General features: G+C 45.6%; 3 protein-coding genes across 6 annotated transcripts; 1 reads left to right on the forward strand and 2 right to left on the reverse strand.

The window, feature by feature from the left end:
* Positions 1 to 15573: 15573 nt before the first annotated feature.
* On the reverse strand, positions 15574 to 19047 carry LOC100764762 (serine protease 38). Its single transcript, XM_035448238.1, has 5 exons — positions 18912 to 19047; positions 17880 to 18042; positions 17006 to 17277; positions 16291 to 16433; positions 15574 to 16037 (listed from the first exon to the last, which is right to left on the reverse strand). The coding sequence occupies exons 1-5, from the start codon at positions 18937 to 18939 to the stop codon at positions 15783 to 15785; spliced, it is 861 nt and encodes a 286-aa protein (XP_035304129.1). The 5' UTR covers positions 18940 to 19047; the 3' UTR covers positions 15574 to 15782.
* A 27840-nt stretch (positions 19048 to 46887) lies between these two features.
* Positions 46888 to 96446, reverse strand: Snap47 (synaptosome associated protein 47). Of its 4 annotated transcripts, none has more exons than XM_027427340.1 (6): positions 96326 to 96446; positions 76285 to 76826; positions 68583 to 69073; positions 61501 to 61625; positions 49170 to 49367; positions 46888 to 47434 (listed from the first exon to the last, which is right to left on the reverse strand). In XM_027427340.1, exons 2-6 carry the CDS (start codon positions 76779 to 76781, stop codon positions 47288 to 47290), a joined length of 1458 nt encoding a protein of 485 aa, XP_027283141.1. In that variant the 5' UTR covers positions 76782 to 76826; positions 96326 to 96446; the 3' UTR covers positions 46888 to 47287. The 4 variants fall into 4 exon arrangements, with proteins under 4 accessions (XP_027283141.1, XP_027283142.1, XP_027283144.1 ...); XM_027427341.2 differs by having other exon boundaries at positions 96267 to 96392; XM_027427342.2 differs by having other exon boundaries at positions 47291 to 47434; positions 49174 to 49367.
* A 26-nt stretch (positions 96447 to 96472) lies between these two features.
* On the forward strand, positions 96473 to 104796 carry Jmjd4 (jumonji domain containing 4). The gene is made up of 6 exons (XM_027427344.2): positions 96473 to 96894; positions 97074 to 97239; positions 99375 to 99509; positions 99651 to 99918; positions 101057 to 101203; positions 101413 to 104796. The coding sequence occupies exons 1-6, from the start codon at positions 96630 to 96632 to the stop codon at positions 101710 to 101712; spliced, it is 1281 nt and encodes a 426-aa protein (XP_027283145.1). The 5' UTR covers positions 96473 to 96629; the 3' UTR covers positions 101713 to 104796.
* Positions 104797 to 132109: the final 27313 nt, after the last annotated feature.

Below are 132109 nucleotides of genomic sequence, written 5' to 3' on the forward strand. Positions count from 1 at the left end.
AGGCCACACTCTCTAGCCCCATCCTGGCTTGTGGAATCTAAGCCAAGGCGCCATCTTTGCAGATGCCTTTGTGATATGTAGGGGTAGGGGTTGGCAGGGATGGGGGGTGACAAGCAGAAGACATATCCCAGAACTACTGCCAGCAGCCTGAAGAATTCTTACATCTTTCAGAGAATATCCCTCTGGTAAAGGCAAATTCTTTTTATTATTTTAAGTTTTGTATTTGCATATACTAATTACATAGAATAAAAGATTCCATTAGGACATTTTCATACATGTATATAAACTATTTTGATCATATTCACCCTGTGTGCTTGCTGGTTTTATGTCAACTTGACACAAGTTAGAGTCATCAGAGAAGAGGAAGCCTCAGTTGAGAAAATGCCTCCATAAGACCAGGCTGTAGGGCATTTTCTTCATTAGTGATTGATGTAGGAGGGCCTAGCCCATTGTGGGGTGGTGTCATCCCTGGCCTGGTGGTCCTGGGTTCTGTAAGAAAACAGACTGAGCAAGCCCTGGGGAATAAACCAGTAAGCAGCACTTCTCCATGGCCTCTGCATCAATTCCTGCCTCTAGGCTCCTGCCCTGCTTGAGTTCCTGTTTTGACTTCCTTCAGAGATGAGCAGTGATATGGAAACATAAACCAAATAAACCCTTTCTTCCCCAAGTCACTTTAGCCATGGTGTTTCATCACAGCAATAGTAACCCTGACTAAGACACCCACTCTTGTCCCCCTTACATTCCCCCATCTCTTCCCTCTTCCCTTCTACTTTCTGTGTCTTTTATTTTTGTAACCCACTTAGTTTAATTAGAGTTGCTTACACGATCATGGGTAAGGGATTATTTACAGGAACTTGGGTAACTTACCAGTGGCTACAGCACTGGAAAAAAAAATCCTTCTTCCATCAACTGGTTTAGGCCTCATGAGCCCCTCCCCTTTCTGTGACAGTGTTAATGGGCCTGGTCTTTCGAAAGCAATTCTAGTCACTGTGAGCACAAGAGTACAAGGGCCGCATCATGCCTGGAAGACACCTGGAAGACACCGTTCCATAGTTGCACAGCACCCCACCCTTTCTGAGGCTCTTACATTCTTTCCATCTCCTCTTCCATGACATTCCCTAAGCCTTGGAGTGGGTGACAGAGCTGGATGACTGATGGTGCCACAAAAAATAACTTCAGGATAAGCCAGTATGAAATACGGTTGGAGTTTATTGAGAAGATTTTAGCACAGGGTTTCATAAAAAGAGGAGAATGATAAGACATACCCAAGGGCACAGCTCTGGCCTTCTCAAAGAGAATTTTAATTTTCTCCATAATAGCCATAGATATGTATCAGTTTGGGAGATATCTGAAACCATATTTCATGGGTTGCTAAGGAACCTAAGTGAGATCATAAGGTGGTTTCTGTGCATTGTGTAGGGTTGTTTTGATAAGGCAAAACCTTACTAGGTCACAAGAATTGCTGGGGAAGTTAAGGCATTTATATTATAAACAAAATAAAACAAACAAAAAATGGTTTAGTATTGTTTTTAAGATTCCCCAGAGGGCTGAACGGATGGCTCAGTGGTTAAAAGCATTGTCTGCTCTTCCAGAGGACCAGGGGTCAATTCCCAGCATCCACATGGCAAGTCACAACTGTCTCTAACTCCAATTCCAGGGGGTCCAAGATACACACATACATGTAGGTAAAACATACATACTAAATATAATCATTAAAGATTTTAAAATAAAAAAATAAACAAGTAGTAAAATTTCAAGCTGGGTGTAGAGGCAAATGCCTTTAATCACAACACTCGGGAGGCAGAGGCAGGTGGATCTCTATGAGTTCAAAGCCAGCCTGATCTACAGAGTGAGTTCTAGGACAGCCAGAGCTACATAAGGAGACCCTGTCTCAAAAAAACAAAAACAAAAACAAACAAAACCAACAGATTCCTCAGAAAATATGTGGGAAAGGATAAGGTCATACTTGAAGGTCCTGTAGGCTTAGACTTAGCGTGGGGTCATTGCTATTTAACATAAAATATCTCTATATAAAAGAAAGATTATTTCTGTCACCAACCTTCATGGCAAATGACTGTGCTGGAATTCTTGATTCTCAGCTGTTGAAAAGCTTCAGCTAGACTCCTTTCCCCTTCTCATGTCCCCTTAATTTCCCTCTGTGCTACCCATAGCAGGACCATGTGGGCAGCACTCTCTAATTTAGCAGCTGGCTCTACTGACTGAGAGAAGGTGACTTGCCTCCTCTGCTTCCTGCTTCTCCCTGTGGGGTTTCTAAGGACAAAAGGTCAAGACTGTTCCTTCAGTTTCTTACTAGTCCAAGCCCAGTTAGCTGACTCTCTGAGCTGCAGGTAGGAAGGGGCTGCAGGCCTGTGAGTGACATACTGCCTTGCCTCTCAGATGGAGAAACCAAAGCTGGAAACCAGGTACCTGCTTTGGAGAGGGGTAAGTTCTGGGCTGGGCTGGGTTCCTTGAGTCTTGCTCTCACTGTGCTATTAGATGGTCCTGTTTGGGTGAGAGGTCACCATACTGAAGAGCCCAGCCAGAGGAGGAACCCAAGCCAGCTTCCTCCTGGCCCCAACCATGAACCCTAGCTTCACCTTGTGAGGACACTCAGCCACACTGAATGGAAGGGTGCTTGCCTCCTTCCTCACTGGGTGAGCAAGGCTGCTTCCACCAAAATCTTCTGCCTGGGCCACAAGGTGACTGCCCCTTACTGCTGGGACAGCCCTGGTAATAGGCCCAACATCACACTCCCTCTGTGAAGTTGGAAACCCACCCAGGAAAGGTCTCTGTGGAGGGACCTAGCAGGGACTTAAAAGAGGAGCTGTGGCAAGGATTCAGAAGGTAGTCTCAGCCAGTAGTCCAGGCACTTGGGGGCACTCCATAATAATGGACAGGGAACCAGAGGAGACCAAGGACTCTGCCTAGCCAGAAGCCACCAGGTCTCACCTGGACTGAGGGTAGAGATGATCTCTTATCAAGCAAATGAGCCTGAGCTGCCTCTTTCTGGCCCTACATACCAAGTCCCCAGCGACAGCAGACTCTAGCTACTGTCCCCTATTCTTCTGGCTGAGAGATTCATCCAGTCTGTGTGGCTCTCCTGGGTGGGTTTCCAACTTTGGTTTCTCCATCTGAGAGGCAGGGCAGGATGTCACTCACTAGGGAGTGGCAGTACTAGGAGGTGTGGCTTTCTTGGAGGAAGTGTGTCACCATAGAGGTGAGCTTTTAGATCTAATATATGCTCAAGCCACACCTAGTCTCCATGTAGGACTTTCAGCTCCTTCTCTGGCTCCATGTCTGCCTGCGTGCCACCATGTCCCACCATGTTGATAATGCACTAAACCTCTGAAAATGTAAGCCGCCACCCCAATGAGTTTCCGTGGTCACAGTGTCTCTTTCCCATCTGTGGAAAGAAGAAATCCTGAAATCCTGTAGAAAGAAGCAAAAATACACTCCTCTTCTTCTTCTTCTTCTTCTTCTTCTTCTTCTTCTTCTTCTTCTTCTTCTTCTTCTTCTTCTTCTTCTTCTTCTTCTTTTTCGAGACAGGGTTTCTCTGTGTAGCTTTGGAGCCTGTCCTGGACACCAAGCTGGCCTCAAACTCACAGAGATCCGCCTGCCTCTGCCTCCCAAGTGCTGGGATTAAAGGCATGCGCCACCAACGCCTGGCAGAATACACTCTTCTTGATGGAGCTAGGAGTGAGGGCAGCTGATGATGTGTCCTCACTGGTGACACATGCAGGGGACATCTGCAGGTTCTCCATAACCACCCGCATCTGTCTTCCATATCATAGCCTGAGGCTGTCATCCATTCCTCCTTTGCATCCTCTGTAATGTATGTAACACCTGGAGAGGTCTCCTGCAGCCTGTCCCAGGACAGATAGCTTAGCAAGTGCACCATGAACGAGAAGGGATATGCAGAGACTTCATTGGGCATCCTCTTTCAGGACAGCTTTCCCTCCAAGCTTCAGAAGCTCTCTCCACAACAGCCAGGAGTCTTCTTCCCCACCATGCTGTAGCATCCAACTGACTGGGCTTCCACAAGAGCCTGGCCCAGATGAAGTCTTCTCTGCTGCCCAGGCTCTATGCCTGCACCCGGTGTGGCTGCAACCACTGAAACGTGTGTTATTTCACCTGCTAGATTCCGGCATTCCAGGGCAGGGCTGGGGAAGGTCATAAAAACGTTGTGGTAACCTATATATTATTTTTATGCCAGTGCTTAACACAGCATGTTTGACACATGTGCAGGAGCCCATCATAAATCAAGCCTGGGGTCCACCCTTGCGTCCATGCAGGGGGTCGCCTGGCCTCTCACACGTGTACACAGGCCCCAGCGGCTGTCCTCCTGGGAGCCAAGCTTCAGGCTGCTCTGAGGTCCAGCTGCTGGCTGCTGCCCCTCGCCTCCCACAAAGCTTCCAAAAGCCAGGGAAAGGGAGGGAGGCCAAACTGGGAAGGCTTGGACCAGAAATGCTAAGGCAAAATGCATTTTAGAGTGAGCAACCCTGGTGCATGCTTGAACTTACATGAGTGTGCCCACATATGCATGTGTGAGCACAAGAATATGTTCATTTGTGCATTGTGTATGCATGAGTGTGTTTGTATATGAGAGATTACACTGTGTTTAAGTGTGTGCTTTCATGTGTATGCCCAAGTAGGTTTCTGTGTCTAGGTATGTGCTCATATATTATATGTTCATATGGTACAAGCAGGCTTGTATGTGTGTGTGCCTGTGTGTATAAGCATTTGTGTTTTTACATGTGTGTATGAGGAGACCTCTATGTGCTTATGTTCATACATGTGCCTGTGTTTGTCATGTATGAAAAAACAGGCTTGTGTGTACAGATATGTGCTTTTGTACATGTGCATGACTATGCTCATTTGTGTGAATGAGATGTGCTCATACGTGTGATTGAGGAGGATCCTGTGGGTAGATATGTGCTTATGTATACACGTGTGTAGGCTTATGTGTACAAGCAGGTTTGTGTGTGCACATATGTGCTGTTTATGTGCATGAGTATGTGCTTGTGCTCTCAAACACACTTGTGTAGGTAACTGTGCTCGTGGATGCATTGTCCCCTATAGTACATTCTCCCTGCCTGGTGCCCGCTGAGTCAGGACTTTTCTTCGCCTGCCTTACCTGTCCCTGGCCTTTTGTCCTCCCTGGTCAGACAAGTAGGTGGCATCATTCAAAGTCCCAGGAGTGTCTTAGTTACTTTCCTATTGCTGTGAGGAGACACCATGACCAGGGCAACTTATAAAAGAAAGCATTTAATGGGGGCTCGCTTCCAGTTTCAGAGGGTCAGTCCATGGCTACCACGGCCAGGAGCAAGGCATCAAGTAGGTTTGAGATATGATGGAGGAGGGAGAGGAGGAAGGGTCTTGGGGTGGGAGCAGACCCAGTGCCCTAGGCCAGACATGTCTGGCTGGAGGCAGGCAGAAAGCAAGAGGGGTAGTTCCTGAGAGGGACAGGCTAGTGTGGGGTGGCCTTTAGGAAAAGCATGGATGAGAAGGGCTCCCAAAGAGGGTCCATCCTACAGATGGCCAGCTGTGGGTGTGGGTGCTGGCTCAGGAGAAAGTGATCTCTAAGAAGAAAGCCACCTGTTGACCCACCTGGCTCAAGGGCAGTCAGGATACACGTGACTACACCGATAGCCCCAGTCCCCAGCCCCAGTCACCCTGGCTCTGCTTCCTGAGGAGTGCAACCACCACTTCAGAACTGCCAAAGGAGGGGCCTACTGGAAGAGAGGGATGAAGTATCGAAGGTGGGTACTGCACGGGCTGCCATTCCCAGAATGCTCTGCCTTCCTGGACTTCTGTACGCTGCCTGCTCAGAGCACAGGCCCAGGAAGGGGCAAAATTTGTGACTGAGTGAGGAGAGGAGGCCCCAAGTCTGATAACAATACCACATCTTGGTGTGGGGTGTGTAAGGAGGATTGAGAGGGGAAGCCAGCTGGAAGCTTAACTAGACAGGCCCTTTCTTGGGCCTAGGAAATGTAGGCCCTGTACTGATGTCTGCCTAGTTGGTGCCATCTGGCCTTGGTGGCAGGGAGGAGGGAGCAATGTGGAAAGGGTACCCAAGGGCATGAGGAGAGGCTAGGCAGGGCCTGCTCCCAGGGGTTTTGTAGAGGGTGTGGCCAATGTGGGGTGTGTGACAGAGATAAACTCTTTGGGGAAAGCAAAACAATGTGGTGGGACACAGAGCGAAGGTGCAGGGTTCTGGCAAGCAGTGGCTGGGAGTCCTGCACTGCAAGCCTTCTGGGGGAGTTGAGGAGGGGCACAGTCTTCTATAACCCATAACAGGAGAACAGGGAGGAGTCAAACCTGACGCACTCCACAGATTTAGCTTGTTTGGGCTCTGGGTCCTGGCCTGTATCCCTACTCCATCCTCAAAAAGATGGCTATGCTGAGATGTTGGGCTGTAGTGTAGTGTGGCCTAGATGGGCACTGGTGTAGATGGGCACTGGGGCAGGTGGGCACTGGGGTAGGTGGGCACTGGGGAAGGTGGGCACTGGGGTAGGTGGGCACTGGGGTAGCACTGGGGTAGATGGGCACTGGTGTAGGTGGGCACTGGGGTAGGTGGGCACTGGTGTAGGTGGGCACTGGGGTAGGTGGGCACTGGGGTAGGTGGGCACTGGGGTAGGTGGGCACTGGTGTAGGTGGGCACTGGGGTAGGTGGGCACTGGGGTAGATGGGCACTGGGGTAGGTGGGCACTGGGGTAGGTGGGCACTGGGGTAGGTAAACTACCTATCATTGCCTGAAGCAAGTCATGAACACATGCACTTGCACATACATGCACACACACAGGCACACACATTTTATGAGGACACGGGATGGAGGTAGTGTCTGGCTTCCACTTTGATGCATTTTATTAAAAAGGAAGGGGGGAGAAAGAAAAATAAATGAGAGTCTCCCACAAGGACCACACACGGTGGCCTGGTGTAGCCGCAGGGCAGGCTGAGCCCCAGCTGGCACACTGCACCATCACTGCCACCTCCAAACTGGACCCCCATGGCAGTGGAAGCCTAGAGGGAAGAACTGGGATAGATAGTCACAACTGTGAGTTCTGCATATGGCTGCTCTCTGGGGCTGCCCTAGGACTGTGAACCAGGGGTCTGGAGTGCTTTAGGGGACTTAGCAAGGCCTTGCCTTGGTGTACCTCTTGTAGAATGTCATTTGCTATCTTTTCCCTCTAGAAGTCCTGGTATATTGTTTAACACAGTTGGGGACCCCATCCTGGCTCCCATTGTTCCAACCCAAATACCACCCCAGACATTGACTGTTTGCACACACATGTTGGTTGCTCTAAGCTGGGGTTGGGAGGCTGGTCCCAACCAATGGGAAAAGGCCACAGCCCAATTCCCACCCCATGGGAAAGGTAGGGGCCCTCTCTGATGTTCCACACAAGCAGCCTTCTCCAAGGCTGTGCACCTGTGGGCTGTGTACCAGGAAGCCCTTCTGTGGAGATGGGGGCATGAGACCCTTGTGAAGAAGGGACAGTGAATGAGAAGAATCTGGTCTAAGGCTCCACTGTGGGGAAGGATTTGGCTTCTACTTCTGGGGAGGGATCGGATTGTCACCAGTGGAGGGGGTGGGGCTGGGCAGTAGCAGCAACCCAGAGTCCCACTCCAAATGTGTCTGTCCCCATGCTGGTTCTGAAGGAGACAATCGCTGTGGACTTCACTGGAAAAAATGTCTCATTGTGAACATAAACAGGCGGCTTGGCCTCTGCCAGACGTGCCTGGAAAATGTTTAGGACCCTGGTCAACATATGAAATTTCCATCAAACTTTTATTAATCAGGAGGCGTTTGTTGTAAACCAAACCCTGTCTGATCCCTCTGGATGTCCAGGGAAAGGTCTGGGCCTGCTGGGGCCTGTCCAGTGCCTGGTCTCCTGACTACTCACTCTGCCCCAGCAGAGGAAGTCTCAGGGCCGAGAGACCAATGGGGACCAAGACAAGGACAAACAGTAACCAGGGCCTTTTCACAGGCTGAGACAGCCTAGGCTGGGCTTGCAAGGCTGTGGTTGGCTCCTGGCTCGGCTGCTCCCAGAGGTTCTGAACTGCTCAGCTGTGATCTCTTTTATGGGGTGGGAGACCCGTAAAGGACCAAGAGCCCCACTTAGGAGCTGAGAGGCTTGGCGGCTCCACAGCCTAGGGAGGAGGGGTTGAGGCTTGGGAGGAGAGTGCTAGGGAGGGGAGGGCTGAGGGGGTGGTTGGGCTAGGGAGGGAAGGACCAGGGAGGGAAATAGTGGAGAGGGAAGCCTGGAGAGGGAAGGGCTGAGGAGTGAAGAGGTTATGTAGGGCAAAGGGGGAGAGTTGGAAAGAGGAGGGCTGGAGAGGGAGCATCAGCATACTTAGAACTATACAATCTATTTCAGTGACCGGGGGACTCCCTATTCTCCCTCCTGTAAATAAACAGGGGTGATCCTGCCCTGCCCAGTGGCCTCCTGGGCTTGCCTTCACTCCCATTCGGTGTCCTTGTCAGTGACTGTGTAGACTGGTCACACAGAAAGTCAGGTACCTGTGACACTTCCCACATAAGTCCTCTCTTTTCCTTCTTTGGATTGTAGGCTACCCTGACTCATGGACTCAGTCTCTCCTTCTAGCTAGGGAGAGTGGAAGGAAAGCCCATCCTGCCAAGAGGCCAGCATGAGGACTAGGCTACTTGGATTTCCCAAGCATAGCTCCCTTACATTCCTACCTAACCCTGGGGCCTTATGTCCCTACCCCTAGCTTTTACCTGATTCTAGCCCACCTCCTCCTACCAGAATTCCTCAGCCAGCGAGGCTGTCCATTGAAGACCAAAAAGCCAGTCTTGCATTGCAATAAGGCCCCTTTTTTATAGTGCAGGCAGGGCACAAGATGTGTGATGAGGGGACCCTATGTATTTCTTCATCTCTCTGAAGCTAGGGATCTTCTCTGGCCACCCTGAAAGTCCCAGGAGCTTTCATCCCCAGAAAACACTAAGGACCAACAGCATACAGTGCTGAGTGGGAGTAGAACCCAGACTTGGAAGGGCAGCACTTACCCTGAGCCTAGTTCACTATCCCCCTGCAAGGTCTCGGATATCCTGCATGCTTTCTTGGCTGCTCAAGACCTTCCAGACTCTGCCCATGGTGCTCAGCCATGTGTACCAGGAAGCAGGCCAGAAATGTGGGCTTGGACTCTGTGGCCTTGACACCATGGCTTTGATTCTGTGGGTGGGCCCTGGGCATTTGTCCTGGACCTGTATCTGGTGTTCTTCATTTCCTTTTTGGGCTGTTGAAGGCTAATGTTTATAAGTGTGATTGATTTTGTGTGGAATTTGTATCCTGCAACTTCTTGAAGTGTGTGTGTGTGTGTGTGTGTGTGTGTGTGTGTGTGTGTGTGTGTATGTGTGTGTGTTTTAGAAATGTCTACAACATAAAACCGTACTATACAGAAAGTGCTCCTTCTCCTGTTCCGATTGGGCTGCCATTCTTTTTTCTTGCCTTCTTGCTCTGGCTAGCACTCTCAGTGGGATGCTGTGGGGAAATCTAGCCTTCTTGTATTGTTAATCTCAGGGGAAAAGTGTCTGTTTTCCCATTAAGCATGAAACCAACTGTGGGCTTTTCAAATATGTCCTTTAGTGTGTTCAGTATGTTCTATTTTACTCTCAGTCTATTAAATGCTTTTATTTTTTTTTTAATCAGAAAAGGATGTTGGCTTTTATCCAATGCTTCTTTTGTTGTGGTGGTTTTGTTTGTTTGTTTTTTGGTGTTTCGAGACAGGTTTTCTCTGTAGCCTTGGAGCCTGTCCTGGAACTTGCCCTGTAGACCCAGCTGGCCTCAAACTCACAAAGATCTGCCTGCCTCTGTCTCCCAAGTGCTGGGATTAAAGGTGTGCACCACCACTGCCCGGCTTTTGTTGTTTTAATAATTGAGATGTTGCCACCAGGCTGTGGTGTTACACACCTTTAATTCCAAAACTCAGGAGGCAGAAGCAGGTGGATCTCTGTGAGTTTGAGGCTAGTTTGGCCTATAGAGCTAGTTCCAGGACAAACAGGACTACACAAAGAAACCGTCCTGAAAAATCAAATCAAATCAAAACAAAAGATGTCAATGTCCCCCTTTATTCTAATAAAATGGCATTTCATGGTACTTATATTTTATTTCTTGAATAACTCTTGGATTCCTGAGGGGTTGGAGCTGGGAGGATTTCAAAAAGGTAGTGGGGTTAGGGGGAGATGGGCCCTTCTGGCTCTTGAACACCCCCAATTTCCCACTACCAATCGCAACACCTCAAGTCAGACATCACACTGCTTCTCCCAAGAGTAGGTTGGTGTTCCACACACACCCTGCTGACAATGGAGAAGAGAGAGCAGGACACAAGCCAGGCTGGAGTGTGAAGCAGCTCATGGCATCCCCAGCATAGACAATCCTATGACCCTGTGGTCTGGGCCTTTGTGACACCTGTTTTCACTCTGCAACACTCAGAACAAATGAGATGCTGATGAGTCCCTGGTTTCAATCTGCCATCTCCACTAGCAACCTCAGCACCCCAAGAGAGGCATCACAACTGTGCCTCCTCCTGAATAGGTCCCTGCTCCAAACATTCCGGGGTGGATGTGGAACCCTGGCAGGAGTCACTTCATATGGCCTAGGGTCCAGGGAAGTGCCACTCTTGGATGCCAGAGAACTGCCCCCTTGTGGCAGGAGATGTCAGGATGCCAGGAAGCAGCAGGCTCTGGTGTCTTAGGAGGAAAACCACAAATTGGGAGCTACAAATGAGGAGGCATGTTCAGGAGCTTGGAAAACGCATGCATCAGCAGTCTTAATGTGCCATGAGGGTTTTCATGTACAAACACAACAGGCTGAGGGATAGGAGAAGAACGGTGGGGGCCCACCATGCCTGTGGGGGAGGAGATACATGCTCACTTCGCTCAGACTCTGCATGCACTGAAACAGAACATCGTATTCAAAAGTATATACTATTATGACAACCGGAAAAATTTTAAAAATAGAAAAATTGGATCTCTAAAACAGTAAATAAATGGTAAGGCGATTTAATGAACTAAAACAAGAAATGACCCCAAAGGCTGGGGAGATGGCTCAGTCAATAAAGGGCTGCTATGTAGGCATGAGGACCTGCATTTATCTCCAGAACCACGTAAAATAAGCCAACATGATGGCATGTGCTTGAATCTCAGCTCCGAGGACACAGAAAGATCCCTGGAGACGGCTAACAAGCTAGACTAGCTGACTGAGTGAGCTCCAGGCCAGTGAAAGATCCTGTGACATGGAGCTAGAGAGATGGCTCCATGGCTAAGAGAAACTGGATTCTGTCCTTGGTACTCACTCCATCTTTGACTCCAGTTACAGAGGATTTAATGCCTTCTGGCCTCTGCAGGCATCAGGCAAGCACGTGGTGCACAGACATACATGCAGACAAACCATTTAGAGACATTAAAAACTAGTAAACAATCCAGGTGGTGGTGGTGCACTCCTTTAATGCTAGCATTTAGGAGGCAGAGGCAGGCAGATCTTTGTGAGTTCGAGGCCAGCCTGGTCTACAGAGTGAGTTCCAGGACAGCCAGAACTACACAGAGAAACCCAGTCTTGAAAAACAAAAACAAGCAAACAAACAACAGCACACAAAAACCAACTATAACAAACAAAACCCAAAAGGCAAAGTGTATGGTTCCTGTGGAATGACATGAGGCTGTCTTGTGGCCTCCACATGCATGTGCCCATATGCACACCTCCTGACAAACATGTGCACATGCACACATCCACCAAAATGACCTCAATGCATTTTAAGCATTCACTCCTTATCCTACATAACGGTCATGGACTTGGTGTGAGAACCTTCTTTGTCCCTTAAATATTACTATTTCAGGAAGTGGGTATGGATGACTGCCGGAATTCTGTGTGTGGTTTCACTAGAATCTGTGAACTTGGTGATGACAGCAGAGTCATAACTGGTTTGCTTAGAGCAGGCATCTTCCTCAGCCTTCACCTCCTGGAGAGATCGGTATATACAGGGACTGAAAAGAGTCTGATTCATGCCATTACATCCAGACAGAGATGGGTGGGAGTGTCCACTCTGCACACACTACATAGTCAGCCTCATACTGGACAGGTCCTTGGTGTAACTGCTATGCACGCCTATAGTACCTCTCCCTGAGTTGGGGCCTGTGTGGTCCCTGCTGCCTCCGATTGTTGAAGGATATAGGCTGGGAAAAGAAACCCAATGTGTTCACAGTTGCTCTTAAACAATTGCTGCTAAAATAAATGTAAGTTTTATAGATCGAAATGATGCAAACACCACAGAGACCACAGTGGTGTGTCCTTCCAGTTTTATACCAGGATGTGAGGTCTAGGGCAGCAGAAGCTAGCCATCCTATTTAATTCTTATCTTTCCAGTGTGACTGACTACCTGGCATGCGGCAATTTTCTGAATCCTTTTACAGCATTTAATTTTTGTTTTCTTTTAAAGGATATTATAATGTAACCCAAGTTAACCTCAAACTCATGAGCCTTCTGCCTCAGCCTTCCAAGTGATGGGATTACATGCTTATGCTACCATGTCTCACTTTTATTTACATATGGAAGTACTGAGCTTCAGGCTCCGTCCACTCATGCTTCTGTCTGTTCTTGGACAGACACGGATTATCCACTTTTTTGTGACATATTGATTGCTGGGTCTTTGTCTGCACCACTGGTCCTAGACCTACGTCACTGGCTTTCACGTTGAATTTATTCTGAGCACATTTACTTACTTGTGTTTGGATGTAAACATGGAAATCAACTTGTCTAGGTCCAGAAACACAAAAGAAATCCCACTTTACTTCATGATGCCCTAGCTGAGACTATAAACTGTATTATCATCTATTAAAACCTACATTTTTTGAGGCAATACCTGTCTCAAAAAGTTCAAGCCAAGGGTGACCTTGAACTCCTGATCCTTCCAACTCCACCTTCCAAGTACTGAGATCACAGGTGTATGGCACCATACCTGATTTAGATGGTGCCTGGGATTCAACCCTAGACCTCATACATGTTAGACAAGTATATAGGTAACTATATCCCTAGTCTCGTCTCCTTTTTTTTTTTTGCTTCTTTGCTGTTTTTAGGGGTACTAGGCTTGGCTATGTCCTCCATATCCATGTGTCAGACACTTAATCCATAAGCCATAAGTCAGTTACATGTAGAGGTGTCTGGGTGCTGTGGAACTGGTCTCACGGTAGATTAATCACTCACGAACTTCTAGATTTGTGGATTAAGGACAGGGTGACTGATGGGCAGCACTCTGGGACGTGCTGCTGTACCATGATAGGGTGTTGTCCACCATGGTATGGTACTAGCACCATGCTCTGGACTGTGAGCCAAAGAAACACGTATGCTTTGGAAGACACTCCATCTGTGGTGGCATTTGAGAGATTCCTCAGTTTCCACAGCCTGTGCTAGGGCTCCAGGAGTGGAGTCTTGTTCTAGTCTTCCCTGCCATGTAGTGACCATAGTAAATTCTCACTTTCCTGCAAGTCTTTTTTACAAAAGATAACTCAAACCATTCCTTGCATTTCCTGGGACAGGTCCTCTGTGTGACTGTGGTGATGGACTCAGGATCAGAGTGGGGACTGCTCCAACCTCCCTGTATTTCAGGCCTTAGGACATGCCTAATGCCACTCTGCCAGGTTTAGACTGAGAGATCCAAGCATACATCTTCCTATCCATATAATTCTACCTGTTTTTTAGAATGGGGATGCCTTTTGAATTTGTCAAAAAGCTTTCTCATTGGTGTTCTCCGTAGCAAAACAACTGATAATGGTGAATTTTATCTATGTATTTCCTAACTTTTTTTTCTTTAGTTTTTCAAGACAGCTTCTCTGTATATCCCTGGCTGTCCTGAAACTAGCTCTGTAGACCAGGGTGGCCTGGAACTCACAGAGATCCACCTGCCTCTGCCTCCTGAGTGCTGGGATCAAAGGCGTGTGCCACCACTGCTGGGCCTAACATTTAATCAATCTCATATGATAGATAAGGTCCATTTGACCATAGGGTACTATTTTGAAAAGGAAACTAGGATTCTATTTGTTAATATTTTTGTAGGATTTCATTTATTTTTCACTACATTTATTATTTACTTACATGTGTGTGTATGCTCCTGGGCTAAATGGCATATGTAGCGGTTAAAGGATACCTTGTGGGAGTCAATTGTTTCCACCCTGGAGGTCCCTGGGATTGAACTCAGGCCTTTAGGCTTGGTGGCAAGCATCTTTCCTCAATGAACCATCTCACCTGCCCCTCATTAGGGTTTTTGAATTCCTGTCCTGACATTGGATTATGGTAGTGTATCTTCATCCAAAGCTGCTCCTGGTGGCAAGTGGAATGCTGCCCTTTTACCTGCACTCCCAGAAGTCTAAGCAGTGCTGAGGCATCTCTGTAGTTGAAGGTTAGTACATCTCCTAAGGAAATCTGTTCACAGGGACTTCTACTAAGTGGAGGTGGGGATAGGTGTCACTTTCTTAAATATCTCCATTTGTTTATGATTTGTTTTAACCTTCTCTCTCTGCTAGGGATAGTTGTTTTTAAGTAAAAGTACTTTTTAATCATTTATTTGCATAGAATTATATATACTACCTTCTTGAGTTCTTACACACCCTCTATTTCAAGTTCTCTCTAGGTAGGACAGGCTGGCCTCAAACTTGTTACCCTCCTATTTCAGCATCCTGAGTGCCAGAATTATAGACATGTGCCACTGTGTTTGGTTCCCATAAAATTTAAGCCATCTCTAGGTGACTTATGACCCCTGACACAGCAGAGCTGCTATGTCAATCACCATTACGCTGCACTATTTGGGGAGTCTGTTCATGTTCGGCAGAGATGAAATTTGGGGGGATATTTTCTATCTGAGGCTGGCAGAGCATGGGGTACAGGTCCTGCGGACATCAGACATGGTGCTGTGTGGTTTTCTGCTTATTCGTTTCTACACATACATACCCTTTTGGCTTCTTTCCCATATCTGCTTATTCTCAGCTCATGTTTTCTGCTTTCCCACTTAGGATATTTCCATGTTTCAAAACTCTTTTTTGACATTTAAACTGAATCTGTGACCTTTCCCCTCACTTGGGCTGTGCCCAAAGACCTGCCCCAGGGATCTAGAAAAGCCCAGTTTGCTTTGTACCTTTCTCTCCCCAACTCTGCAAACCTTATCATATTTTATGTGTATAGCTGTTTCGCCCAAATGTATTTCTGTGTAACTTGTGTGCCTTGTACCTGGTGTCTGTGGATACCAGAAGTGGGCATTAGATCCCTGAAACTGGAGTCACAGATAGTTGTGAGCTGCCATGTGGGTGCTGGGAATTGAACCCAGATCCTGTAAAAGAGGAGCCAGTACTCTTAACCACAGAGCCATCTCTCCAGCCTCCTGAGCTTCTCTTGTCGTATGTCTGAGTAGCCTACTTTCTATGTGTGGACCCCTACCCATGGCACAGGGAATGTAATGAGACTGGAACAGAAGGCAAGTATAGGAGTTCCAAGGCACTTGTTTCACGAATGTTTAATAAGTTTGACTGTGTAGAGCCCAAGCTCTTGGCTCACCCCAGTTGTCCCCCAACTCTCCCTCCTGGTCCATCTCTGATCCTCTCCACTTCTTTTGCTCAACCTTCTACAGACTTAGAGTCTGGGAAAAGTGTCCTGCCTTCATGGCACAAGGTATGGGTGGGGGGCAGGGCTGGAGAGCTATAGAGGATAGGAAGAGAGCCTGAGGCAGCCCACCAGGGAATGGGGGGCTGAGAGGGAGTGAGGGGGTGGGTGTCTCAGTCTTCACCACACCAACAGGCTAGCCAGCATGGTCACAAAAGTGCTAAGGGTGGCTCTCAGGGATGAAGAGAGGGAAGGGGTCAGCAGAGGAGGAATGGGTGTGTGATTCAAATAATATTGGATCCAACTCAAAAAATGGGAGACATTGGCATACACCCCTGGGTACAGGGGATGGGCGCACCCTCGGCCCCAGCTCACTATTCCAATCTGCCTCCAGGTCTGATTCACCTTACATACCAGTGGGCCGCCGGAGTCACCCTGTGAAAGAAGAGGGGCTGTCTGTGATCTGCTAGTCCAGGTACGGCCCTCAGGTGTAGAGGGGCCCATGTTCTGCCCCCAACACACACAAAGTCCCGTCTCTGGCTGCCACAGAGCCCAGAGCCTCAACACTGAGGTCTGACACAAGTGTGTGAGTATGTGATTGTCACACACTGTCTGCCTGGATACAGCCACCCTCGCAGTCCCCTACCTATATCAGAGTTCAACTCTGATTCAAAAGAATGGGACATACCTCACACACATTCTTCTCATTCTTGATGTCCCCAGCACACATCATTTCTGGCAGTAAGTAAGTTGTAAATCCATAGAGCAGCTGGCACAGGGGCTTGGGGATTAGTGGCAACTGGACTTCCTGTAGCTGTTTCAAGGACTTGCCTATGAGGAGAAGGGAAAGGAACTGTCAGGTGAGGGTGCCTGTCTGAGTCCAGCGAAGTCTTAGTTCCTGGAGGACAGGAGCCAGAGTTATTCTTGAGTTCTTGGTCAATGGAGGACAAATCTGGAAGGAATTCCCACACCAGGAGGAGTCCTGTCCACATGCAAGAGCCACATAACACACAAGAGAGAGCTGGCCCATACAGGGAAGCCCCACCCACACAGGGAAGCCCAGTCCACATACTTCTGGGAGTTTCTTTTTTACCTCATTCTATTTCCCTTCCACACATATTTTCAATATGGATAATTTCTGCTGTTCCAATATAGATAATTTCTACTTATCTATCTCCAAGGTCACTGGTTCTCCCTCAGTCTGCCATAAGCCCCATAATGGAATTTTCATCTCTGGTAGCTGTTTTTTGTTTGTTTGTTTTTTTTTTAATTTGTAGTGGATTATTTCCTTAAAGTCTGAGTCTTTTGGCTTAAGTTGTTCTCCTATCCACCTTCCCAGACCTTCCCTATGCTCTACTTCTATGAGACCCTATGAGACCTATGAGACCCTGTTTAGCGCATACCTTGCGGCGAGACATGTCCCCATCCAGTAGCCCAGCAAGACAAATTGTTGAGGTTCAGGTTGGAAGGTGGCAAGCAAATAGGGAGCACGAAGTCAGAAAATACGATGGGGCTCTTCAACTGCAATAGCGCCACGTCCCCTCCAGCAGGGTGAAACAGTTGGTAGGTGGGGTGAATGAACAACCTGTTGATCTCCAACCACTGGGTATACCTGGTGGCCACGTCAAGGTCCATGATGCCCACATATACATCAATGGCTTCCACAATCTTCTCACTGTTGACTAGAATAGAGGCCAGCTGCCTGCAGCTCCCTGCATTATCTATCAGCCCACGGGGGGGGGGGGGGGGGGGGCGTGTCTGACTATCTGACCTCAAAGAGGTCCTGACTTGGGCTGATGCAGACTTGGGAAATCACCAGGAGTCTGTGCCTATGCTATGAGAGCCAGATAGCCACGCACATGGACCCCTCTCTTGCCTCTTTCTGAACAGCTGATGAACCCCTGTACACCCACACCTGTGGGCCTGACTGGATGAAGGCTCAGGAGACAGCGCTATCTGCCCAGAGGGAGGGTAGACCTGAAATGGCGGGGCTGTAAATGGGGGCCAGCTTCTCAGGTAGGGATGTAGCTTAGTCTGTAGAGAAGGGCTGTGCTCAAGAGGACAGGCCACACACCTAGGTACTGGCCTAGTCATCAGCCAGGGTGGATAAATCTATGCTGGTTCGTGGGAAGCAGCTTGGAGCCTGGGGTCAGGCGAATGAATGTATCAGCCATGGATAGGGCTTTGATGCAGTCCAAGCCACGGTTTCTCCAACTTCTGGTTTCTCCTGTCCTATGTCCCTGCCCCATTACCTGTAACGGTTCCTGAACCTCTCACCTATCAAAGCAGTGTGCCGCTGTCAGCACCCAGTAGGCATCGAGGATGGAGCCGCCACATATATGAATGCCAGAGAAATGCAGGCTGACCTGCCACGGCCATTTCCGAGAGGGTGCCGACGTTCCACCAAAGATCTTGCCCTGCAGAACAGGCTGGCCACAGGCTGAGGAGAGAAACAAAGGCAGAATGGGCGCAAGGTCACACCACGGGAGGAGCGAGCCACGCACGGGTGGGGGTGGGGAACAACGTGGAGGCGAGTGGGAAGGGGCCAGGCCGGGCCTTAAGGCCGGGAAGAAAGGACCACCACCCAGACTCTGGAACAGGGACCTACCCACGTCTCCGCTTAAGGAATTTGTCTGTTTTTTAAGGTGTCGGTAACTGACTGACGCAACCCAGGTTGGTGTAGCCAGCAGAAGTAGAAGCAGCAGGTATCCCAGGGGGCCCGAGCCGTAAGTGGGGGCAGCCATGAAGCCGGAGGCGAGGCGCAGCCCAGCAAGAGAGGGGCAGCTGACTAGGAAATGCGACGGGGTCCCCCTCCCGGTGAGGCCGCAAGCTGGACACGTGACTAGGTACTGGATGCGTTTGTGGCGCCCCCAGCAGGCGACTTTGAGCTAGTGAAAGGTGGATGTGGACAGATCCTGAACTGCGTGGAGGCTGACATTAAAGACTGACAAATGACCACACTGCCAGCAGGGCAGGGTGCCTGATCTCCCCTCAGGGACAGGCGACAGGCGACAGGACCTGAACCTGTATATTTGGTGATGTCCTCAGCGGTAACCGTCCCCAGCAGATGTGGGAACCTATCAACTGCCAGCATTTAGGATGTACCTTAGAACCCTCCCCACATACACACCATGGTCAGACCTAGATAGACAGGTTGTTTTGAGAATTCTGTGTTATAAAACCCCAGTGTTTTTAGCTTTCTCTCTCTATGGCAGACTCAGATCTGTCAAATTATTGCTATTTACACATGCACCATCTGCTATCAAAACCTTTTTTAAAAAAATCAAATCTATATACAGTAAAACCTACCCCTTCTTGCAAATTTTGACAAGTGCATCCAGTCCTGTTACTTTCAAGGGAGGATTCCGCTGGTCATGGTGGTGCATGCCTTTAATCCCAGCACTGGGGAAGCAGGTGAGTTCAAGGTCAGGGCTGCATAATGAGACCCTGTCTTAAAACAAAAGAAAAGAAACAACAAAAAACTATATTTGGGGCTGGTGAAATTGCTCAGTGGTTAAAAGGCTGTATCTGTATTTTTTTTGTAGAGGACCTGGGTTTGATGCTTTGCACCTACATTGGACAGTTCATAACCACCTGTAACTCCAGCTCCAGGTGTCACCTATGGCCTTAGAAGCCACCCGCACAGATGTGCACATGACTTCACCCACATAGATACACATAATTTTTTTAAAATATTTTAAGAAGAGGATTCCATAGGCTGTGTAATAAAGGATGAGAAAAATTACAAAATTTTATGAGGTGTCAAAGTCAGAGGGATGGAGCCATCCTGTACACTTAGATATGAAGGTTGATGTCGTAAATAACAGCTGTTTCTAATCACACTAGATTCACAGAAGCCAAACAAGAAGAATAAGGCTGTGGTAATTAAAATATCAGTAAGGTATAACCTAGGACAAAAATTAACAGAGGGTGAGGGAGAAAGACATAATGGAATCATCTTCATCAATTAAGGCTGTTAAAACAAAACTCCAGGGCTAGAGATGGTTCCATGAGTAAGATCTAATGCTACAGCCGTGTGGTGGTGACACAGTCTTTAATCCCAGCACTCAGGAGGCAGAGGCAGGCAGATTTCTGTTGAGTTCGAGTTCAGCCTGGTTTACAGAGTGTGTTCCAGAACAGCCAGAGCTACACAAAGAAATAAAGAAAATCAAAACAAACAAAGATCTAATGCTGCTCTTCTAGGGGACCTGGGTTCAATTCTCAGTACCCATGTTGTGGGTCACAACTATCTGCAACTCCAGTTCCAGGGGCTCCAATGCTGTCTTCTGGCCTCTTCAAGCACTGAATATACATGGTGTACAGACAGACATGCAGACAAAACACCCATATACATAAAGAAAAAACAATTTAAAAAGCCCCCAAACTCCATATGCTAGATGGCTCGTGAAAATAGACAGTATTGTTTGCAGTTCTGGGGCTGGGGTCTGAGGTTGGGGGGCCAGCACTGCACCTGTCAGGCTCCTCTTGGTTTACAGACTGGCATCTTCTGGCTGTGTCCTCACAAAATGAGAGGATGGAAGAACTGAGGGAGCCCCTTTTGTAAGGATACTGTCCTCATCCATGAGCCCCACCATCACAACATCCCAAAGGCCCCACTTCTGAATACTATCACTCTCTTTGGAGTCAGGGTTCTGACCGCTGTAGGGGAAGGAGGCGAACTTTAGTCTGTTACAAAAATGAATCCCAGACTTAGATCTTTATAGATACAGGGCTTTGACACATGACTCAACAGGCATGGACTGTCAGTGGGAATTCTACTGGATGCAGGATCTGCAGAGAGGAAAAATAAGATCTCACCACGCCCTTTATACAGAAGTGAAATGATCATGGAAAGCCTTTTAAAACTTTAGATTAAAATGCAGACAAGTTTTCGGTGATGGTGAGCAATGCAGTGAGTATCAGCCCTCCTAATAAGGACAAGGAAAATCTCACCACAGAACACAAATGCCATCTCCATAGAAGCAGGAAATATCTAAAGCACAGTGATGACTCTCCAGAGGAAGCTAGGCTAGCGAGGAGATCCTGGCACCCAGGCTATCCCGCCCTTTCAGGAAGGGCCAGGAAGGGACTCTGTCATTTTTGGCATCTTTCTGGGTTAAGGAAACAAATAGGAGTCCAGGACCCATCAAGGGTGTGGATCATACTCAACCACACCTGCTTTTGACTGAAAACAAAGAGGAGTGCACCCGAAGGGTGAGGGGATGGGCAGAGGCAAGTCAGCAGTCTGATGGACGGCAGCCCAGCTTAGAAGCATCTGGGTGGCTCAGGCCTTAGACTCAGGAAATCTCAAGTTCTAAAACCCTCAGCTCAATGTGTCCAGCAAATGTAAACACAAGCTCTTTGGGACAGTAAAAATATTTCCCTAGCTGTTGCTTATTTCTGCAAATAACATTTAGATACTTCTCCAGCCCAGGAGCAAAGATGGAAGAAACCTGAGAGGAGATATGATGAGTGAGAAACAGCCCAAAACAGATGGGAAGAAACTCAGACACCTACATTCTCAGCCAGAGACCAAAAAGCACATGGCTTGTTGTTGTAAAGTCAGAGAGGAGAAACTGGGCCTCTGTTTCTATTTTCTCAACAACTGGATGGTATACATTTAAGTTTTTTTTTTTTAAGAACCACCATGGAACTTCTAGAAATTGAAAACCCCAAAACTCAAATTCAGAGCTAACTGAACGGCATTAGCAAGACTTCAGACACAGACGAAAGGGAGAATAATCCATGAAGTAGAGTGCAAGTCCAAAGAAGCTACTCACAGTAGGGAGAAAAAAGTACTCTACCACTGATCCACACTCCCAGCCTGTATCTTTCAATTGGTGTTTATTAATTATACAAAATAATGGGTTTACATAGTGGCATTGCCAGGCACGCACATGAGGTCTTTTAATCATATTTTCCCCACTATTACCTGTGTGCTGGTTAATTTCTTGACACAAACTAGGGTCATCTGGGAAGAGGGACCTCCACTTGAGAAAATGCCTCCCACAGATGGACCTATAGGCAAGTCTGTGGATGTATTTCCTTGATTAATGATTGAAGTGGGAAGTCCCAGCTCCCTGGACAAGTGGTTCTGGGAGGTGTAAGAATGTGAACCTGGAGAGCAAGCCAGTGAGCAGCGATCCTCCAGGACCTCTGTTTCTGTTCCTGCATCCATATTCCTGCCTTACATTTCTGTCCTGACTTTACTTCACGATGGACTGTAAGCTGAAAAGACAAAACAAACCCTTTCCTCTCCAACTTGCTTTTGGTCATGGTGTTTATCACAGCCCCAGAGAGAGCAAACTAGGACACTGCATTGGTTTGAATACAAATGGCCCCTATAGGCTCATCATACATTTGAATGCTTAGTCACCAGGGAGTGGCCCTGTTTGAAAGGATTAAGAGGGCTAGGGGGTGTGGCCTCATTGGAAAAGTGTGTCACTGAAGGTGGGCCCTCATGCCCATGCCAAGCCCAGTCTCTCTCTGTCTAGGGACCAGGATGTAGTTCTTAGCTACTGTTCCAGCATTTGCCTGCGTGCCGCCACACTCCCTACCATGATGACAATGGACTAAACCTCTAAAACTGTAAGCCAGCCACTAGTTAAATGTTTTCTCTTATAAGAGTTGCCTTAGCCGGGCATTGCTGGTGCACGCCTTTAATCCCAGCACTCGGGAGGCAGAGGCAGGCAGATCTCTATGAGTTCGAGGCCAGCCTGGTCTCCAGAGTGAGTGCCAGGATAGGCTCCAAAGCTACAGGGAGAAACCCTGTCTTGAAAAACAAAACAAAACAAAACAAACAACAAAAAAAGAGTTGCCTTGGTCATGGTGTCTCTTCACAGCAATAGAACAGTGACGAGGACAGACACCTTGTCATCATCTGTTCACCTCAATTCCTTTCTTCATCCTACTTTCGTGTCTTTCCCCCTTCGAGAGTCTGTAAATGAGATGAAACATGCACTATTTGAGTTTCTCAGCCTCACTTATTTTGCTTAACATGACGAGCTCCAGTTACATCCATTTTCCTGCAAATGGGACAATTTTTCTTTCTGACTGAATAAAATTGTACCGTGGCTCTATATCACCTGTTCTTTATCCATTATCTCATAGGCTGGCTCTATAACCTAGCTATTGTAAATACTGACACAACAAACATGGTATGCTAGAATCCCTGCAGTGTCTGCTGGAAGTAGTGTAGCTAGATGATGCTACAGCTGTAGTTTTAGTATTTTAGTAACTCCATACTGATCTCAATATGGCTACCCTAATATACATTTCCACCCACAGTGTGTAAAGATCCCCCACCCTTGCTGTACCTCTTCAGCACCATCACTTTGTTTTTCCTCTTGGTGAGAGCCATTATAACTAGGGTGAGACAGAATCTCAACATGGCTAGGAAGTTTCCTGATGGCTAGGAAGTTGGATTTTTTTTTATGTGTTAATTAGCCATTTGTACTTTTCTTTAGAAAAGTGTCTTTTTGGTTAATTTGTTCATTTATTTAATATATTCTTCACTCTTTTGGTGTTTATACTTGAGTTCTTTGTATATTCTTGATATTAGTCTTCTATTGGATGAATAGCTGACAAGATTTTTCTCCCATTCTATAGGATGGCTCTTGGTGCTGTTGTTTTTGTTGTGTGGAAACATTTATTTGATACAGTCCCATGTGCAATTCTGTTTTTCAAAAGATTTATTTATATGTGTGTGTGTATGTGCATGTGTATATGTGTGTGTGTGAGAGAGAGAGAGAGAGAGAAAGAAAGAGAGAGAGAGAGAAAGAGAGAGAGAGAGAGAGAGAGAGAGAGAGAGAGAGAGAGAGAGAGAGCCTGTGAAGACGAGAGGTGTGTCAGATACCTTGGAACAGCAGTTACAGGTGTTTATGAGTTATCCAACATGGGTGCCCGATTTAAACTCAGGTCCTCTATTCCTACAGCCCGAATCTGTCAGTTCATTTTCATTTTTAAGTCAGGCTCTCAGTGGATAGCTCTGGCTGTCCTGGAACCCGCTATGTAGTCCAGGCTGGTCTCAAACTCACAGAGATCCTCCTGTCTCTGCCTTCTGAATCCTGGAATGAAAAGTGTGTGCCACTATGCCAAACTGATTAGCTCTTTAAAGGCCTGGTAGAGTTCATCAGTGAGTCTGTATGGCCCTGGGCTTTTGGCAGGGAGATGTTTACCACTGCTCTAAGAGCATTGATTATTATCGCCTTGTTTTGGTTCAGTATTGGTAGGTCATATATGTTGAGAAAAATATCTATTTCTTACAATTTTCTGATTTATTGGAACATAAACTTTTCAAATGTGCCCTACTTGTCTCTATTTCAGTGGTATCTGCTATAACACACTCTCTTTCCCTCTAATTTTATTATTTGAGCCTTCCTTTCTCTTCCTGTTAGTTTGGCTAAGGGTTTGTCAATCTTGTTCATCTTTTTGGAAGAACCAATTTTTCATCCCCATTGATTTGTATTTTTTGTCTCTGTTTCATTAGTCTCAGCTCCGATCATTATTATCTCTGTTATGCTGCTGATTTTGGGCTCTGTGTGTTCTTGCCATGCTAAGAGCTTGAGTGGAATCATTCAGTTGCTCGCCCAGTCTTTGATTTTTCAGTGTAAGTGCTCTTATCCATGAACTGTCCTCAGAACCAATGATCTCCATTGGAAGTTCTGAAGTTGTGATCTCGTGTTCCTTTGATTCTAGGAAGTTCTGATTTCCTTCCCAACTTCCTCAATGACCCACTCAAAATGCACTATCCAGTGCTCATAACTTTGCATACTTTCTCCAGTTTTATTCCATGTTGATCTGAAAAGGTCCTAAAATTGCTTCTTTTTCTCTATTAAGACTTGCTTGTGGCCTAAAATCTGATCCTGCTTGGAGAAAGTTCCATGGTTGGGTGCTCTTGGCCGAGACCTTCGGGAATCAGTAGCAGGGGTGTATGTCTTTCATTGTATCTTTCAGAATTTCCATCAAATTCGTGTGTGTTTTGCTCCTGACACACATGCATCTAGAGTTCTGATTCAGTCCCCTCCACCCATGTTCCTCACCCAGAATGTGCCTGGATGTTGTGGCTTCTTTAGCTCTCTCTATCTTGTAGGCCCTGACTTATGGATCTGCACTCCAGCAAGGCTTTTCATCCCTTAAGCCCATCAAAACACGCCTGTGGACACTGGAATAGGAACCAGGAAGAGAATAGGAGACCTATGTTCAGGAGGACAGAGGACTCTGCCAATGGATAGAGTAGGTGAGATGAACTCCCACTTAGAGTAGGGTCCACCCCCCAGAACTTAAGCAGCTATCAGTCACCAGCCTGCCACGCACCAAGCAGTGTATATTGTGCCCTGTGTATGTGTGTACTACCCACCATGTAGCATGAACACTATGTACTGTGTGACATGTATGGTACTCTGAGAACTATGCAATGTGTATAGGTGATGACCTCAGGATAGCGGGCTGCAAAGATTGCTGTTCCATACTCCATGAAAACTCATCATATGTCAACCTTGCAGCCTGGAAAGGGCTTCAGCTAGTCCTGGCAATGATGGGCTTTGGAGTAGTTAACAGACCATTTACTCCAGGATGAACTGCTCAAGAGTTGGGGACCAGAGCCTAGCTAGCCCACAATGTGGTGTGTGTGTGTGTGGGGGGGTAAGGCTCATGGCTAGCTCTGTTTGTAGTGCTGGTAAGTAGGCATGCTGCAGGAGAGATGGTAAATATTTGGGGTGAGGGAAACCTAGAGTCACAAAGACAGCACCCCTTAATGCCATTGGCATGCCCACCTGTATCCATAGCCCTGTAGGGGGCAGTTCTCCTTATGGCCCCCCACAGGCTGCTGTCCAGAAAATGTAGGCAGTCCACCACAGCCTTTCTCTTGCCTTTCTTTCCAGCTTTGGAGCCTGCCGGGCCTTGATCTCTCCCCTGTGCCACCATGGTCCTGGAGAACACACACATGAACTACTGCATTGTAGAAAGCACCAAAGTCACTGAGTCTTGAGTAACAGGCTTGTCCAGTATACAGAAGGTCCACTTGTAGAACTACGGAGCTCCCTGAAGGTCACTGCCATCCTGTGTCCAGCAAAGATGCTCTGAGATCTCCGTCCCAACCTCTATAGCTGAAGTCCCCACTTAGCTGAGTACACTCAAGTGCAGCTGAGCCGCAAGCCCCTCGGGCCCTTGAATAAGTCGGAACTACTAGTCAGCCCGGGAGAATGTGCCCAGCCCTGCAAAGAGCTTGCAGACAGTCTGGCATCCAAGGACCACTGCACCTCTCCTGAGGGTCAGAGTCCTGGCTGTTCAGGGTCAGAGTCCTGGCTGTCTGCCCACCCACCCTTCACATGGCTTCAATCAAAGCTGGGCTGGGTCAAGGCTGGGCCAGAGGGCCACACCTCCTCCCCCCTTCAGGCCAGCTTGTCCAGACAGACAACACGCCCAACTGCAGGCTAGCCACCCTGCTTTTGCCTGCCAGCTGTCTGCCTTTGAACTTTGGGGAAACAGGAGGCAGATGTCTGCGGTCGGAAAAGTGTGTGCAGGTGGCACGCCATCCTCCAAGTCGGCTTGAGATAGGCAGAGGGGTTGAGCTGCCTACGCTGATCTCCTTGGCCTCCTCTGTGTGCCTGTTCATTGTCAGAGGCGTGGCCAACCACCCTTCCTGTGTGAGACAGTAGAGATGGGCTGCGGGATTTCTAGACCTCTTCACGGGTCACATTATGGTCGTGCAGCCGTAGACTGCACTGGAGGGAAGGAAGACTCCCTGGACCCTGCTCCTCAGCTCAAAGAGGGGCCATAGAGAGGACATTGCTTGTTTTGCCCCTTCCTTCAGTTGCTCAGGAGAGCTACCAGTGACTACTGGCTCTCTGGGGCTGCATGGCAACACCATCCCAACCCAGAGGGGACTCTCCACAGTAACATGAACATCAGAAGGAAGGGTCTGGTGGCCTCACTGAACTCTGCTGCCAAGGAGGAGTCTGGGGGCAGAGGAACATCCTACTTATGCAGGGTCAGCCAGGGGCCTCTGGAGGCACCACCCACCCAGGAGGAGCCAGTCCTCAGCTCGGCATGACTGGAATGCTCCCCACCATCCGGCCTCACCCCAAGCCCCATGCCCTAAGTTCAGCCTCTCTCTCAGTGGGGAACACCGTCAGGGCAGGGCTTGCTCTCCCTCTGTGGTGTGTTAAGATTCCCTCAGCCTTCCCAAAGCAGGCAGTGATGAGACAGTAAGTAATGTGACAGGGAAATGCCCCTGGGCCCTGGTGACATGCTTGGGTGCTCTGAGTAAAAATGTAAGTAAGAATTCACATGAACGAGCTGAACTGGAGCCTGTGGAAGAGACAGTGGTGAGCCTGCAGATAGGGGTTCCTAATGAGCAAGCCAGAAATACTTTGATTTTTTTTTCCCTCTTTCCACTGAGGCAGGCTAAACATTCCTAATCTGAAAATCTGGAATCTAAAAAGATCTGAAATTCAAAACCTCTGAGAGCTGTTGTGATCCCACAATAGGTAGGGTACACCAATGACCTCATGTGACAGGTAATACTCAAAGGGCAAGTGCACTGAAGATACTCATAAAATCCTTTCTAGATGACAAGCCTAAGGTGAACAGGAAATGTGAAGGAATCATGGCAAGGATGTCTCATGCCCTCAATTTTTTTTTTTTTTTTTTTTGGTTTTTTGAGACAGGGTTTCTCTGTGTAGCTTTGGAGCCTATCCTGGCACTCCTGGCACTCCCTCTGGAGACCAGGCTGGCCTCAAAGTCACAGAAATCGGCCTGCCTCTGCCTCTGGAGTGTTGGGATTAAAGGCATGTGCCACCAATGCGAGGCTTTCAATTTTTTTTTTAATGTGTACAAATATTCCAAGATCTGAAAACATAAAAAAAATCAAACATACTTCTGGTCCCAAGCATTTGAGTGACAGACAAGGAATCTGTTTATTTTTTTCCCCTGGTGTCTGTTAGCGTGGGTCTGTGTCTGACTTGTTGTCCATGGACTCAGGGTCTCTTGCTTGCTGAGACCCTACTCTACCACCACTACCTACTCTACCGCCTAGTTGTATCCACACACCTTCCTCCAGCAGTAGGGAGGTTTTCAATGGTCTTTGCTACATCAGGTGGCAGGATGACAGGCAAAACACTGCTAAATTGCTCTAAAAGTTAACATGAAAATAAACTGCCAACAATGTGAGTGGGCCATATTGAAAGAGATAGATGGGATTTACAAAAAGACAGCCAGTTACAAAGCCCCACCACCAATGCTAAGAAGCTTTGAGTACATTTAACATTGTTTAAAATGGCATTAACTGCTGGGCATAGTGGGCACACCTTTAATCCCAGCATGCTTGGCAGAGGCAGAGGCAGAGGCAGAGGCAGAGGCAGAGGCAGAGGCAGAGGCAGAGGCAGAGGCAGAGGCAGAGGCAGAGGCAGAGGCAGAGGCAGAGAGGCAGACAGAGGCAGGCAGATCTCTGATTCAAGGCCAGCCTGGTCTACAGACAGAATTCTAGGACAGCCAGGGTTACATTGAGAAACCCTACCTCTAAAAACAAACAAGGAATGAACAGCATAGGTAAGCATCCAGTCTGGGGTCCAGGAGCCCCACTCCCCGTCACCCTGTGTCGATCCCTCCCTTAGAGTCTTCCCTCTCCCTCCTCCCATTGCACCATGCTCATGTTCTCCTCTTCCCCCTTCACTGTGACTATGCTCCTTTCCCTGCCTCCTCCCAACCCTGTGCTCACGGTCCTCCTCCCTCCTCTCATCCCCTATATTATGTCCACCAGTCTTTAGAGACAGGGACTCTTTCCAGTCAATTTCACTCCTTGTGGGAAATCTGTTACACAGCTGAGTCTTTGTTGTGCCCTTGGTTCAAGCAGTGAGCTTGACTTGAAGGCAAGCCATTGGAGTGCCTGTGTGGTATCCTTTGATGGCCTCCATGTATGTGACTGTCCTGGGGTCTTAGATGCTGGATTCAAATCCCTTTTCAAAGCCTAAACTTAACATTCACAGGAGCGGCTACAGCTGCTGGACTTGTGGGCCAGTCTTAAGGTGTCATGCCTAAACATGTCTCCGGGGTGGTGTGTTGATGGTTAGTGCTCAGTTGTGATGACTAATCTTGGTTGTCAACTTGATATATGGGAAGACGGAACCTCAGCTGAGGAATTGTCTCCATGAGATTGGCCATGGGCATGTCTATGGGGGCATTTTCTTAACTGTTAATCGATAGAAGAAGGCTTAGCTTACTGTGGGTGGTGCCATCTCTGGGCAGGTGGTCCTTGAGCCTGGAAAAAGCTAGGAAACCTGACTCCTCCATGGTTTCTGCTTCAAGCTCCTTCCCTTAATGATGGACTGCCATCTGTAAGTCAAATAAACCCTTTCCTCCCCACGTTTCTTCTGATCATGGAATCTTAACACGGCAACAAAAATCTAGGATACCAGCTGAATGACGTTGGTAAGTTGCTGACTTCATAATCAGACAAGCTGCTGGCGACTTCACGCCGCCGAGGAGGCCATCAAGAGTGGGACAGTGGATAGAGGAGGACCGCTGGTCACAAGCCTCTGAGGGCTATGACTTCTGCCTCTTGTCCCCAGCTCCTTTCTGTATCTGCCTCTCCACCACTAGGTTAGCTGCTTTGTACGCATGCTCCTGCCATGATGCTCAGTTGTAACACCTCCCACCCCACAGGCTTAAAACACAGGAGCCAGATGAAATGGGACAGAACGTTCAGAAACCTAGAAGCCTGACATATTTCTCTTTCAAGTTGTTCCTGTCAGATATCTTGTCACAACCGCAAAAGCCTGACACATGTGCAGTCTGTCCATGGAACCCATCACAGCTCTTTCTGGGGCTAATGCTGGCAGATGCTTGGAGTCCAATACATGGAGTCCTGCTTCCTGGTCCCAGAAGCCAGAACCACTCTCTACAGGCTCAATAAGCAGGATGGGGGAAGGGCCGAGACCCTGTAGTGGTATGGGCTCTGGATGGGAATCTTTCATCTCAGTTTCCTGACTATAAACTGAGAGGTTTCAGAAGGTTTTCCCTGGGGGAAGTGGGACCAGGCAGTTCTGTTCAGGCAGACAACACTACCATATCCCCAGCATCCCAGCATCCCAGCCTGAGACACAGCTGGTTCTGATTATGGGGGCTCAGTTCCCCTTGGTGAAGGGAGCATGTCAGGCAGAGATGGAAACTTAATCCCAGCCCCTCATCCCACACTCTAGCCTCAGGAGGAGCCAAGAGGAATCCCCCAAACTGATCCCTGCCTCCTGGAGTGGAGCTCCCAGGAAGTGGACCTGGGCAAGCTTCCACCAGGGGGGCTATGAACAGACCCTCTCCCAGCTACCCTCCCCTCCCAGCTCCTCTTTTCTTTGCTTGGTCTGGATTTTCTAGCCACTGGCTTTACACACACACACACACACACACACACACACACACACACACACACCCACACACCCCAAGGGTCACACAGAGACACACAGACATACACAGAGACACACACACACAAATACACACACACAGATACACAGACACACGCACACCAAGGGTCACACAGAGACACACAGACACACACAGACACAGACACACACACACAAAAACACAATACACAGAGAGACCCACACACAGACTCACACAGACATACAGACTCACAAGACTGACATACACACAGATACACATACACACAGGCACAGATACACACACAGAGACACACATAGACACACACACACACACACACACACACACACACACACACCAAGGGTCACACGGAAACACAGACACAGACACACACAGAGACTCACATACACACAGATACACACACACACCAAGGGTCACACAGAAACACAGACACATAGACACAGACATACACAGAGACTCACACACACACACACACACACACACACACACACACACACACACACACACACACACACACACCAAGGGTTCAGGAGCACCTGAGGCCTGCCTCCCAGGGTTCTGAGGAATGCTGAAATGTACGTGGTTCTCAGTCTCCAGAAGGATCTGATACTCAGCTTCCCCCGGTAGCCACAAAACTTGGCCCTGCAAGAAACACACTCTCCTCTGGACTTGGCTGCCAGGCACATCACCTTCTTCGGCCATCTGCTTCTTCTCAGGTCTGAGTGGTTTTGGTTAAGGCCAGGAAAAGGTGTTGGTGGTCCACACTTGGTCCACATGGACAGGAAGTAGCCTCAGAAATAACAAGAACCCAGGACTTCCTGCTCTGCCTGCTCCTGTGCTGATAAAAGGTAGGGAGAGAGCAGACAGGCCTGGGCTCAAGGAGGCTGATCCTAGGGTGTGCCCCGAGATGTATTTAAACAGAGGCTGAGCTGTGCAAGTGTGTGCTTTGCGTGTAGTAACTGTTGTGTGCAGGGGAGCCAGGCCCTTCATCCTATTCTTGCAAACACTGCACAGAAATCAGGCCTGGCCCTAAAGGGGACAAGGCTGATCCAGGCACTTCACCTGTGAGCCTGGAGGTCACACATTCAAGGCTTCTGCCTGGTTCTTGAAGAGCAGACCTCACACCCAGTTAGACACACTGCTCCAACATGTGGAACAGGCTTCCTTGGGAAGCTGTCTGGACCCTGTAGGATCTGAACAGACCCCAGTGGACATAGAAGGGCCAGACCAAGACACTTCTCCTGAAGGCCCAATCTGCCCAGAGCCCTTCACTGGGGGTAGCAAGGTCACAGTTCAGTTTCTTTGAAGAAGGTGCTCAGCTGGTACAATATCTGGCTATGAATGTGCCAGGCTGGTGCCTCTGGGAAGATTAGGCAGTTACTGCCTCCCTGGGCTCTGTACCCTCAGAGGAAAGCCCTGTGCTTGTAGACTGTCCAGGCAGGTGAAACAATCCAGCTGAGGTGAGAGAACAGCTGAGGAAGACAAAGGCTCTGTAGCATATTTGGGAGACACACACCAGAGAGAATGCCAACACTGCCACCCTTGAGAGGCCTGTCATAGGCCTGTGTTCTGGCTCCAGGGAACACCTGAACAGAAAAGTCTGTGTTGGGGAGAGGCAGGAAAGGCGAAACACAGGCTGGGGCAGGGGGATGTCTGTCTATCTATCAAAGACAGTTGTCACACCCAAGGCTACTTAGCTACCTCCCTTCTTCTGAGTGGTGGGGATGCCCAGTTAGCAGCCTCCTCTTGGAGTGGAGCTTACCTCTAGTCAGGCTCCTCTGGCCTCAGTCATGAAGCACAAGCTCTGGCACTCAACTCCTTCATGGACTCAAGAGGAAAGTGGCATGGCCCTCTATTCCCATCTCTAGTATGGCTCCTTGCTCTCATGGGCTCCTGTGCCCTGGTCTGTGTCTCCAGGAATGGAGGCACCACTGTCTTTGCCAACCCTGGTTGCTTGTGCATAGCCTGAATAGTTGTCCCACAGACTGGAAGTTTTTTGCTTGTCTGTTTTTAAACGTTCTTTAAACAGGGGCATGAGTTTTGGAAAAGCTGTTGTCACTTTATTCGGGGATGATGAGGCGGACTCTCTTTTTATTTTTATTCTTTGTTTTTGAAATTATGTTTTAATTACATTTCTCCTTTCCCTTTCCTGCCTCCAAACCCTTCCTTCATCATATACATCTCCTTCAAATTCACAGCCTCTTTTTTCATCAATTGTTATTGCATGCTTTTATATATTTGTATATACATTTATATTCCCAATGTAACCTGTTGAGTTCATATAATGTTACTTGTACATGTGTTTTTAGGGCTGACCATTTGGCACTGGACAAACAATTGGGATGCTCTTCCCTGGGGAGGACCGCCTCTCCTACTCCTGGCTTCACTCTGCTGCCTGTAGTTCTTCATAGGCTCCCCCCCCACACACACACGCAGTTTGGCAGGTTCGTTGATGTCCTTGTTCAGTTCACATCTGGACAGTCATGCTGGTGAGACTTTACAGACATAGCTTCTGATGTTGCTAGGAGAGACAGTCTCACAGCAAAGCCCCTGGTCCTCCAGCTCTTCCATCTTTATGCACCACTCCACAATGTTCCCTAAGTCTTAGATGCAGGAGTGTTTTGTAGATGTATCTATTGGGACTGGGCTCCACAACTCTGCATATTGATTGGTTGTGGTTTTCTGTAGTGGGCTCTGTTGCAGAGTGACATTTCCTTGATGAGGGGTGAGGACTACACTTATCTGTAGGAATAAGGACAAATGTTTACAGATTGCTGTTAGGAGATATGTTGGTTTAGTAAATGTGTGGCTGTAGATTCTCCCCCAGTAACTGGCACTGAGTAGCTAGGTTTCCAGTACCAGGCATGGTATCACTCTTGTTGAGAGGGCCTTGAGCCCAATTAGAACAGTTAGTTATCACCAAGGTATGTGTGCTACTACTGAACCAATAGGGTTATCGTGCCATGTTGGTTGTAGATGTGGTTCATAGGTGTTACAGCTGGGTAGGACTGTGGTTGTCTCTCTCCTTTAGAAGCTTGCATGGTGCCTTCTGGTACCATGAAAGCTAGCCCTCAGGGGGGAGGCATGATAAACTCTCAAGTCACAGGGCACTGACCAATTTTTTTCCTGTACATAGTGAGGCCACACTTGGGTGCATAGGCCCCCATCCTCAGCATCAATGGAGTATCCAAGGCTCAGAGGAGCACAGTGGCTATTTTTAAGTTTAAATTGTTATGTTATTTATTATTTTTATTTGTTGGTGTATGAGAGTTGAGAGAGAGCATTCAGAAACTGGTTCTCTCCTTCCACCATGGTTCTGGGAATTGAACTAAAGCCATCCAAAAGTTTTTTGTCTCCTGAACAGCCCAGAGTCGCGCGCGCGCGCGTGTGTGTGTGTGTGTGTGTGTGTGTGTGTGTGTGTGTGTGTGTGTGTGTATGCTGTGTTCACTAATGACTAGAGAAACATACAGCAGTGGAGACCCCTCTCGCTGATGTGTTAGTTACATGCAAGTCAGTTTTCTCTTTTACAGTCTGAAATTCATCTTCTTAGGGTTTCTCTTTGATGTTTGAGCCCAGGTTTTCCTCTGCTCTACGTGGCACCCCAAGGAGGACAGGTGATTACCCGTCTTTCTTCACCGTGCTCTCTGATAGATGTCATACAGAGGAATGGGAATAATTCGTTGTTTATAAATACTGGTTGTAGCTGGAATTTACTGTAACTGTAAGGGGAAAATTCTCTGGGCCCTAGCATCGCTCTTAAAGCTAGGCTTGGCTACTGGTCCTCAATACACTAAAGAGATGAGTATTATAGAAGAGAGAGGAGATTTTCTCAGATGACACGTTGAAAAGGACAGGAACCTGTCTGCCTGGTGTCCCCACCATCTTAAAGCACCTTGTCTTTTGTTCTGTGACTGTAAACATTCATAGACTGAGGGCAACCTGAGTCTATGTCCCCAGGCCATGATCACTCTTACTTGGCTTAGGATAATTACCTCTTACTCACTTGGCATTGAGAGTCACATTTGCCTACATTTTTCTGCACAGGAGCCTATGAAGTGTCATGTTTTGAAAATCAGCTTCTTGAAATATAAATTAGCCAGTCTTGGTGACCTGTAATCACAACACTCTGGAAGGCAAGGCAGGAGGATTGCCTTGAGTTTGAGACTAGTCTTGGGTATGAAATAATACCTTCTCTCAATAAATTTAAAATTAGGGAGCTGATAAGAAGGTTCAGCATGTAAAGGAGCTTGCTGCCAAACCTGACAGCCTGGGTTCAATCCCTGGGACCCACATGGTGGAAGGTGACCTGATTCCTGCAGGTTGTCCTCTGACCTCCCGCTAGGCATGACACTAGTACCCCCCCAAGTTTTAATAGTAGTAATAATAATAAATGCATATATAATAATAATTAATGATAGAAGTGTTTAGTGAACAATTTCAAGATTTTGAATTTCTTTTAGAATTCTATTTTTGTAATTTTGCTGATTCTGAATTTTGGCTTTTGGAAGACTTGATGGTAGGGATAACTGTGTTTGAAAATGTCACTTTGGTTCATGGTCCAAATCCAGCCCTGAAAGCTCATCTCAGCTCTTGGACTTGTCTGCAGTCCCAGCACACACTCCAAGGCCACAGGTCCGAGGAGTTCTTTCTTCCTCCGTGTAGATTTCAAAATCACAACGGTGTGGGGCACAGAGCCCATGCCTTAATCCCAGCACTTGGGAGGCTGGGGCAGGACGAACATCATGAGTTCAAGGCCAACCTGGCAACATAGTGAGATCCTGTGTCAAAAGACAACTAACAAAACCAGACCAAAGCAGGAAGAAAACTCTTGCTCAGCCCCATATCCCTTCTTCTCTCAGGAAATGTGACCCAAGGTGTGACACACACAAGATGGGTTCTGGAGGAGACTTGACATGTGAAAATACTTCTCCAAGAAAACTGCAAGTGGTACTTAAAGCCAATGACAGTAAACGGAGGTTTGTATGTGAACCCCATCAGGGAAAAAAGGCCAGCAATGGAGGTCAGGGATTTCAGACTTACAGCAAGAAAACAAGTGAAATCCATATGCATGTGTTCCTGTAAACCTCGATGCATAACATTTATAAAGGCAGTGACGACGACGACAACGATGAATTGGCTTCAACCCCCACAGAAATGTGAAATCCGAGATTAGGAGTCTCAGCTACAATGCATTCTATTGGTTAGGTAGTAAATTCTTCTCTTTTTCCCCTTTCTCCTCCTCTGTTTCTTGCGTTTTTGTTTTGTATTGTTTTGTTTTGTTTTGAGACAGGGTTTCTCTGTGTGACAGTTTGGCTATCCTGGAATTCCCGCAGTAGACCAGGCTGGCCTCGAACTCAGATATCATCCTCTTACTTCTGTCTCCGGGTGATGGTATCAAAGGCGTGCCACCACCACACGACTATTTCTTGTTTTTAATATTTTTTGAGACCTATGAAATGACTCAGTGGGTAAAGGTACCTGCCACTATTGTGATGACATGATTTTGAGTCCCAGAATCTACATGGTAGAAGGAGAGAACTGATTCCCACCATACATGTTCATATTCTCCCTTCCTCCACCCCTCTCTGTGTGTCCAAAATAAATAAATAAATAAATAAAATGTAAATAAATCTTTTGGGGGTTTTGAATAAAGATTTCATGTAGCCCAGGCTGGCCTCAAACTCACCATGTAGCTCAGACTGGCCTTGAGGCCCTGCTTCCCGGTCTTTCCCTCCCAAGTATGGAAGCATTTAGTTACAGGTGTTCACTACCATGCCCAGGTTACACAGAGTATTCACTGTTCTTTTGAAAGCTCGACTGAGCCTGGCACAGTGGTGCACATCTGTAATCTCATCATTCAAAAGGCAGAGGTGGGAAGATTGCTCAGAGTCAAAGTCACCCTGAGCTACATAGCAAACCCTTGAAAAAACTGACAGGATAGACTTTTTTAATTTAAATGGCTCAGGAAGCTCAAGAGAAGGAAAACGTGGCAAAATAGCCACAAAATACAACTGCTTATATGTTTAATGAAAATTAATAAAGGGCAACAAGAAGTTAGCTGTGGTGATGAATGTCTGAAACCTACTACATAGCAGGATGAAGCAGGGCTGCTGGAGACCAGAATTCAAGGCTGGCCTGCACATAGAGGATCCTGAAGCCAGTCTAATCTATGAAGGCTCTGGGTACAAGCAGAGGGCCAGGACAAGGGATGGGGTCAGGTATGGGCACTGAAATACCAGGACACTGAAGCCTGTTGAGAGGGAGGAACCCCAGGAGCAGGCCCTTCTCACTCCTAAGTCTGTCCATGTGTGTGCAGGCAGTTCCCCCCTTGGGGACTCCAAGAAACTGTCTGACAGTGGTCTGTCTGCTCAGTGGTTAAGAGCATCTGTTGCTCTCCCATTGGAATCTGGGTACCAGAGAATCACTGGCTGACTGAGCCTGTAGTGAACATCCCATGGGGGTTGGGCCTAGCCTCCTCCTGGGGGTGGAGTGTGAGGGAATGTACATTGGGAGAGTTCTGGAGAACAGGCAGAGGGGAGAGGTTCCCTCTCCTACTGGTACAGACAGCACTTGTATAATCCCCGGAATATACAAAGCCCAGCTGTGCCCAGGAGTGGAGACTGGTGTGAGGATCACTTCTCACTGGGAAGAGCATCAGGACCTGGTCAGGGTCTTCCAAGGCTAGGCTTCAGAGAGACAGCCACTATGACCATCTAGAACCTTCCAGGAGATTCCAGTGGGGCAGTGGGTTGGGTGGCTCTGAGAACTGAGGTGGCTGGAACTGCCCTGTGGTCAGTGTAGGAAGACACCCTCATTGTCTCCATCTGGATTACAAGGTTCCTTGAAGGTAAAATTTGGAAAAATGGTTCTGGATGGCAAAGGACTATCATTATTTTAGTGTCAAAGTCCCCAGAAAGTGAAAGTCAGTGTTTAGGAAACCATGTTAAAGCAAATCTGAGGATTCCCTCATCAGAGACAGAAGCAAGGCCGTGTCCAGTGACAGCATATACAGGTCCTCACACTCAACCTAAGTGTGTGTGCACTTACTACCCAAAAGCACACAGTGCAAATGTCAGAACACCCACATCCTAGTATACACCTAAGAACATAAAGAGATAAACACATCCAAGTACACATGCTTGATAACACACACCGGATAACTAACACACCTCAGCACATACATCTGAGTACACACCTGAAAGGCAGATAAACACAGCCTAGCACACATGCCTGAGAATACACACGGAATAACACAGCCAATCCTGCACATCTGAGCACATGCAGGAAGACACACCTAGACACACATGTCTAAGAACACAAACATACACACTACTGCACACCTTGGAACACAGAGTTCCTGGAGAAAGGTGTGATTCCTGGTGATTGTCTGCCTAGAAGCCTGTGTCCCCTTTCCCCAGGCACAGACCTGCTCTTGAAGCCTCACTGCTGGCTTTGACCAACGAACTTTCTGCAGTGACCCCAGAGCAGCTGTTGGGGAGGAATCCTTGCTAGGCTGGCTGTCTTGGGTTGGCCTAGCTCTGGTGACCAGAGGGCTGGGGACATACCTGCACTCATTCCCAGGCTCCATGGGGATAGGCAGCAAGAGCCACAGGGGCTGTCGCCAGATCTCAGCCTGGGCGTGTCTTCTTTACCTCACTCCACACCAACAGTACCAATGCTGCCCTTTGCTTCTCCCCTTGATGCTGCCAACTCCCTCCCCTCCACCGCTGGAAACGGCTGCTTAGACCTTCACTTCCAGACCAGCCTGCTGCTGCACCCTTCCCTGTCTCCGACATCCTGCTCTCAGCACCCCATCTTCCCACCATTCCTACCTTTGTCCTACTTGTCTACCCAGGGCCCCATCCCTTTGACATCCGCTCCCTAGGGCCTTTGTCTTCCCACCCCCTCCCTGGCCACCTCTGATCACTAGGACCCAAACTCCCCACTTCCTCTGATTACTTCCTTCCAGTGAGCCCTTATCTCCTCACCCCTACCCAGGTTCTCTGTTTTCTAGGAGCCCTTTCCCCTAGGCTCTATCTACCCCCCTCCCCTGCACAGCCTGCTCCCCACCTTCACACGTGCCCCTCACCCCTCAGCAGCCTCTCACATTGTCAGGGTTTGAGGGTGTTACCCTCTCTCTGTCCCTGGCCCCCAACACCTCCCAACCCTGCCTGGGCACTCTTGAGGGCTGCACCAGCGCATTCACAGGCACTGCCCACAAACGACCCTGGGAACTTTTTCTGGGAACTTTTTCCCGTCATACACGTAGCACCATGGGACTGTGTTCAAAGGAGCCTGTTTTTATCAGGCTCCAGACATAAGGAAAGAATTAAGCTTCTTAGGAGGTATGATTCCAAATCTAAAGAGTCTTGTCTTGGAAGCGTCTCCTTTGAAAAGCTGGGAAAGGCGATGCCGCCCCTCTTTCTTCGGAACCTGTGGTCATTCCTTTATTTGTTCAGGCTGCACGTGGCCACAGGGATCCAGAGATGAACATCTGCTTCTGGTGAGAGGTGGAGCCCTGGTCCAGAGCACAGTCAGTCCACCCACCAACCAAGGCCTGGTACTCACCAACACACATGGTGCAGAACTGCTGTCACCCAGACACCCAGGCCAGTTCCCTCACCCAGGTCTGATGTCTGACTTAAGGCAACAACCATCTAAAGACATTAATAAAAATCCCCCCCCCCCCGTGGTTCCTTAGTCTAAACTGACACATGCTCTGGGCAGTGTGGTAAAATGTCATGGCCTTGGGCTCTGTACTGCCACCATGGGTGTGAATCGCTCCTCTGTCTGGTTTTTGACATTATCCACCCCATAGTGACCGGGCAGCCATCTCCATGATCGGATCAATTGTCACTAAACACAAAAGACCAGCCATGAAAGTACTTCCTTCAGGGGAAAAGATGAAACTCACTGTGTGATAAACTAATTAAAAACCAGGTTGCATGGGCTGGAGAGATGGCTCAGTGGTTAAGAGCATTGGCTGTTCTTTCAGAGGAACTGGGTTCAATTCCCAGCACTCACATGGCAGTCTACTATTAACTCTACCTCCAGGGGATGCAACACCTTCACACAGACATACATGCAGGCAAAACATTAATGCACATAAAATAGATAAATCATTAAAAAAAAAACAGGTTGTAGCACTTACAACAATCTAGGTAAGGGTATTTGGTAGGGGTGGGGTGGGGGTGGCCATAAACTCTTAGCAACACCCCTGCTTCAGCCTCCTAAGTTCAGAAATTACAAATGTGTGCCACCTTGCTCAACTAGCTGTTTTTAATTTCTTGCCACGGCTGAATTTTAGCTTATAAAATCATAGACAAAAGACAAGTAGTCAAGCCAGATACTGTGTGAGGTTCAGGCAACCGCTGGGCTCTTATAACACATACCCTGTGCATGTGTGGGTATGGTGCCAGCTCTATCAAATCATGCCATCTCTCTCTCTCTTTTCTCTCACACACACACATACACATAACACACTCTCTTATAACACATACCCTGTACATGTGTGGGTATGGTGCCAGCTCTATCAAATCATGCCATCTCTCTTTCTCTCTCTCTCTCTCTCTCTCTCTCTCTCTCTCTCTCTCTCTCTCTCTCTCTCTCTCTCTCGTGTGTTCAACTGGACATATCATTATCATAGGGTAGTACTTCTTTTCCCTAGCCCCTTTCCCTCTCCCAGACAGAACCAGGGACCTGACTTTTTCTGCTGCCTTGATTCATTCCTCCTCCTTTGGGCTCCTGTCCCTCTTCCCTTGGATCAGGGGCTTGTTGACTTGTGCCATGGCCAGGAGTACTAGATCCATGGCACCCAGCCGCATAGCACCGTGTGTAGAACTGGGGCTAGTGACCAACCAACTCCTGATTCCAGCACACGGGAAAGGTTGAGGGACTCCAAGGTGGAGAGCAGTGAGAAAAAAGAGGCCAGGCTCCCCACCCCCACCCTCGTCTCTCATTTTTTTCTCTCATTTTTTCCTCATACTGCTATGGCCCTCAGGTGACCTATACCCATGACCATCAAGCCAGACACGGTATCCTCTCTCAGACCAGCCTGTGTGCCAAGCAAGATTTCTGGACCCACAGTGCTTTCATCTCTCACTGACTTCACTGCTGTAAACACCATCCACCATGATATAAACCACTAAATTAAAAACATACCTCACATGTGGAACAAATCCCGACAGCTCTGTGAATGGGCTGTGCCTGCACCCAGCCCTTTCACTGTAAGTCAACAAAGCAAGAACAGAAAACGCCTTCCACCCCCCAACCCCCCACCCCCACCCCTGTCCTGTTTCTCGGGTGTGGCAGCCACTGTGACTGTCTCACCCAGGCCCTCACTGGGTTTCTAAGCTGGCTGCTAAGCTGCCACTACGCTGCTGAGATGCTCATGGTGAGAGGTGCCCATGGGGTGGCAGGTGCCGGTTGTCTTGTGGGAGGTCTGAAGACCATGAGAGAGAATCACTGGTGTCCTGGTGTCCTTTCTGTCTCAATTACTTGGAACTGGAGTCCCTGGACACCGGCAGGAGTAGGAGCTGACAGCAGGTGCTTCTATTCAGAGGAGGACAGGGAGGGTAGCAGGAGGAACTACAGGGAGTTCAAGGCTGCATACACTGGAGCTGGGCCAAGGGTCTTACCTGGTTGGGAAGCTGCACTCCATCACTGTACATAGGAAACAGGGATAGCTGCATATTATAAACAACATGGAAATAAAAGCTCAGAGACAGAAGTAACTTCTGGAGCCCCAGGCAGAGTGAATGAAGAAGAGCCAGGGCATGTTCTGCAGGCTTGGGAGGTTTTTGAGAATGTCTGATAGGCAGAAAGCCTGCCAGCTTGGAGTGAAGGGCACAGAGGCAGGACAAGTCCAGGGTGACTGTTGACTTTTTGCCCTAGTTTCCTGTCTGTAGCTGTGATAAAACACTCGGATCAAAATCAACTTCAGGAGAAAAGGCTTATTTGGCTTGCATTTCCAGCTCACATCCCATTATTGAGGGGGCTTGAATCAGAAGCTAAGGATGAGCACGGCTTGCTGGCTTGCTGGCTTGCTGTCTGGCTGGCTCTCAGGCTCATGGGCAGCTAGATTTCTTATATAGCCCAAGACCACCTCAATAGGTGTGGTGATGCCCACAGCTTGTTGGGCCTTCCCACATCAATCCTTGTCAAAAATAATCTCTTACAGACATGGCCACATACCAATCTGATCAAGGCAATTCTTCAAATGAGGTTCCCTCTTCCCAGATTACTCTAGGTTATGTCATGTTGACAATAAATACTAATCAGGATAGTTTCCAGATTTCACTGGATCAGAATTAAGGGCCACACAATGGCTTTGTGGATGAAGGAAAAAGAAAGGCAGATTCTTAGATGCCATGATATTTCAAGGCTGCTGTACACACAGCTTTCTCAGTTGTCTGAGCAAACATTAATGAGGTATCGGTAAGCCTCTGAAGATGCAATCAAGGTCTGGAATGAGCTGATTCTGAGACAGCTGTTCACTTGGGCCTGGCATCCCCACTGGAGAAAGCAAGCCCTGGAGGTACAGCTGGAGGATCTATGTGGCTGTGAGTGTGGAGGTAGAGGTTGTGGTGAGAAGAGAATGAGGGACTGACAACAGTCTGGTGGCCAGAGAAGTGGCAACTTGGCTTACTGTGACAGAATCTGAATTCTACCACCAACCTGGTTGCACTAGAAGACCTCAGCTGAGCCTAGATGAGGATATAACCCACCAGCACCTACATTACAAATTCCAGCCTTGGGAAAACTGATAGTAAGATTCTGTTGTTTGAGGCCACAAGGTTAGTGGCTCTTTGTTCTGGCACACCCAGAAAATGAATATAGATTTTATTATTAGGAAGTAGATGATGCTGTAGCAAAAACTCTAAGTATGTGGACGTAGCCTGGGGACTCAGAAAAGACAAGACCTCAAGCATGTGATAGAGAAAGCAGTAAGCCTTCCTATACACCAATAAGAAACACGAAAAAGTCAGGGAAAGAAATGCATTCATGATAGTCTCAAAAAAATCTAACAGAGGCATGAAAGACTTCTATGAAATTTTATAGAAATTATTAAACTTCTGAAAAATTTCAAACACCAACAGAAAAAAATTGAAGAAGACACCACAAGGCAGAAAGGCCTCCCATGCTCATGGAATGGCCATCCCACCAAAAGCAGTCTACAGACTCAAGGCAAATCCTATCAAAATGTCATCTTAATTCTTCACAGAAATTCTGGCGGGTGTGGGTGGGCGGGGAATCTTAAAATTCATTAGAAAGCACAAAAGATCTCAGCCAAAGGAATACTGAGAAAACAGTATTGCTGGAGGTATCACCATACCTAATGTCAAGTTATACAGTAGGATCATAGTGACAGAAACAGCATGGTATTGACACAGACACATAGATTAATGAAATAGAGTTGAGGATCCAGATGCAAGGCCATCCAACTACAGCCATCTAATTTTTGATAAAGATGGCAAAAAAAATACACATTGGAGAAAAGACAGTATCTTCAACAAATGGTACTGGGAAACTAAATGTCTACATGTAGAAAGTTGAAGCTAGATCCACAACTCTTACCCTGCACAAAACTCAACTCCATATGGATCATGGGCCTCAATAGAAGACCTGAAACTCTGCAACTTCTGGTGTTAAAAATAAGAAGTGCACTTCAAAATACAGTCATAGGTAAGGACTTTCTGAATAGGACTCTGACCTCTCTGAAAATAAGGCCAATAATAGACAAATAGGATCTCATGAGATTGAGAAGCTTTTGTACAGCAAGGAAACAGTCAATCAAGTGATGAGGCAACCTATAGAAAGAAGAAAACAAAACTCTGCTGACTATATATCCAACAGAATTTTACTATCTAGAATATGCACTGAACAAGAGAAACTATAAACATCAGCCAAACAAATAACCCAATCAAAATGGCCATGGAAGGGCTGGGGAGATGGCTTACCAGTTAAGAGCACTCCAGGTTAGATTCCCAGCACCCACATAATGGGGAAGATCCATCCAACAGCTCCAGTTCCAAGGGATCTAACAGGCTCACACATGGTGCACATAGTCAAATGCATACAAAATATTTATACACTTAAAAGTAAAAAAAAAAAAAAATTGGATACATCTAAAAAAGAATGGGCACAAAATTGAAGTATAAATGGCTAATAAATATTTTTAAAGTGTTTAATATCATTAGCCACTATGGAATTGCAAATTAAAACTACTTTGAGATTCTACCTCATCATATCAAATGGCATCATCAAGAAAACAAATGATGGCCGGGCGTTGGTGGCACACACCTTTAGTCCCAGCACTAGGCGGGAGGCAGAGGCAGGTGGATCTCTGTAATTTCGAGACCAGCCTGGTCTACAAGGTCAGTTCCAGGACAGCCTCCAAAGCCACAGAGAAACCCTGTCTCGAAAACCAAAGAAAAAGAAAACAAACAAATTATGTTGGTGAGGCTGTAGAGAAAAAGAACACATATCCATTACTGGTGGTAGTATAAATTGGTGAAAAAACGTAGAAAACAGTGACCAGCGTATATGCTTCTCAAAAGTTGAAAACATAACTAGTACATAATCCAGCTACACCACTCTTGGGCATACACCCAAAGGACTCTCTATTCACAAGAGCTAGGAAATGGACTCAACCTAGATGACTATCAACTGATGAATGGCTAATGAAACTGTGAAATGCATACACAAGGGAATTTTATTTAGCTTTAAAGAAAAATGAAATTTGCAGAAAAATGGACCGAACTGGAAAATAATATATAAAGTAAGACAGCCCATGCCTGGGGGGTGGGGTACTCCATAGGCTGACCTCATATGTGGTTCCTAGCTTCAAAGCGACCATGAAAGGCAGGAAGGGAAGGGCCTTGATCTGGGAAGGAAACAGAATACATGTAATATTAAAGTGGAAGGAATGGCAGGTTTAAGTTTAAGCAGCAATGAGGACAGAGACAAGACTAACCAAAACTAAGGATGTGCGGAAAAGCTTTATGGAAACCTACTACTTTGTAAGCTAGCAATAAAAATATAATTAAAAGAAAGAACTTTCAAGAAAAGTATTCTGTATGAATGGGCAATGCTACATGGGACAAAAATCTCATTGACAGCCACGGGATACCAACCCCTCTTACTTACTGGCCAGGGAGGACTCAGTGGCCCCCAAAATGCCACAAGCTATCCCAAATGCTCTTGATTTGTGGTGACTGCTCCTTTAATTGTCAAATTGACACAGCCTAGGATCACCTTTCGGAAAGAGTCTCAATGAAGGACTGCCTACATCAGGCTGCCTTGTGAGTATGCCTGTGAGGGTAAGGTGGGCAGACCTACCCTGAACACCAGCAGCACCATTTCATTGGTGGGGCCCTGGGCTGTTTCGGAGCATGGAGAGCTAGCTGAGCAATAAGCATAAACCCTCTCATTTCTCTCTGCTCGCCTGTGGATGTGATGTGACTAGCTGCTTCAAGCTCCTGCCAGTGTGGATTCCTTGAAGTGATGGACTCTGACCTGGGACTGTGAGCTTAAAACAAACCTCTTCTCCCATAAGTTGCTTTTTGCCAGGGCATTTTATCACAACAGAAAGGAAATTAGGACAGCTGCCCATCATAACTAGATGATAAGACTCTATTGCTAGAAACACCACACACTTTGGTTGAAGGACATAGACAAATAAATCTGGAACTGATCAGAAAAATTCTTCCTTGATAGCTAGTTTTCATAGTGCCAGAAGGCTCTTGGGCTATTGAAGGTAAAAAAGTTGTAATCTGTAACATGGGTGCTGGGAATCAAACCCAGGTCCCCTGCAAGAACAGCAGTGTTCTTAACAACTGACCCACTTTTCTAGCCCCTCTGCCTTGTTTTTAATCAACACAGTAACTGTACCTACTTGTAGGGTACAGTGGGATACCCTGGCATGTGTCCACAGTGGGTAACTGTCAGATCATATCCCTAGGCACCCATCAGTTCTCAGTAGGTGAGAACTTTCTTCCAGATGCTCTGAAATATGCCCATTGCTCACTCTAATTCCTCTAATAAATAGAATACCAGAGCGCACTGCTTGTCTGACTTTAATTCTGTACCCACTTCCCTGCCCATCTCTCTTACACCCTACCTCTAGTAATTAATATTCTATTCTTTGCTTCTATGAAATGAGCTTTTCTGGCTTCCACAAGAGTGAAGTCTTTTGGCATGAATGGATAAAGAAATTGTATCTGCTGCCAGGTGTAGGGCAACACTCAACACAGAGGCAAGAAAAGCTCAGTGAGAATCCAGCTAGGGATACACAGTGAAACCTAGTCTCAAAAAGCCAAGGGCTAAGGATGAATCTCTGGGAAGTGCTTGCCTAATGCATACAAGTCTTAGCACTAACAGAAACACACACCGTAAACTATAGATACACATCAATACTCAGTGGTAAAAAGAATGAAGTCTCATCATTTACAACAACATGGATAAATCCGGAGGACACGTTGCTTTATGAAATGAGCCAGTCACAGAAAGACAAGCGCTGGATGCTCAAGGTCCCACAGGAGCACTGAGTGGAAGGAGAGGGAGAGCAGATGGAGGAAGGATGGATGATGGGAACTGAAGTACAGGTAGGCAGGAGGAGAACACCCAGTGCTCCAGGCATGTCAGGGAGACTACAGTGCCCAGCCATTCAGTATGTTCATAAACACGTGAAGGGAGAACACAGAGCCTCCGACATGCAGAAGCGACAAACTGCTCGAGGTGGAAAAGGTGCCTGCCTGATCTGATCACTGCACAATGCAGAAAGACATCTCCATGTATTAGTGACCTTGTAACCACTAAATAAATACATGGTGGGGGCCAGGTGATATGACACATACTGATAATCCTAGCATTTGGAAGGCTGAGGCAGGAGGAATGCTGTAAGTCTGAGGCCAGCTTTGATTAGAGTGAGAACCTGTCTCAAAAACAAAACAAAACACAACCCACAGGACCACCCCCCCAATGCACAAATAAACAAGCCCATGAGTGAGTCCTAGTGGCCCTTCATAAAGGGGCTTGTGGAAGGAGCTCCTAGCAGTAAAGTGAGAGCCTACACTGAAAACACACAAGATTAAGCAAAGGAAAAATAGCAAGACAACTTGGGCCACCTCTGAAACAGGCACCTAGCCACATTTCTGAATAGCCCGGGTCAGAACATTGGGGAACTGGCACTGTTTCTGTTTCAGGGAGAAACTGAGGCATTGTGCTGGGGATGGGCTGCACTTGTGACTTCAGTCAGTCACCACACATGGCAAGAAAAGGTTGTCTGCCAGGGCAAGGTCAGTAGAATGACTGGTCTTGGTCATCAGCTTTCTAGATTAGAGATGTCTAGGAGTGGTAAGACATGCCTGTATGTCTGGGAGAGGGGGTGTGCTTCCAGAGGGACAGTGACTAGGGAAAGGGGCTGCCCTGACTGTGGGCAGCCTAAATGAGTGGTGGAGGAAGCAGTGTGTGCCCAGTATGCAGGCCTTCTCTCTCAGAGAGTGCGAGGCTGCCACTATCCTCCGCTGACACCAGCCTCCATTATCTTTGACCTTTTAATTCAGAACCAATACCAGTGACTCCAGGAGCTTCCAGGCCTTCAGCACTGGGGCTGCTGAGGGGTCCAGATTCTTGGCCTGTGAAGTTACAATGTTCTCTGTCTCTCCAGTGCGCATATGGCTATTGCTGGACCCAGCCCCTATGATGTAAACAATCCAATAAACACTCTTTTATAATATACACATTGAGGCTACTAGTTTTGTTTTGTTTTTGTTTTTTTTTTTTTGTTTTTCTTCTACAGAACTCTAATAACCACGATAAGGTGGAAGGGGCTACTACAGCAGCTTAAGGGGAACCAATGACGGCAGCAAGTAAATGGCAGAGTTAGACCAAGTATTCATACCTCCCTTAGAATGATTGACAGTCTTTACTGTTCAGCAAAAACAGGGAAAAGGTGACAATATGATGTGATTTGTGCAAGGTAACCTGGGTCATGGCCCCCCCAATGGCAGCACAAAGCTGGGGTCTCAGTGAGGACAGGAAGCATGGCTATGCTGTGGTGGCCATCCTTACTTGAACTGGACTTGGCCCACATGCAAAGGGCACCCAGAAAACACATCACATTCATGTGGCTCCTCTTGGTGGCCCATCCTAGGAAGGCACAGTTCCCAGGCAGGGTCTTATAGTCCACAGCACCAAGAATGGCTTCCCAGGTTCCAGTGCAAAGGACACAGGGCTAACGACAGCAGAATCAGGAGAGCCATGCCAGGGTGGCTGTTCTGAAGCTGGCCCCACTACATCAGCTTTCTCATACGCCGATTATGCTTGTCCACAGTCAGGGTTGCCTGGTCCACTGCTACGGTGATGCCATCCAGAGCCTCATCCTGGCGCTCAAGCTCTGCCTCAGTGTCCAGTGCCAGTCCCTTCAGCTTGCTCAGGATCTGGGAGAAGCCAAATAACAAGCATTAACTGCTTCCATCCTTATCACAATAACAAAAGCCTGATGTAACCAAAGGGATACAGTTTTCTGAGTTAGGAGGACACAGCCTACAGAGTTGGTGCCTGGACTTGGTCTCAGCACTAGGCTTGATCCTGTGGTCCCAGGATGCAGCTGCCCACCACCAGGAAGTGTACATGACCATCCCCAGAAGGTGTTGAGTGAAACCATTGTGGATTGGGCTAACAGAATCACTAGGTTACATGGCTCATGCTGTTAGACAGATATTGGAATGAACCTTGAGCTTAGTACAGCAGTGTGTTTGCCATGCTGCAGCAGCTGTGCACATCTGTGCTCACAACTCTCATACCAGCAAGGGATCCAAGTATTCAGACCTGTGTAAGTCACTAGATGTTGGTGATGTTGAAGTCCCCTCACAAGGCTCCTCTTAAAATGCATCCTCATCATTAAGTGACAAATGCCTATAATTTAATAGGCTATATGACACAAGGCTGCTTCAAAAACCCAAGGCTAGCCATACTTACCTCAGGCGGTGGTGCATGGCACACCGAGGGTCTGAGAACAAGTATGTGTATTCACAGGTCACTAAAGAAAGTAACAGACCACTGTAGGCAAGACAGGTTGGGGAGGCCCATCTCTCCTTAGCTTCCCACACTCACATCTGTGATGCACGTCATACTTTCAGGCAGTTTTATTGCAGTTCTGAGCTTTTCATACTAACTACATTCTCATGAAGCTGGGTTAAGCAGCTAATATTTCCAAGCTGACAGCAAAAGGGAAAACATACTAAAAGAAAACAGCGCCCACCACTTGTGACGACTGTGAACACCTTCTTCCTGGGAAAGCTTCATCACAGTGGGCCAAGGATGAGGAACTGAGGAACAAACCTGAGTCAGCAGGATATCCTGGTCACAATCACTGTCTCCCACAGCTGCTTATGGCAGGGATGGGCTGAGTGGGGACTTCAGAGGCCCCCAAAGCCTATCTAATGACTCTATTATATCCTAAGACCTTCCCTGACCCGTACCTGATGACGCACATCTAAGTGTCCTATGAGGGTCTGGCAGAGCTACCATACACCCACACACCTCAGGTGGCCCAAACTGTTCTATCAGCACCTAGCTTGTGCCCCAGGTCATACACTTTGTTCTGGTTTACGAAGGCATGCTTGCTCATAGGCTGGCATTTCCACCAGCTTGGGGACCTGGCCAAGAGTTGTGCATTTAACTAGCAACACACATGACAAGCAGGGGGAGACAGGATAGTAAGGCCTAAGTTCTTTCCCAACAGCTAGAGTCACATAAGCTGTCCACACGATAAAATGCAAACTACAAAGGCCTGTGCTGGGGACACCTATGGGCCTTAGGAGCTCCTCTAAACATAGGCTACTCCAAAGCATGCAGAGAGATAGCAACAAAAGTGAGACATCCCATGTCTCCCCATGAACACTGCCATCACAAGTCAGAGCATGCTGCCTGCAGTTCTAGATATGTTCTCCCAGAAGCTGGCTAGAGCTCTGGAAAACATACAGTGGGGCCAGTGAGCCCTGGAGATGGGCAATGACATCATACAGTAGGTCTTTTCCATCTCCTATACTTGTGACCTCACATAGTGGACACCAGACCACAAAGTAAAACAAGGAAATGAGTCCCCTAACACCCTGTCCCACCCCTCTCCCTGGTCAATACTCCTCTCTCACCTGCCTTGGTGCCACCTACTTGCCTGTCACTTATGTCATCTGACAAGACTTCCCAGCTTCCCACAGTCAGGCCATGCTTCTCTATAGGCTCTTGGCTTGTGCACACATGGGTCCCATAAAAGCATCGTGTCTTTCCAGAGGGTGTAAATATGCTGTGATGTGCTGATAATGCAATTCTCAGCCAGCACCCTTGTCCTGAAGGTACATGTGCCATGGTCTGAAAGAAATGGTTTAGACTATGACTTCATTGCAAGTAGGAGCCCAGTCCCGCCAGAACTCTGGGTGCCACAGCTCCCAAGCAGGCTTGTGTGGGTCTGCAGCCCCTCGGCCACTGGCTCACTTAGTAGATACAGTTGTTTGTCTTGTTTGTGTCGAAGAAGAATGGTGCTTGTGGGGAAGAAGAGAACTGAAGAGGAAAATGAAAGCTGTCTGTGGCTCATATCATTATCTATCACATTAGCCTGACAAGTTGGCATCCCTTCCTCCCAAATCCCAAATCTGAGATTCTCTGAGCTGAGCTCACGGGACAGGCCACATCAAAATGCAGGCACACTAATCATGCATGGAGGGACACATCCGCAATCCTATCTCAAAACTGCAAAAATAAAACAAAACCTCCAATATGCAGGTACACTCTAACTACTGTCTGAGATCATCTTTAAGTATGTGACAAAGGTGTACACCAACAAGTGAATTTCATGTTTAGACTGGGTCCCAGCCTGAGGCTATATGATGTCTGAAAAATACTTCAAAGTCCTAAATAATCCAAAACCAGTATGGTCCTGAGTGCTTCAGCAAAGGGATGTTCAGCCCATGTGAGCTGGATTTTACTACTACATCCACATGCTTGCATGAAAACTAAAAATACATGACTGAAGTACACTTCCAGTTTTGCTTCCTGTCATTGGCTTTTTCACTCTCTGGTTATCCTAAACAAAAGCTTGAGCTATGCACCCCCCCTCCCGCCGCCCTCACCCCCCCCAGCCCCAAGCAACTCACAGAACCTAATTTTAGGAGCGATTTTTTTTTTTAATCTCAAACTCTCTTTAAATAAGGTCCAGAAAGGCTGGATCCAGACTGAGCCAGCTTACAAGAGACATAACCACTAGCTTGATATTAACTGTCACAGGGGGATGACTCAGTCACAGCACCAAGGCACTGTGAGAAATCACATGTCCCTGAAAACAAAGCATGGATCTCATCTGGGCCTGGGGGAGGCACTGTCCCATCATGGATGCTGAGCTTCAGAACCTAGCAGCATACACAGCCTGGAGTGGCCGTAAAGCTGCAGTGCAGTACGGAACAATACATTCTTCAATGACCACACACTGAGGATTGAAACGTGAATGCATCCAAAATATACTTCAAAAAGTAAATGAAGGAAAGTAATGATTGGTTAAGTATAAGATACACAATACAGAAGTCCTGTACATCAGTGTGAATGTTAGGCTTAACAAACATCTCAGCCAGGACAAACATGAATGCTAGCTACATGAAATAGGATCAAGGAGCCACAGGACCTTGTGCCCACAAAGACCACCTCTATGACAGAGTCTGTGAGACTTAACATTTCCACTGTCATCTTCCTGAAAAGCTAAGTCAATTGCCTCTTCCTTGTGCACAGTGAAACTGTAGCAAAAGAAAGACTATGTGTGGGCTGAGGAAAAAGCTCAGCCCCCCCGAATTACATAAACCGGGTGTGGTGGTGTCTGCCTATAATCTCAGCACTTGGGAGGTGGAAGTCGGAAGACTAGAAATTCAAGATCATTTTCATTAGGCCAGCCTAAACTACATGAGACTGTCTCAAAAAGAAAAAAGAAAAAGAAAAGAAAAGAAAAAAGAAAGGCAAGACTGTGTATTCTGTGGCCTTTGCTTAACATTCAAAGAATATTCACATATAACAATCTGTGGCCCAAACAGCCGATTGCCTATCCAAGTTTCAGTATTTTATTGTACAAATACTCAAAATAAAGGCTGGTTGCTATTTAACCTTTGATTTGGAAAAAGTCTCACCATTTTTTTTTTAAGTCTTAAAAATAGAACTCATTCCAAATAGCCTGCTAAGACCCCTTGGCCTGTCTGCCAAAATGCACTCGGAATTAATTAATCCTACCCATACTGAAAAGACATCCAACAGCTACTAGGTCTGCAGACAAAGAAAATCACAGATCTAACCTTCCAAGCATTAATACCTCTACAATATTGGTAGCCTTTTTTCTTTAAGAGAGGGATTGAAGTAATTAAATAGCACCACGCACATTCCATATAACAGGGGATGGAAAGAATGGAGCTCATGAAGTCTGGCCAAACCTTAAAAACAGTTGTTCCCTCTGTGGCCCAGCATGACAAGCTGTCTAGTCATCAGCGCATAATGTTGCCAGCCTCTGACATACCCAGGGGCCCCTTGATGAGCCCTCTCTGGCTGTGAGTCAAAGACCAAGCTCAAAGGGATGTTCCCACAAACCCCTGATATGCAAAAAAAACAGCACAGTAACCATGCAGCTTCACCTGTGCAGACTACCTAACTGAAAATGTTCAACCCATGCTGGCCAGGCAAGGTAGGTAAACACGTGCAGGCATGTGTCCAGGAAGGTCTAGGAAACGTGGGGGGGGGGGAGGGTTCTCTCAGTGAAGGCATGGATGCAACATAACAGTCAGCAGCAAATGCCACTGTCCTTGAGTCACATCAGCTCCTCTCAGTGTCTGTGGCAGGAGAAGGGAATAGTTCAGGTGACTCAGGCAGGAACCAGGACGAAAGTAGAGAGGGACATATAAGATCAGGGAAAGAAGCAGACATTAACCCCCCCCCCACACACACACACAAATGCCACTTTGCAATGGGCCATTCTCAGGGAATCCTTGAAGAGGGCTCGCTGACCATGCTGGTGCACAAAGCTGCCTGGACTTGAGACAAGCACACCAACAGCCCCAGGTGGCAGCAATGTCATACCAGGCACACCAGAAGAGCAAACAGAGAGAGACCTCAGTCTCCTTGCCATTTCTACAAGGTCCATAAGGAAGCACATTATAGAACCTGAGCTGATTGAGGGAGGCAGTTTAGATGCACTGATTACATAGATGCCCCCCCACCCCCACTCTGGTGATGTAGGACTGTGTTGTCAGGAGCCTAGCTTTGGACACACTCCATGTGCCCATGTTTTGCAGTACACTGGTTGCTATCTTCGCATAGACTCTCAGAAAAGATGATCCTGTCATATGACCCCAGGATCTGGGGCATGAATATGAGCACCTACAGTTAGTATGAGCTAGGCTGTCTGCTCTCAACTCTTCTTACACTGACTCACCCAGAAACTGTGAATTTTCCTATAGTGAAAAATTAGCAACCATTTAAGAACAGAGCTGGGATAAATCAAGCTGTCTGCAACTCTGAACAGTTCTTCCAGTTGAGCCATTAACATGCTGTGGAGAAGGTAAAGAGGGGAAAGTTGGCTTTCCCAACAGTGAAGCCCTAGGGGCTGCAGGAGCATGCTCTGCTGCAATCCATCACACGCAAAGCTCACAGACCACCCTAGTCTCACGTCCCAGTGGCTGCATTCCTAGGGGCTCCTGGTGGTCTGGGGCTGGCAGGGAGAGTGGGTATGAGGCTCTGGTCTCATGGTCTCCCCCATACCATGGTGTGCATGGGCTTGCTTGTGCCACTTCTGAGGTGACGTAGAGACAGCAGAGTAGCTGAGCTCAGGTCTTCAGGGGTCTGTGGGCCTTGAACTGCTTCTGGTGGCTGGCTGCCAGTGACAAATAGCTGTTCTCACTTGAGGGCCAGCCATGATGCTTGAGTACACAGGCTCAAGGTTGGCCCAGACTACTGTTACACAACTTAGTCATAGGTGATGTCCAAGTGAGTCAAATGTTTGCAGAAAGATGAATCTTCACTACACAAAACAGGAGACACAGGGAAGATGTACCGAGGTATGGCTCCCCAGATTCTCAGCAATGTCAGTGCCCCGCACAGCTTCACAAGGTACCACCTGTTCCTAACCAAACCTTCAGGTACAACCCTGCTGGATGACAGGGGGCAGTGACTATCATAATACTCGACTACACCTCCCCATCTCATCATGTGCTGCCTTCATGCTGCACATGGACAGACACTCCCTAATCTAGTTCATCTCTTATTCATTTGACATGATTCAATGGCACTGAAACCCAACATATGCATCCCAGCCAAGACCAAGCCATTCCATACTTGCTACCTACTATGACAAGTTAATTAAAAGGGTGCAATGTTGAAGAGTCTGTCTAGAGAGACCACGTAAGGAAATGCAGGGTTTCAGTGAACTACAACCAACATTCCACCTAACACCCCAGCCTAAGAACATGGGAAAGGCCAAGTGCAGCCTCACTGTACTAACAGCACCCTTTTAACACTAAGAGTCTGCAGACCTCTCCCCACCAGCAAGCAGTCAGTTCCTCAGCAGTGTGTCCTCTAATTCAGTTCAGCTCTGACATCTACTGCCTGGAGAGTGTCAGATCCCAGGTTGGGGGCTCTGTCCCTACTATGTCCACACTTCAGTGCCAGATGTAAGCCCTCTCCTGGTGACCAGCTGTGTCACCCTTTCTGATGACCAGCAGTTATGTCAGGGTTCCTACAACCCCTCCTTGGCTTGTACTAGTTTTCTCAAGCAGTTCAGAACTTACAGAATACTAACTTATGTTGACTGGTTCATCATGAGGATAATTACCAAGGATACAGACAAAGAGATGCAGGAGGTCAGGTATGGGTACAGGGTGGGGCTTCCATGCCCTCCGTGGGCACCCACTCTTAGGAGAGCCTCCAGTTGTTCAGCTATCAGGAAGATGTCTGAAAATGTCTTTAGGGACTTTATGGAGGCTTCATTATATGGGGTGGGTAACTAAGCCACTAGTCATCAGTGATCCATTCAACCTTCAGCCCTTCTTCTGAGGTAAGGCTGAGGGTCTTCACATTCCAGTTTGCCCCTGTTTTCCTGTAACCAGCTCCACCCTGAAACTACTCTAGTGGCTGTGGCTACTGGCCAGCAGAGGGATCATTAACATGGGAAAATACTTCACTTTTAGATTCCCAGGATTTTAGGAGTGAAGCAGAATATCCCATGCTTCAGTGACTTTCCCCAGCATACATCATATGCCAGGGAACGAATCTCATTAAATGTACAGTGACTGAAATAATAAGTTTCTTCTCTGACCACAGTGGAATTAAAGTAGAAATTTGGAAATCCGTAACATTCATAGATATATACAAATTAAATAGCAGCTCTGAAACAACCAAATTAGTAAATTCCTAGAGACAAATGAAAATGAAAACACAACACAGGAAACAAGCTGAGTTCACACGGGACAGATCACAGAGTACAGGGGATCTGAGGTAAGGAAATCAATGACTTTCCACGGTAGTAGACAAGCGGAAACACCTTCTGCTGACAAAGGAAGGGCATTAACAAAATCCAACATGCCCTCCTGATTCATTAGAATAGAGGACAACAGGGTTCATGAGTAGCACATAGCATCTACCAACAGGGCACCCACACCCTGGAGGTCAAAATAGTGAAGAAAAGGAGCTGCAGAGATGATGCAGTGGTTAAGAGCAGGGACTGTTCTTCCAGAGGACCTGGGTTCAATTCCCAGAAATCCACAGGTTGGCTCACAACTGTGTGAAACTCCAGTTCCAGGGGATCAGATGCCCTCTTCTGGCTTCTGAGGGTATTGGGCATGCACATGGTACCACAGATATACATGGGCCAACACTCATACACAAAATAAAAATAAAATTTCTAAATAGTGAAGCAAGAAAGGAAAAAAAATGTAACAGTCTTGGGAAGGCAGTGCTGAAACGACTCCTGGGTGTGGAGGGTGTTATGTGACGACAGAAAACCCAAGACTCAGTTAGAAAAGTGAACAGGTCTGAGCAACGAACTCAGCACAGGACCACATGGCAAATACCTACAGCTCTCTACAGCACCCGCAAAGGACTAGAAAAGGAAGCTGAGAAAATTATTCTGCCTATGACAGCATCCCAGAGCATGGCAGCAGCCTAGTAAAAGAGGGGACAGGCACATGGGAAATGAAAAGTTTTGCTGACCGAAGTTAGAGACTGAAACAAATAGAAAGATTCCCTAGGTGCCAGGCCAGTAGGCTTCAGGCTGTCCTGGCCACGGAACCTCCCAAAATGACACAGAGCCAGTGCAGGCATGGTCAAAATGCAAGCTGCAGTTTGTAAATCAAAATGGAAAGGCCTAGAACAACCAAGCAATTCTACACAGAGTGGGAGCTGGTGTGTGGTACACATATGTAACCCCAATACTTGGGAGGCTGGAGACTCAGGAGTTCAAGGCCACATAATGAGTCTGATGGTAGCCTGTGCTATATGAAAAAAAAAACCTTAGCTCTAAAACTAAAAATAAACACAACAGAAGTATGACATACTTAGCAATTTTAGAGCTTACTATGGAGCTATAGTAATCAAAACACTGACCAGCAGACCAGGATAAAGAAGAAAAAGAGTGAGAATCCCATACTTCTATGGCTAATAGACTTTTGACAGGACTTCCAGATAACTCAAAGTGGGATAATAGTTCCCTAGCAATGTTGTAGCCATCTCATTCCACATGCAAAAATGAACTCAAAATACATTAAGAACTTAAGGCAGAAAAGGTAGAACTCTAAAAAGAAAAGCAGGGGTAAGTGGTCAGGGCCTTATTTTTGGCCCTGTTTCTTTAAAAACAAACAGGAACAACAACAACAACAAAACAAGAAACCTGTATAGTAGATGGGTAAGGTAGGTGGGGTGGGGTACACCTTTAGTCTCAGCCTTGGAAGGCAGAGGCAGATGGATCTCTGTGAGTTCAAGGCTAGCCTGGGCTATATAGTGAGACCATGTCTCAAATACCAAAGCGAGGGGATAATATTATAATTTGAATTCTTTGTACCTTTATTGTATTATAAAGAACCTGAAAGTTGGGTATGATGATATACATGGGAAGGGGAAACTAGAATACTGTCAAGAGTTTGAAGCCAGCTTGGCAACATCATAAACACTAGGCTAGCTTGTCTCCAAACAAACAAACAAATGCCAAGCAACAGAAGATTTGACTAGTCTTTGTTCCTGGGACCTGGAAGCACCTAGATCTTTGGGACTTACCAAGTAACAGAAATATCTCTGTCTTTGTAACCAACAAGACCCGGGCCTACACCTGAGTTTAAGACAATGCAAAGGCTGGCTGTGTGTGACTAGAGGATGGGGGTGGTGGCCACCTGATCCCAGTGTGGCCTTCCAGAGAACGGGAGTTAGGTATTAGGTTCAGGTCTGAGACTAGTGAGTCAAGCATGACCTGCAATGTAACCCCAATAAAGACTTGATGAAGATCCTGGTTGGTGACACAAATGTGCTGGAGGATAGCAGGCCAACTCCCTCAGAGAGGATGGAAAACTCTGCTCTAGATCTCTGCTTCCTCATTTGACTGCTGTCATTGCACTCTATATTAAAATGTTAGCTGTGGGTTGACAAGATGGCTCAGTGGGTAGGTGCTTGCTAAGCAAGCACGAGGGCCTGGCCTGAGATCAGATCCCAGCACCTATATAAAAGTTGTGCACTGAGATGTGTCAGCAAAATCCTAGAACTGTGCAGCACAGATGGATTCTGGGACTCACTGGCCAGTCAGTCTGGTCAAAATGGTGGGGTGTGTGTGTGTCAGGTTAGACAACTTATTTGAAAAGATAAGGTGGAGAGGAGACTGAGGAAAGGTATGCCTGGCCTCTAGGTGTGCCAGGTCTTCAAAAAATTTTGAATTTGGGTGTTAAGGATACTCAACCTATGCCTGAGGTACATGGTTTAGCTCAGTGCTACAAAGAACTGGAACTAAAGCTCTATATAAAAACATCCCCCATAAACCTCTCAATGAAGGTAGGAAAGTTCTAGTAAGTGTGAGGACATCTGAGCACTAAAAAAGGCAAAAACCTGCAGTGGCCAAAGCCAAACACTCAGAGCCTCCTCTCACTACAAACTGTTCAAGGAAGGACCCTGAACTCAGGCTGGCAAGTGGGTCCTCCTGAGCTCTACCCTTAGAGGCTGTGCAGCCTGGCTGTACAGACCGATGGAAGGACAGTGTATGGCCCCTGCCCATGGGGCTGAGACCTGCAGCACATGTGTGGGATCATCATGGAACATGCCACTGTGCGGAGAAGACTTATGGTCTCAATGTGCAGACAGTGTGGGTGCAGAAGTCAAGTTGGTGATGTTCTGACCCTTAAACTATGTTTTAGCTCAGGGATACTTGGGGAGTATAGCCATCTCATGCAGACAAGTTTCATTCAAAATGGCTGACTGGTTTTTTCCCTCTTCAGCACAGAGAGAGTAGAGTCTGAGGTAGGTTTTCTTTGGGGTACCCCAAAGAAAACAGGCCGAGGTGATGGGCACTGAAAATGATAAACCATGTTCCATATTTGTTCAAAAGGAATGAAAAGGCAGAGATAGCAGACATGAATTTCTTTAAAATTTAAAATTATAATTATTTAATTTTTGTGTGTGTATGCACACTTGCATGTGGTGGTCAGAGGACAGTTTGTTTCTACTTTATCGTTTTTGTTTTGTTTTGAGACAGAGTCTCACTGTGTAGCCCTGGCTGGCCTGTGTAGATTAGGTTGTCCCCAGTCTCACAGAGATTCTCCTGCCTCTGCCTCCTGATTTCTGAGGATTAAAAACATGCACTACCACATCTGACATAGAATAACTCGTGAGACTTCCACCTTTCTCCTTCCACCATGTAGGTAGGTCCCAAGGATCGAACTTAGGTCATCAGGCTTGGTGGCAAGGGCCTTGAGCCACTGAGCCATTTCACTGGTCCACAAATTTCTTGAAGTGGGTTATATAACCAATAGAGAACCACAAAATTATTTTCAGAAAGCTACAGTTAAGTATCTGGGCAGGTACAGGTACACGTGGAGCTGGGGTATAGGAAGCATCGGGGACTCTAACGACAAACATCAAGCTGCAAGACCAACATGCTGTGCAGACCTCAGCTGCCCAGCATGAGGAGCCATCACACCTTCTGAGCAGTACACTAGATCTTACACACAGGAGTATCCTTTCTCTGCCACAGTCTGTTAGGGACCAGCTGTCTTTCTGCCCACAATCCACCAGATCTGATCACTCTGATCTCCACTGGTAGCTTCCCAGTAAAAGGGAAAGTGGGAAGAAGAACCTCCCAACTCAGGTCAGGGACAGAAACAGGGACAGGAAGAAGCCCTGTATGGACCCGGCAAGCCTTGCTTTGGGAGAGCGATCTCCATTTCCTGTTTTATTATCTGTCAACCCTTTACCACCAACAATGCGTGGCTCTGCAGATCCCCTGAACCAAGGGCAGCCACAGTTCTGTGGAGGAGTACACTATGCCAGTTGTCAGTTGAGGAGCTCTGCCAAATCTACCAGGGGATTGGTTTCCTTCTGGCCTCCTGGGCTCCTTCTCCCCTAGCCGCAGTGACGCGGCAGCTGGTGGCCACAGACCACGCAGCCAGTCGGCCTACTCCCACCCTGTGTAATCCTGGCCACCTCCCCATTAGCATCCCCAACTGCAATTTAAATCACCAGGACACATCTCAACATAATGGCTTTAATAGCATCTGCAACCAAAACCACAGCTGGATGGAGGAGGATTTCTTGCATTTTTGTTTTCCCCAGAATTTAACTCATTCCTACTTGTGCTTGAGCTTCAACTGTACAGCCAGGAATTCCTCTCTAAATATAAAACATGTGTTTTACCTTGAAAAGGCCATTTCATGTAAAACTAGGCTGCACGCCCTGACCAGTACAGAACTCCCACCTGCCCATTCCCTCAGGCCCAGTCCGGCGTCATAGCCCCCCACCCCCTTCCAGTACCACTGATCTCAGTGTCCCAAGACTAAGACCTCTACACATAGCATCCACCTCTACACATAGTACTCAGTGTTGCCAACATGACAACTCCAGGACCTCTAGGTACTGCCATAGACAGGCACTGAGGAGCCCTGTCCCATTCTTGGCCTGGGCTGTGTTCATCTTGACATCTTCCCCTGTGGCCCTCAACTTTAGGATGAAGGCTGACAGAGATTTGATGCTCACAAACAGAAGGTGCCTCTCAGACCACATGACCATTGTTACAACCAACAAGTAAAACTCTGCCTAAACACAACCGCAGGCCTCAGATGTTGTCATAAAGGTGGGCACAAGGCACAAGGCACCCTCAGATGCAACTTCCTGAGGCCAACCACTCTTGTCCAAGCTCTCAGGACCCACAAGGCTTTCTCAAAATCTCATACGAGTAAGACTACACCCAGAAGGTCTTGAAGACCATATGACTAGTGACCTGCAGAAGATGCTGGTCACAGCTGGCAGTGTGCCTGGGTCACGCTTAAACATGAACATAGGACCATGAAGAGAAGGGAACAGGGGTTCATGTTTAAAGGATGACCCCCAAAGAGGAAACTGCTGAGCTCAAAGAAGTTTGTGCCTATGCAGACACATAAACTGAGAACTCATTTTTAAAAAACAGGTTTATTGAATGACTGTTCATATCTACCTCCCAATGCAAAAAGACAGGCATGTCTCCCCCAACAGAACCCTGTTTTTCTCAGCAACTCCTACAGATAAGGGTCAGAGCTGTCACCATCTCTGAATGTGGTTGCAGGTCCTGGTTAGAACAGACAGGTCTCATGGCAGGTCCAGGGCAATGTGAACACTGACTCGGCATTTTAATCATATTTATTATAATTTTTTTTTTTGGCTTTTCGAGACAGCGTTTCTCTGTGGCTTTGGAGGCTGTCCTAGAACTAACTCTTGTAGACCAGGCTGGCCTCGAACTCACAGAGATCCACCTGCCTCTGCCTCCTGAGTGCTGGGATTAAAGGCGTGCGCCACCAACGCCCAGCTCATGTTTATTTTTTTAAAAAGATTTATTTAGTTTTACTTTGTGTGTATGACTCTTTTGTCTATATGTGTGTATATGCACTATGTGCATGTAGTACCCACAGAGACCAGAAGGGGGCAATATAGATGGTTGTAAGACCCCATGTGGTTGCTAGAAACCAAACTCAGGCCTCTATAAGAAGAGCAAGTACTCTTAATTGCTAAGCTGTCTCTTTAGCCCCCACTTTTCATTTTCTAAATTAAGAATAGGACTACACATGTATGCACTCACACATGCACGCACGCACGCACGCACGCACGCACGCACGCACGCACACAACTCATGATCCTGCCTCATCCTCCTGACTTTTTAACAGCTCTCATCTGGCTGTTGCTTTTTGTTGTTTTGTTGTCTCTGTCTTCAATCCAGGCTGGCCTTGAACCTGTGGCAGTCTTCCGAAGCTTCCAGGGTTGCTGTGACTACAGATAAAAGCTATCATATCTTACAAGTACTCTTATCTTCTAAGGATGGAGACCAAAATATCTGAGTAAAACAACACCCTGATGAGGTGCTTCTTCAAAAACCAGAAGAGGCAAGCACACTGCCCAGGGATACCAAAGAGGTAAATGTCAAGTAAGTGTGTTGAGTATTTAAATTTCAATCTTCTGAGGAAAGGGGAAAACTTCTTTCAGAATCTAATGTTGAACATGAGAGATCTGAGCAAGCTAATTAACCCTTAAATGTACATACATGGTTGTAGAGAACGTGTGTTCATGTACAGCACACAGCATATAGTACCTATATACCACACAACACACATACACAGAGAACATGAATACTACACAATCACGTGTAAGTAAACAGAGTATAAGCATACTGTGCAGAATAGGCATAGTACACATGTAATATATACAAATAAAATCCACATACGTGTACACATACATATACAATGGGTAGAGGTGGCAATGGGTGCAATTGTATGTGCAGAGGGCGTTTATAACATATAAACACTGTGAGTTTGTACACTACGAAACTAAAGAGCTGGGATGGGCAGCTGTATTCCTGTCCTTTCTCCAGCTACAAAAACACAGCAAAGCCTGGCACCAAGAAGCTCCTTTTAGAGCAGTGGCTCTCAACCTTTCCAATGCTATGACCTTTTAATACAGTTCCTCATGTTGGGGTGACCCCCAACCATACATTATTTTCATTGCTACTTCATAAATGTAATTTTGCTACTGTTATTAATTGTAATGTATCTGTGTTTTCCAATAGTCTTAGGTGACCCTGTGAAAGGGTCGTTCAACTCCCCACCCCCACCGCCCTGCAAAGGGGTTGAGACCCACAGGTTGAGAACCACTGTTTTAGTGAAAGGCATACATAATCCAACAAGGGCCTGTCTTCAGGCAAGCGGGACGAGGCACAGGTAGTGAGGACAGAGATGCTGAACTGGCCCACTGAGGCAGTGGGGACCTCTACCTGTGTCAGCTCCTGGGCTTCCCCCTCAGAGAGCAGTGGCCAGGTCTTCTGCAGCTGCAGCTGCTCGCCTTCCTGGCCTCCTGTGGGTAGCTCTCGGTGTGTATTGCAGCCCATCAGTCTGGATGCTGGAACGGAAAGCTGAGGTCAGTGGTGAAAACTTTCGGAAGGCGCAAACCACACACAAGCATTCAGCAGCTCACAGAGGGGCATTTAAGACTGCCACAGGCTTTGGCCTGAGGAGCATGTCCAAGTGTCCATATGGGTTTGTATGGGCCTTAGTGCCTGGGCCTCTACTGAGCTGAATGCCCCACAACAAGGTGGGTTTGCAACACTGTAAACACCCAGGGCCAATTCTGTAAATATCTCTTGAGAGAAGGGCCTTTAATCCACAAGTGTGCAATTTTTTTAAAGACGAGGCATAAAAAACACAAGAACTGTTGAACCCTGGTGAAACGTACATATAACACATCACCAGGAAATGTGGGGACAGTTGAGCTATTCCACAGAACACTGCGGTTCCAGAGAGCACAGGAAATGGCCAGCTATTGGAGCCAAGTGGAGCTCCATGTACAAGCCTGCCCTGCTCCAGTCTTAGTGAGTCAGAGCCACCCATCCTGTGGTCAGGCAGGCTCAGCTCAATGGGCAGCTCTGCAGCTCACACAGATCAACACACACCTGTGTGCTGAATGATGCCTGCACCCAAGACAGGACAGCTGGCAGTAACGGTGCAACTGGCACAATACAGTAAGGATCCTGGCGGCTGCCATGGGCCACCTGTTCTTTATTTAGAGAGCGACTCCAGCCACAAACCCAGAACTTCCTAGCCCAGATAAGGTCTGCGACTTGAAGCCTGATCTTTGCTCTTCCTATAACAGGGGCACCGTGGATGCAGAGCAGCGGTCAAGTGCATTCACTAGGCTGGGATGAAACAGGAAGAGCATGGAGCCTGACAAGCAGCCCCTCCGGTGGCTTTTACACATCTCTTAGCTAGACAAAGTAGAGCAGCCTGGAGCTCACTGCTACACACCAGAAAAAGAGAGGAAAGGAGGCACAGCTAGGGGAGTGATCACTGGGCTGAGGGCAGGAACCAAAAAAATCAGTCACTGAGACATGACTGTCTTCCCCAGGAAAGAGACCAGGGACTTCCAGCACAGTGGAGTTCCCTTCACTCTGTATCGCTTCCAACTGTCTGAAAGGCAAGCCTCCCGAGAGAGGCAGGAGTAGCCAAGAACTGGCCACACCCTCAGGAGAAAGGCAATCAGGGTGAGGACAGGGCCACAGGATTGTAGATGAACAGAGGTGAACACCCTTCAGCTCTCACACACGGCGCACTGTAGTGCGTAAATCCAATCTACCAAATAGTGGGAGTTAGGGAGAGTTAGGGCCCATCATCAGGACAGTGGTTTTCTTACTACATTCCCAAAACAAAGCAAAACAAAACAAAAAAACCAACCAACTGAACACACAAACAAAAAAACAGGTTGCAACAAGCCAAACTGATTACAAACTTGTATTTTCCAGGTGCTAATGTGGTGGCAGTAGCTATGAGCCTCCCAGGGCTCACTGCTGAGCTCCTCTCTCCAGGGGAGTTCTTGGCTGGTATAGCACTGTTTTACAGCAAGTGGACACAGATAGCTGGGTTGGAAGCTGGAAAGTGCAGAAAAGTCATGTGAGCAACCAGCCTCAGGAGATAATGGTAGGTAGGCTCGGGGTGAGAGCCCAGTACAAGGAGGGTTCTTCGCAGTGGGTGAGAGGGCAAAAGATACCAATCCAGGATACCAAAGGATACCAAAGAACCCCACTGCCTGAACTTGGGATCCCCCTGCATTGTGCCGACTGGCTCAAGTATGGGGACACGGTGATCCTCTCCACCTGGTCTGTAATTAGCTGTGTACACTGTGATAATCACACAGTACAGCCTCAATGCTCCTGCACTGCTGAGGCCTTTCCCCAGAGCCTCTTGGGAGCCTTAGCTGCAGCATGGACTCAGGAAGCAGAACTCCAGAGCTACTGACTATGGGTACCACACTTCAGGCTATAGGAGACTTTGACTGAAGCTACAGGAGACCCTGACTGACTGAGCTACAGGAGACTTTGACTGACTGAAGCTACAGGAGATTCTGACTGACTGAAGCTACAGGAGATTCTGGCTGACTGAAGCTACAGGAGACATCCAGATTGACTGAAGCTTCCCCAGTGACTGAAACCTCAGGGCTGATCCTGACTGACTGGGTTTCAATAGCTTGAATAACCAGGACTTCAACAAACAGAAAACTGAAGCAAGATTCTCCTAATGGATGTTATTAATGACCCATAGGCACATGGAGTCTGGGATGTTTTCCATGAGCTGTGGGATCAGCTGGGACCCATCTAAGGCACAGAACCCTGCCACCTCCAGGGCTGGTTGCTGACTTGTTGATCCATGTTTTGAAACATCTGAGAAGAATTACTGAGGCTCTGCGCAGGATAGTTTCTATCTCTTTAGTCACTAATGATCGGTTTAATAAAAGCAGCAAAAACAGCTCCTGCAGTGAGGAAGACTGCATGGCAAAGAGGCCTAAGATGTTCTTAGGGGAAGTCAGCTGGCAAAGGGGACAGACACTGGCCCCCACAGACAGCCCTCTGGTACACAGCTCAGAATAAAGGTACCAAGCCTGACCTAGGCAGAGCCCCTTCCTGGGTTGCATTCCTTGTCTGTACTTGGAAAGCAGCTCCTCTGGCAGGGGCTGCAGGCTGTATGAGGCCTGAGAAGCTGGTACAAAGGTCAGAAAACAAAATGCACATTCATCCACAAGGCAGGACAGAGTGAAGAAAGGGAAACACAAGGAGATCATATTGTTTCCACAGACACCTACACTTCCACAGTGACTCTGAGACACATAGTTACATTGAAGCATGGAGACCACAGGCGCATGAGGGCCAAGCCATTCTCCCTAACCAGCCTCCTGGCCAACCCAGATCAGCACTGTGCAACCCTGAGGACCCTGTCTTTGGATCTCAGAAGCACTATCAGTCACACTGCCACCCATTTTTGTATCCCCACAAACCCTTCCCTTGGGTCCAGAGATCACCATCAGGCAAAAGGCAGTACCTGTATCATCAGGGACCCCTTGTGAGAACCCAACCAAACACAGCACAGGGCCTGTGCACTTAAGGAACTCATCCTGGGGCACTGTCCTGGCTAGTTTGTATATCAACTTGCCAAAAGTTAGAGTCATCAGAGAGGAGGAAACCTCAACTGAGTAAATGCCTCCATAATGTCAATCTGTAGGCAGCTATAGGGCATTTTCTTAATGACTGATGGGGGAGGGCCCAGCCATTGTGGGTAGGGCCACCCCTGGGCTTGTGTTCCTAGGTCATATAAGAAAAGTATCTAAGCAAACCATAGGAAGAGCCAGTAAACAGCACTCCTCCATAGCCTCTGCATCAGCTCCTGCCTGTAGGTTCCTGCCCTGACAATGAACTGTTACATGGAAATGTAAGCAAATTAAGCCCTCTCCTCCCGCAACTTGCTTTTGCGCATGGTGTTTCATCGTAGCAATAGAAACCCCGACTAAGACAGGTGCCTACATCCTAGGACCCTCCAGAACTTCCCATCTCTGACTTAAAAGACAGCCTGGAACAAGTTGATCATGTACTGTAGCAGGGGGTCCTTCTATAGGCTTTTCAAGGTCCATCAGAGCCAGCCAGGTAGAGGTAAGAGATCAGGTACCTGGATGTGACAAGGAGGCACACTAATATTAGGAGTTGATGACAGCGCACATTTGGGGTTGGGGGCAACATAGGACACAAAAATGTTAAAACCCAGAGTTCATAAGTTACAAAGTCCAGGACACTTTGAAACTATCTATGCGCAAAATCATTGAAGAAAATGTATAAAATCACCTCTGGCCTCTGTGAATAAGGCAGACATGAAGCAGCAGTGAGTTTCATGTGCAGACTTATGCTCCATGATTTCATTACTATTCACAAATACCTCATGATCTGAAACTCAGAGTCTGAGACACCTGTTAACACGTGGCATCAAACAGGAGATAACGACCCTAAAAATCTGGAAGTATTCTAAGCTCACATGGCTTTAAGAATGCTACAAAGAGAAACAGCAATCAAGTTGTGCTGTCCTGAGACAACATGCCACTCTTGCTGCTCTCCAGGCCCAGGCCCTTGATACTAGCAGCCTCTGTGGTCTGCAGGAAGCATTCACTACAATAGTCTCTGGGGAGCTTCCCGGGTAAAGTTTAACTCCAGCAGCAGAAGCTCGCCATGCTTCAAGACTGCCCCTGTGTGGCCACATGCACACAGCACACCTGCAGAAGAAGCTGGGGCCTGGGGCCTTAGTAAAGGTTTCCACCTACAATGCCTCCAATTTCCACCTCCCAGTGGTAAGATAGAATAGAAGCTGGCTGAGCACTGCAGCACATGAAGGTACGGGCAAGGTGCCAACCCTCCCACCAAGCTGTGGGCAAGAAAACCACTGAGTTCCCACCTACTTGGAAGCCATCTCCCCCACTAAACCTCAGTACACGTGAGCTTCCTGCACAGACCAGCCAACTGGGAGGCACGCCCATCCACTAGAAATGAGAATAGCATTTCCCTCCAAGTACACTCAAAACACTTAAGGAAGTCCCCAGAAGACATAAAATAACACAGCTTGTCATGCTCCCCCACAAGAATCCTAGTGGTTGCCACTTTCTGTGTCCCTTGCAAAGGATAGGACCCCAGTAACTCAAACCCCTGTTGTTAAGAATATGGTTACGAAGACATCCTGAAGCCAATGTCTATACTAATGGAGGCTGGCCTGCACCAGCTGGGGAACAGCTCAGATCAGGGGTGGGAACAGGAAGCACACCTATGGCTAACCCTAAAGACAATGATATCTGGACAGTGAACCACTGCAGTTTGTATACAAGCCTAGACCATCTGCTAACACTAGGTGGTTAGCAGAACTCCTGCCAAACAAGACCCACTGCATGGGTACCTATCTTACAGTAAACCTATAACTTCACGAGGTACAGAAGTCACCAATCCAATGAAGTCGTGAAAACCTCCTTAGGTTACCTTAGTTGTTGGACAGTGACACCTCCTTAGTCCTCCTTCCACTGGGATAGCTGCCACCATCCTATTATAATGTCTCCTACCTGAAGCACCCACCCCCCAGGGTAAGTAATTTCCTCCCTCAGCCATCTTTCCCCTGGGACAGCTACCATCCAGTCGTATATCACATGCCTCCTCCCCAACATTGTGCATGCCAGCTTTCATCATCTCCTTACTCCTGCCTCCACGAGGAGAGACCCCACTTCTTGCTTCTTCTCTGCTTGTACCTCACTGGACACACTTTTTTTTTGGGGGGAGGGGTTATGAGTACTCTGTCTACATGTTGCCTGCAGGCCAGAAGAGGGCATCAGATCCTATTATAGATGGTTGTGAGCCACCATGTGGTTGCTGGGAATTGAACTCAGGATTTCTGGAAAAATAGCCAGTGCTCTTAACCACTGAGCCATCTCTCCAACCCCAGACACTCCGAGTCTTGACAGTTTCTCTAGAAAGGGCTGAGCACAGCATCTCATCTGCTATACTTAGGTCCTCACCTTGCTAATCCTAATCCAGGGAAACTGAATACCATGGTGAATACATCATGTCCAAATGTACTACCCCTATCCTGGACCTTGGTGTTAGGTTCTGCAGCCCCACTTGACCCAGTGCACAGCACCTGAACTTGAAAACTCAGCTCTGTGTCAAAGAACACAAGGATACAGACCCCTACAATGCACATCTGGATAGTGGTTGAAAAGATCCAACTCAATGCCAAAGAATAGCGGTAAGTTGATGGGGGACATGTCAGGGTAGGTGTGGGTCACAACAGAATGTATCTGAGAGTGCCACTTCTTGAATTAGGCTGAGTAGAGGCAAGGGCTCAGGACTTGAAGCTGCCTTTGGCTTACTTACCCCAAACCCTTTGCTATTGTTCGGATATGGTCTGAGTGTGTCTCCAAGAGCTTATAAGCTAGGTGCTAAGAGATGTTGGGAAGTGGTAGCACCTTTGAGAAGCAGAGCCTAGGGAGAAGTCATTAGGTCACAGAGACACTGTATTTAAGAAGGATTTATAGGATCCTAGTAATTTTCTGTTATAAAGGAGAAAACCTGGTCCTTGAATCTCAGCATCCTATCTTGTCAAGTGCTCTCACCATGTGTATCTGCCGTGCAATGACCCTCACCAGAGACCAAACAGAGCTGTCCAACCTTGGGCTTTAAGCTTTCAGAAAGGTAAGTTAGCTAATCTTTTCTTTATATAATACTTAGCTTCTGGTATTTTGTTAAAGTACCACAGAACGGGCTGATAATACCTCTACCTACACTAGTCAGTTTTCCATACCACAAGGAAATACCCAAACAACCAACTCAGAAAAGATTTGCTCTAACTCATGGTTCTAGAGGGTCTCGGTTCAAGGTCAAGTGACCCCTTATGTTTTGGACCTGTGGTGAGGCAGTACCTTCACAACAAGAACAAAACTGCGCACTATCACTAGAAAGAGTCAGGAAGAGAGAGCAAGCCTCCAGTCATCTAAGGGCCCTCCAAAAGGCCTTTCCCTCTAAAGGCTCCACTGTCTCCTAACAGGGCCACCCTGAGAGGTAATCCTTTGAGAGACAGGCAAGAACCAAGCTTTGCCGGGTGGTGGTGGCACTTGGAAGGCAGAGGCAGGCGGATCTCAGTGAGTTTGAGGCCAGCCTGGTCTACAAAGCGAGTTCCAGGACAGGCTCCAAAGCTACAGAGAAACCCTGTCTGGAAAAATCAAAACCAAACCAAACCAAAACAATGCTCCCTCCCCAAAAAACAAACAAACAAACAAACAAAAAAAAAAAAAAAAACAAGCTTTGGCACTGTCCTATTCTGAAACCCAATTATCTGTCAAGGACAGGTGTAAGTTGGCAGTCTGAAAGGGTTGTACAAACTCCTCACTGCCTGCAAGCTAGGGCCAGCAGCTGCTGACTGATGTGTACATTGAACACACACCACAGCATGCTGAGTGAGGGAGGCTCTAATTTTGGAAGCTGGTATGAACCCTGCCCTGCTGGCCACTCACCTGCATGCCGAATGGAGCAGCTACCCTCTGCAGGGGAAGTCCGGGCCCTGCTCCTGAACACTAAGGCATCTTCCAGGAGCTCAATCTTCTTGCTGAACTGCACTTCTAAAATGGGAATGACCTCTGGCATCTTGGCAGATATCACCCGATAAGCCACGTCTGGCTTGCCGATGAACCGCTGCCGTATGCTGACCTCATAAGGAGAGTGAACCTTGATATCATCCACATCTTCCCTCTCAAACCTATGCAGGAGTGATGAACTGGAGTCATGGATTTCCAAACCAGAAACCAGGACAGTGAGCTTTCCTGGCTTGGAATGAGACTCTGTTCTCTGAGAAACAATAGCAGGGACTCTGATCACCACCCCTTCCTTTCCAAAGGGCTCACAAGCGGCTATAGAGACAGCTTCCTTGGTCTTGGCTTCTGCTGGCGTCTTCCAAAGCTTAGAGCTAAAGGGCCACCAGGAAGGAGACTCCAATTCTGTCAGCAACCTAAAAGAGCAAAGAAAACATGGAAACCAGAGATGGTCAATTTTGAGGTGTAAGGCCTTTGTTTTGTTTTTCTCCAGAAGACTGCTTTAATTTTTGTAGAGCATGTTACCATTTTTATAGTTAATGTTCCCCAACAAGCACTCATGAAGCAGAAAGAACTAAGGGTGGGGACCTGAGGCTTGGGGTGGTAAGCACACCTGTCTCGAGGGGATCCAGCAACATGTGCCCATGACTCATGTTGTTCTTTCCACACCATGCCTTGACCTGGAGAGTTCTGACTCAGAATCCATCCATGAATCCATCAACCCACCAAGCTCTACAGAGCTGTTTGCTAAAGCATCCTGAAGCATGGAAATGCTCTGTCAACACTGTCCAAAACAATCAGAGGCACATGCAGCTACCAAACACTTCATATAGAGCTATGGCAACTAAGAAAATCAATTTGTAATTCAATTAATTAATTGTTTGTAGAGCTAGGGAATCAAACTCAGGGCCTCGTGCATAGTAGGCAAGAGCTCTATGTCTAAGCTACTTCCTAGCCTGATATAATTCAATTTTAGTACAGCTAGTGTCTACTATACTGCACAGCACAAATGCAACAAGAAATATATCCAATGCGTCAAATGGAGGCATGAAAGAAAAAGCAACTATCTGGGGCTGGAGAGATGGCTCAGTGGTTAAAAGGACTGGCTACTCTTCCAAAGGATATGGTGGCTCACAACCATTTGTAATAGGATCTGATGGCCTCTTCTGGCATGCAGAGATACATGCAGAGCACTCACACATAAAATATAAATAAATATAAATTTAAAAAAAGAAAAAGCAACTATCAAAAAGAACAAACAGCAAACATAAGGCAAAACTAAATGAGTTAAACTGAGCCAGGTAAGCATTCAGACTAAAAGCAAATGGACCAAGTTAAAAGACATGATCAGCTTGAAAGAAACAAGAGGCACAGAACCCTGTAAAACATGAAAGAAAAGAGTCACAGAAAACAAAGAGTTGAAATGTACACATAATACACAGGATACTAACAGCAAACTGATGCTACCAGAGGCACTGTAGGACAGAGAGTCCATCCAACAGGAAGATTTTATCACTAAACATCTATGTACCAAATAATGCCGCTTCAAATTAATTGAGTAAAAAAAAAAACCTGACCAAACAAACAATCACAGTTGTAGACTTCAACAGTTACATTTCTTTCGATGGCTGATGGGACAAAATGACAAAAAAAAATTAACAAGAATTTGGAATTTTGAAGAGTATAATGGCAGCTCAGCCTGACTGAATTACCCAGCATCTGCTGAATGCACACTGCTTTCAACTGGGCGCAGCCAGGGAATGCAGCTAGTTGCAAAGACACTATGTCCAAATGACAAATACAAATCTGAAAATATTTGCAGATTAATGTACACTGAAGTATACACACCAAAAATGCAAAAGGGAAATAAGAAAACATTTAAAGGGGCTGGAGCAATGGCCCAGTGGCTAAGAGCACTTGCTACTCTTGCAGATGACCTGGGCTCCTTTCTCAGAACCCACATGGTGGTTTACAACCATCTGTAACTCCAATTCCAGGGGATTTAACACCTTCTTTTGACCTCAAGAGCACAAGGTAAGACACTACATATAAAAACAAATCTTAAAAAAAGAAGAAAACATTTAAAGTGATTAACAATGAGAACACAATACACATGAGAAGCAAACATGGTCCCATCTGAGAAAAGTGAGTTTCCAAGGTGTGTATGTGTATATTAGAAAGGTTTACAATTGGACAGTGGTAACACACACCTTTAATTCCAGCACTCATGAGGCAGAAGCAGACAGATCTCTGAGTTAGAAGCCAGCCTGATTTACTGAGTGAGTTACAGGACAGCCAGGGCTACAAAGTGAAGCATTGCCTTAAAAATAAACAAACAAACAAACACAAAAGGTCTAAAATTAGTTATCTAAGCTTCTATTTCAAATTGGTTTAAAATGAAGACTAAAATATATAGAAACAAAGTAGAAAAGCCCAAGTATAGAGATCAATTAAATTAGAATCAGGAAAAAAAAAGGGGGGGAGGGGGAACTGGTCTGGGGAGATGGCTCAGTGGGTAGAAGAACTTGCCACCAAGCCTGAAGATTTGAGTTTGAGCCTCCAAACCCACATGATTGGAGGAGAAAACTGACTCCACCTTTCCATGCAGATGCTATGGCACATATGTGCCTGTTCACACACAGAAGACAAACACAAATGAGTGGTCTTCGACTTTAATCCCAGCAGTCTGAAGGCAGAGGCAATTGAATCTCTGTGATTTAGAAGTCAGCCCGGCCTACAAAGTAAGTTCCAGGCTACTACCCAGTGCTACACAGTGAGAGCATGTCTTGAGAGAGATAGAGATAGAGATAGAGATAGAGATAGAGATAGAGAGAGAGAGAGAGAGAGAGAGAGACAGAGACAGACAGAGAGAGACAGAGAGAGAGAGAGACAGAGAGACAGGGAGGCAGAGAGAGAGAGGTCAGTTCCTTGATGAGACTTAAATACAAAATACAAATTACTAACAAGAAATGACCAAGGAAACTATAAATTTCTGACACAGGGCTGGAAATGGTTGAAAGTATTACAGACATTATTCTCAGTGCCAATAAGTCTAACAACTTACTTGAAATGTACAACGCTAGAGGGCCCAACCTTTGAAACCCAAGCAAGGAAAAAATATGAATAGCTTTAGAAACTAAATCTGTAATGATGACAGCAGAGAGAACACTGTGACCTGAGTGGCTTCAGTGGTGAATTCTGCCAAAGATAAAGATCAACAACTGTCTGTCCACAGCCCTGTTCAAAGAACAGTGTAAGGGCACCACTGCCCTCCATCTCATAGGCTGCCTGACTCACCGACCCCACTCAACCAGACACACAAATCCCAACACAGTAAAATGCCTTATAAAAATCAACAAGCACACCTGATGACATAGAAAATTACTAACCCATACGTAAGAGGTATTTATCCCAGGAAGATGAGGACAGCTTAACACCTAAAAATTAACCAGTGTCACTCATCTCACTGACAGTGAAACAGGAAAGCCGCACGTTCATCATAACAGCATTGAGCCTGAAGAATTCTATCTTGGGAAGAAAACTTTCTCAATCTGATAAAGGGTACTTACAAAAAAAAACTTTAACAACACGACTTTGTTTTTCTTTCAGAATTAAAATAAAAAGTAAGCAGATTCCTGAATGCTATGTACTTTACAGGCATTTCTCAAGGTCCTCATCCTGTTTCCTGGGAATCTGGAAGTGAAGTGTATTCCATGTGCTGATGAACCAACCCTCTGCTGGCCAGTAGCTCCTGGATATCACCCAGGTTGGGCTGGTCACTCAAAGACCCGGGCTGGATCAGAGGGTGGGGACCCTCAGCCTCATCTCAGCTCCCTGAGAAGGAAAAAGGGCTGAAGGTTGAGGGGGTCACTGATGGCCAGTGTATTGAAATGTCTATAAAACCCCTAGAAACTCGTTCAGAGCTTCCCAGGAGCTGAAGGTGTGGAGGATCCTAGGGGTGGTGCCCAGAGAGGACATGGAAGCTCCGCCCCTTCCATATACCTGACCTCTTAATGTCTTCATCTGTATCCTTGGTAATTCTCATGGTAAACCAATCAACACAAGTTCTATGAGCTGCTTGATCAGTATAACCCAAGGAAGGGTCGAGGGAGTCAATCTCCAGCTGGTTGTGGTGGTCCTCGCTCTGCCCTCCCTCTTTGAACCCTTCACAGTTAAGCTGCTGGCTACTATAGTCTCTGAAAGACGGAGTTCTGGGGGTTTCTTTTTACTCTTTACTACCACAATGGCTCTCTCAGTACAGGTCAGGGACCCAACACCAGGGCTCTGCTCACTCCTGAGTATGCCCACTCTGCTTGAGTATTACAGAACTGGAGGAATAACAAGGCGGGCTTGGGGACCTACAGAGTCAGGCAGGAGCTACAAACATGTACAATCCCCACTTCAGATTACCACAAAGGAAAACAGGCAGCACTTATCTTTTTGTGCCTTAGTTACTTAGCTGACTATCATTATCCCCAGGTTCATTTATATAGTTACAACTCTTCATGGCTAAATAACATTGCATTGCACAGATAAACCATATTTCCCTTATCTATGTATGTGTCAGGGACACTGACTGCTCTGACTAGATTATTTCCTGTTCAGAGCCCACTATGCTGACCACCATCACTGTGCACTTGTGACTGAGTATATTCATCACAGCTCTACACAGAAACAGCCCCTGTTGGGTCTTGCTATGCCCTATCTATGTTCTCATCCCCCCTCCTGGAATGGGAAGGCAAATAGCCTCATGTTCCTTCCTATTGCTATGCCTTCTGCCTGACAAGGGGATGTACTTTCTTAAGATGTCAGTCAAAATGCTCTCACAAACTGGGTTGTGGTGGCGCACACCTTTAATCCCAGCACTCGGGAGGCAGAGGCAGGTGGATCTCTGTGAGTTTGAGGCCAGCCTGGTCTACAGAGCAAGTTCCAAAACAGGCTCCAAAGCTACAGAGAAACTCTGTCTCAGGAAAAAAAAGAAAAAAGAAAAAGCTCTCACCAGTTGCTCCTAGTTAGGTGTTTGGTCACAATGACTAGAAAAGTTGCACTTCCTTACTGTTACACTCTTGTCTTTTCACCTTCCTCCCGCTGGGTCTCCTACCTCTTCCAGATAGTTCAACTACACTTTCCTGCTCCCCATCTGTCTTCTGCATATGAGGGAACATGCAGCATATTTCTTTCTGAATCTGCTATTTAGCACAGCATACCAATCTCCAGTCCCTCCATCTCTCTGCAAATGACACAATTTCATCCTTCTTTTATTTTTTAAAGATTTGTTTGTTTGTTTTCAAGATTTATTTACTTATATAGTGTTGAGCCTGCAGGCAGAAGAGGACACCAGATTGAATTACAGATGGTTGTGAGCCACCATGTGGTTGGTTGTGACTTCTGGAAGAGCAGCCACTGCTCTTAACTGCTGAGCCATCTCTCCAGCCCAATTTCATCCTTCTTTATCAATGAGTAATGTTCTACCGTGTGTGTGTGTGTGTGTGTGTGTGTGTGTGTGTGTGTGTGTGTGTGTGTGCGCGCGCTCTCGTGCCTGCCTGTGTGTGTGTGTACAAGTGTGTGTGTCACATTTTTTTTGTCCATCTGTTGATAGACAGATAGCCATATCAAATTGTGAGCATCACTACTCTTGCACATTAGATCATTATTAAGTAAAATGCTCCTCAACACAGCACTAAGACACCTAAAATATCTGATAACCAAAGTGGCTGCTAGTGACTGACATGGCATCGAGCAGTGCAGACAGACCAGACAATGGGCTGATCCATATCCTAGGAGGCTTGGGCAATCATGTCTGAGCTCTCACCAGGCTACTAAGAGTGGCACTTATATTATAGGTTACCAAAGAGTTCCATTTTCCTACCTAATATTTTCAGAGGGACTCTGGGATAACCCAAACAAGAAAGCAGAACTTTAGATAACAGGGCTATAATTGCAAAAACCAGAAAGAGTACATTTCCAAGCTAATTTTTGAAAAATAAGCACAGGGGCTGGAGAGATGACTCAGCAGTTAAGAATACTAATTGCTCTTCCAGAGGACCAGGGCTCAATTCCCAGCACCCACATGGCAGCTTACAATTGTCTGTAACTTCAAGATCCGACACCTTCACACAGACATGCATGCAGGCAAAACACCAATGCACATAAAATAAGAATAAATAAATTATAAAAAAAAGAAAAAGAAGCACAGAATTTTAAAACAAGTTTGAATTTGGTATGTTGAAAAGAGCATGCTCAAAGATGGGCCTTAGGAAGAACGGCCAGGGAATGCTGTTTAAGGACTACAAGCTGAATGCCACTTGCTTAAGAACAGGGAAAGACAGCCAGAAGATTGTGGAAACTTCTCCGTACACCAGTGGCAGGAAAGGCTGGAAATCCAGGTGTAGTAACAAAGGCAGTGCCAGCATCATCTAAAGGCAGGGGTGGAATGGGGTGAGTGACAGAGAATGCTGGCTTGGAGGAAGACACGGTGACCCTACATACAACGTGGGCACTTAAGAGGAGTCAGAATGGAGAGAAGAGAGCTGGATCCTCCATGCCAAGGAAAGCAAGGCCTACAGGGCTCACACTGCAGGAGGGAGGCAGGGACCCATGATGGAATTTTATTGACAATCCAGTCCTGGAAGCCCCCTTACACAGGGACCCTGGAACAAATGCTTCTGATTAAAGACAGAAAATAAAGAAATCCAGACAAAGAGAAAACTAGAAGAGACAGGTCAATATAAAACAAACAAACAAACAAAAACAAACAAACAAAGGCAGCTGGGCAGTGGTAGTACATGTCTTTAATCTTAGCACTTGGGAGGCAGAGGCAGGTGAATGTCTGCAGGTTTGAGGCCAGCCTGGTCTACAGAAGAGTTCCAGGACAGTCAGGGCTACATAGAGAAACCCTGACTTGAAAAACCAAAGAAAACAAAATAAAGGCAACTGAAATGCTAAGATAAAACAGACAGGAAGCAGTATTGGAGTATTAGTCAAACAACATGTGCAGAACAAAACTAATTCTTAGAAATTAAAACCTAATGGGAATAAAAGAAAAACTCAAGAAATATAAACCAGAATGAAAACAAAAAGACAGAGCAAAATAAAGAGAAAACACAAGACAGCCAATAAAGTACAACAAAAAAATCAGGAGCTCCAAATGGGCCATATTTTTTAAAGTGATGTGAAAAATCTGCCAAGGAAATAATATAAACAAACAAACAAAAAGCCCATTATGAAGGACAAACTCAGTGAGGGCATTTCGAAGTACATACAAACCAACAACAACAACAAAAACTATTTGTCCACATCAAAGCTGATCTCTACCAGGAGACAGATCTCACTCATGACCTGAGAATTGCGGACATGACTGACCAGTACACAGGAATCACACATATTAACAGAACAAGACCCCATCTTGTGTAGTCCATCACAACATGGCCACTCGCCTCCCTACTCTCTGTGGACCAACAGGATCCAGGTGGTGACAGGCAGCAGCTCTCTGGGCTGTGTCCTATACAGTCCACACAGTAGGTGCACAGCCTTTTCTCTGGGTGCTGGAAATGTCCTAACCATGAGCTTGCTGAGAAGACACTCTGCCTTCTCAGGAGAAGCAGAACAGACCCTGGGGTTTGCCCACCTGTCAGCCACATCTAGATCTGACTCCATCTTCTCCAGGCCCCTCATAACGCTGTCTAGCTGCTCTCCCTGGTGATGAAGGACCTTTGATGTGTCTTCCATTCGTCTCTGGGAACTAGCCATCAGTCCCACCAGCTCCTGCCCCCTGGTCATGGGGGAGGTTGTGCTGGCAGCAGTGCCTGGCTGGGACAGTAGCAGCTCCCTCCAGAAGTGCTCGATGATGTTGAAGACCACATTGCGACTGGGCCGCAGTGAGCTGAACCAGTGCTTGGCCTGGCCCTTCTCCAGGACTGTGATGGCACTGAAGATAAAGAGAGAAGACTCTTTCCTGATCTCAGTGATGCTGGAGAGAGGCAGGCCCACAAGGACCTCTTCAGTTCTGTCTGCACTGAACTTCAGTGAATGAGGTGTCAAGGTCAGTTTCCCAGGAACCCATTGCTTCTCAAGGTTCAGGTAGTAGGAACAAGGCCAGGAGTGGACATGCACATCACTGCTCATCTGTCCCTAGGTAGCTGGACTACACGGACGCTGTAGTATCTGTCTCTGAGGGAAAAGAAACAATTAGTGGGCGGGTGAGGCTGAAATACATCACTTTCCTTTAGATTACAGATAGTAGATGAGCCAGGAGAGAAGGGACAGCCTCGAGGGAGCTCTGGGCCTCTGCCCAGAAAGTAGGGGTAGAGAGGGCTAAGACCAGAACCAAGAACTGGGCTTGTCCCACCACTCCCTACATGAGACCCTCCACTCCTGTGCCTACTGGGCAAGCCATGAGGAGAGCAAGCACTACAGACAAGGCCCCAGACCCTTCCCATGCATATGACCTTGTGGCTTCGATGTCCTTATCACTGTGTATCTGTACAAGGTCCTACTAAGGGTCCTCTTTCATCTTTGTGTATGTATCCAACTGCTTTCAGAAAAGTCCTATAGATACATGTCCCCCTCCTGGACAGCCATCTCAGAGTTACCTAGAGAGCCACATGTACATGGATGCATTTATATATACATAGTGTTGTGTGGCCATAAGCAGTGACGTGTGCCAGTTTCATTTTCTCCTACCCTCCCCACCCCCACCCCTGTGCCCCAGTAATGAGGATCACACCCAGGTGCACCTAGGACAGTGGTCTACTGATGAGCCAGCCTTTATTTGTTTTTGTTTTTTTAAGTACAGTCTCCACATGTAGCTCAGACAAACTTTGAAGCTATGTAGCTCAGGGTGGCTTCAAGTTCCCTGTGCCCTACTTAGCCAGTACTAGAAGTACTTGCATGTGCCATCACACCTGGTACTGCTTAGAATTTCATATTTGTAATTATATTCATCAAAGCAGTCCTAAGTCATGGATGACAGATTTGAACTAACCCTTAGAGCATATGTTGCCCAATCCTCTTTGTATAGATACCAAATACTAGTCAAGAAAGGAGTTTCCACACTGCAGTCTGTGGTACTGACTGGGTAAGCAGAGCTTTCCCATTTCTCCCTGCCTGTGTTTCTCTGGGTCTGTGTCTCTGACTGTTTATCTCTCTGTCTCTCTGGGCCTCTCAAATAGTCTTCTTATGATATGACTTTATTTCTTAGTAAATATCTTAGCATGATCCCTCAAATACTGAACCCAGCTGCAGGCTACATGGACACTGCTACCAGTCACCAGGTCTGTCAGTCCCTGTTATGCAAATGCCAGCATGGGCAGTAAGCACACAAGAGGGAGCACTGACAAGGTCCCTAGCTCCTGTGATGTGGAGTCAATGGGAATTTCATTCATTCTCACTGAGCCACTCTCTGAACAGCCAACCTTGGAGGTGGGAGGAGACCCACAGAAGCAGAAATCTGTGTCAACAAGAGGCTCCTGAAAAGACTGCAGTCCTGTGATGGGATTCCCCCAAGGGTGAGGTCTCCCTGTATAGTCTGGGCTGGGCTGCTACTTTGCCTTCACAAGTTTCACATAGTGTCAGGTGGAAGTCTAAAGGTGTGAGGGCATCGATGGTGAAGGAGTTTGTAGACTAAGGAAACAGCAGTGGGTCCAGGAAACCTAAGAAGCTCTGGCCTGCCAATCACCTCTGCTCCTGCTGAACATGGCCACCAGCTCCCCTGATTAGAAAACCTGTGTCTATACAAACCACCAGGTCAAGAACTAAGGTGACAGCTAAATCCCTCAGGATGTCTACAGCAGAAGGCAGGAGGCAGAGGTGAATCTACCAGAGTGGCAGAGGAAGACTGCACCTGAGGAAAGTTGCTGAGATACTAAAAGAGTCAAGGAAATGATGAGAACGGTACACAGCAGAACAGGAAAGAGTTCAGGAACAGGTCATACTGCAGTCTACTCCAGCCCCTTCTCTGGGGGATCTGGGAAATACCAGGGACAGCAGCAGACCTGCAGACCTAACTGTAGGATTCTATACAGCACTCAAGGGCTTCAGATAAAGTATAGAGCTCACAGAGACTGCTCTGCTCCAACAAATGACCTCCTATTGACCCTCCCCAACCCTCAGAATACAAGCTGATACAAAAGCCATTGCTAGCCATTCTGTTTTAGAGGCCAGTAGCAACCAACAGAAGCACTGAGCTTGTGTGTGTCTCCCAGGGCAGAGTACAGACTTCTTGGTATCCTGTAGCTCCAACACCACAACCCTGGCCTTACCTGCATTCACCTGATAGGAATTAGAAGCCTCCCCCATATATTACATCTTCTCCATCACAGCTACTGGTACCAAAAGTGCTATCATTACCTGTGCTTGTACCCTGAAGCCTGGAAAGGATTCCATTTAGGGCCCACCATGCTAGAAATGTGGTTACTAGTGTCACAGGTCATCATCCTTGTTGCCCAGTGGGACCTGCGGAAGATCCCATCAATATCATAAGCTCCAAGACCATACCTACCAGTGCCACAACCTTGCCATCACCTACATTTGCCCCACAGGACCTAGTGACAGCACTCTCCACATTCTGTAACATCAGAATTTCAACTGCCACCATCATAAGCCCCAGAACCACAGGCACTCAAGTCTGCAGGGCTTAAGGAAACACGCATTTGGAATCCCACGTCCACTGTGCATGTGCACGTACCGTAAACCTCTGACCCACTGCTGTAGACTAGACTATGAAGGACTACATACACTGACAATAGTTAAAGAAACTACACAGGCCACACTTCCATCTCCACCTATAAGCAAAGCTCAAACACTGGCACCCTAAATCCTATCTAAATAAAAGTCGTTTTCCTATGAAAGCTACTCCACAAAACTGGAAAAGGCAACTATTATACAGATGTGAAGACAATAATGAAGAAATTTTTAAAATTGAGGACACATAACACCTCTCAAGGACACAGCAATTCTCTGGAAATAGAGCTCAATTCCAAGGAAATCCACAGGTTGACTGAAAAGATAATTGAAAATAAAATCCTAAGGAAAATCACTGGAATGCAATGAAATAAAGACAGACAGCAAAATGAGGAAGTTCATTGTATAAATAAGAAATGTGACAAAGTACTAGAATGCATATATATATATATATATATATATAAAATCAACAAATATGAAATAAAATAGATAGCTTCCATAATAGACTAGGATAAGCAGAATTTCTGAACTGAACACAAATCTTTTGAAATAACCCTTCAGATAATTTTTTTAAAAATTGTGCGGCATTTGTGGTGCATGCCTTTAATGCCAGCACTCCGGAGGCAGAGGCAGGCGGATCTCTGTGAGTTCAAGGCCAGCCTGGGATCTGATACCCTCATCGAACCTCCACAGAAACACATAGTGCACAAGTGCACATACTAGACAAAGGTAAAACACTCATACACATAAAATAAAATAAATCTTAAAAGAAATGGAGAGTAATTGAGGAAGACACCCAAAGTCAGCCCTTTACTATCTCTTTCTTCTCTAATACACACAGAGAGAGAGGGACAGAGAGACTGAGACAGACAAAAGAGAGAATGAACTAAAAATAATTATAAAATAGAAAAAAAAAGAACAAAGAAACCTTTGAGACAATATGGGAAACCATTAAGGAAACAAACAGTTATACTATGGGAATTCCAGAGAAAGGGAAAAGGCACTTAAAATGGATTTACTAAAGTAACAGCTAAAAACTGAAGATTTCTGTCTTAGTCATTATCTGATTGCTATGAAGACACAACATGACCAAGGCAACTCTTATAAAAGAAAGCATCTAATTGGGGGCTGGCTTATAGTTTGTGATGTTTAGTCCATTATCACGGTGGGGAGTATGGCAGCATGTATAATAGCACTGGAGAAGCAACTGAGAGCTTTATTTTACATCCTGATCCACAGACAGTGGACAGAGAAATTGGGCCTGGTACAGGCTTTTGAAACCAGTGACACTCTTCCTCCAACAAGGCCTTATCTCCTAATCTTGCTAATCTTTCAACAGTTCCACTCCCTGGTGACCACATTCAATGTGAGCCATTCTCATTCAAGCCACCACAACTTCCTTGCCTTTCTACGGTGCTAAGGAATGAACACAGGATTTTGTTCATATTGGGCAAATAATCTGCCACTGAGTTACATTCCCTGAAGCCTTCAATGAGATGTGGACACCCAGATCCAAGAAACAAAAATAATCAAAAAAAAAAAAAAAAAAAAAAAAAAAGAGGGAGAAAGAGAGAGAGAGAGAGCTTCAGCAGGTACACACCTTTATTCCCAGCACTCAGGAGGCAGAGGCAGGCAGATCTCTGGTCTACAGATCCAGTTCCAGGACAGGTTTCAAAGCCACAGAGACCCTGTCTTGAAAAACAAAATAACCAAAAAGAGCTTCTCCAAGGAATACTAAAGTCAAAATGTCAAAAGTGCAAGATGAAGACAGAATTCTCAACTGTCCTACAGAAACGGACAATAAACTCTTTCCCAGATAAGTAGAAACAGAAAGAACTCGTCACCACCAACCCACCCTGTTAGAAATGCACCAGGGGAACAGGATGGGTACAGTGTGCATTGGGAGGCTAAGGATGAAAGACTATGAATTGGAGGTCAATTTGGGCTACATACATAGTAAGACCCTTCCTCAGCAAATAAAACAAAACAAAACAGGGCAGGGGCCGGTTGGAAAGATGGCTCAGCAAAGGGCTAGAGAAATGACTCAGCAGTTAAAAGCACTTGCTGTTCTTGCAGAGAACCTGGGTTCTGTTTCCAGCATCCACATAGTAGCTCACAATCAACCATAGTTCTAGTCAGGGTACGTGATATTCTCTTCTGACCTCTACAGGCACCAGGCAAGCATGTAGTGCACAGTAGTGCACAGATACACATGCAAGGGAAATGCTCAGACATATAAAATAAAATAAATATATCTAAAAAAATAAAATTACTTAAAAACGTCAATAGTCTCAATTCTCCAGTCAAAAGACAGACTACTTACATGAATTAAACAAAATCCAGCCTCACCCTCCCTGGGGAGCAGAAAGGGGATGGGATAGGGAGTCGGTGGGGGGCACAGGAGGGGGGGGAGGGAGAGGGCACTGGGACTGAGATGTAAAACAAGATTGCTTCTAATTTTAATTAAAAAGAAAAAAGAAACAAAATACATCCTTCTGTTGTCTTAAGAAACCCATCTTAGCTTTAAAGATTGGCAACACGTTAAAGTGAAAATATGGAAAAAATTATTCCAAGTAAATAGGCTCAGGAAACAAGTAGACATTACTGATATCTGATGAACTAGACTTCATACTAAAACTAATCAGAAGAGTCAAAGAAGGCTACTTCATTCTGATCAGGGCATCAATTAATCAAGAAAATATTACAGTACTAATCTATTCACTAAACTCTTGACACATTCAATTTCAAAAAAAAAAAAAACTGCAAATGGAATTAAAGACACAGATTAACACAAACCAAATAATAGTAGGTGACTTCAACACCTTACGTTCTCCAATAAATAAGTCCTCTAGACAAAAAACTAAGAGAACCCTCAGATTTAATGACATCTCATATCAAATAATCCTAACAGATATTTATAGAACATTTTACCCAAGCACCAGAGCATAGCCATTCAACTCAACAGCACATGGAAGCTTCCGTATGATCACATGCTGGAGTGAAAAACAAACTATCACAAATACCAAAAATTGAAATAATTCCATAGTGCTATCCAACCATTATGCAATAAAACTTAAAATCAACAGCAAACAAAACTCTAATGTGTATAAACTCACGGAGATTAAAGAACTCACTACTGAATGAGTCAAAGAAGAAAGCAATAAAAAAAAAGTATTCTTGAAACTAAATGAAAATAAAAACCCAAGACAACAAAACCTCTGGGACACAGTAAAGGCAGTCCTAAGCAGGAAGTTTATAGCCCTAAGTGCCTACATTAAAGAATAGGAAAGAGGGCTGGAGAGATGGCTCAGCGGTTAAGAGCACTGACTGTTCTTCCAGAGGTCCCGAGTTCAATTCCCAGCAACCACATGGTGGCTAACAACCACCTTGAATGAGATCTGGTGCCTCCTGCTGGCATGCAGCCAGAAGACTGTATACATAATAAATAATTAAATTGATTTAAAAAAGTTGTCCACTCATAACACAAATATAATAAAAGATTTGCAGTGTTACTGAAAAAAAAAAGAATCAGAAAGAGCACAAATAAATAGAGTAATGATGCAACTGTGGCCTCTGTGGATTCTCATGGCACATGAACATACATGCAGGCAAAATACCCACATACATAAAATAAATTAAAAAAAAAAAACACCTAAAATAAGAATTTGGAAAAACAAGAACAAACCAAATCCAAACCCAGGAGATGGCAAGAAATAATAAAAATCAAAGCAAAAATAAATGAAATAGAAACAAAGAAGACAATACAAAGAATCAATGAATCTAATAAGAGCTGGTCCTTTAAGAAGATAAATAAGTCAGGTGGTGATATCGATCTCTGTGAGTTCCAGGACAGCCTCCAAAGCTACACAGAGAAATCCTGTCTCGGAGTGGGGGTGGGGAAGTTAAGATTTGACAGACCCTTGCAAAAGAAAGAAAAAGATGACCCAAATTAACAAAAACAGAAATGAAAAGGAAAACATTACAACAGACAACAAAGAAATTAAAAATATTAAGGAAATTTTAAAAGCTTATACTTCAATAAGTTGGAAAATCAAAAGTAAATTAATGGATTTTTTGAGTCAATCAAACTACCAAAGTTTAGCCAGAAGAAACCAACAACCTAAAATGGGCCCATAACAAAGGAAGAGACTGAGCCAGTAATTAAAAGACTTCTGCGTAAAAAAAATCCCAGGTCCAGACTGACTCAGAATTCTACCAGACCTTCAAGAAGAACTACAACTGAAAGACCCCCGGAGGCTTAGGCCCCCAGGATCTCGGCCCAGGACCAAGGTGACCCCAATCACCAAGCAAAGGCGAAAGCTTGATGCAAACACCATGAGGCTTTATTGCAGTTGTTTAACGCGCTAACCCCATGATAGTTCGGGCCTTTCATCCATCCTCCATGGCGGATGGCTAGGGAAAGACACAGGAATAGATATCTTATAGGGCAGCATAAGGGGAGTGTCTAGGGGTATGCACAGGCTCAGGATTGGTGTGCTTCCAGGCTTGGAGGACTTGCCCTGTGTTGATTGGCCAACTGGTTGTTATGGCCCATAGGCCCTCCCAGGGCGGTTGCTAGGCTCTGTGCGACATTGTTGTGCACTTGTCCTTGTCCGTAAAGCACACCCAGAGCTGTAAAGCATAGCACCACCAGCTAACTTCTGATTGGTTCCTTGTCACGAGGCAGGCATCTGACCTCCTAGTGATCAAGGCAAGGTCAGGCAAGCACGTGTTAGGCTGTTATGGCTGCCGAAATCGGAAGCTGGTCCCTTCACAACCAATATTTCTTTTTTTCTTTTCCAACCCTTTTACTTATGCTTATTTGTATGAGTGTTTCCCTTGCATGGATGTCTGTACAGAGGATTTTGTCTCTCTCTCTCTCTCTCTCTCTCTCTCTCTCTCTCTCTCTCTCTCTCTCTCTCTCTCTCTCTGTGTGTGTGTGTGTGTGTGTGTGTGTGTGTGTGTGTGTGTATTTGGAGACAGGGTTTCTCTGTAACTTTGAAGCCTGTCTTAGAAATTGCTCTGTAGACCAGGGTGGTCTCAAATTCACAGAGATCTACCTGCCTCTGCCCTGCCTTCCCCCTAGTGCTGGGATTAAAGGCGTGTGCCACCACCACCTGGCTAGGATTTTGCTTTCTGGGCAGAAAAAAAAATTAACAAATCTTTAGCTAGACTAACCAAGTAAAAAGAAGACCCAAAAAAACAAAACCAGAGATGAAGTGGGGCATGGTGGTACAAACCCCAGAACTCAGGAGGCAGAGGCAGACAGGTCTCTGAGTTCAAGCCCTGTCTGGTCTATAGAAAGAGGTCAGGACACCCAGACTACACAGAGAAACCCTGTCTGGAAAGACCAAAGCAGGAGGGAAAGGAAAGAAAACAAACTACCATGACTGGCTAGAGAGATGGCTCAGGGTTGAGAGCACTTGAAGAGCAGGCTGGCTGCCAGCACTCACACTGGGTGGTCCATAGCCACCTGTAACTCCAGCTCCCGGGAATCCGATGCCCTCTTCTGGACTCTGTGGTCACTGATCCCATATGGCATACACACAGACATACACATAAATAAATCTGTTCTTTAAAAAAAGAGACTACAACAAAAAATTGCAGGATTAACAAACTGGGAAATCTAAAAGAAATGCACAAATTTTTAGACATATTCAATCTACCTAGACTGAATTAAAAAGAAACAGAAAATCTAAACATGCCAGTAATAAGAAATAAAATGGAAACCGTAGTTAAGTCTCCCATAAACATAGTAAGCTCCAGGCCAGCCAAGGTTACATAGTGAGAACCTGTCAAAAAAAAAAAAAAAAAAAAAAAAAAAAAAGAGCATGATGACTTTTCTGGCTGAATTCTACAAAGCATTTAGAGAATAAATAATCTAATTCCAAAAAATTTAAGAAAACATTGCTAAAGTCTCTTTTATGAGGTCAAGGACTATCAAAATCATACAAAGATACACAACAAAAGAAACCTGAACACCTATACCCTAATGAACAGGGACATAAAAACTCCAAAAATAAAAACCATAGTGAAAACCAGTCTGGTGCAGAGAGGCACATACCTGCAATCCCAGGATTTGAGAAGTTGAGGCAGGATGGTTATGAGCCTGGTATATATAGAGAGAACTTGTCTCAAACAGTAACAAAAAATAAAACACACAGGAAAAATAATTTTTATTTTTTAAAAAAGTATGCAAAGCCAATACATGCATGAAAAAAAATGTCCAACATCTTTTGCTACCAAGAAAATGAAAATCAAGCTGAGTGTGGTAGCAAGCACACCTATAATCCAAGCATTTAGGAGATGGCAACCCAAGGATCCTAAGTTCAAGGTCATCCTCAGCTACCTGGTTTGAGGTCTTCCTAGGCCACATGAATTGCTGTCTAAACAATGAGCAGAGGTGGGATGGGGGAGGAGAGGAAGAGAGGGCAGGAGAGAGAAGATGAGATGTAAATCAAAGTACATTAAGAATTATCTCATGCCGGGCGTTAGTGGTGGCACACGCCTTTAATCACAGCACTAGGGGGAAGGCAGGGCAGAGGCAGGCGGATCTCTGTGAGTTCGAGGCCAGCCTGGTCTCCAGAGGGAGTGCCAGGATAGGCTCCAAAGCTACACAGAGAAACCCTGTCTCGAAAAACCAAAAAAGACTTATCTCATCCCAGTCAAAATGACTGTCATCAAGAAAAAAAGTACATTATATGAATATATGAAAACATAGCCATGAAGTTCAATATTTTACACAATGTATACAATTTGGTGGTGGTGGTGTTGTTTTGAGATAGGGCTTCCCTGTGTAGCCCTGGATGTCCTGAAACCTGCTCTGTAGATCAGACTGGCCTTGAACCCACAGAGATTCGCTTGCCTCTGCCTCCCAAGTGGTGGGATTAAAGGCGTGTACCACCACTGCCTGGCAACAATGCATACAAATTTTAAAAAGATTAATATCCCTCAGGGCTACAGAGATGGCTCTGTGGTTAAAAGCTCTCTTGCTGCTCTTCCAGAGGCCCTGGGTTTGATTCCCAGTACACACTACACTTGGCAGATCACAAGGCTGTAACTCCAGTCCCAGAGGATACAACACTCTCTTCTGGTCTTCTTAGGCACTATATGCACATGGTGCATATACACACATGCAGGAAAACATTAATACACATAAACCAAGTCAATTCTTAAATAGATTAATATCCAAAATATAAAATGATCTTAAAAACAGCAAAATTGCAATTAACCAGGGTGAAAATATGAATGATTTTTTTTTTCTGAGACAGGGTTTCTCTGTAGTGTTGGAGCCTGTCCTGAAACTCGCTCTGTAGACCAGGCTGGCCTTGAACTCACAGAGATCCACCGGCCTCTGCCTCCTTAGTGTTGGGATTAAAGGCATGTGCCACCACCACCTGGCCTGAATGAATATTTTTCACAAATTATACAAATGACCAAGTATGTGAAAACTTGCCCACTGATTGTATCACTCCAGTAAGAATGGCTATTATCAGATGGTGGTGGCATACACCTTTAATCCCAGCACTCAGGTGGCAGAGGTAGTCGGATCTCTGTGAGTTCAAAGCCAACCTGATCTACAGAGCAAGTTCCAGGACAGCCAGAGCTACACACACACACACACACACCACACACACACACACACACACACACACACACACAGAGAGAGAGAGAGAGAGAGAGAGAGAGAGAGAGAGAGAGAGAGACTATCTTGAAAAACAAAACAAACAAAAGAATAAAGAAGTTCTAGAAACATCCTTCAAAAGTAGAAGACCTCCTTCAGGAGAAGAGCACTTGCCTCACATGTGTGAGGCCTTAGGTTCAACCCCTAGTGTCTGTGTTGGAGGGCTAAGGATGATAAGTGCTGGTGGCATGGCAATAGAGAAATGGTAACTCTTACACACTGCTGTTGGGAATGCTAGTTAGTACAGTCATTCTGGAGAACAGTACAACTCAAAATAGTACTACTATATAGGCCAGCTATTCCATTAGTGGGTACTGTAAACCAATTTCACTAGAACAGAATTCCATTAAAAGGGAAGACTATTTTATATAAAGCAAGCAAATGGGACAGCAGCCTGAGGAAAATGTAAAAGCACACCACTACAAAGGGCAGTGAGTTACATCAGGGCAGTTCCTGCCCAGAGTTCCCTCTGTAAGCCACTAATGTAAATGAGGTCTATAAGTGTCCTTAGTTTGACTGGTAGTTGAATGAGAGATGCAACCACACCTGGTTATATTTGAATGCACACATATCACGGCATGAATGTATAGGTCAGAGGACAACTTAAAGACATCAGTTCTCTCCTTCCACCGTGATTCCTGGGGAATCAATTCAGGTCATTAGACTTAGCACTAAGCGGGTTTCTCTGCTGAGCCATCTCATTGGCCCATTTTTGCTTACGTTTCTTAGTAGAACTGGCTGAGCTGCTAACATAAAGAGGAAAGTGGTAACAATGGCAAAGGCAGCAATAGTAGGAAGGTAACTAAGGAGTTCCAGAGATTGACTGTGGTGGTAACAATGACAGACTGTAGGCAGCCTAAGACACTGAGTCTTCAGGCTTTAATCACTGGAAGAGGTGAGGGAGCTGCCAAGCCTTAACAGCCGGGAATTCCAAATGCCTCTTAAGGCCCAAGCAAGGGATCCAACACTCTATGCCTTTAGAACTATAGTACAAACTGATATTGGAACATAGCATCCCAATACCTGAGGCTGATCCAAGACCTGTACCACAAGCAGCAGCAGCCACAAATTACAATAGCTACCAAGTACAGGGCCCATTGGTATAGCTCAGAGAAACAAACTGTCAACTTGAGTGTGTAAAGCCAAAAGTTTGGCTTCTAACAGGGAAATAGGTACCTATTCCCAGAGCTTGGAATTATAAGCCCTTGGCTGTGCCCTGTAGACCTTGGGCACTTTTCAAAGGCCCAGGACTGCCAACACTAAGACTTCTCCTTACCTAGTCACAATTCTGGATAAAGCAGAAGGACTCCATGTAGCTTGACAAGGACACAGTATGACACATATGGTTTGCTTGGCTGAAAGCTCTTGGAGGACAATAGATTGTGTTCTATTCAAAGTTATGGCTAAGCAACTTCCATGAGATGGGTGTTCATTTTTGGTTTTTGTTCAGCTGGGACACAGTGGGCATGGTGGAGGGCCATCTTGCTTGGGAGTCCTACTGATGGCAGCTTTCACCAAACACCAAAAAAACCTGCTACCTGGCCTTGGCTTTTAGTATCTGCTTAGAGCTACCCTCAGACAACATATGTGCACAGAAACAAGCAGACATAACAGGGAAGAGGGGCAGAGGGAGAAAGGACACTTATTCGTGTCACCTTTAATATACACAAAATGGAAGTACCAGGTAAAAACAAAATGTGGATTTGACTTCTCTAATAACCAGGCTCAAGTTCTTCACAAACATATCCTAGACTTTTTCTCCATGACAGCCAAAAGAGGAGACCCAAACTTCCCAGTGTGTGTCTAAGACTCTCACAAGTCACTCCCACACACCAGAAATCACAGCTCCACTAGCTCCAAGACCTGAAGCTAGGACATTCCTGGAATAAAGCTGCCAAACTAGCTATGAGGATTTTGTCATCATCACAAATTACAGAAAAGAAGATATGTAAAAGTCATCTTTTTAGAAAAGGATTTCAGAGATAACTCCAAGTTGCAGAGGACCACCAGGTCGTATGTGGAACCTGACAGGCCTCCTAACAACCTGTCCTTGGCCAGGCCAAGGGGAACTACCACATTAAAAACAAACAAAACACCTCAAACTCTTACATCAGGAAAGCTCCAGGAGAAACAGCCAGGAAGTTTACAGCCTGATGTCACTGGAAAAGTGGGGGAGATTTTCTCAGCTGCAGGAGACGCTTCATTCTGATTGAAGGCTGCTCTGTCTTTCTGAGGGAGGGGCTCAGCAGGCAAGTCTGCATTATGAGGTCCTCCCTAGCACACCAGGGCCACACTAATGGCAGTGTCTTCCACTTGGATAAGCCACACTGAGTGGTAGGCAACAGGTCCCTGAACTAGGAAGCCCATGCCTGAACCTTCCACCATAATGCCTGGGGATACAGGGTGCAAGTGCTGGTTCTTTCATGCCTCAATAGACTTGCCTGTACTCCAGTAAGACTAGTGGTTACAGGCTAGAGCACCTCCACGCCATGCATGTGCCTCTGAACCCTTGAAAGTCATTGATGGGGCTGGAGCAATGGTTCAGCTGTTTAACCACATTGGTTGTCCTTCCAGATAATCAAAGTTTGATTCTCAGCACCCACATAGTGGCTCAGAACTGTCTATGACTCTTGTCTTGGGAAATCTGATGCCATCTTCTGACCTCCAAGGGTACTGCACTGCATTCATGTGGTGTCCATACATGCAGGTAAAACACCCAGAACACAAAATAGCTCTTAAAAGTACTGGCATGCGCCAGGCGGTGGTGACGCACACCTTTAATCCCAGCACTCGGGAGGCAGAGGCAGGCGGATCTCTGTGTTCGAGACCAGCCTGGTCTATAAGAGCTAGTTCCAGGACAGCCTCCAAAGCCACAGAGAAACCCTGTCTCAAAAAAAAAACAAAACAAAACAAAAAAAAACAAAAACAACAACAAAAAAAAAGTACTGGCATGCACTTCTCAGAATTAGGGGGATCAATTCAGTCAAGTCATGGTTTCCAAGGCTAAGGTAAAGGCTAAAGGCAGCTTCTAAAGACAGCCATCTCGGTCTGGCTGGAAGGGGTTTCCCACTGCTTAGCTACAACCAGACCTGACCAAGAGAGAATGGCTTGTTCAATGCCTGGATCCATGTAAGGAAAAAACCTAAATCTAGTTTCTCCTACATTACTGTCACTTCCACAAGCACATATGTGTGTGGATGTCTCCTTATAGAGCACCCAGCAACTGGTTCTGAAGTGTCTACTAGCTGGCTGTCTCTAGCCCACTCCCACCACAACCTTATCTACTTGAAGACAGTCTGTTCCTAAAATGGCCTTCATTCAGATGCCAACCTCAATCCCAGGTTACCTCTGACCCACTGCCTATATGTAGGGGTTTACCTCTTCTCAGATTGGATTCACTTCTCCAACAACTGACAGAAATCAGAGAAACATTTATGTTTACTATCTGATTGTAAAGGGCATTAAAATAGATGCAGATGAAGAAACACACAGGGCCAGGTATAAAGACAGGGTAAGGCTTCCTTGCCCTCCCTGGAACTTCTGAGTATTCAGCTACTAGGAAGTTCACCTATGTGGCAGTCTACCCATGGAGGCTTTATGACATGGATGTGACTGGTGATCTGCTCAACCTTCAGACCCTCTTCTTTCTTTGGGGCCTGGGAATAAGACTTAAGTCTCCATCCTCTGATGCTGCCCTGGCCTTTCAAGGACCGTACCGCCCTGAAATTACCTAAAGGCTGCTGGCCAGCAGAAGGCAGGTCACTTCCCATAACTTCAGGAGTCATATTCCAGGAAACAGGACAACACACTGACACACTGCTAGACACCACAAAAAGTTTGTATCAGCAATCACCTGCTCCACAAGGCTGTTCCTACGCAGAGCATGAGTAGGCAGTGAAATTATCCACACATTCCCCAGAAAACCCCCAGGCCTAGCAGTGGGGAGGCAGAGGAAGCTCACTGTGGTCCCAGCTGCAGCTCCTCCAGCTCCACCACAGCTTTATGACTTGGGAAAAGTTACCTCACCTTCTGGGCCTCTGTCTACCCTCTGGTAAAATAAAAGACCTCAGGTCAATACCAGCTCTAGGTCGTTCTAAAATTACAAAGAGAAAAGCACAGAGAACCAAAAGTTGAAGAGAAGACAGCAAGCACTTGTCATTATGATGTTCCAGACAATAAGCATGAGAACTATACCCATGTTTGACAAATTTCAAAGGAGTAGCATGTGGCCACAACTTTTCCTACCACAGATTTCCAGGATGTCTTTTCGAGAAAGCCAAAATAAACACATATTAAGTGGAAGGAGAAAACTGTTCCCACCCATGCAGCAGAGGCTGCCCATGAGTGGTTAGACCCATGACCTTGCCTAGACTGACATATCTCCCCACAGAGTCCTCAAGAAGGAGCTCCTGCTCCCCTTGAAGCCAGATCTTTCACGGGGTCCTCCATCCAATCCCCTTCTCCTCAGCATCATTTATTTCACTCTTCTTTGCACGGGTATACAAACATGTTATGAGGACCATATAAGAAGTACTTTAGGCCTAGAAGCCATGAGTCTTAGTCATAGTCACTATCCACCACAGGTGACACAGCAACCAAGACATATGGCTATTGCAGTAAACTTCACCTACAAAATTCCAATAACTGGACATGGACTACAGGTTGTGGCCAATCCCATTTGTCAACACCAAAAGCACAGTGCTCACCTTAAATGGAATAACAGATATTTTCTTCTGGAGCCATTTTGAGTGACCAGCAACACAGATTTAGGTCACCACAAATTCCATGTTCCAAAGTGAAAGCAGTTTCATGAAGTTTTATACTTTTACAGAGCAAAGAAAGCCATAAATCAAGCAAATGTAAAACACATTGGTGGGTTCATCAGAGAAGAAGTCACAGCAAGATGGAGAAAACTTTTCTATAGGCCTCAGATGTTATCTGATGACATTCTTAGCTTTTTGATTGGTAGAAGCTAGTGGTTTGCTAAATTACTAGAAGCCAAAGATTTTTTTGTTTTTATTTCATTTTACATTCCAACTACAGTTCTCCCCTATCCCTCCTCCCACCCCCTCACCTCTTCCCACCCCCCTATGCCAAAGGTTTTTAATCTATTAGTCACAGGATATTACTGACACAGAGATGGGCAAGGAATGTCTGGCTATTCACACAGCTAAAGGGGGCCCAAGATACAGTAATTAGCTCCTGGCAACTTTCCAACCTCACCACATCACTGTAGTTTTAATCAGACACAACTTCTTTCCAGGAATTCTCCTTGACAACATCATCAGTTTACAAGTCTACTAAAAATATCCTAGGTAAGTCAGGCAGTGGTGGAATACACCTTTAGGGAGGCAGAGGCAGGCAGGTCTCTGAGTTCAAGGTCAGCCTGGTCTACAGAGTAAGTTCCAGGACAGACAGAACAACATAGAGAAACCCTGCCTTGAAAAACCAAAAACAACAGCAACAACAACAATTTCCAACTTATAACACATACTGCCCTCCTCCTTCCCTCAGATGCCATCATCCCCTCCAGTTACTGCCCCCAGTATGAGACATAAAGGTGTAAGAGTTCCATGACAAAGCTGACTTCACCCAACCACATCTATCAAGCCCATGAGCTCTCAAGGCTTCAACTCAGACTTCTGGTTGCCTGCTGGGCATCTTTATGTCACACCTAACAGGCATTTCCAAACAGCTCAGGCCCACAACCATATCCTTGTTTGGTCATCTGTTGGGTACCTCACACTGTACTAGGCCCTGGCTATGTGTTTCTTTTTTTAACAAAAGCTCTGTTGGAACCAAGAGTCTTTCTGGGCCCCTTTCTTCCTCATCCTCCTAAACACATAAACAAATCCTAAGGTAAAAGGCCTGCAAAAGTGAAGATATTTTAAAGAGGACAATTGTGTTTCTCAATCTATCAGAGTATTGAAACAATGGACCCCAAAGGGATGGGAATCTCCCCAGGAATCTCAACTGGGAGAAGGAAAAGACACTAGCCAGAGGTAACTTGCCTTCCAGAGAGTTCACCTAATCCTAACAACTTGTTAGACCACCTTACAGGAGACTGAAATCCAGACAAGGATGGGTTAATGGAGGGCAGGGACACACCTCTACTACTTTACATATGCAAATATTTGGCCTTCTATTTAGTCTCACTCCAGGACTTAGAGGTTCACTAGATCTCTCTGTCCCTCTTCCCAATGTGGCCACATTGAATAAATCTCCTTTTTCTGCTTTCCACTTTTAATCTGGCTCTACTCAGACCTGGCTTGGGGCACAGGTTGTGACCCCTATCTGGCAACACTGACAGCTCTCAACAGTGATACCCTCTCTAGTGCAGTGTCATCCTTTATTGGCACAGCCCCTCCAGGACCTTCTTACTTCATCCTGCCCCTTCAGCCTATTCGCCACCGATCAGTCAGGAAACAGAATTATAAAATGTCATGCTTCCACCAAAAAGTCTTGTGAATATAGGATCCCTTAGGGTAAAGCACTTGCTTAGCATATGGGAGGCCTGAGTTCTGGGACAGTAGTGGGAGAGCACTGCAAACAAATCACAGAAAACATACTTCCGAAGTCCACCTCTGACCAGCCCAATGGGGCTCTGAGCTTCATTCTACTGCCCCTTTCTTAGCGTCCCTGATTCTGAATTGCTCTTCCACTTTAAAGCTTCAGTTTACATGGCACCCTTAACCTTCCTAATGCCCACCACAACCACCGCACTCCCACACCATGGAGAGCTTTCCAAAGGTAACTGGCTCTGTGCATCACAGGTGACTTTCATAGAAATGAGTCTTGTGTGATCCATGGGCACCCAGGGCACCTCCAGAGAGGCTCTGTTCCTGAATTCTGTGTTGGTGTCTTCCTTTGTTAGCTTGTGATTTGCTTCCACCAGTACAGATAGAGTAGGAGCTCTGTGTGAACCCTGAATGTGAGAGGCACATTACCGTAGGAAGTCATGGCAGGCAACCCCTGGGTGTCAAGCTAATTCACATAAATGACGTTCTTGGGGAATAGGCCCACGTCACTTGAATGTGACTCCTAACACACTGGGATTGGCATAATGGGTCTCTTTCAGCATTTCCATCACACATGTGCCCTTGAGTAAAACTCAATAGCAAGTAAACAGCCTATTTTTAGTTAATTTCCAAAGTAACAGAACACGCAACATTCTGCACACCTTCCTCTGAGAGGGCTGAGAGGGAGAACAGTGGGGCAGTGTGTCCGAGCGGGGGCGGCAAGACTGGCTTTTTCCATTACCTGCCCTCCTGCTCTGCAGCAGACCCTCTTTCCACTCCCTCAGAAGTTCCCATCTCCACCCTGGGAGGCTCAGCCACGCTTCTGAGGATGTTTCAAACACCACAGCCTAGCTGCAGGGCGTGCTCTAGATATTCAGAGTGCAATGAGACCATCCACTGTTTCCACCTCATCTCCTCCAGAGTGCCAACTCCAGTGCTTTCCTGTTTTCTTCTGGGGTGGCTCTGCCCAGGATGCGCAGTTTCCATAGGTTTGTGTGGGCAGAGGAAGTGCATCACTAGCAGTTCCCAGCTGGGGGTAGAGAGGCAACTTCATGGTCACACACCTGTGTTTCAGGCCTCTCCCAGGCCTGACATACTCCTCGATGTTACTAACACCCAGAGGCCACCATGTGAAGACCAGGATTACAGCACTAACTTCATAGGGGTCAAGAGCTCATGTCCCATTTACTGTGTTGGGGGCTGTGTTGGCCCAGATATCCTGACAGCATATATACCTGCTGGCCCTGACCTCTCTGGAACACTGGTCTTAGATACACAGGTAAAGAAGCAATTCCTATTTGGGTTTTTCATACTTCTATGGAAAAACTATTTATTTTACCTCTAGTCTCACTTCATAGCACTGAATTCTGGGACCCTAAAAGTGTCAGCAATAGACACCAGAAGAATGCCCTTTTACTCAGTTCGGCTCTAACAAAGTCTGCCTGAAGATTGTATCAGATCCCAAGGTTGGGGGCTCAATCTCCCAAGATGTCCCTACTTTACTGCAGATGCAAGCCCAGGCTGTGTCACCTCTTTCTGATGACTAGCACCTATACATAGAGCCCCAGAGATCCCTCCTTGAGTTGGATTTCCCCCAGAAGTTCATATTACTCAGAGAAACACTAACTTACATTTACTGTTTTATTATAAAGGACATTACACGGGGCATAAAAAGATGCAGAAGGTAAAGTATGAGATGACCCTGCTAACACTATCCCTAGGCACACTCTCCAGGATCCTCTGAATGAGTCTTCTAAGGATGTTTGGGACATTTCATTACATGGACTTGACTAATTAAACACTGGCCATTAATGACCTACTGGACTTTCAGCCCTACGGGCTGAAAGCTGGGCTCAAAGTCCCCACCCTCTAATCCTGCTCAGGTTTTCAGTTACCAGCTCCACCTGGAGTCTACCCTAGTGGATGTTGGATGGTGTCGGGCTCCTTGGCATGCAAAATGGCAGTTCCAGCTCAGGGAGTCCAAAAATTTTAAGAACTGTATGCCAAGAAGTAGATTAAAGATCTAAAATGATGTTTCCAAATATAATATACTGCCAATGTAGGAAAAAAAAAGAGAATTCCGGGAGATGGAGGAGGATACAGGAATAAAATGTATAAATTCATGTATGCTTGGCAAAACAGGCTTGATACCAGATTTAATAGTTGCATGTAAATGGCATTTTTGGATGTTGGGGATTTATTTGTTGCTGTTGTCATTGTGTTCTGGCTTTTTTTTTTTCTTTTCGAGACAAGTCCTGGTTTGTGGTTCTTTCTACCTCAGCATCCTCAATGCTGGGATTAAAGCGAGAACCACGAGTCCTGGCATGGATATGTGTTTCTCTGCACTTGAATTTCTCTATGAGCTGTCATCTCCTACCATGACCTAGTTGCAACAGAGTTCCACCCTTTGACCACAAGAGTCACAGTGAAGTCCACAATGGGCGAATTAGATCAAATAAGTCTCTGCCTCCTGTTTCTACCCTTGCCTTCTTCCCAATAATCCACGCCTCTCTACCTGAACCTCAAAATCTCCCAAAACTCACTTTTCTCCCCCTTTAATTTGTCCCGTTCTATTTCTAAGTAAACATCACAATCCTTGGAAAGGTTCCTCAACCTATCCGGGAGACTCAAGCGCCTCACCACGCCCCGCGGATCCTCACCCTCCACTCGCACCCCACCATTCCTTCAGGACTCCGTCATCCCTTAAAGTTTGGGTCTCATGTTCACCTCCTGTCTCAGCGGCGGGCTCGAGTACTGCCTAGCTGCGCGTTAGCAGCACCGCTCACCTGAGCAAGATGAGCGCGCAGAAGACAGGGGACCACCAAACACAGACGCGAGACGCTGGGAAGCCGGTCCACCACCTTCCTGCGCCTGCGCAGGAGGGCGGGGCCGCAGAGGGCGCACGCGCACATCCTGGGAGCGCTAAGGCTTGAGTTCCTGTTGGAATGCTGCGCCTCTGATGTCTGGTTCCGGGTTCCTTCACTGTGGTTTCTGCTCCAAATTGGTCTTAGGAGTTTTCTCGGGCTCCATTCCCCATTTGGAGTGTAGTTAGAAGCAGGGCTGGGCCTCCGGGGTCAGGTTCCCCGGTGAATGGATCGGGAGACCCGCACCTTTGCCGAGCGGCACTACCGGGGCCTCGGGGGCCAAGTGCCTGGTTGCGACGGGCCCGCACCCCGCAGTGTGACCTTCATTCAGGCGCCGGACGCCTTCTCCTACGCCGACTTCGTGAAGGGCTTCCTGCTGCCTAACCTGCCCTGTGTGTTTTCCAGCGCCTTCACCGAGGGCTGGGGCAGCCGGCGACGCTGGGTGACGTCGGCGGGGAAGCCTGACTTCGAGTATCTGCTGCAGAAGTATGGTAGGGCACAGGCGGGCTGACCTGGGGAACCCGGGGCAGAGACGTAGACCCCGGGATGGGAGGGTGGCCAGGACCGAACAGAGGAGTGGGATCTGGATAATTCTCCCAGGGGTGGCCCAAGGGGGTGAACTAACTACACGTATGACTCTACCACTTCTGTGCCGACCCTCTCGCTGCAGGAGACGTTGTTGTACCAGTCGCTAACTGCGGAGTGCGGGAATACAATTCAAACCCCAAGGAGAGCATGCCCTTCCGTGACTATATCAGTTACTGGAAGGAGTACATCCAAGGAGGCTACTCCTCACCGCGGGGCTGCCTCTACCTCAAGGACTGGCACCTGTGCAGGTAATGGGGCAGACTGGCGGGTGGCTGCTGGGCACTAAGTAGCGAGTGCAGGCCCTCTTGGTAGAGCGTTCCTATTGCACTTAGAGGGTCTCCCTCTATAGAAGAGTTCCAGTCTGTCTCAAAGCTGGTGGGAGGGTGGCTCCTTAGGAAGGTCACCATACCAGCCCAAGTGGACTTTCATGAGGAAAACAAGTCTTGTGTGGATCCTGTATGGGTATAGGTGCCCTCCTCTGAAATATGCTGAGCAGGTTCATCTCAGTTCTCTAGGACTGCTCTTTCCGAGACCCCACTGAGGACAGGCTTGTTCCTTCCATGGTTGTTCTGGGGATTCTTGCCATCGCCTCGCCCATTCTAGGCGCTCAAAAGGAGCAAGTGAGCTTTCTACAGCCACTCTTGCCCACTTTAAAAAACCCTTATTCTTTAAAGAGGCACTCAACGCCCTCCCTGATTAGCCTCCACTTTTCTCACAAGTCAACTTGTGACTGCTTTGCTTAGGAGTTTGTTTTTGTTTTTTAACTTTGTGGTGGTGCAGGAGTGCAGTGCATTCTGTAAGAACTACTTCCAGATTTGAATTTTGCTGTTTCCGTGTGCTAGCCGGATGTGGTGCGCTTCTTCCCCTTCCCTTCTCTATATTGGACAGCGTTAAGAAGTCACACCCCCATCCAACCCCTGGGTCTACTGAAATGATCACATCTCTACAAGTGCTCCGTGGTTGTGCATTTAGGCACACTGCTGCCTTTTTTCTTTTTAGAACTGGTAAAGCTAAGTTCTTGAGCATCTAAATGCATGCTATTAGTACATTGTTAAATTTTTGGTATTGCCAGTTTGGACATGTCAGTACATAAGCCTATTGTAAGCTGAGGAGCCCACTACATCTCAGGAGTTTTGGCTGCACCTAAGGCCCAGCCCACATGATTCTTGCTTTCTTTGGGAAGAGCATCACTTCTTTCCATGGCAACCCTGAGACTGTGTGTTTTCTCTCCCTGGAGTGCCTTTCACAAGCACAGACGGTTGTGCTCAGAACCCCAGCAGAAGGCACAGTGAACAGTTGAATCCTTTATCACTTGTGTGCAAAATGAGGCTCAGAGCTGTAGACTAGGATGGAATTTCAGGCCCCTGCAGTTTCCTCAAGTGAGCAGATGCAAAAGAAACACCAGCCTCCAGCTACCCTGTCATACTACTTCTCCTTTGGGCAGAAAACTGGCCTGCGCAGGAGGTGGCTAAAGTGTGAGCAGACACTGGACCTGGATCTGTATAATGTTTGAGCAGGTACAGACGGGACTCACAGGCCTAAATTCTGTCATGTGTAATAGTTTGAAATTGCAGGTAAATATTTGAGTTGGTTTGTTTTGTTCTTTTGTGCTTTTTTTGTTTGGGGAGGTAATAAATATTTCCCATATGTTACACTAACATATTTAGGCTAAAAAATTGTTCACTGTATTTAAATTCTTTGTTTGCTTGTTTTGTTTTGTTTTTTTTCTGGAAGACCCTGAAACCAAAATGGGCAGAAGAAGGCATGGAGTTGCATAATCAGGAGGCCACGGGGGATTGATGCCTGAGCCAAGTTTAATAGTTTGCTGAGTGCTAAGAGGCAGGCAGTCCTGATGTTTGGGGACCTACAGACAAGTTGTTGCTACTGGAGCTCTGCCTATCTCTGTCTCTTGTTGGGAATTACAGGCACATGAATCTAGAAGCTTTTCCCAGCATGATGGTGTTGCACCTTCTCTGAGACTGGTGTTAATATGATCCAGTATTTGGGAACCCATTGATGGGCTTTGAGGCTCTCACACCTGGGGCTGCAGCCTGGAGTTGCCAGGTAGTGTTACACTGTCCAGTATTGGTGAAAAAAAGGAGGAAGCCCATGGCTCAGGAATTGGGATGATGCTTACCATTTGTTCAGAGCCCCAGTGACCACTGCCTAAATGGAGTGGTTATACCAGGTGTCTCCAAAGTCATTTTATCTTAAGCATTCTAAACTAAGCAACTTGAGATTCAGCTCGTGTCCTCAGGATCTCCAGCAGTCAAGAAGTCCACTAGGGCTGGGTGATCTTAGGTGGCCCTGTTTGATGTGGCTGGGCCTGCTGGGATGGGACACAGGGTAGATTAGTACAATATAGCTCCTGTGCTTTCCTCAGAGACTCCTTGGTGGATGACTTGGAAGATATATTCACCCTGCCTGTGTACTTCTCATCAGACTGGCTGAACGAGTTCTGGGACGTCCTCAATGTGGATGACTACCGCTTTGTCTATGCGGGGCCCAGGGGCACCTGGTAATGACAGAAGGGACTTGGGCACCTGGTGAAGATGAGATGGGAGGTGTGACCATCTGGGGCATCTGCCTAGAGGCCTATCAAAAACATCAGGGTCCACACAGGACTCCACAAGACACAAACCAAAAGCCCTTGCTGTAGGTCTCCCTTCCATGCGGACATCTTCCGCTCCTTCAGCTGGTCAGTGAACATCTGTGGGAGGAAGAAATGGTTGTTCTTCCCGCCAGGGCAGGAGGAGGCCCTTCGGGACTGCCATGGTAACCTGCCCTATGATGTGACTTCCGCTGAGCTCCTGGACACTCGCCTGTATCCCAGGATCCAGCACAGCAGCCTACCCCTTGAAGTCATACAGGAGGCTGGTGAGATGATATTTGTGCCCAGCGGGTGGCACCATCAAGTATACAATCTGGTAAGACAGTGCACATGACCCTGCTTCTGCCAGGCTCCCTCCCTCTGTATCCCCAATTGCCTCTGTAGAAAGAAGGCAGTATTACTCCCCTGCAAAGACTGGATAATAGGATAGGGAAGCCACAACTGAGACCACGGGGAACTTACCCTTTGCCCTATTCTAAGTTGGCTCCTCTAGTTCTCATTCCAATGTGTTAGCCCCATCATGAGATGGGATCAATATTTCCTGGCTGCCGTGGCTAAATGTCTATTTGCTCCTTTGCCCACTATTGTTTCATTTCTGTTGCTGTGACAAAATACTCTGACAAAAAGTAATTTAGGGGAGAAAGGGTTTATTCCCAGTTACAGTTCATCATTGTGGGGAAGTCAAGGCAGGAACTTCAAATGACTAGTCACATCACATCCACAGTCAAGAATAGAGAAATGGCCAGGTGTGGGTGGCGCACACCTTTAATTCCAGCACTCGGGAGGCAGAGGCAGGCAGATCTCTGTGAGTTTGAGGACAGCCTCGTCTACAGAGCGAGTTCCAGGACAACCTCCAAAACAATACAGAGAGAGAAACTGTCTCTAAAAAACAAAAAAAGAAAGAATAGAGAAATGAATGCACATATATATTTACTTTCTTATTTGTGCTCAGCTCCGTTTTTCTGCTCTTATTTGTGCTCAGCTCCGTTTTTCTGCTCTTAAACAGTTCAGGACCCTCTGCTTCAGGAGTGATGGTGCCACACACAATGAGCTGGCACCATCAGTTAAGACAATCTCCCCACAGACATGCCCACAGCCCAAGCCAATGTAGACAATTCGTCATTGAGATTATCTCCTCAGGTAATTCTAGATTGTGTCAAGTTTACAGTTAAAACTCTTACACCCGCCGGGCAGTAGTGGCGCACACCTTTAATCCTAGCACTCTGGAGGTACAGCCAAGCAGATCTCTCTGAGCTTAAGGCCAGCCTGGTCTACAGAGTGAGTGCCAGGATAGACTTCAAAGCTACACAGAGAAACCTGTCCAAAAACAAGTAACAACAGAACTCTCACACCCACCCAAAGCATGGAGCTTGATGGGCATGGAGTGGGATTTGATTTGCTCACCAAAGGTAATGCCCGCTGTTGCCTCATGGAGCTTGTCCTCTATCCTCCAGGATGACACCATCTCTATCAACCACAACTGGGTCAATGGCTGCAACCTGGCAAACATGTGGCACTTTCTGCAACAAGAACTCCAGGCAGTACAGCACGAGGTCAGAGAATGGAAGAACTCCATGCCTGACTGGCACCACCACTGCCAGGTGGGAAGCAACCAGCCCATGTTGAGTCAGCTTTGGGTCCAGTATAGATGCCAGGGCCAGGCTTCATGACTCAGACCCAGTGGCCACTATCCTGACTCTGTCCCTGTGTCTCTGGGTCCCATCTTAGCCTCTAGGTATGTGGGAGGGATCTTTGCAGTCTGAGTCTGGATGTGACATCAGGATGTACTTGCCCTTTCCTCTTGGCCCAGGTCATCATGAAGTCCTGCACGGGGATCAATTTTGAAGAATTTTACCATTTCCTCAAGGTCATCGCTGAGAAGAGACTTCTTGTCCTGAAGCAAGGACTGAAGGGGGATACAGGGGACAAGCCAGGCCTAGGACTGAACCTGCAGCAGGCTGCATTTGATGTTGGCCGCCTTGCAGATGTGCTGGCCTCTGTGGTTGCACATATCGACTTTCAGAGAGTGGACACCAGTGCATTCTCACCACAGCCAGAGGAGCTGCTTCAGCAGCTGGAAGACACCATGGCCGCTGCTGAGGCCCTTTAGTAGCCTATAGGACTTGATGTAGGGAGAATTCTGAAGGGTAGCCTCTTGCCCCAGGGTCCTTCTGAAGTACAGGCTACCCTTCCTTAGGTCTAGGATGTGCCCCAAGGCTGTGCACATGCAGTTTTTGCAGAGTGGGCAGACAAAGTCTTGCCCATCTGGTGCTGTTTCCTGGCATCTAGGCCCTGGATCTCGAGGGGGGTCCAGCCAAAATGGGAGTTTAACCCATGGGGACTAGAGGGATGTTCACCCATTTGGCCTATAGCAAGCCTGCCAAGAACTTAAATTGAGTAGTGATCATGAAACCAGGTTACTTTGATGACTTCCAGCCTCTCCTAGTGATCCTAGGACTCCTGAGTGGTGGATATCCAGTCTGCTTCCTTAGAAGTGTCATTGTGTGACCTGGGATGTATATGTGCAGTTGCCTCCGAGCCTTTGCATCCTCTAGTTCTGTCCTGGGAGCTCCAGCAGCTAGGCTAGAAAGAATTAACCAGGGTATGGCAAGTTCCAGAGGACTTCTTAAGCTGTGTGTTGTTCCCCTATGGCTGGAGCACAGTGCTAGGTGGCTGAAAAACCCAAGTGCTGATCTAGCCAAGTCCCCAGGATGGAGATGATAGTACAGGACTAGGGGGAAGTAGTGTTCTTTCCCCACAGCACTCCTTCAAAGCCTGGGCTCCTATACTAGCCCATCTGCTGCCCTAGAAGGCATAGGGCCAAATCCAAAGCAGCAGAAGTACAGGAATTCCTGTAGAGGAGACAGATACACCCAGTCTCAGGTTGATGCTGGATAAGGCAGTACTCTCTGTTGCCTGTACTCATTGCCTATGCATGTTCTCTGAGATGGAGACAAGCCATTGCTTAATGGCCTGCATGGCGCCGCATAATATCCTATACTTCTGGCGTCTTCATGCCACCATGTTCACTGTGCTGTTTCTAGGAGTAGGGATTATGGCTGAGGGCAGTGGTGCACAGCCTGTGTGAGAGCCAGCTGCTTACTCTGGGCCCCAGCATGGACCAGGATGAGGCATAGCTATACATACAGTGCTGGACATTTTTGGAGACAGAAGCTTTGCCTAAACCTGAAGCCTTCATGGTCTGAGGTGGGGCCTCATGGATAAAAGGAAATTATAAGCAGAATTGGCCACAGCCTTTGTAGAGGTCTTATGCAGGGCCTGGTGCCAGGGACACACCCTGTCATCCCTAGGAAAACCCTCTGGGTAAGGCCTCCTGGGGATGTTTTTGGAGGAGCCCCTTGGGGCTTAGAGCACTGACTCTTCAAGGCACAGCTGGTGGTGCCCTGAAGAGTGGCATTAATGCCAATTTACCCTGTGAGCTGCATGTCCTACACAGACTAGGACAGTGTAAGCACTTGGGCAGGGGCAGTGCCCCTGTATCTCTGCCCTGCCTGCCACAAGGAGCAGGTCTCCTTTAGGTTGGGACTACTGGGGAGCTGCTGAAGCTCAGTGGCTAGGACACTATCTCTTGGTGTTAGATGTAGAATCAGTGGCAAGAAAATTATTTTTTAATGACTTCAAGCTCTTTGCCAGCTAAATAATACATCCTGTTTCAGAGCCTTTACCAGCAACATTGTCCCAGGGAGTCCTCAAATATGACCAGGCAGATAAGCTTGCCTGGGCTCTGCCTTTGAGCTCCTGGCCAGGGGTGTAATATGTGGGTCTCTGGTTCCTTTCCTGTGTAGAGATACATCACACAAGTGGTCCAACAACTTACTAGGGGCAGTTTACCTCCCTTACTACAGATTGGCAAAATTAAGTTAATACCCTGGGCCTTGTGTGACAGACACTAGCTACTGTGTACTCCCATGACTAGAATGATAGTAAATCCCCAGTCAGATTAACAAGCTGGGGGGAGAGGGGGGCGTGTTACACAGCTCAGCAGGTAAAGGTGCTTGCTATGCAAGTCTGTTGACCTGAGCTTGAACCCTGGAATCCATGTGAAAGTGGAAGGAGGTGTGTTGGGGGAGCCCCTTCAGCTACCTCACAGATATATAATCTTATTTTGCCTTTGCAACTTCATGTTGCCCAACCACCATGGGTATAACCTTAGTTTGCTGACATGTGTTCTCATTGTAACACTGCTATTTACAAGAAGTAAAGTCTTTTGGAAGATTATTTGGATTGACAGTTAAATATCCTCTACCTAGTTATCCCAGCACTTGTAAAGCATTAATAAAAGGAAAACACCCTAATCCCACATCTCTGCAATGTGATGTTCCTGGGTCCAGCCCCAACTATTGACCAAGGTGTTCAATCTTTGTTTACAGAAATGGAGACAAGCCCCCACTACCCAGGTCAGAATCTAAGGGTGATAAGTGGGTTTCACAGCTGTTCTAAACAGCTGAGATGTAATAAGAAAAATGGGCAAAATGCAAATAAGAACACTAATGATTTAATATGAAGGAGAGCTGTAATCCTCTCTCCACCAGTCTGGCTTCCATTCCCCATTGTCAACATCCCACTGTGATCCACAAATACTAATTAAATGAAAACATTTGACCACATTCATGCAACTTATATTGTTACAGTTCTATTATGACTCATTTCTTACTGTGCTTTAAAAATTGGGATAGGAGCTGGGTGGTGGTGGCACGTGCCTATAATCTCAGCACTTGAGACAGAGGCAGGCAGATCTCTGAGTTCAAAGCCAGCCTGAACTACAGAGAAACTTCCAGGATAACCAAGGCTGTTACAGAGAGAAACCTTATCTTGGAAAAAGGGAAGTTTTAATTCTAAATTGAGTTTATATTGATTTCTTCCACTCCTATCTGAAATGAACATCTAAGAATTAACTCCTAAATTCATTTGAGACTAAAGGAAGAAGAATCGGATGGAGTGGTCTCTAAATAAAAGCTTAAACCTTAATTTCACTTGAAAAGTTAAGAGCTTACCCATGACTAAACTAGCCTATGAACAGATTACCTTAACCTGTTCCATTTTGTCATAAATATAATTAAGGTTTGTATGCCAAAGTATATTTCTACATTGCTCTGTGTTCTGGTTTTTGTCAACTTGACACAAACCTATACATATCTGAGAATAAAGAATCATAATTAAAATGCCTCCGTAAGATTGGCACATTGACATATCTGTGGAGCATTTTCTTAATGAGTGAGGTGGGAGGGCCAAACCCATTGGGGAAGGCACCACCCTGGGCAGGTAGGACTGCAGTATGTAAGAAACCAAACTAAGCAAGCTAAGAGCAAGCCAGTGAGCAGAGCTCTTCTGTTTCAGCTCCTACCCCCAGATTCCTGACCTGTTTGAGTTCCTATCACCTGGAAATGTAAAATGAAATAAGCATGTTCCTACTTGTGATGTTTTGAGTGAGAATGATCCCCATAGGCTCGTTTATTTGAATGCTTGGTCTCTAGTTGGTGGAACTGTTTGGGAAGGATTAGAATGTGTTTTTATTGGAGGAGATGTGTCACTGGGGGTGGGCTCTGAGGATTCAAAAAGACCATTCTAGTCCCAGTTAGCTTGTGAAAGTATATTAAGCACCCAGTTTCTGCTTCAGCACCATGCCTGCCTGCTACCATGATCCCCACTCTGATGATTGTGGTCTGAAACTCTCTGGAACTGTAAGCCCGAACAAATACTTTTTTTTTTTTTTTTTTGATTTTTCGAGACAGGGCTTCTCTGTGTAGCTTTGGAGCCTATACTGGCACTCGCTCTGGAGACCAGGCTGGCCTTGAACTCACAGAGATTCGCCTGCCTCTGCCTCCCGAGTGCTGGGATTAAAGGCGTGCGCCACCAATGCCCAGCCTCTTTTTTGTTTTTTCTAGACAGGGTTTCTCTGTGTATCTCTGAACTCACTCTGTAGACCAGGCTGGCCTTAAACTCACAGAGATCCACCTGCCTCTGCCTCCCAAGTGCTAGGATTAAAGACATGCACCACCCCCACATGGACATCTGGAACAGATTAAGGTAATCTGTTCATAGGTTAATTTAGTCATGAGTAAGCTCTGGACCAAACTTTTCAAGTGAAATGCTTTCTTTCATAAGTTGCCTTGATTATGGCATTTTGTCACATCAATAGAAAAGTAACTGAAAGACTCCCCAAGTGGCTTTTGGTCAGTGTTTTATCACAACAGAAACCTAAGATATTCTAATTCTTGGTCAAATAAAAGTAGAAGTTTCACAGAGATTAGCTTTCTTTTGGCACCAAAACCACGCATTTTCCTGCTAGTATGGTTAGATTCTGGTGTCTTCATCACAGTGACCTGGGTTCAATTCTCAGTCAGACAACCATGGTAAGTTTTAGCCACTCATTTCAGAAGCTTCAGCTTACTTCTGTGAAATCCTTTTTATGTCTCATCAAGAATGGCTTTTTACCTAGGTTGTTTCCAGGTTCTGGCTATTACAAATAACACTGCTATGAACATAGTTGAGCAAATGTCCTTGTGGTATGATTGTACATCCTTTGGATATATTTCCAGGAGTGGTATTGCTGGGTAGATTGACTCACAATTTTCTGAGAAACCACCATACTGATTTCCAAAGTGGCTGTACAAGTTTGCACTCCTACCAGCAATGGAGGAGTGTTCCCCTTACTCTACATCCTCTCCAGCAAAAGCTGTCATCAGCATTCAGGACTTACCCTGGATGCAAGAACTGACTTTTTAGAGCCTACTCCCTATGGTAGGATATCTTGCTCAGCCTTGATACAGGGGAGAAAGGCTTAGTCCTGCTTTAACTTGATATGCCAGCCTTTGATGACTCCCCAAGGGAGGCCTTACCCACTCTGAGTAGTGGATTCGGGGATGAGATGGTTGGGGGCAGGAGAAAGGGAGGGAGGGGGAACTGGGGTTGGTATGTAAAATGAAAACAAAAATTTTAAATAAAAGAATAATTACAAATTAAAAAGAACGCCTTTAGGTGGCTGGAGAGGTGGTGGCTCAGTGGTTAAGAGCACTGGCAGCTCTTCCAGAAGTCTTGAGTTCAATTCCCAGTAACCACATGGTGGCTCACAACCATCTATAATGTGATCTGGGTCCCTCTTCTGGCATGCAGGCAGAATACTGTATAGATAATAAATAAATCTTTTTTTAAATGCATTTAACTGCTAGACGGTAGTGGTGCATGCCTTTAATCCCAGCACTTGGAGGCAGAGGCAGGTGAGTTTGAAGCCAGCCTGGTCTACAGAGCAAGTTCCAGGACAGGCTCCAAAGCTACACAGAGAAACCCTGTCTCAAAAAAAGAAGAAGAAGAAGAAGAAGAAGAAGAAGAAGAAGAAGAAGAAGAAGAAGAAGAAGAAGAAGAAGAAGAAGAAGAAGAAGAAGAAGAAGAAGAAGCTTAAGATGAAATGTTATTAGTGGAGAATAAAGATGGGCTCTAATGCTTATTGGACCACTTTTATAACAACATGTAAAAATTATTTACTTTCCCAGAGCACTGAAACCACACAGATAGTATCAATGCTGGATGACTTCCTCAATTGTTTCTCTCATTTTCAGACGGATTCTCACTAAACTTGAGAACTGATTCAACTACAGTGATCAGCTACTAAGCTGTAGGGATCTGACTTTTTCTACCTAACTAGCACTGGATTACAGATATGCATTGCCATATCCAGCTTTTTACAAGTGTTGGGGATTAAACGCAGGTCCTCATGCTTGCATAGCAAGCACTTTACCAACTGAACTATGTTCCAGCCCCAAGAAAGCAACATCTGGACAGGGGATGTACAGCACCTCAGTTGGTAGAGTGCTTGCCTTGAATGCATAAAGTCCTGGGTTTGATTCCAAGTATTGAATAGCTCAAGTCTGATGGTGCACATCTGTAATTCCAGAAGCTTAAGGCCCATCTAGGCTACATGAGACCCTATCTCATGTAGGAAAAAGACCAAAATGAAAAATGGCCTGGTATGGTGGCTCATGCCTTTAATCCCAGCACTCAGGAGGCAGACAGATCTCTGTGAGTTCCATGCTAGCCTAGTCTACAAGAGAATTCCAAGACAGCCAGGGCTATGTAGAGAGACCATGTCTCAAAAAGAAAAACTTTCTTGCCTGTGAGAAACATACCTAATTGGCAGATTCACACAGGAAGAGCATGAGTGATGGAGAGAAAGATAATGGAACAAATGTAAAACAAAGCACAGCAATAAAAAGTGACAATCATCAGGTATTGTTTCCTTCTTGCTGAGGAGAGGTTTCACTTTTTCTCTTGCTTCTCAGTGTTGGAGTTCACAAGGCATGGCAGGAGAGTGATGTGTCATTTTCCTTCAGATCCACACAGGACAGTGTTGTATGGTGCCAGGTTCTGTCTTGTCAGCTGGGGCATGCAAGCTTAGACAAAGACCTCTGTGGAGCTGAAAATATACAAGTGATCTCTGTATGCAGGCCTTGCAATGGGGGAGAATATGGGAGCTGCCTTCCAGTCATGGTGACTCACCTATTGACCACACCCTGCTAGCTGTTTCTTCACACCAAGCATGATCTGCCAGTACATGTGTAGGAAATTCCCAAGAAGGCACTGTATTTCTACCAAATGCCTGAGAAACTGAGACTGGGAAAAACAACCAAAGCAATCTGAGAGGCAGCAGAGAGTGAGTGATCCTCCACACCCTGCCACACAGTCCCTGCCCCACCTCCTACTCATCCATACACAGGTTGTCCTACGTTTCCTCTCAAGAGTCCAACCATAGCTCCCAAGTAGAAGTCCCTATACTTTTCTCTGCAGCACAACCAGAATTCTGCTCACATCAGCCCAAGTTTGCAAATCTGTGTCTTAGTCACAGTCAGATTTACACAGTTATACTGATTCTTAGAGTGGTCTCTTCCTTAGCTGGTGAAGAGGAAAGGCCATCGAGACATGGGGAAATAAATATGTAGATGTTTATGACCCCCACAGCCATTGGGTATGATAGTAATGGCAGAAGAGTAGAGCAGAGCATATAAAATTTACGTTATAAAAGAAAACAGTGATAAAAACAACTCAGGAAAAAAATTTCAGGGAAAGCCCACCTCCAATTGATGCTTAAGCATACTTACAAGAAGAGCACACTGTATAAATAATATATGAAGACCCCAATATGCTAGTTAATGGGAATATCCCATCCCTGTACAATTCCTTGTAGGGTACCCTTTAGACTCCAATCTTTGCCTGCAAATGATCACAACCTGTGTGTTTTCTTCATCTTCACTTGTTGTCCAAGAGTATCCTGATAGTCTAGACCACAGCAGTTCATAAAAATAGTTTTATAATTATGTAGTAAGCACGGGCACCCAAAGGTGTGTGGATTCTCAGGCATCAAAGGCTGGAACAATGATAGATGTTTTGGTGGCAACTATCACTAGTTGTGCTATAGGTTACTGAAAACTATCCTGAGCCTCACCTAAGGACAAATACAGGTGATGGCATGGGCTGTCATTTCACAGCCATGTGAAGACCTTCCTTGGGACCCAAGATAAATGCAAGAGATGGATGGGATTGTGGCACCATTGGCCAAAGTTCTGATGTCACAGGATGCCATGGAACCTTCACCAGGTCCTGTGAGATAAGGCTGCAATGTGTGACACAGTAATCCCCAAACACAAAAGGTGCCTTCCTTAGCTGTGAGATGTAGGTAGTGGGGCATGCAGCACTCTTAACCACTTTTTGTGGGTATGAGACATAGATGAGACCTGCTGGAAGTCTCATGGTATAAGCACTAAGTAGTGCCAGGGCTTTTTTCAGAATCTCTCAAGTCTATTGCTCTGAAGATCTTCCCTAAGCACTATGGGACATTTAAAGGTAACATCTGGATTCATGATTCTGGTGTCCAGTCTCTTGCAGGAGTGAGGGATCTTCTTACCTCCCTTGATAAATATGGTGTTAGGCCTTAAAACTTTGGCATGTGCAATCCTACAGGATGTGGATAGGGATGTCTATAGATCATATATTGATAGTTTTGTGGAGACCTGGCCTAAAGCTTTGGTATCCATATTCCCAGAGCTGCAGAATAGGACCTTCCTTAGTCTGCAGGAACAAGAACAGGTGATGCTGAAGATCTTATGATGTCTGGGGTTTTGTTTTGTTTTTTAATATCCGTGGATGTCATGGAACTCACTATGTAGATCAGGCTGGCCTCAGAGACCCTCCTGCATCTGCCTCTCTAGTTTGGGGATTAAAGGTGTGCACTACCACACCCAGTTGATTCTGTTGATTCTAAGGATGTTGATATCAGCTGCTGTCCCAAGGCCATGGGTTGGTAAAGGAAACCATCCCTGGTTTCCACCTGGTGAAACAGCTGATGCTGAATATTGGGGATCCTGGTAACCATGCTCCTGGATCAAGAAGTAGCTGGAGATGGGCAGTGGTGATAAGATTTCAAAAGCATGACCAATGTAGTATACTACTATGTAGTAAAATAGTGGTTGCATATAGTTTAATGACATACCATATAAACTAGTTATATAATATATACTACTCATGTACAAACTATACCGTATCCTACAGATACACATATACACATGCATACACTGTATGTACTAAATACTATACTATATATTATACCAAGATACACAAATCTCTTTGAATACCATTGTAAAAAGTCTCAACAAAATACTACAAAATTGCATCTAATATAAAAAGACACATTCCATGCTTTAACCCAGAAAAGCAGTGTTTTCACATTGTAAAGTCAATGTAATATATGTCCAGCTACAGTGTGCATTATCATGTACCTTTCAATGAGAAATGAAGTTGGGAGACTTCCTGCATACCCAACAGTCTTTTTTTAAACGAGTTCTTTCATGTCTTTGAATGAAAATGGAAAAATTGAAGGCCTGACATTTCTTACACTTACATTTTATCCAGAGTTCTGCCATGGTTTTCAAAGGAACTGTAAAAATTGAAAGCCTAACCACATTACTTAGAGCTCCAGGTCCCCCGCCCCCCTGTATTTAATGTCTTTAAAGAAAACTGAAGCCTTGAATGCTTCCCCCACATTCCTATTCATACTGTTTTATCTGGTATGTACTCTTTCATGTCATCTAAAAGAACTGGGGCGTTTGAAGCCTTTACCATTTTTCTCACATACATAGGGTTATTATCCAGTGTGAATCTTTTTGTGTCCTTTAGAAGAATCGAGAAAACTCTGTTTTTTCATATTCCTTACAATCACTTTCTGATGAGTTCAATGAGTAGTTTCTTTGAAGGCAAATGGGGAAATGGGATATTTACCATATTTATTTGTACTCAAAGGATGTTTCTCCAGTACAAGTTCGTTCATGTTTAAAAGGCAATTGTAATCGGTGATTCTCCACTGCTTTCATTAGTAGGGATACTCTCCAATATAAATTCCTTTGTGATTTTGAGGATACCTGGGAGAAGTGGAGGATTACCACAATGTTTACTTTCACTTTGTTTCTTTCCTGCATGAGTTATTTGAGGTGCTCTAAATATATCAGGACTATGGAAGGCTTTTGACATACCTCACATTTAAAAGGTCCATTTCCAGTGTGCTTTATCATTTTTATTCAAAAGCCTGTGACAGAAATTGAGGATTTACCAAAATTTAAATTCATAAGACAATTAGTAACCAATTTCAACGGGGAGTGAAGGCTTTCCCACATTATACTCACAGGGCTTCTCCCCAGTATGAGTCTGTTCATGTTTTCGAATGGAAGTGGATCTACTGAATGCTCTACCACATTGTTTACATTTATAGGGCTTTTCTCCAGTATGAATTCTTTCATGTATTTGAAGAGAACTGGATGCACTAAACCACTTGCCACACTGTTTACATGGATAGGATTTTTCCCCAGTATGGGTTCGTTCATGTTTTCGAATGTAACTGGGACAACTGAATGCTTTACCACATTGCTTACACGCATAGGGTTTCTCCCCATTATGAGTTCTTTCATGTATCTGAAGTGAAGTGGAAGAACTAAACCATTTACTACATTGTTTACATTTATAGGGCTTCTCTCCAGCATGAGATGTTTGATGTCTTCTAAATACGCTGGAAAAAGGAAACACTTCCTCACATACATTGCATTTAAAAGGCCCATTTCCAGTGTGCTTTATCATGTGTGTTCGAACACTTGTGAGAGAAAAGAAGGCCTTACCACATTGTTTGCATTCATAGGGTTTCTCCCCAGTATGAGTTCGTTCATGTTTTCGAAAGGAACTGGAGCAGCTAAAGGCTTTACCACATTGTTTACATTCATAGGGCTTCTCTCCAGTATGAGTTCTTTCATGTTTTCGAAGGGAACTGGAACAACTGAATGTTTTATCACATTGTTTACATTCATAGGGCTTCTCTCCAGTGTGACTTCTTTCATGAATTTGAAGATAACTAGGACAATTGAAGGCTTTTCCACACTGTTTACATTCATAGGGCTTCTCTCCGGTATGAGTTCTTTCATGTTTTCGGATGGAACCAGAACAATTAAAGGCTTTCCCACATTGTTTACATACATAGGGCCTCTCTCCTGTATGAGTTCTCTCATGTTTTCTAAAGGAACTGGAATGACTGAAAGCTTTCCCACATTGTTTACATTCATAAGGTTTCTCTCCTGTATGAGTTCTTAGATGTATTCTAAATTCACTGGGGAAATGGAAGGCTTTCCCACATAGCATACATTTATAAGGTTTACTTCCGGTGTCCATTATCATATGTCTTTGAATACTCATAAGAGGAATAAAAGAGTTCCTATATTGTGTAAATTTATATGGCTTCTCAGAATATTCTTCACTTTCACATAGCTTGTATCCAGAGTCAGTAATGATGTGCCTATTAAGGAATGAACAACATATGAAAACTTTTCCAGACAAGTCACATTTACATGGTTTTACTCAACTGAGAACTTTTTTTTTTCACATTAAGATTTGGAATCTCAGCCAGGTGGTGGTGGCACACGTGTTTAATCCCAACACTTGGGAGGCAGAGACGGGGATCTCCAAGTTCGAGGTTAGCCTGGTCTACAGCATTAGTTCCAGGACAGACAGGGCCACACAGTAAAACCCTGTCTTGAAAAACAAAACAAAAAAGATTTAGAATCTCACTGAAAGTTTGCCCACATTGACTTTTATAATCTTTACTTGTACAGAATCTACCGTATGACTTCTACACAAAAAGAGACAAGCACACTATTGATGGTTGGTTTATTACTAATTTTTTTTTTTTTTCTTTTTTTTTTTGGTTTTTCAAGACAGGGTTCCTCTGTGGCTTTGGATACTGTCCTGGAACTAGCTCTTGTAGACCAGGCTGGCCTCGAATTCACAGAGATCCGCCTGCCTCAGCCTCCCGAGTGCTGGGATTAAAGGCGTGCACCACCAACGCCCCGCTTAATTTTCTATTTGTTAATGTCATGAACCTACATTATAACCAATATCAAAGAAAGTCCAGGTGTCCTGGCATGTCTTTCTTAATTATTAGAAGGTAAATGGAATAAGCTCTCTGAAACATGGCTTCCCCACATTTATTATCAAAACAGTGATATTCATATAGTTTCTTAGTATTATGTGGAAGTCCACTACATTGAAAACACAGAACTCTGTTAAACTGAAAAGAAAGAAAGATCAAAAACTAGTAATAAATGCTTCAAGTTGTGCTTATTTGTTTGGTTTGCTTACCAAAATTTACAATGGCATGCTAAAGATCCCGCAAGGAGCATCGTACCCTTTTGTGAATACAAATTACCTTAGATTTATCTCGGGATTTTTGTCTTCCTCAATGTTCTGGTCTTCCCACCTGTTCTCTAAAATATAGACCAAGGAAAAGCACTATTAATTAAGAACTTCAAAAAAATTAATAGCAGATTTGAAGTTCACTGTACCCTGAAAATATGCCCATTTATTCATAAAAAGTAGTCCCTTTCCACATTTTAAATTGATTTAAAATTTTTTCCTAGGTTTTTTATCATTATTATTAAGTAAAGAAATGTTATCATTCTTACCTATAGAAGTCAGATTCCTAAAGACTTCTTGCATCACGTCTGTGTAGAGATTCTTCTGGGAAGGATCCAACAAAGCCCACTCTTCCTGGGTGAAGTTTATAGCCACATCGTCAAAGGCCACTGAGTTCTAAAATATCCCACAATGTGTATTGGAGGATGGGTAAAACTTATACCACTAGGAATCTATACTCTGTTATGTAGAGGTTCACATGATTTGGTGATTTCCAAATACTCATTCCATGATTTGGTCATCTAAAAGTTTATGTTATGTATTTAGTTGTTCACATACAGCCGTACTAATATTATAATTGAATTGAAGCACCCAGAAAGCAATAGCAGAGTAAAAACTCTTCTCATTGGTAAGTCAAGGGAGTAAGATGTTTCTTGGTTATCCCTAATTTATCATTGTATATATAATACATCTCCAATACATGTTACTAATAAATCCTACTATCTGCTCTACAAAACAATGCTAATATTTGTACTGTGAGAGTTCTTATTGTTAGAAGTGACTACTCAAAAAATTGGACCATTGCTGGCTGGGGTTATCAGGGACCTCAGGATTTGGAAGGAATTCTAAAAAGGTGTTAGAGTGACTAAGAATAATTAGAATCCTGGATGACTGACTTACAGGAATTAAAAAACCAATACAAATTCTCATATGAAAGTATAAGGCACTCAGAATACTACAAGAATCCTAAGAAAGAACACAGTAACACTAGTGCTTCTTAATGCCAAACCTTGCCTCTTAAAGCAACAGTACTGAAGCTCATTATATAATGACACATAAGTAATAACACACAGAACATCATTCCATGAACATCCACAGAATCCAGGGAGAAAGCCTTGTGTAGCTTCTAGTCATCCTTGTTTTAACCTGTTTCTGATATGCTAACAGTCTTAAAGACAACAGCCCAAGTTTCCAGTGCAGGAGCAGACAGAGTAAGATCTCATTTTTGCATCAAGTGAACAAAAGCCTCCATCTACCTGGGAAAACAAATTGCTACTTATACTCACAATGGGTACATACCACCTAAACTCTGGGAGAAGGAGTTGCAGTGAAAATTTCTTTCAAAAACTGAAGTATTCAAAAGTACCCAAGTATAAATGTGAAACTGAGAAAGCTCCATGTATCCCAAGAAATTTTAAGGACAAAACCTCCCAACCTGGTTATGTGTTAAAGGAATGCCCTCCTGCTCCCATCACCTTACACCTCCCCCCACACCCGCCGCAAAAAAAAAAAACTAAAAGAGGTAACCTTTTGCTGTTTCTTCTAATTTTTCTGTTTTAGTTAATGACATTCACAGAAACTTGTCAAAAAACTGGTTGAATACATAATAAAGAACAATAGAACAAACTGAGTACACATAGGCAATACAGTCTCTGCAAAAATATTTTGGAAGTAGGAGCTGGAGAGATAGCAGTTCAAAAATCACTTGTGGCTCCTGCATAGGACCCAGGTTCAATTCCTAGTATCCACACGGCAACTAATAAGCCATCTATAACTCCAGTCCTAGAACTTCTAATGCCCTCTTCTGGCCTCCAAGGGCACTGCATGCATGTGGTAAACATACATACTGTCAAAAAATACCCATATACATAAAATAAAAGTAATTTTTTGCCGGGTGGTGGTGGTGGCACACCGTTAATCACAGCACTTGGAGGCAGAGATAGGCAGGTCTCTGGGAATTCCAGGATAGCCAGGACTGTTTACATAGAGAAGCCATGTCTCAAAAAAACAAAAAGAGTCATTTTTAAAAAGAGTCTTTTGTTTTGTTTTGTTTTTAAGAGTTGGGTATGGTGGCCCACACATTTAATCACAGCACTCAGGAGACAGAGGCAGGCAGATCTCTATGAACTTGAGGCCAACCTGGTCTACAGAGTGAGTTCAAGCCAGACAAGGCTACATTAAAAAAAATGAAAAATAAAAATTTTAAAAGAAAATGTTTTGGACAGTATTTTCACTACATAAATGGGCACAGCCTTCAATAAGCAAGAACAGATAATAGGGAAAGTATGAAAACTGATTTTCCGTTATCCCATATTACAATTTTCAAATGTCCATTTTTCAGTTAAGGAAAAAAACATTAAGAATAGAGAAACAATGAGGAAAAATTTGAGATAAACTATCTTTTTTTAAAGATTTATTTATTATGTATATAGTGTTTTGCCTACATGCATGCCACACACCAGAAGAGAGCACCAAATCTCATTATAAATGCTTACAAGCCACCATGTGGTTGCTGGGAATTGAACCTAGGATCTCTAGAAGAGCAGTCAATGCTCCTAACCTTTGAGCCATCTCTCCAGCCCAACATAAACTGTCTTTGCGAAACATTTGACACTACAGTCAATAAATGCTATGCTAAAGACTTTTTAAATGATCAGCTGTCTTTAATACGTGTAACATAAAATAGAAGGTCAAATTATATAGGGAAAAACCTCTAGAATTGAAATGAAAAATGGAGAAATTCCTAATTACAGTTAGAAACACCAAAATACTCCTTATCGGCAATTGACAAATCCAGTAGCCAGAAAAAGCAGTAATGGTACTAGTGTTATTCAACAACATCAACCAGAAGGATTTCATTGATGTTTCTAGAACCTTTCAGTCAACAGCACAACTAAATGACAGATCCCATTCTGAGTGATCAAGCACATCATAAGAGAATACATAAAGTATACTCTAAGAATGAACATGTAGCTATTAAATAGAAACCAGTAACAGAAATACAGTTAGAAAACCTCCAAACAACTGGAAATTAAATCACAAAGTACAAAAATCACATGTGAATCAAAGATAGTCATCTGAAGGAACCTGAATCACTCAAGGAAAAGAAACTTAAGTTTATCATATGAAAATCTGTGGAACATAGTACAGGCAGTGCACAGGACAAGTTTAAAGCATCCAATTCATACATTCTTAAAGATTTAAAATCAAGCACTTAATCTTCCACGTTCAGGAACTTCAAAGAAGAGTGAGATAGTGTGTATCAACCCAGGAAAACTGAGGAGACAACAATGAATCTGTAATCAAGAAATCAAATGAGGATAGCTGGGCAGTGGTGGCCCACGCCTTTAATCTCAGCACTCAGGAGGCAGAGGCAGGTGGATCTCTGTGAGTTTGAGGCCAGCCTGGTCTACAGAGCAAGTTCCAGGACAGCCAGGGCTGTTACACAAAGAAACCATGTCTCAAATAAGAAAAAAAAAAATTCAAATGAGGGGCTGGAGTGATGGCTGAGCAGTTGAGTGCATATTATTCTTGTAAGTTTGATTTCTAGCATATCAGGGAGCTCAAAACTGCCTGTAACTCCAGTTTCAGGCACTGTACTCAGTACAGAAACTCACACGTACACATAATCAAGAATTAAAATAAAGGCTAGGCATAGTGGTGTACACCTTTAATCCTGTGGTAAGATCCAGGACAGACAGCCTACATAGTGAGACACGTCTTACAATAAAAATAAATACACCCAATGATTGGGCTAGGAAGGTGGTTCAGCAGTGAGTCACTTCTAAACCTGATGAGTTCAATTTCTAACTTTCATAGATCTCAGCCATTTTTCTATATATGCTCAGGAGAAGCAATGAATTAAAAACAAAAACTAAAACCAAAACAAAAAAAAAAAAAACAAAAACAAACAAAAAAAAAAACAGTGGAAATGAAACTCTACTTTTGGTTGAAATCTGCTTCTTTCTAGCTTCAAGAATATTTCACTTTGCGGGAGGCTAGTGATGCACATCTCTAATCCCAGCACTCAGAGACAGATGGCTCTCTAAGTTCCAGGCCAGCCTGGTCCACAGAAGGAGTTCCAGGACAGCCAGAGATATACAGAGAAACCCTGTCTCAGAAAGACAACAACAACAACAAAAACAAACGAAATGTTTTACCTTTCGCACTTAATGTAAAGTTGACGTTCAAATAAATGAACAAATATTTCAAGGCGAGGAATATGGCAAAGGAGCAATTCTGAAGACAATACAGACCTGTCAGGATCAAGTGTCACATAAGGCCATTCTCTCACCGTAGTGCTACTGAACTACTCAACAATCACACCTCCTTGGGAGAGTCTGGACTGTTACTCAAGCATACTTACTTTGCTTTTCAGGTTTCTGTCCCACTGCACTGCAGTGGAGTTTTCTTTCTAATCCTTTGGGAGAAAGTTACCTTCCTCAACAACTGAGAGGCTCAAGAGGGCAGGAAATAACTACTCTGCAGACCCTCATTCACCAGCATCTAACTAAGCAATGTGTCCTAGGAGGGGAACTAAGCTTAGGAGAAGACACCGTCTCTAAGAATTAACTACTGAGATGCGGACTACTCCGGGATATTCCTCCAGCCCCAGGGCCTCGATCTTCTCCCAAGAGGTTTCCCCCAAGACCTCAGCCTGGTGTCTAAGAGGACATATGTATGGCAGCTCTAAGACCCTTGACAGTCCCTGGCAGTTCTGAAACCTGTGACCATTACTAAGAGGAAATGAAAGCTATTGCGTCCATTTCTATTTCGTTAGCAAGGAAAATAAACAGTAATGGTTGTCACTTTTTAAAGCTCTTACACTAGAAGTTGGCATTTGAGAATACCTGGAGTGAAACAGGCACTTAGAAACTGCTTGGAGGGCTGCAGTTGGTTTAGAGCATTTGTCGATCTTGCAGAGAACTTGAGTTCAATTTCCAGTGGCCACTTTGGGCAACTCATAACTGTCTATATCTTTAGCTCCAGGGAATCTGAGGCCCTCCTCCGGCCCCCACAGACACCTACACACACATGTGCAAACACACACATGAATAAATGCGGGATGAAAGCCTGACATCTCTGCCTTCACTTTGACTACTACCTCCTTTACTTTGGTTCAACCCAAGCAGGTAAACTATTCAAGTAGTGTCTGTTTGACCTACTTCATCTTCACGGCTGAAGGCACAGAGGTAAGTTATGGTCCTTAGCCTGCAGTCACCCAGGATCCAAGGAAGAACAAATCTCACAGAATCAGAAGTTATCTCCAGCGAGCCACCTAGTTAGTCCCCTAGAGATCTTAAGTGAGACAAAGATGGGTGGAGCCACACTTTGCATGAGGCTGCTGTTGAGGCTCGTTTCTGGTCTGGCCTTCCTCTGTTTAAGGCTAAATAAAGCTTCTGTTGAAGATGAACGGGGCAGCGGGTGTCATTGGACCCTTCATCTGTCCTTCCCACCGCACCCACATTGACGAACCTCCACTCTCGGCTTTTCCCACTACCCATCTCTCTAACTGGCACACTGGGACAGGTGGCCCAAGACTAGCTGGGGTTTTGCCCTCAAGACTCTTGAAACAGGAAGAACCTGGGATTTGGGGGATTCATTGTGAACCCCGGGAGCAGCCAGACTGATGGAAAGTGGACTGAGACCCTGCTTCCCATGCCTCAGGAAAGCAGCCGTGCGTGCCCGGCGGGGACGCAAGAGAAGTCAGCACCCCAAGTCCTGGGGTGAGTCGGTCAGGACGCCGCGGGGGCCGATGGGACACGAGGGGACCCGCCGCCCAGGCCACATAGGACCGGGGGGCAGCAGCGGGATCCGGCCGCGGTCTCCAGCTACGGAGGCCTTCCCCGAGGCTGCTTCTGGTCGGATGTGGCCAGCGTCGGCCAGAACGCTCACCATTTCCGAATTTGTGGCGTCCCGCGTCGTCTGCACCTCACAGGGACACTAGCTACAGAGGAGCCACCTTAGACTACTGTGAGCTAAAGACACCGAAGCTGAGGAAAAAGAACCGGAGCAAAGACTGAACAGTAGAAAGAACCAAACACCGCGAGAGTGCAGCAACCTGTCCCTCCCCTCCTCTCCAGATGCTGCCTGATTGGACAATTCCACTCTGACAGACAAGCCTAGGACACGCCCCGAAGCCTTGAGTGACAAAGGATGTATGTAATCCAACTCCTAAGAGACTGAGGGACTGATTTCCTCTGCTCACTAGTGATGGCCCTGACAGGACACGCTTGCCCTTGACCCATAGAAGGCATAGCCATGAGTTAATAACGAAAATATACACGTGCTATTCAGAACTGGAAATTCCTAATATGACAACTGTTTAAAATGTTTATTCTAAATACTCTGAGACAGGGTCTCATGTAGCTTGCCTCAAATACAGTTCAGGCCAACCTCGAACGCTTAATGGGCCTGCCTCCACCTTTTGAATGCTAGGATGACACATGTACTGTTAGGAGTGGTTATGCAGCACCAGGGATCTAGCTGAGGGCTTCCTGGTGGCTAGGCATGGACCACGCCAATTGAGTCACAGCCCTCATTTTAAACATTTAGATGTTATAATCTTCCTAGTTTGAGGCGTGTGATGGCTAATTTTGGTTGTCAACTTGGCTACATCTGGGATCAACTAAAACCCAACATCTGGGCATGCCTGTGAGGGATTTTTCTTGACTGGATCATTTGAGGTCGGGAGACCTACCCTAAATCTCAGCCACACCTTGGTGGCAACCTATATAAAAGGACATGGAATAAGAAAACTTTTGCCGGGGGCTGGAGAGATGGCTCAGAGGTTAAGAGCACTGGTTGCTCTTCCAGAGGTCCTGAGTTCAATTCTCAGCAACCACATGGTGGCTCACAACCATCCGTTATGAGATCTGCTGCCCTCTTCTGGTGTACAGATATATATGGAAGCAGAATGTTGTATACATAATAAATAAATAAAAATCTTTCAAAAAAAAAAAAACTTTTACCTTTTGCCTGCTTGCCCTCAGTTTCATTGTCAAGTTCATCTATCCTGCTGATGAAGCATTCCTTCGCTGGTGTTAGAACATACTGCTTTACTATTCCAATGTAGACTGAAAACCAGAGACAACTAGCCCCATGGGTTGCACAACCTTTGGATTCTTGGACTTTCTGTTGGGAGACAGCTATTGTCGAACTTGTTGGACCACAGCCTATAAACCACAAACCACTCTAATAAATTATATGTACTATCAGTTCTGTTCCCGTAGAACAGAGGTTCTCAACCTTCCTAATGCTGCAACCCTTTCATGTTATGGTGACCCTCCCCAACCATAAACCTATTTCCTTGCTACTTCATAACTGTAAATTTGCTACTTTTATGAATTATAATGTCAGTATCTGATATACAACCCCAGAGCAGTCTCGACCCACAAGTTGAGAACCAGTATTCTAGAGAACCCTGACTAATACAGGAAGTAGCCTAAGCTTTGAGCAGTCCTTTAAGATTAATAGAAAGAATAATAATAATGACTAATAGAAATTAGTGAAGAGCTACATGTGTAATTTAAATTTTTTTAGAAACCCCATGAGAAAGTTAAGAGGAACAGGTCAAGTTCATGGGTGGTGGCAATGGAGAGCTTGGGAGCTGACCTTCACTCAGCACTCAAAAACAAACCATAGGATATATAAAGGACAAGCAGAAGTGAACAAAATTCCTCGTGTTTTCTATAACACGATTCTGAAAAATATCCATAAAAGGTATATTTTCATTTTTATTAACAAAATACCTATTTAGTTGCTGCTAATTTCTTTGAAATTTACTCTGCATTTTAACATTCCTGAACATCTCAGTCACATCCCAGGTAATCAGTAAACCCCAACTTCCCTGGGCAGCCACAAGGCAAGTACAACTCTCGTGCCTCTCAGTCTCTTTAAAACACCAAAAAAAAAAAAAAAAAAAAAAAGCCAAGATGGAACCAACACCTTTTTTCTTTTGTTTTGTTTTTCAAGACAGAGTTTCTCTGTGTATTCCTTGCTGTCCTGGAACTTACTCTGTAGACCAGTCTACCTTTGAACTCAGAGATGCACCTGCCTCTGCCTCCCAAGAGCTGGGATTAAAGATGTACACCACCACTGACTACCCCACCCACCTTGTGAGCCAGAAATGAGAGAACATCTTTTCCCTGATAACATTCTTCCCCAGGCAAAGACAAAGTCCAAAAAAAGCAGAGCATGCAAACAGGTCTCCATTCCCACATTGCATGACAGTGCCCATTCTTTTCCCATTGGTCAGACAGCAAGGGAAGAAGAATGAAGGGTCAAGAGATGGGAACCTCTGACTATGGACTCATTACAGGACCATTCACAGCTTTGACTCCAGAGAGCAAAAAAAGGAAAACAATCTCTCTCATCTCTCTCTCTCTCTCTCTCTCTCTCTCTCTCTCTCTCTCTCTGTGTGTGTGTGTGTGTGTGTGTGTGTGTGTGTGTAAAACATAGCTTAGAAACCACTGTGTGTAACTCAAAAGCCATTTTGTGTTACTTGCAATAATGTGATGCCTAAGCTTGTCACCAGGCAGCTCTGGTAAGAACTAGTCTTCAGTCTGGCAGTGGTGGTTCACACCTTTAATCCCAGCACTCAGGAGGCAGAATCAGAAGGATCTCTATGAGTTCGAGGCCAGCCTGGTCCACAAGAGCTAGTTCTAGGACAGCTAGGGCTACACAGAGAAACCCTGTCTCAAAAAAAAAAAAAAAAAAAGGAAAAAACAACAAAGAGCTAGGCTTCAAAAGCAAGCTCCATGCAGGCCACCAGTAGCCCAGGACAGGCCTTGATTTGATATTCTAATGAACTAACCCCAAGATGGCATTGATTTGCTAGTGAACCAGCCCCAAGCTATGAGTCCTGATAGCACAAAGCTACTGTCCAATGAAATGAATCAAAAGTTGGAACTTTGGGTATAACAGGCTCCCAGACCTTAGCACAGTTGATGAAGAACCAGCCTACCTCCATCTTAGTCTTAAAAGCCATCTTATAGCAAAGAAACTAGGCTCATTTCTGTTTATGATTAAACCTCTGTTTCTCAAGGTTTGGGCTATGCCCCACCTGTAATTTTTAACTACAAGTGGTTCTGCACTGTCTGTTCCAGGAATGGCAAACATGTCTGTCTTTCAAAAAGTTGTTTATAACCATCTTGCAACCCTACTTTTGTTTCATAAGGTTTGTTATAGCTACCTAGTTATGACTCGCTTTGCAACCATGTCTTTGTTTCAGGAAGGACTAACTTGTTGTACTCATGTTCTGCTCCTATAACCCCCCTATTTTGCCAGCCAAATCCCCATTTGGAAACTCCCCAACCCTTGAGTTCTATTAAAACCTTGTCTTCTTCACATCCAATGATGACCTCTCAAACCCTGCCTTGGAGGCAGCCTGTGTAAATGAATTTTTTAAAAAGTTGCTTTAATTCATTGCTTGCTTTAATTAATTAGGCCATGATGATTTGGTCCGTGTTCTTTCTCCACCCGTCTTTAGGATTAACACTGACATCCATGCTTCAGGAATCATTCTGACCTTAGAACCTAATACATAAGCTCCAATACCTGCCAAAATAATGGGAACAAAGACCTAATCCTTTAAAGACCTAGTCCATAGTTCTAGGAAATGTACTAACCTTGTTTTTTGGCTTCTGTAATTTAGCTTCCCAATACCTGTTCTTACCAACCAAAGTGTGTCAACCAGGATATAGTTTTTGTGCCTAAAAGGCAAAGAATGGTAAGACTCGGGGCTACACACTTTGAGCAAAATCCCCATGTAGTCCACCAGCCAGAAAATAAAGACTTCCTATCAGCTTTAAGAGTCCCTGTATTCGCCTGGCGTTGGTGGCGCACGCCTTTAATCCCAGCACTTGGGAGGCAGAAGCAGGCAGATCTCTGTGAGTTCGAGGCCAGCCTGGTCTCCAGAGCGAGTGCCAGGATAGGCTTCAAAGCTATACAGAGGAACCCTGTCTCGAAAAACCAAAAAAAAAAAAAAAAAAAAAGAGTACCTATATTCTCTTAAGGAGTTACCCCACAACATGGGAATGGTCTCTAGAATCTCTCTGCCGTGCTCACCTGACTCCATTTCTCCAGCCTGAGACTCTGTGTGAGGCCTGAGCCTCAATTACCATTGAACTTCCACACTGTTGATGGCCCACACAGGCCAGGCAGTCAGCACTAGCTGTTGGCCTATGCTCTCTCAAAGACCTCCTGGATCTCTATCAGTGCCATCCTTCTAGCCTGCCACAACCGTAGGACTTCACAGCAGACATGAGTCAAGCCTGCAAGCTTCTAAAATGTCCTCACTGGAGAAGATTCCTCAGTGGAACCCTGCAACAGCATTTCTGCCCAAACAACTATTCCCCATTTGGGGAGATGTCTGTTTAACTTTTATATTAACATGTTAATTTAAGGAAGGTTTATGTGAATAGAAAGGCAAGTCTTGTGTAGACATCCTAATTGCTGAGTGCCTTATAGCCCACAGGCCATGCTCTCAATGAGTTCTCTTTCTCTCCTTCTTTCCTACCCTCCTACCCTCTCTAATATATAGTGAATCACAGGCTGGCCTTGAAAACTGCTACAAGCTCAGGAATGACCTTGAACTTTTGATCCTTTGCTGCCAGAAAGAGGTCCAGGAATGGAGTCATGGGAGACTTCTGAATTCTTGTGAGAAAACTAACAAAGACAAGAGTCTTGTGACCTTAGTTTCTTCAAAAACACAGAGTTGTTCTTGAATTAATTATATTTTTAAGCCTCTTCTACTTGTAGTAAATAGGAATGAGTTTGCTTCAGATTATTTATTACAACAGGCTATTATTATTTGTTTATATGCCTCTTTGGAACACATGTTTTTGTCAAGTATGGCTTGCCCGTTACATGCTGCTCTTGTGACTGTACGCTTTTCTCGAGTGACTCCTTCTTAACCCTCAGAATGTAAACTGTCTGATGATCTGAATAAAGTTGGCTATTGCATGAGACTTTAGTCTGCCTCATTTATCGGCCCCATTCTCCAAGGTCCCACTGCCTCTTGAACAGTAGCATTCTGCCTCCACCTCCCAAGTGCTGGGATCAACAGGCACACACACCATGCCCAGTGTAGGCAATTTTGGTGATTCAATCTAAGACTCTGTTCATGCTAGACAAGTACTCTACCAAGTGAACCACATTGTCAGCTGCAAACAAAGGCAAGTTTTTAATTATGTAATTGGCTTTAGGACTTACACTTAGGCTTTGATTTTCTGTTTCTTCTGAGCTGTGAGGTAACTACTGAGTTCGAGCACCAATCACATGCCAGTGTGTCTACATGCATTTTTGTAGAACTCAATGCTACCAAACAAGAAACTCATCCTTCAACTAGGGAGAAAGAAAATAAGTACTCGTTTGTTGAGTCCTGATATTGTCTGTTCTGGGTCAATTAATGATCTCATGATCTAGGTAACCCTAAAATCATTGAGGAATCAGCTTAAGCCCTAAAATACTTTTGGAATCTCTGTCCTCTGGCAAGAATGGGGCTACCAAGAGGACCAAAGGAGCTTCCAGCTTTGTTGTTGTTGTTGTTTTGTTGTTGTTGTTGTTTTGGTTTTTGTTTTTTTGGTTTTTCGAGACAGAGTTTCTTTGTGGCTTTGGAGGCTGACCTGGAACTAGCACTTGTAGACCAGACTGGTCTCGAACTCATAAAGATCCACCTGCCTCTGCCTCCCAAATGCTGGGATTAAAGGCATGAGCCACCACCGCCCGGCCTTGAGTTTCCAGCTTTAACCCAGAAATAAACTGGTTACTTTTCTTTGGAGACTTCTTTTGGTTTTGTTTTGGTTTTCAAGACAGAGTTTCTCTTTGGGTAGCCCTGGCTGTCCTGGATCTCACTCTGTAGACCAGCATAGGTTCAAACCAGAGATCCACCTGCCTCTGCATGTGCCACCACTGTCTGACTTTTTTTGGAGACTTCATTCTGAACTGTCTAGACAGTTTCTACCTCCTGTGCTCATGGTTGGGGGTGATTGGGTTGGGGTGATACCTGGGATGCCCTGCTTCTTCTCCCTATGACATTTCACCCCATGCATGCTCATGCAGGATTTGTTTTCATGGAGATACCTGGTTCTATTTTAAAACAAAGAAACCAGAAGCATTTAAGACCTTTGGACCCCACATGCAGAGCTAGCTCACCGCCATATTTGCTGAAATCTATCGGCCACAGTAAGGCCTACTCCAATCTAAGGTTCAGTTAGAAGCAGCTGTAAAAGAACATTGCCAAAATTCTTGATACAAGGAGGGATGAAACGCTTGGGTCTGCCAGGCAGTGGTGGTGCATGCCTTTGATCCCTACACTTGGGAGGCAGAGGCAGGTGGATCTCTGAGTTCATGCCTAGTCTATAGAGCATGTGCCAGAATAAGCTCCAAAGCTACCTAGAGAAACCCTGTCTCAGAAAAACAAAAACAAACAAACAAAAAACTTGGGTGCTTTCTCTGCAATCATTGTGCATTACGTGAAGATTAGGTTTATGTATGCACTCTACGCAGCTACCCAGAGACTGAATAACTTTTAACTTTTAAAATTTTTTCTCTCAGACAGGGTCTCTTGTAACCCAGCCTCAACTTGAAAGCATTATGTAGCCAGTATGACTTTGAACTTCGGGTCCTCATGCCTCTACTCTCCCATGCTGAGGTTATAGGCTTGAGTCACCATGCCCAGCCTGCAGGACAACCTCAGACAAGTCCCTAGACCTGAGAGCAGTGCTTCTCAACCTTCCTAATGCTGTGACCCTTTAATACAGTTCCTCATGTAGTGGTGACCCCCAACCATGAAATTATTTTGTGCTACTTCATAACTGTAATTTTGCTGCTGCTATGAATCATAATATAAATATCTGATATGCAACCCCTGTGAAAGGGTCATTTGGCCTCCCCAGAGGAGCTGAGACCCATAGGTTGAGAGCCAACCTTAGAGGCTATGGAAAGTTATATTTCTCCCATGGGAGCAGTATTACTTTGAGATTCATGTTTGTTTCAGGTAGGATAGAAAGACAAGGGATGAGGTTGTAGAGATTACTCAGCAGTTAAGAGCACTGGCTGCTCTTCCAGAGGTTCAATTACCAGTACCAACATGACAGCTCACAACTGTCTGTAACTCTAGTTCCAGGGGATCCAACACTCTCATACAATATATGCAGGCAAACACCAATGCACATAAAATAACTTTTTTAATTAAAAAAAGCAAAACAGTGGACATTACAGTGATGTAGGAAAGGAAAACAGCCCATTGTCCTGGCATTCTGGCTTTCCTTTTCTGCTGGAAAAACAAACCAACAAACCAACAAAACAGGAAATCTTAAACACCACTGATGAAATCCAAATGGCCTATAACGACATTATATGTTTTCCAAAAGGCATTGTGTCAAAAACAATAAATAAATTGTGCTTCTTTGGGACTAGATGATGCATTCCTAAAGACATTTCGATCAAGGATATCAAGCAGTAAATAAGCTGTACTTAGGGTAAAAATGTTGTTTATAACTTTAGTGGCTACTATTCTTCCCTAAACCTAAAAAACAATATCCCTCATAAATCCACCTTACAAATTTGTTTACAAAAGAAACTCTTGAAGCTTTTTAAAAGATTTTGAAAAAGTTTTAACTATGTGTATATGTGAGTGTGCCTGTATGTGCACAGGTGTGTAGAAGCTCAAAGAGGTCCAAACTTTCAACTGTGTTACACTGTTACAATAGGAGAAGGGGCTTCTAGCAGCCTTTGGAGATGCAACCTATTGTAAAGATTCTTAATTATGACACTTTTTCTTTTCCTTTCTTTCTTCTCCCCCTGCCCCCAGACAGGGTTTCTCTGTGTAGCCCATCTTAATGGTGACTCTTGAGACACCCACACCCATTCTTTTGGCTATACTTATTTATTCCTAGGGCATCTTTTTTTTAAATATATCCAGAAAAGTTTTTTTGTTTTGTTTTTGTTTTTTTTTTTTTTTTTTCGAGACAGGGTTTCTCTGTGGCTTTGGAGGCTGTCCTGGAACTAGCTCTTGTAGACCAAGCTGGTCTCAAACTCACAGAGATCCACCTGCTTCTGCCTCCCGAGTGCTGGGATTAAAGGAATGCACCACTACCGCCTGGCCAGAAAAGTTATTTTATTTATTTATTTATTTATTTAATTTATGTATATGGGTGTTTTGTCTGCATGTATGTTTGCACACCAGAAGAGGGGCATCAGATACCATCATAGACAGATGTCAGCTGCCATTGAGTGCAGGGAATTGAATTCAGGACCTCTGGAAGAGCAGACAGTGCTCTTGACTGCTGAGCCATCTCCCCAGGCCCATGTATGTATATATGTATGTATGTATGTATGTATGTATGTATGTATGTATACACACCACATTCATGCAGTGTCCAGAGAAGCCAGAAGAAGGACCTTGGGTCCCCTGGAAATGAAGTTACAACCAGTTGTGAGCTGCACATTAAGCATGATGAGAACTGAGCCCAGATCCCCTGCAAGAGCAGCCAGTGCAATTAACCTCTGAGCGTCTCTCCAGGCCCTCCTTCTGTTTTTAATGAATCTAACTGTTCTTCATATAGGCTCCCCCTGAAATCCCTTTTTTCATCAAACTATGAATTGTGTTTTTGCCTGGGAAGAAATCTCTGAAAAAATAAAGTCATAGTCAGGCATGGTGGCACACACCTCTAATTCTAGGGCTTGGGAAGTAGAGGAAAGTAGATCTCTGTTAGTTCAAGACAATCCTGGTCTACAAAGTGAGTTCCCATCCAAAGTTACCCAGTAAGACCCTAAAAGGGAAGAAAGAAAAAAGAAAGAAAGAAAGAAAGAGGAAGAGGAGGAAGGAAGGAAGAATGAAAGGATTCTTTGTAGTTAGTAATGAGAAATATTTTGCTGTATGATGTGTTTGAGGTTATCTATTTTCCTACTGTTTGACTAAAGGGGCTATGACCATTCTGAAGTAATTTGTAAAATTCAATTTCATTGTTTTACTAACATTTGCTATTTGCCTTTTTTTTTTTCTTTTTTTGAGGAGATGTGAAATTACCATCATGGGGCTCAGCAAAGCTCTTAATGCCTGGCTAAGAAGAAATTGTTGATTTCCTTCTGGAAATAATTTTGGGGGGAAATATTATGAGACTTTTCTAGAGAGATGGAAAGCCATTAAACCCCTAATCAGTCCCATAGTCCCTGCTGAGTCAATGTTTTTCTGATTTTCCTGTGAACTATATGACCCAATGAACTAGATATGAAACTGCCTCTCTCAAACCCAATTTTCTCAGTAATGGCTGTTTTTCCTCTGTGGGCCTCATGAGAACTTCACCCCACTGAATAGAGAAAGGTGGCTACCCTGGGACTTCCTCCAATGGCATCCCATTCTCAGATGGCATGGCTTTGATTGCATGGCTGCCACCCATTACATAGAGCAATGTAACCACCACCACAGCAAGGAGGCACATTGTGTCCTACAAAAGGTAGGGAGTCCTCTCTGGATCTTAGCACCCATTTGCAGGGGCTGTGCAAACCACTCCTCCATAACTCATTGTTTGCTCTGTTGGTCCTTATTTAGACATTCATTGTGTTATGCGGATTTTCTTTCTCTGCAGAGAAACAGACATCTATTCACCCCAGACAGGGCACTGACAACAGATAAATGAAATGATTCTACCATAATTCAATTTGGTGAATGAATGAGTTTCTCAGGGTTCCGGATGAGAGTATAGATAAGTAGTTACTTACAGGAGCAGGGATGACGCAAAGGCAGCTCACTGAACAGCATGTCCTAGCTTAGGTGAGGACCCATGAAAGTTGGACGATTTCAGGCAGTTTGACAGATCAGAGATTCTTTGACACAGTTCTTACTGCTTTTATAGCTGTATAACCTTGGGCAGGGACCTTAGGATGCATTTAAATTTTGGGAGTGTCCTCGGATTTGAGAGTCTTTACTTCCTGAGCCTTGTTTTTATTTACTTTTCAAGTCTTTTAAAAGTATTTTCTATTGTTTTATTTTTATGTGTATGGGTGTTTTGTTATATGTGTGTCTGGGCACCATGTGCCTGGTACCCTTGGAAGCCAGTTGAAGGCATCAGATCCCCTAGAACTGGAATTGTAGATGTTTGGACTGCCTTGTGGGTGCTGGGAAATGAGATCATGTCCTCTAGAAAAGCAGTCAGATTGAGGCTGTCACAGTGAGAAATTAGTGGGTAGTCTGTTCGGATTTCTGGTTTCTGGACCCATCCATAAGGGACTCACCAGGATTTCCAGAATAAACTGTCCAACTTGGACGCAGTTAGTTGAGTGAGTTCTTTCAAGTCTGATTATTATTTCCCATGTTTGTCAAATTTATTTTTTCCTTTTCAATCCAGATTACTGGCTGTTAGTCTGAAATACTTTGAGCTCCTGGTGACATCATGTGGTTGCTTGTATAACTGCAAGTTGGATCTTGGCGACTCCCAGTTGGATCAATGGTGTTAGTTAGACCAATGAAGACGAATTTTTTGTTTTTTACTCCAGGAGCTAGAGAGATAGCTTAGTGGTTAAGAACACATACCTCTTTTGAGGAGAACTGGAGTTCAGATGGAAGCACCCAATGTCAGGCAGCTCATAACAGACATCTCCAAGTGGATCCAAATCCTGTGATCTCCTCAGGCACTTACATTCAGGTGCACATCCCTGCACATAAACACACACACACACACACACACACACACACACACACACACACACACACACACACACTCTTAAATTTTTTTTTTCAGTAAAAAATAATTGAAAACAAAAGAGATGAAATCCTCTCTTGGTTGTGGGGTAGTTTCTAGTTGACTGGAAAACTCGTTAGTCCAGCAAAGGCATCGTAGACCTCCAACTGAAGAATATCCCCATCACCTGATGAGAACGAACATCACTGGCTCATACAGAAAGGGAGAAACCAGTCCACCCTTATCTTTGACTAACTCAGTTCATAGAGTTCAAGCCTCTGTGAAACTTTGTTTTGTTCTTGGTGGTGGGTTTTTGTTGTTGTTTGTTTTGCTTTTTGAGACATAGTCTTTCTACTCACTATATAGACCAGGCTGGTCTCAAACTCACAGAGATCCGCCCAAGATCAGCCTAGTCAGTATCTCAGCATGGATGGGAGTGAGTTTATAAGACCCCACTCCTAGTAGAGAAGCTAAAGCTGCTGGGGGAAGAATTGGTTTTCTTTAGGGGTGAGATTCCTGATAGTTTGTTGACACTTGGGTTCAATTCCCAGCACCCATACGGTGGCTTATAACTGCTTGTAACTCTAGTTCCAGGGGCTCTATTACCCTCTTCTGGCCTCTGCAGGCACTGAACACACATCTGGTACACACACACACACACACACACACACACACACACACACACACACCATACATGTAAAATAAAATGTTTTAAAAATTTAAAAATTAAACCTAAAAAGAGGGAGTCTGGGTTGGGTGTGGCGGTCCATGTCTTTAATCCCAGCATTTGGGAGTCAAAGGCAAAAGGATCTCTGAGTTTGAGGCCAGCCTGATCCAGGACAGGCAGGGATGTATAGAAAAGACCCTGTCTCAAAGTCTGGGTTTCTCAAGAGAGAGCTCTATCACTGGGAGACTGGATAGCTCATCCTACAAACAGAAAGCAGGCCTACAATCCAGCTATTCATGAAGTTTAGGATGCAGTTCACAAGTTAAAAGCCAGCCTGGGCAGCATAGTTGGTAAAAGTGAAAACAGGGTTAGGGATATAGCAATAGGGTAATTGTCTATCAGGCAGGAGGCCTGGGTTTAAGTTCTAGTATTGGGGGAGGGGAGAATAAGTGTCTGGGCTTTGATGGAACTGGCAAGATGGTATAAATTATCCTACTAATGTCTGATTTAATTCTGCTTTTGGTCGAGGGGAAACCATTGCACAGAAGTGACCTGGACCAGATCACCACAAATATGGACTTGGCACCTTCTTTCCCACTTGTGCCACAGTGACAGGGACTTTTGGGCCACTGTTGTCACCTCTTTCTGAACTAGGGTGAGTTGGGGAGATAAAGTGCAGAACTGAGTTTGAGTAGAACCTCTGCTGTGTTGATTGGGAACGTAACCCCCAGAAACAGTCACTTTCCTTCTCATAAGGACTCCTAAAAGCCAATTACCCATCACTCACCACTACGGCTATGCTTCAAATCCTATTTTGTGGTTCTGGGGACTGAGGTAAGTGCCTAGTACATCAGGCAGCAGTTTTTACCATTAAGCTAAATCCACCATTTAAAAACTTGTTTGAGACATGGTCTCCCCGATTTGTGTAGGTGATTGCTTCCAACTCATGAGTTGCTGGGACCACAAACATATGTTGCCATGAACTTCATACGATTTTTAATGAAATCTAACACAAATCTCAATTCGATGAGTTTTTATAATGTACCTGCGCCAACTGTGGGAAGCCAAGGAATCGGGGAGCATGGAAAGAGGCTACTTAGATGTAGGATCTCAACCTACAGTCTTCTGAGGGCTACCATGAGAAGACTTAGGGGAGTGAGTGAGTTGGCTCTTCTTAGCTGAGGCTATAGACATCAGCAACCAGAGGGAGACAAGGACCAATCCAGTCCTGTAAGGACAGGATGTTTAGTGGGGGGTTTGCCTCTGTTCCTCACAGGTAACTCCTATTTACTCCTGAGGAAAAACCCTGGGATCAAGCTGCATCCCTGGGCTTCTAAGATAGGTGAAAGTAACCTTCCAGTTATGGCGATGGCCTGGTGGGCTTTGGACCAGGCACTAGGGCTCCCTGGCACTATTTG

Source organism: Cricetulus griseus, chromosome 7, assembly GCF_003668045.3.
Source record: "Cricetulus griseus strain 17A/GY chromosome 7, alternate assembly CriGri-PICRH-1.0, whole genome shotgun sequence".
NCBI lineage: Eukaryota > Metazoa > Chordata > Mammalia > Rodentia > Cricetidae > Cricetulus > Cricetulus griseus.

Bases quoted from the DNA above. Each gene is read 5' to 3' on its own strand.
- LOC100764762 (XM_035448238.1), bottom strand. From the start codon at position 18,939: ATGCACTTGTCAAAATTTGCAAGAAGGG. The intron at 17,278-17,879 runs GTGAGAGGTTCA...TCTAGTCAACAG, and splicing joins GCGGCACACTGCTTTGATAG to TGAGAAGATTGTGGAAGCCA. The intron at 16,434-17,005 runs GTATGCGCTAAA...TTCTCCTCATAG, and splicing joins GGGACATGTCTCGCCGCAAG to GCAAGTCCTTGAAACAGCTA.
- Snap47 (XM_027427340.1), bottom strand. From the start codon at position 76,781: ATGAGCAGTGATGTGCATGTCCACTCCTGGCCTTGTTCCTACTACCTG. The intron at 61,626-68,582 runs GTGAGTGGCCAG...TTTCCGTTCCAG, and splicing joins CTGCTCCATTCGGCATGCAG to CATCCAGACTGATGGGCTGC. The intron at 47,435-49,169 runs GTAGGTGGCACC...GGCTTCTCCCAG, and splicing joins ATGACATAAGTGACAGGCAA to ATCCTGAGCAAGCTGAAGGG.
- Jmjd4 (XM_027427344.2), top strand. From the start codon at position 96,630: ATGGATCGGGAGACCCGCACCTTTGCCGAGCGGCACTACCGGGGCCTC. The intron at 96,895-97,073 runs GTAGGGCACAGG...CTCTCGCTGCAG, and splicing joins GTATCTGCTGCAGAAGTATG to GAGACGTTGTTGTACCAGTC. The intron at 101,204-101,412 runs GTGGGAAGCAAC...CTCTTGGCCCAG, and splicing joins ACTGGCACCACCACTGCCAG to GTCATCATGAAGTCCTGCAC.